At 43.3% G+C, this 123,313-nt stretch overlaps 4 protein-coding genes across 9 annotated transcripts in view; 3 read left to right on the forward strand and 1 right to left on the reverse strand.

The window, feature by feature from the left end:
- The first annotated feature begins 32,561 nt into the window (after positions 1–32,561).
- Positions 32,562–41,023, forward strand: LOC112214585 (purine nucleoside phosphorylase). Its single transcript, XM_024373449.2, has 6 exons — positions 32,562–32,873; positions 33,511–33,680; positions 34,019–34,122; positions 36,075–36,250; positions 38,232–38,422; positions 40,237–41,023. Exons 1-6 carry the CDS (start codon positions 32,851–32,853, stop codon positions 40,452–40,454), a joined length of 882 nt encoding a protein of 293 aa, XP_024229217.1. The 5' UTR covers positions 32,562–32,850; the 3' UTR covers positions 40,455–41,023.
- A 612-nt stretch (positions 41,024–41,635) lies between these two features.
- On the reverse strand, positions 41,636–79,049 carry LOC112214584 (calpain-1 catalytic subunit). Of its 3 annotated transcripts, none has more exons than XM_024373446.2 (22): positions 78,903–79,049; positions 67,462–68,127; positions 66,471–66,540; positions 64,975–65,093; positions 56,562–56,695; positions 56,103–56,271; positions 55,728–55,811; positions 55,416–55,501; positions 53,601–53,675; positions 53,282–53,442; positions 53,026–53,186; positions 51,068–51,079; positions 48,648–48,859; positions 48,491–48,530; positions 48,198–48,263; positions 48,045–48,102; positions 46,500–46,564; positions 46,291–46,359; positions 46,022–46,100; positions 45,683–45,799; positions 43,337–43,395; positions 41,636–42,833 (listed from the first exon to the last, which is right to left on the reverse strand). In XM_024373446.2, exons 2-22 carry the CDS (start codon positions 67,711–67,713, stop codon positions 42,807–42,809), a joined length of 2,115 nt encoding a protein of 704 aa, XP_024229214.1. In that variant the 5' UTR covers positions 67,714–68,127; positions 78,903–79,049; the 3' UTR covers positions 41,636–42,806. The 3 variants fall into 3 exon arrangements, with proteins under 3 accessions (XP_024229214.1, XP_024229215.1, XP_024229216.1); XM_024373447.2 differs by lacking the exon at positions 78,903–79,049 and adding an exon at positions 70,330–70,432; XM_024373448.2 differs by lacking the exon at positions 78,903–79,049 and adding an exon at positions 70,306–70,426.
- A 7,882-nt stretch (positions 79,050–86,931) lies between these two features.
- On the forward strand, positions 86,932–104,969 carry LOC112214586 (splicing factor 3B subunit 2). Of its 3 annotated transcripts, none has more exons than XM_024373450.2 (22): positions 86,932–87,102; positions 88,350–88,396; positions 88,498–88,581; positions 88,835–89,062; positions 89,260–89,322; positions 89,612–89,735; positions 95,346–95,467; positions 95,745–95,853; positions 96,136–96,242; positions 96,527–96,727; positions 96,984–97,100; positions 97,374–97,454; positions 99,277–99,504; positions 100,493–100,642; positions 101,887–101,976; positions 102,169–102,276; positions 102,426–102,533; positions 102,736–102,878; positions 103,075–103,176; positions 103,298–103,397; positions 103,690–103,881; positions 104,444–104,969. In XM_024373450.2, exons 1-22 carry the CDS (start codon positions 86,973–86,975, stop codon positions 104,513–104,515), a joined length of 2,706 nt encoding a protein of 901 aa, XP_024229218.1. In that variant the 5' UTR covers positions 86,932–86,972; the 3' UTR covers positions 104,516–104,969. The 3 variants fall into 3 exon arrangements, with proteins under 3 accessions (XP_024229218.1, XP_024229219.1, XP_024229220.1); XM_024373451.2 differs by having other exon boundaries at positions 88,498–88,557; XM_024373452.2 differs by lacking the exon at positions 86,932–87,102 and adding an exon at positions 87,875–87,983.
- Positions 104,970–111,489: 6,520 nt separating this feature from the next.
- Positions 111,490–123,313, forward strand: part of LOC112255218 (phosphofurin acidic cluster sorting protein 1-like) — a 68,844-nt gene continuing 57,020 nt past the window's right edge. For both annotated transcript variants that reach the window (XM_042298259.1, XM_042298260.1), the window contains exon 1: positions 111,490–111,644. In XM_042298259.1, the coding sequence (XP_042154193.1) occupies positions 111,490–111,644 (155 nt within the window). The remainder of the gene's footprint in view (positions 111,645–123,313) is intronic.

The following is a 123,313-nucleotide window of genomic DNA, read 5'->3' on the forward strand; positions in this document are numbered from 1 at the left end:
GCTGTCTGTCTGATCGTCTGGATGAACTTCATGCTCTCTGACTTGACCTCAGCCTTTGGTTCTTCACATGCAGGGTTCAGCTCAGTGATGGAGTCTGTGTCCATCCCTTCTAACATACTGGTATCACCCGGCTGCTCATTCGCCTTCGCCTGTAGGATGTTGTGATCTCTTTGGCATCCATAGCGATGAGGAAGATATCAACAGATACAAAATATCTGAAAATATTCCTGTCGCCACCTAAGGCACACGAACTGTACTGGAAGTTGCCAATGGTGGCCACCCGGAGAAACTGTACCACATTGCCAATGGTGGCCACCTGGAGAAATCGGAAGAGCTCTGGTATGCACCCCAGGCCCCTCCCAAACCTTGCCCCAGCATTTACCCCAGCATTTGCATTGAAATTGTAATTTCCTATGTTAAAAGAGCCACTTGCCCTCAGTGTCTCCAAATCCTCAGCGATGTCTTGTAGAGATGTCACCACAGAGTTCATCTTCTCCTGGAACTCCTTGATGATGTTCTTGATGGCTAGGCGGTCGGTAGACTGATTGACCATGTTGGTGATGTTGGATACTCCGGCTCTGGCTCCACCAGCGACAGCCACCCCAATACCAACCCCAGTGACGATCAGGGAGGCGCCCAGAGTGAAGGGAGCCAGGATGAGCCCCACTATAGAGGTGATTCCTCCAGCTGCTCCAATAACACCTCCCGTCAGACTGCCTATGGTGGTTCCTTTGTGCATACTCTCCAAGCCGTCTGCCAGAGTTCTCAGCTTGTCCAAGGTGGTCTGGAGTTCCTCCACAGTTCTCACTCTATAGAAAATGAATTTAGACAGATAATTTGATTGAATGAATGAACTTGTGGATGAATGGACTAATTAATGAACAAACAAATTATATGAATTGATCATATGATCTTGTATAATTTGTGAGGAAACTGATAATGAAGGGTTTGGCCGCGATGTCACCAGCTGAAGGCCTAATGGTCGGGTCTTGGTGGAAGATGTCACACATATATATGTATATATATATATATGTGGGTCTCAAAACAGGTTCCTGCCCATAATGACTGGTTGTCACTGGACCTAAAAAGGAAGATTACAAATATAGACAAGCACATATTCACTTTTCACAGTTTTTACATACGTTTTGTGCTCTGAGGTAACATTCTTAAATAAATAATAATATGTTTATAGCAGAATACACACATGAATCCTTGTTTTCAGTCAAGTATTTTGGTACTGGATTATATTTAGTGTCGGCATCATTCCGAGGTCTGAAACGTCTATTCCAGTCAACAGCTAAGCTCCATCGCCATCTAGCGGTCATCAATAGCAAACCTCCACAGTGGTAGACAATGCAGGTTGAATTTAATGTGCGTGCTCAAGTTGATATTATTTGGTTACATTAAAATCAATGATATAAGCAGACCAGACCCAGCTTCTGTTGCATTGGTGTCTATGGGAGATCCACCCCCATTAAGAAGACATGGAACTGACCATTTTTTTCAAAGGTCAACGGCCTGAGTGAACTATCTTCATTTTTCCATCATCTTTGGTTGAAGTGTTTGAAGTCGGCTCTGCGTTCTCAGTTCTAGCAGTAAGGGGACTCAGAGGTTTGCATGAAGAAATCTTCACATGTTTATGTCAGCCTCTAGACCACAGTTTCCCAAACTCGTTCCTGGCCCCCACTTACGCTAGCACTACACAACTGACTCAAATAATCTAAGCATGATGATGAGTTGGTTATTTGAATCCGCTGTGTAGTGCTACGGCAAAAACCCTAGCACTGCAAGGAGCGAGTCTGGGAAACCCTGCTCACCTCTTACCCTACGAGGTCCGGAGCCTGCTGCTATTCTGTTCTACCTGATAATTAATTGCACACACCTGGTGTCCCAGGTCTGAATCAGTCCCTGATTGGAGGGGAACAATGAAAAAAAGCAGTGGGACTGGCTTCGAGGTCCAGAGTGGAATTTGAGGGCTCTAGACATCTAAGGTAAGGTAAGTATTTTTTCCCCTGATGGTTAAGGCTGGCATTGGGAGATAAAAAAAACAGATCCTAGATACATTATGTGCTTAAGGACAGCTACCCAAAGCTGTCAATACTATCTAACATAGTTCATGGAACCCTTGAAGCTAAGGGATCATTTTAAAGGGGTCATGCCTGAAAGTATGTCCCCCCCCCTCCCTCTGTGTGTGGTTGATCCTGTGTATGCCACAACGTAGCTCTATTCTGCACTCCTTAATTGTCAATGAGAGGCAGCATGTCTTTAGAGACTTCTGGAAATAGATCATTTGATTTTCCTTTTCACGAGGCCTGCACATAACCAACCTCAAACTGTGGGTCCAATGAACGTGACCTTCACATCTACACATTGCCGCGTGATTCGTCTCGGACTCAAAGGCCTCATGTGCCCTCTGGCCTAGGAGAATACAGAGCCATTTGGGATGCAGACCTGGTCTACTACACTGTTAGAACCCAAAATAACCCTTTCAGAACACTGTCTTCCAGAGCCAGGTTGCCTGGCAACATCACGAATATTGACGCACGTGCATCACAGGGGAAGAAGGGCCGTGCGTTGTTGTGATTCTGAACTGTCAGATAGCTATCGACAATGACAAGCTGCCAGACGGGGAATCGTAGGCAGCTAGTTTCCACTACTTGTGTCTTGTCCTTGATACCATGTCTTGTTTTGACTTATACCACATCCATAATAATATGGCAAAAATTTGAACTACAACTGTAACAATGTATTCGAGAGACAACAAGTGCTCATTGTGAAAATGTACTTGATTTCAATAAGCATTTGGAGGCTAAATATAGTTTAGATGTTGTCAACAGTCCTATGATTCTAAGCCAACCCGTCTGTTTCGCCCTGATGATGTGCACTCATCTGTTTTGTTGCTAGACAACACACCCGTCTATGGAGAAGGTTCTATATGGAAAAAGGTACTGTGTAGAACCCTTGTACTTGTAGAATAACACTTTTAGACGCCTTTTTTCAGAGTGTAGACCGTATAGTCGTTGTTGACTTTGTGGGACCTGGTCTCCTTGACTTGAGGGGGTAGCTATTCACCAATACAAAAGCTTATATGCATTAGGTACACAGCACTGTTTGTTACAGTAGATTTCACAGAATCCAAAGGGTAGTTGTTATGTAATTATTATATAATTACTGCATAACCATGTTATTTTAAAGTAACAATACCTGGTAAATAGTAGACTTTGCGTGTGCGTTTGTGTGTGTGTGTGTGTGTGTGTGTGTGTGTGTGTGTGTGTGTGTGTGTGTGTGTGTGTGTGTGTGTGTGTGTGTGTGTGTGTGTGTGTGTGTGCCTGTGCATGTTTGTATATGCACATTCAGTGCCTTCTGAAAGTATTCAAACCCCTTGACTTATTCCACATTTTGTTGTGTTACAGCCTGAATTCGGAATTCATTAAATAAATAAAAAATCTCACCCATCTACACACAATACCCCATCATGACAAAGTGAAAACATGTTTTTTTTTAACACCCCTGAGTCAATACATGTTAGAAGTATCTTTGGCAGAGATTACAGCTGTGAGCCTTTCTGGGTAAGTCTCTAAGAGCTTTGCACACCTGGATTGTACAATATTTACACATTATTGATTTTTTAGAAATCTGCCAGTTGGTTGTTGATCATTGCTTAGACAGCCATTTTCAAGTCTTTTCATAGATTTTCAAGCCGTTTCAAGTCAAAGCCACTCAGGAACATTAAATGTTGTCTTGGTAAGCAACTCCATTGCATATTTGGCCTTGTGTTTTAGGTTATTGTCCTGCTGAAAGGTTCATTTGTCCCCCAGTGTCTGTTGGAAAGCAGACTGGATCTGGTTTTCCTCTAGGATTCTGCCTGTGCTTAGCTTAATTCCGTTTCTTTTTATCCTAAAAGAAGTCCTTGCCGATGACAAGCATACCCATAGCATGATGCAGCCACCACCATGGTTGAAAATATGAAAAGTGGTACTCAGTCATGTGTTGTGTTGGATTTGCCGTTTTACTTGTCTTATTCCTTCTTTTCACTCTGTCATTTAGGTTAGTATTGTTCTTTATCCATCCTTAATTTTCTGCTCTCAAGTCATTAAACTTTTTTAAAGTCACCATTGGTCTCTTGGTGAAATCCCTGAGCGGTTTCCTTCCTCTCCGGCAACTGAGTTAGGAAGGACACCTGTGTCTTTGTAGTGCCTGCGTGTATTGATACACCATCCAAAGTGTCACCTGTCCTTGTGGTTGTCTCCACCCCCTCCAGGTGTCGCTTATTATCCCCGGGATATTTATCCCTGTGTTTCTTGTCTCTCTGTTCAAGTTTGTCTTGTTTGCCAAGTCAACCAGCGTTTTTTCCTTGCTCCTATTTTTCCCAGTCTCAGTTTGTTTCTATTCCTCCTGGTTTCGACCCTTGCCTGTCCAGACTCCGAACCCGACTGCCTGTTCTGACTACCAGCCTGCCTATCCGCTTGTACTCTTTTGGACTCTGATCTGGTTTCTGACCCCTGCCTGGCCTGACCTCGAGACTCCCTATCGTCTGGTACTGTTTTGGCTCGGACCTGGTTTATGAACTCTCGCCTGACCCCGACCTGCCTTTGCCTACTCCCTTTGTTACAACAAATATCGGAGCTCTACCATCTGCCTCCTGTGTCTGCATGTAGATCTTTCCTTGTGCCCTTATAGTATGCTGCTTTTTTTTACGAGGTATTGTAAAACCTCCCAGGTCTTTGTGGTTGAATCTGTGTTTGAAAGTCACTGCTCGACTGAGGTACCTTACATATATTTGTATGTGTGGGGTACAGAGATGAGGTAGTCATTCAAAAAAATAATGTTAAACACTATTAATGCACAAAGAGTGAGTCCATTTAACTTATTATGTGACTGACTTGTTGAGTACATTTTTACTCCTGAACTAATTTAGGCTTGCCATAACAAAGGGGTTGAATACTTATTGACTCAAAACATTTCAGCTTTAAATAGTTTATTCATTTGTAAGCAATTTGAAAAATATAATTCAACTTTGACATTATGGGGTTATTTTGTAGGCCAGTGACACAAAATCTCAATAAAATGTTAAATTCAGGCTGTAAAACAAAAAAATGTCAAGGGGTGTGAATACTTTCTGAAGGCACTGTACATACTGTGCTTAGCCTATGTCTGTACAGGCCTGTGTGAGCTCCAGACAGAGCCCAACAGCAGGTCAGTGCCAGATGACTTGCAGAAAGAAAGAACAGGGCACTGTGCTGTTATATAATAGAACAGGGGAATGAGTTGGAGTTTAATAACTGGGCTGGCTGGCAGGCTCACGGAGGGAGAAGGGGTGTCCTCCAGTCATAGTCCAGTAAACACACATGCACGCAAGAACGTGCACACTTGCACACACACACACACACACACACACACACACATGTAACAAAGTAAAACTGTTGATATTGTGAGCGTACCCTTGCTGGTCTGCCAGTACCAGTTGTGTCTCGTTTGAAAGCCAAGAGCTCCAGTTTGAAGGAGCTATAGTTCCGGTCTTTCTTCGTTGTTGGATGCATGTTGTAGCTGGCATAAGTAATTGCTCGCTCTTGGCGATCTTGAACTTGTGCATCTTGAACCAGCTCAGCATCTTGAACCAGCCCCCAGCCCTTCAAGGTTGACACCCGTGTACAGTCGGAATGGGAGCGAGAAGTCTGCTTAGGCCAGGAAAGGGCCACTCAAAAAGGCTCTTCAAACGGTCAAAGGCCTGTTGGCCTGGTGTCCAGGTGACTGGCACTTCCTGTAACAAAGTGTTGAGTGGTGCAGCCACTTTGGAGAAGCCTGGATGAGATGCCGGTAATAACTAGCAAAGCCAAGAAAGGACCGTACTTACTTCACAGTCTGGAGAACTGGCCACTCCCTCGTCAATTTAGCCTTGGATGGATCTGTATCCACCCCCTTCTAGCTGATGACGTGGTCAAGGTATGGAGTTCCAACCCATGATCATGCAACTTCTGGAAAACCTGTTCCAGAAAGGCCAGATGGCCTCCGAAATCCGACGAGTACACAATGATGCCGTTGAGGTAAATCAGCAGGGAATCCCCCAGACACCACTGCATGAGCCTCTGAAGCGTGGTGGGGGCAATGGTCAAACCGAAACCCAGGGACACGGTAAAGGTAGTTTTCTCACGGTCCACTGAGCTTTCTTCAGCCTCGTTAGTGACTCCGCTAGGCGTCTTTGTGAGTGGCCTCGTTCAACTTCCTGTAATCGACTCATTGCTTGGAGGAGAGCCCTCAACTTGGGTTACAAGCTCGGGGACAGGCCCAATACCGCTGTCCACACACACACACACACACACACACACAATCTTCCAGTCATATCCTAGTTCCACAATCCTGTGCACCTGTGAGGAATGGGAGGAGGTAGGTCTGGGATCTCCACCTGAGAACTCACACATCCTTGTCTACATCATACATAAAGTATGGTGACAGGTCTGTAACACTGTAGGATAGCCCCCTGCTATCTCTCTATCTCTCTCTCTCTCTCTCTCTGTCCCCCTCTCTCTGCTTGCTCATTTACTGTATATACACTGTGTACAAAACATTAGTTTATTTTAAAAAAAAATGTATTTCACCTTTATTTAACTAGGCAAGTCAGCTAAGAAGTAATTCTTATTTAAAAGGATGGCCTACCCCTGCCAAACACTAACCCGGACGACGATGGGCCAATTGTGCGCCACCCTATGGGACTCCCAATCACGGCCGGTTGTGATACAGCCTGGAATTGAACCAGGGTCTGCAATGACGCCTCTACCACTGAGATGCAGTGCCTTGGACCGCTGCGCCTCTCAGGAGGTTGCTATTGTTCTTTTCATGACATAGCATTCAGCTTGATTCACCTGGTCAGTCTATGATCCCTTATTGATGTCACCTGTTAAATCCACTCCAATCTGTGTAGATGAGGGGGAGGAGACAGGTTAAAGAAGGATTTTTAAACCTTGAGACAATTGAGACATGGAATGTGTATGTGTGCCATTCAGAGGGTGAATGGGCAAGACAACAGATTTAAGTGCCTTTGAACGTGGTATTGTAGTAGGTGCCAGGCGCAGTGGTTTGTGTCAAGAACTGCAAACGTTTTGTGTGTGTATCAAGAATGGTCCACCACCCAAAGGACTAGTAGCTGGCACAGCCACAAAGTCTGATTTTAAACCTAACCTTAACCACGCTGCTAACCCGAATGCCTAACCCTAACCTTCATTTTTGTTTTCATTAACTCTTACAATATGGCACATTTAGACTTTGCAGCTGGCCTATCTAGCGGAAATCACTCAGTTCTGCCTCAAGGACCAGACTCATCCTAAGAAAGCTCAACCTGCTTAATTAAGAGGCATGAGAAGAAGAAAAATGTATATAACAAATTGAACATCTATTGCAGAATAAATCAATGTTAGAGTTTGCATAGCTTGCCATAAATTAATGTTGCATTTTACTGTATGTGTTGGTTATGTAGGCTTCATTGCTTTCTACTACAGATAATAATATGATTAGGCTATATCTTTACTTTTGTCATTCCACTTAATTTAACTTGATTTTTTTTTTAAATAATAGGACTTGGAAATATGGAAATATAGATTAGCCAAATTGTTTTACCTAAGAATAACCCCAAAATTAAGGACTATTTAACCTACTCTGTCGTTCATGATTTGTTGTCATGGAGGACTGATTGGGCTCATTGCTTCGAGTTGAAACATAAATGCAGCTCTCGGAATGATATACTTTGAGCACTATTGAAAAATTCATTCCATATGCTACATTTGCTATAGGCCTATTGTTTACATTTTGGTTGGTGACACTTTGATATCTAGATAATTTGCAGCTGTTAAGTCTTTCAAACATGCGCAAGTTTGAGCATGTGTCCGTTAGGCCTATAGACATTGTTTTTATTTAAATCAGCACGACTTTGACTGTACAATAAAAGCCCCGCTCGTTGTCTTATTAAATTAAACTCGGGGTGCATTTTTCACAAGCTGTCCACTGGGGCATATTCTGTTGCAAAACGTTTCTTAAACGTAAGCAAGCGGAAAGAAACGGGGAGGGAGATACCTGAATTTGTTTTAAATAGAAACGTTCTGCTCTGTTTGCTTCTGGTTGAACTTGGTTGGAACTGTTTTTTCGTAAGGAATAGACCATTGGTTGCAAAAACAATGATTGATAGGCTTCTAAACCCCTGGGTAGATATTGATTTAATGGTTATGATCAAGCCTGACCTTTGACTTTTCAGCCTCGAAAACGTTCTTATCTTCTCATTTCTCACATCTCTTTCCCTCTGTATGGCTGTCTCATCTTGTTCAGTAGGTCTTCAGGTTACAAAAACCTCTCTCTCTCTCTCCATTAAATTCAATTCAAAGGGCTTTATTGACATGGGAAACATATGTTTACATTGCCTAAGCAAGCGAAAAAGAAAATATACTAAAGTAAAATAAACAATCAGAAGTTACACTGTGAACTCTCTCTCTCTCCCTCTCCTTCTAGAAAGTTCATAATCCTATGTTATGTATTGGTGGTTTGATGCAAGGTTCTGGTCTGTGTGGCATAATAACGGCTTGTCAACGTTCTGTGACTCCATCCCGTTGGATCAGCCAGAGACACACAGGAATGCCTCTGTTCTTATAAAGACCCATCTCACGTCCACGCTATAACTAACACTGTTTAGCCATGGCTATGCAAGGCATGGAAATAATTGTCTACAGCACAGCACATACTTCATATCCAGACAGTGTGTTTTGTGTAACTACTTTTTTATAGGCCTGGCACAGTTTCAAGTTTCAGTTTCAAGTTTTATTAGTCATACGTACAGGATACACGTGGTACTGTATACATCGTCCAATGAAATGCTTACTTGCAGGTTCCTTCTCGACCATGCGAGAAAGATCAAATACTAAAAGATAAGAATACTAACATAATGTAAATGGCTCAGTAGAAATTTTTATTTTTTCAGCATAAGTACAATACAGGAATGCACAATTTAAAGTCCAATATTTAGTGAGAGTCAGCAGCCCACACTATTTATTTGATCCATACCGTACGTAACACGCTATTGTCTCCTAGCAGCTTCCAAACTTTCTCGTCCGAGGCCCAAAAATGTATTAAATCCAATCAGACATGCCCCCAATAATCTTCATCTAAAAGGCCACAGTGACTTTTTTTAATGCAACAAAATACACATCAAAACACACGTGTGCATTTTCATTAGGTGCAATCACTGGGCTCTGTGAAATATTCAGATTTTACTACGTGGCTATGTGTTTTACAACTCAAATATGATCAGGTCCAACAGCAATGTGTGCAATGACTTTTACCTCTAATGTCTTAGTCTCTGTTTTGAAACGTGTCTGTATGTCCTGTCTGTTGTTTTTAAAATGTCTGATGTACATATGTTGTCCTTTAGTATATAATGTGTTACATTTGACATGTTCACCTGCTCCAGGGACTGTCACGACTTCTGCCGAAAGTCAGTTCCTCTCCTTGTTCGGGCGGGGGTTCGGCGGACGACGCCACCCGTCTTCTAGCCATCATCGATCTATTTTTCATGTTCCATTTGTTTTGTCTTGTTTTCACACTCACCTGGTTTCAATTCCCTAATTACATGGTGTATATGTTCCCTCTGTTTCCCCCATGTCCTTGTCGGGAATTGTTTATTATAAGTACTTGTGCTTTATGTGACTGGTGCGTTATGGGTTTTGTGTTTTTTTTATTTTTGTAAGCCGGTAGTTATGTACATTAAACGGCTCCGGCCATTTACCAAGTTCTGCTCTCCTTCGTTTGACTTCCATGCCACCAGCTACGCACCCCTGACAGGGACAGTAGATGTAGATGAACGCATCACTTCTGTGTTGCATGTTTTTGTTGTCCACTGTCCCTGTCCAAATAAACGTAATAAATAAATAAAATGTCTTTGAAGGAGCGAGTCAGGAGGTCACCTTTTATAGCACAGGGAGGTCGGGAGTAGCCTATGACCGTACAGTAGTTGGAATAATAGCATAGATACTCCTTTGCTTTGGACCTAATTTGACCTAATTTTACATACGTCCAGTGATAATGTGCTTATCGTAGTGGTGATCTTGTGTCACATTGAGCCCTTCATATGACTGGTGTTTATGCATGCTCTGAGGATTCCTGTGAAGTTCTACTTTCAATGCTTGATACCTCAACACCCAAGCAAACACCAGGATGGCTTGTCCTCCTGTTTGAAAGTTATGTCGCTAAGTTAAGGCAACACACGTTTGAGACCAATGTCTCTAAGCTAAGCTAAGGTAATTCTGAACATTCTGCTCCACTTTGAGTAGACTGAAATGTCCGGAAGTGGTGGCGGTAACCCTGAAGGACAGGAGAAAGGAGCCCGTAACCCTGGCCTGGTTTGGCTGGCTAAATACCAAACACAACAGCTGTGTCTGAAATGCACCATTTTTACAATATAGTGCACCACGTTTGACAGGCCTCGTAAGACTCTGGTCAAAAGTAGTGCACTAACCTCTCTCGATTGGCTCTCGGCCTCAGCCTTGTCTGAGTCAACATGACCACAGCACAGTACACATTGATGGGCCAGCAGCCCACCCTGTCTGTCCACATCACCGCTGCTGGGCTGACCATCTGTTTCACACATCGACAACACATAAAATGACAAAACACTGACCACCGGTATCTCTGTCTAATCTATGGTCTACCTCTCTCCCTGACACACGTGCCTACATGGATGCTCACAATCCTGTCTTGGAACAAAGGATCTGAATACTTATGTAAATAAAACCATTTTTAAAACCAGTTTTCGCATTTGTCATTATAGGGTATTTATTGTAAATTGATGAGGGGGGGTACAATTTAATCCATTTAAGAATACGGCTGTAACGTAACAAAAAGTGGAAAGAGGGACGGGGTCTGAATTACCTTCCAAATGCAAATGCATCCAGGGGCAAAAACAAACACACCCCAACCTTGACCAATTCCCGGAAGGATGTGTACTGCCACCCTGATAAGAGCCATCTGCATGGGTAGAGATCTGGCTCTGAACAGACAGAACAGATATTGTTACACCAGGTTAGCTACCAGGCCTATCATTTGGGTACTGTGGTAAGATTGAATTAGTACATCTAGTGGAACCATGGTACTTGGGATGTGGCATGTGACTTCATCAGATGATAGACCTGCTTGAAGAAATCTGGTACCATGTGAGATATACTAGTGTGGTGTATGCAGGACTAACACTGTTTCAGACACAGCAGTGTGCACATTATCAGACACAGAAAACATTGTTTTTATATTCACAAGGTGGGCATGCAATCAGGTTACAACCAGCACGTATGGTAAACACCTACTGCAGAAACGTACAGAGACATACAGACAGACAGACAAGCAATCTGACAGACAGATAGACGGAGAGACAGAGAGACAGACACACAGACACACACACTACCACACGCACGCAATGACAGTTGACCTGGGATGACATTGGTCGCTAACCCCGTTAAACTAGATCACCCGTTCATCGTACATTTCCTGTGACAGACAAACAAGCAATTTGACAGACAGACAGACAGTTGACCCGGGATGGCATTGGTCCCCATCATGAAGTGTGTGTCCTCAGCAGGCACATTCCTCCGCTGAATAACAGTATTATGTGGTCTTTAACCCTGTTAGACTACATCCCCCTTTCATAATTCCTGCTGTGTGTGTCTGTCTACTAGTATTTTACCAGGCATTAGGCCTACATCTAAGGATGCACTTTGAGAAGCAAGGTAGGACAAATATTAAGCAAAAAAAACACAATAACACGCATGCTAACTGGATAATATCACATTAATATCATATTATTCACTGGTATCTGTCTCGTCTATGATGATTCACCTCCACCCGCCCATCCCCGCAACACACACACACACAACACCATCATTCCTGTTCCCAAGAACTCTAAGGCTTCATGCCACAATGACTACCGCCCTCTAGTACTCTCATCTGTAATCATGAAGTGCATTGAGAAGCTGGTTATGGCACACATTAACTCCATCATCCCAGACATCCTAGACCAAGACCCACTCCAATTAGCATACCGCCCCAACAGATCCATAGACGACGCAATCTAAATTGCATTCCACACTGCCCTCACCCACCTAGACAAGAGGAACACCTACAGTGCATTCAGAAAGTATTCAGACCCCTTGACTTTTTCAACATTTTGTTACATTACAGCCTTGTTCTAAAATGGATGACATTTTTTATTTCCCGACCTCGTCAATCAACACGCAATACCTCATAATGGCAAAGCAAAAACAGTTGTTTTTTTATGTTTGCAAATGTATAATAAAACAAAAACAGAAATACCTTATTTACTTACGTATTCAGACCCTTTGCTATGAGACTCGAAATTGAGCTCAGGTGCATCCTGTCCACCTGTGGCAAATGCAATTGATTGGACATGATTTGGAAAGGCACACACCTGCCTACATAAGGTCTCACAGTTGACAGTGTATGTCAGCGCAAAAACCAAGTCATACCAAGCCAAAAACCAAGCAATGATGTCGAAGGAATTGTCCATCGAGGCATGGATCTGGGGAATGGTGCAAAAAATGTGTGCAGCATTGAAGGTCCCCCAAGAACACAGTGGCCACCATCATTCTTAAATGGAAGAAATTTGGAACTACCACGATTCTTCCTGGAGCTGGCTGCCCGGCCAAACTGTGCAATCGGGGAAGAAGGGCCTTGATCAAGGAGGTGACCAAGAACCAGATGGTCTCTCTGACAGAGCTCCAGAGTTCCTCTGTGGAGATGGGAGAACCTTCCAGAAGGACAACAATCTCTGCAGCACTACCAATCAGGCCTTTAAGGTGGAGTGGCCAGACAGATGCCACTCCTCAGTAAAAGGAACATGGACTTTGCCAAAAGGCACCTAAAGCATTCTCAGACCATGAGAAAGAAGATTATCTGGTCTGATGAAACCAAGATTGAACACTTTGGCCTGAATGCCAAGCGTCACGTCTGGAGGAAACCTGGCACCATACCTACAGTGAAGCATCAGGCTGTGGGAATGTTTTTCAGCGGCAGGGTCTGGGAGACTAGTCAGGATCGAGGAAAAGATTAACGGAGCAAAGTACACAGAGATCCTTGATGAAAACCTGCTCCAGAGCGCTCTGGACCTCAGACTGGGGCGAAGGTTCACCTTCCAACAGGACAACGACCCTAAGCACACAGCCAAGACAACGCAGGAGTGGCTTCGGGACAAGTCCCTGAATGTCCTTGAGTGGTCCAGCCAGAGCCCGGACTTGAACCCGATCAAACATCTCTGGAGAGACCTGAAAATAGCTGTGCACTGACGTTCCCCATCAAACCTGACAGAGCTTGAGTGGATCTGCAGAGAAGAATGGTAGAAACTCCCCAAATACAGGTGTGCCAAGCTTGTAGCCTCATACCCAAGAAGACTTGAGTCTGTAATCGCTGTCAAAGGTGCTTCAGTAAAGTACTGAGTAAAGGTACTGAATACTTTTGTAAATGTGATATTTCAGTTTTCATTTTTTGTAAATTTGCAAACATTACAAAAAACCTGGTTTTGCTTTGTTATTATGGGGTATTGTGTGTAGATTGATGAGGGGGGGGAAAACAATTACATTAATTTTAGAATAAGCCTGTAACGTAACAAAATGTGGAAAAATTCAAGGGGTCTGAATGCTTTCCGAATGCACTGCATGTGAGAATGCTGTTCATTGACTACAGCTCAGCGTTCAACACCCTTGTCCCCTCTAAGATTGTCACCAAGCTTAGGACCTTGAGACTGAACACTTCTCTCTGCAACTGGATCCTGGACTTCCTGACGGACCGATCCCAGGTGGTGAGGGTAGGCAACATCACCTCCGCCATGCTGACCCTCAACACGTGGGCCCCACAGGGGTGTGTGCTTAGTCCCCTCCTTAACTTCCTGTTCACCCATGACTGCGTAGCCACGCATGACTCCAACACCATCATCAAGTTTGCTGATGACATGATGGTGGTAGGCCTGATCACCAGCAATGATGAGACAGCCTACAGGGAGGAGGTCAGTCACCCGGCAATGTGGGGTTGAAACAACAACCTCTCCCTCAACATCAGTAAGACCAAGGAGATGATTGTGGACTACAGGAAATGGGGGGGGTCGAGCACGCCCCCATCCACATCGACAGGGCTGTAGTGGAGTGGGTCGAGAGCTGCAAGTTCCTCGGTGTCCAAATCACTAAGAATTTAAATGGACCACACACACGCACAGTCGTGAAGAAGAGCCTTTCCCCTTCAGGAGGTTGAAAAGGTTTGGCATGGGCCTCTCAAATCCTCAAAAAGTTCTAGAGCTGTACCATTGAGAGCATGTTGACAGGCTGCACCACTGATTGGTATGGCGATAGCACCGCCCTCAATCACATGGCGCTACAGAGGGTGGTGGGGACAGCCCATTACACCACCGGGGCCGAGCTCCCTGCCATCCAGGACCTCGATATCAGGTGGTGTGAAAGGAAGGCCCGGAAAACCGTTAAAGACTCCAACCACCCAAACCATAGACTGTTCTCTCCGCTTCTGCACGACAAGCAGTACTGATGCGTCAAGTCTGACACCAACAGGCTCCTGAAAGACTGCTAAATAGCTAACTAAATAGCTAACAAAATGGCTACAAGGACTATCTGAGTTGACCTTATTTTTGCACCGTCTCTATGCACACTCACAGTGCCCTACACACCACACACACTGATGATCCAAACACTCACTCCATCACACACACATAATACCCACATACATTCATACTGAATCTACACACACACACCCACTCACATACAAGCTGCTGCTACTCTGTTTATTGTATATCTTGATGCCTAGTCACCTCACCCCTATACATATCTACCTCTATCAATCCAGTATCCCTGCACATAGTAAATATGCTGCTGGAACTGACCCTGTACATAATATCCTTGCTTACTTTATCATGTTCTTCTGATTTTTATATCTTGTGTGTTTTTGCTTTGCCTTGCAATTTTTTGTATTACATTGTTATTGATTGCTGCAAGAAAGGAATGTCACTGTACTTGTGCATTAAATCTTGAAACTTGAAAACACACACAACCGTCGTCAGCCGGGCCGGTTGTTGTCTAAATATTGTGCTGATCTTTTATCTCGTCTGTTGTCTGATGCAACAAGGGAACAGAAGAGGGGCAAGGTGACAGGTGCTTTAGAAGGCTCTAGAACATTTCAATTGATCTTTATCGGGCTGTAAACACTGGCAAACGGGGAAAAGAACAAACAGGTCAGACTGTGATATCACAGCAGGTCAGCTCACTGAGCTCTCTTATTGGTCAAGTGAAAGGCGAGTCCCGTGTAGTTAGAATCTGTCTGTATGTATTTTAGAGCAGGTGACTCTCTTCCTCCCCTCAAAAAAGCAATAACAGATATGGAAAAGCACCCAAACAGATCAGGGTGGGGCGGCAGGGTAGCCTAGTGGTTAGAGCGGTGGACTAGTACCCGGAAGGTTGCAAGTTCAAATCCGCCGAGCTGACAAGGTACAAATCTGTCGTTCTGCCCCTGAACAGGCAGTTAACCCACTGTTCCTAGGCCATTGTTGAAAATAAGAATTTGTTCTTAACTGACTTGCCTAGTTAAATAAAGGTAAAATAAAAGGGTAATCTCTGTCTGAGCAACATAATACAGTACTTCGTGATGGGTGTCAAAGCCAAACAACCTCACAAGGCCAATGTACGTTAGAGCCTCACCACTCTGTTGTGTCGTGGTGTTTACTGTGTTCAAGACTAGTTACTGGAACTAGTCTCGTGACTTCTCCCTGAGATTCTTGGCACTAAGTTTTTAATGCTAAATCATAAAAAAGAGAGACCAAATACATTTTGGGATTATGATCATGTTCTATAATGTCAAAGGCTATTTAGGCCTAGGTAAGCCTTGTTTAATCAATCAATCAATCAAACAAATGTATTTATAGAGCCTTTTTAACATCAGCTGATATCTCAAAGTGCTATACAGAAACCCAACCTAAAACCCCAAACAGCAAGCAATGCAGATGTAGAAGCACGGTGGCTAGGAAAAACTCCCTAGAGATGGCCAGTCCTCCTCCGGCTGTGCCGGGTGGAGATTATAAGAGTCCATTTAGGTCAGATTGGTCTTCAAGATGTTCAAACATTCATACATACCAGCACTGTCAAATAATAATCAGAGTGGTTGTAGAGGGTGCAACAGGTCAGCACCTCAGGATTAAATGTCAGTTGGCTTTTCATAGCCAATCATTCAGAGGTCGAGACAGCAGGTGCGGTAGAGTGAGAGAAAGAGAGAGCAAGTCAAAAACAGCAGGTCCGGGACAAGGTAGCACGTCCAGTGAAACAGTTCAGGGTTCCATAGCCACAGGCAGAACAGTTGAAACGGGGAGCAGCAGCACAACCAGGTGGAATGGGAGCAGCCAGGAGTCATCAGGCCAGGTAGTCCTGAGGCATGATCCTAGGGCTCAGGTCCTCTGGGAGGGGAGGGAGAGAAGGAGAGAGAATTAGAGGGAGCATACTTAAATTCACACAGGACACCAGATAAAACAGGAGAATTATACCAGATATAACAGACTGACCCTAGCCGCCGACACATAGACTATTGCAGCATAGATACTGGAGGCTGAGACAGGGGTGAGTCGGGGGACACTGTGGCCCTGTCCGAAGATACCCATGGACAGGGCCAACCAAGCAGGATATAACCCCACCCACTTTGTCAAAGCACAGCCCCCACACACCACTAGAGGGATATCAACAGACCACCAACTTACTACCCTGAAACAAGGCTGAGTATAGCCCATGAAGATCTCCTCCTCCTCCTCCACGAGCCCGAAGGGGTGCAAAACCAGACAGGAAGAGCATGTCTGTGACTCAACCCACTCAAGTGACGCATATGGAAGAGCACCCGTATGGAAGAGCACCAGTAAGTCAGTGACTAAGCCTCCGTAATAGGGTCAGAGGCAGAGAATCCCAGTGGAGAGAGGGGAGCCGGCCAGGCAGAGACAGCAAGGGCGGTTCGTTGCTGCAGTGCCTTGCCGTTCACCTTCGCACCCCTGGGCCAGACTACACTAAATCATAGGACCTACTGAAGAGATGAGTCTTCAGTAAAGATTTAAAGGTTGAGAGTGAGTCTGCATCTCTCACATGGATAGGCAGACCATTCCATAAGTATGGAGCTCTATAGGAGAAAGCCCTGCCTCCAGCTGTTTGCTTACAAATTCTATTGACAATCAGGAGGCCTGCATCTTGTGACCGTAGCGTATGCGTAGGCATGTACGGCAGGACCAAATAGGAGAGATAGGTAGGAGCAAGCCCATGAAATGATTTGTAGTTTAGCAGTAAAACCTTGTAATCAGCCCGAGCCTTAACAGGAAGCCAGTGTAGAGAAGCTAACATTGCAGTAATGTGATCACATTTTTGGGTTCTAGTCAAGATTCTAGCAGCCATCTTTAGCACTAACTGAATGTTTTTTTAACCTTTATTTAACTAGGCAAATCAGTTAAGAACAAATTCTTATTTACAATGACGGCCTACCAAAAGGCAAAAAGTCTCCTGCGGGGACGGGGTACTGGGATAAAAAATGTAATAAAAATGCCATATAAACAAAACACACATCACAAAAAGAGAGACAACACTACATAAAGAGAGACCTAAGACAACAAAATAGCAAGGCAGCAACACATGACAACACAGCATGGAAGAAACACAACATAACAACAACATGGTAGCAACATGACATAGTAGCAGCGTAAAACATGGTACAAACATGATTGGGCACAGATAACAGCACAAAGGGCAAGAAGGTAGTGTCGTGACATTGTATTAGTTAATGTGACGACTGTTGCTCATCGAATGATTAAAGGTTTCTAATTAAGTGATTAACTGAATCAAGCAATTATTAACTCATTAACCTGGGGCACCATGGGAAAATTAGTTTTATTGAGTTTCTATTTCCCAAATTAACTCAAAGAATATCAGAATATCGATTTTACAACAGCCGCTAATTAATCAGTTACCTCTACAGTCTCGTTCTGAACGACGCATAATCTGGGAATCTGCACGGACCCGGGTCTCACCAATGAGTTCGTACCACACCAATCTTAGTTGAGTATTTATTTACGAGAAAGCTAAAATGATAAAAGATATACATACACAAAAATACATTCTAGGCTATTGATTAGAACTTAGTATAACGGGCCAATACACTATGGCGCGTATGAACCAAAATGGGGATTTAAAAGAGAGAGAAAAAGAGAAAGTACACGAGAGAAATATACATTTGGGTGAATTTGTCAGCTATGCTTATTCTAAACCTAGCCTTGCCCCAAACCGCCGCTCTTATGGGTCAGAATATAATGATGTAATTACGTGGGGAAGGTCTCCGTGGATTCTCCGCGTGGACCGTTCAGGCTGCTCAATGACGCACTTCTCCGGCGCAACTCTTTGGTTGTCCTCACGATGTCAGTGTCCTTTTGGCTTAGGAGTCTGTTCCCTCGCCCTTGCTCTGGAAGGTCTCTTCTGAGGACAGACAGCTCTGTAGCTCAGAGCTCACAGCGTAGGAATGAAACAGTGTAGATACCACGATTCGATGGGGAGTGGAGGCTAGGTATTTCGACTTGAATTCACCCGCTTAGGCACAGCTATTCATCCGTAGCTTGGGTAGAAAGAGATTTCTTTGTCTTCAAACTTGTGTTGCGTTTTTGACTTTTTAGACCTCGGCTGCAGCTTGGGTCACTTAGTCCGATCTGTTAATTATTCAATCACAGGTTTTATACCCTTGGGTCAGAAGTGGGCGTAACCACCTTTAGGGCAATTCTCTGGGCGTACCAAGTTAAAAGGCAAGGTTTAGATTTAACTAAAATCCAATTTTAGACAACTAATCTCACATTTCGTCTTTACCAAAACATTCTGTTTGATTTGGACATTTTCCATACAACGTACAATGTATAAACATCAAACATATACTAAGTAAACTGTTGACGTTACAATGTTTTCGTAATAATGTCATCTATGGCATACATTTTCATATTCCATCTATCGTCGTGACCACCATTGTGGCTGACGGAAACCATTGTTCCAAAGTCCCTTTATTTCATGTTTATTGTTCTGAGACTGGTTCTCCATAGTAACAGGACAAAAGGTATTTGTCTGTGGCCTAAGATTTACCATGGGAGTGAGGGGTCATAAAAAACCCACATCTTCAGACCCCTAGATCTCTCCTCCTTTGTTGGGATTGAGAGATAATCTGTTGTGGTCTCCTGTAACCTGACCTGATCAGGACAGACATGACAGTAGAGACAACAATACATCACGCAAAGCAGACACAACTGTCAGTAAAAGTGTATATGATTGAGTCTTTGAATGAAGAGATTGAGATAAAACTGTCCAGTTTAGTGTTTGTTGCAGCTCGTTCCAGTGTATTTAGTGCTTTATCTGGGTAGCTGGACAGGATGGCATTGCAGTAGTCTAATCTAGAAGTGACAAACGCATGGATTAGCATTTCTGCATCAATTTTAGACAAAAAGGTTCTGATTTGTGAAATGTTTCGAAAATGGAAAAGAATTGTCCTTGAAATATTCTTGATATGTTTGTCAGGGTCCAAAGTAACACCGAGGTCCCTCACAGTTTTATTTGAGACGACTGTACAACCAAGATTAATTGTCAGATCCAACAGCCGATATCTTTGTTTCATGGGACCTAGAACTAGCATCTCTGTTTTGTCGAAGTTTAAAAGTTTTTAAAAATCTGCCATCCACTTCCTTATGTCTGAAACACAGGCTTCCACAGAAGTCAATTTTGGGGCTTCACTATATTTCATCAAAATGTACAGCTGTGTGTTGTCTGCATATCAGTGAAAGTTGACATTGTGTTTCCGAATGACATCACCAAGAGGTAGAATATAGTGAGAATAATAATGGTCCTAAAACGTAACCTTGAGGAATGCCAAAACGTACAATTGATTTGTCAGAGGACAAACAATCCATAGAGAAACTGATATCTTTCCGACAGATAAGATCTAAACCAGGCAAGAACTTGTCCGTGTAGATTTGGGTTTCTAATCTCTCCAAAATAATGTGATGATTGATGGTGTCAAAAGCACTAAGGTCTAGGAGCATGACAGATGCAGAGCCTTGGTCTGACGCCATTAAAAGGTAATTTACCACATTCACAAGTGCAGCCTCCGTGCTATGATGGGCTCTAAAACCTGAAGCATTTAGTATATGAGCAACAGGTATTTTTAAAATGTACGCTGCTCAAAAAAATAAGGGGAACACTAAAATAACACATCCTAGATCTGAATGAATGAAATATTCTTATTAAATACTTTTTTCTTTACATAGTTGAATGTGCTGACAACAAAATCACACAAAAATTATCAATGGAAATCAAATTTATCAACCCATGGAGGTCTGGATTTGGAGTCAAAATTAAAGTGGAAAACCTTAAAACAAGTCAAAATGAGGCTTAGTAGTGTGTGTGGCCTCCACGTGCCTGTATGACCTCCATACAACGCCTGGGCATGCTCCTGATGAGGTGGCGGATGGTCTCCTGAGGGATCTCCTCCCAGACCTGGACTAAAGTCTGTGGTGCCACGTGGCGTTGGTGGATGGAGCGAGACATGATGTCCCAGATGTGCTCAATTGGATTCAGGTCTGGGGAACGGGCGGGCCAGGCCATAGCATCAATGCCTTCCTCTTGCAGGAACTGCTGCCACACTCCAGCCACATGAGGTCTAGCATTGTCTTGCATCAGGAGGAACCCATGGCCAACCGCACCAGCATATGGTCTCACAAGGGGTCTGAGGATCTCATCTCGGTATCTAATGGCAGTCAGGCTACCTCTGGCGAGCACATGGAGGGCTGTGTGGCCCCCCAAAGAAATGCCACCCCACACCATGACTGACCCACCGCCAAACCGGTCATGCTGGAGGATGTTGCAGGCAGCAGAACGTTCTCCACGGCGTCTCCAGACTCTGTCACGTCTGTCACATGTGCTCAGTGTGAACCTGCTTTCATTTGTGAAGAGCACAGGGCGCCAGTGGCGAATTTGCCAATCTTGGTGTTCTCTGGCAAATGCCAAACATCCTGCACGGTGTTGGGCTGTAAGCACAACCCCCACCTGTGGACATCGGGCCCTCATACCATCCTCATGGAGTCTGTTTCTGACCGTTTGAGCAGACACATGCACATTTGTGGCCTGCTGGAGGTCAGTTTGAAGGGCTCTGGCAGTTCTCCTCCTGCTCCTCCTTGCACAAAGGTAACGGTCCTGCTGCTGGGTTGTTGCCCTCCTACGGCCTCCTCCACGTCTCCTGATGTACTGGCCTGTCTTCTCCTCAATTAGGTTGGAAAAAAACAGATGATCGAGCAGCTGTGAGGGCTCTTCAAAATTGCATGGTACTGTCTTTCCAAGCTAGTCGGAAGAATTCCAGTTTGGTGGAGCCACAGTTCCATTCCAATTTTCTGGAAGCTAGCTTCAGGGCTTGGATATTTTCTGTATACCAGGGAGCAAATTTCTTGTGACAAAGGTTTTTCGTTTTAGGGGTGCGACTGCATCTAGGCTATTATGCAAGGTTAAATTTAGATCCTCAGTTAATGACTAACCAATTGTTGTACTCCAACATCCTTGGGTAGGTGGAGGGAGTCTGAAAGGGCATCTCGGAATCTTTGGATTGTCCCGGGAATTTATAGCACAGCTTTTGATGATCCTTGGTTGGTGTCTATGCAGATTATTTGTTGCGATTACAAACGTAACAAGATGGTGGTCCGAGTCTAGGATTATGAGGAAAAACATTTAAATCCACAATATTTTTTCCACACGAGACAAAACTAGATCCAGGGTATGACTGTGGCAATCAGTACAGTATGTCCGGAGACAAAGATCCGGACATCCACGATACATCTTACAACATTTACACACACTTTACATAGATTATTCTATTGTGTTATTGACTGTACTTTCGTTTATCCCATGTGTAACTCTGTGTTGTTTTTCTCGCACTGCTTTGCTTTATCTTGGCCAGGTCGCAGCTGTAAATGAGAACTTGTTCTCATCTGGCCTACCTGGTTAACCTTTCTAGCGCAGGGGTTCCGCTAGCAGAACACCTCGACAACATTCCGCTGAAAGCGTGCAAAATTCAAATTATTTTTTGGAAATATGTAACTTTCACACATTAACAAGTCCAATACAGCAAATGAAAGATAAACATCTTGTTAATCTACCCATAATGTCCGATTTCAAAAATGCTTCACAGCTAAAGCACAACATATGATTATGTTAGATCACCGCCAAGTCGAAAAAACACAGCCATTTTTCCAGCCAAAGATAGGAGTCACAAAAAGCAGAAATATAGATAAAATGAATCACTAACCTTTGATGATCTTCATCAGATGACACTCATAGGACATCATGTTACACAATACATGTATGTTTTGTTCGATAATGTGCATATTTATATCCAAATATCTCAGTTTACATTGGCACCTTACGTGCAGTAATGTTTTGATTCCAAAATATCCGGTGATTTTGCAGAAATACTAATAATAAACATTGATAAAAGATACTAGTGTTATTCACAGAATTAAGGATAGACTTAATGCAACCGCTGTGTCAGATTTTTTTTTTACTTTACGGAAAAAGCATAATCTGAGAACGGCACTCAGAACCCAAAACAGCCAGTGGAATGGCCGCCATTTTGGAATCAATAAAGTTAGAAACAACACCATAAACATTCACTTACCTTTGATGATCTTCATCAGAAGGCACTCCCAGGAATCCCAGTTCGACAATAAATTACTAATATGTTCCATAAAGTTCCATCATTTATGTCCAAATAGCCACTTGTTGTTAGCGTGTTCAGCCCAGTAATCCATCTTCATGAGGTGCGAGCATTTCATCCAGACAAAAACTCGAAAAGTTCCGTTACAGTCCTTTAGAAACATGTCAAACGATGTTTGGAATCAATCGTTAGGATGTTTTTAACATAAAACAATAATAATGTTCCAACCGGAGAATTCCTTTGTCTTCAGAAAGGCACTGGAACGAGAGGTAACTCTGTCAGGAACGCGCGTCATGAGACCGAGGCACTATGCCAGACCACTGACTCAAACAGGTCTCATGAGCCCCTCCTTCATAGTAGAATCCTCATTCAAGTTTCAAAAGACAGTTGACATCTAGTGGAAGCCCTAGGAAGTGCAACCTCATCCATATCTCAATGTGTACTCGGTAGGCCAAGCTTTGAAAAACTACAAACCTCAGATGTCCCACTTCCTGGCTGGATTTTTCTCAGGTTTTCGCCTGCCATATGAGTTCTGTTATACTCAAAGACATCATTCAAACCGTTGTAGAAACTTCAAAGTGTTTTTTATACAATACTAATACTAATAATATGCATATATTAGCATCTGGGACAGAATAGGAGGCAGTTCACTCTGGGCCCGCTATTCATCCAAAAGTGAAAATGCTGCCCCCTATCCCAAAAAGGTGAAATAAAAGGTGAAATAAATCAAATGAATAAATAAAAACATGTTGGATAAAAGTCAATGATAACTCCGAAAGCCTTTTGGAGTGGGTCTGTGGACTTTACCATGTGAATATTAAAGACACCAAAAATGTGAATATTATCTGCCATGATTACTCAGTGAGGAACGCTGTATATGGCCCAGGAGGCCTGTAAACAGTAGCTATAAAAATGATTTAATAGGCTGCATAGATTTAATGACCAGAAGCTCAAAAGACGAAAATCCAGTCAATTTTGGGGGGGAGAAATTTAAATTTGCTGTCGTAAATGTTAGCAGCACCTCCGCCTTTGTGGGATACGTAGGGGATATGGTCACTAGTGTAACCGGGAGGAGAGGCCTCATTTAACACAGTAAATTCATCTGGCTTGAGCCATTTTTCAGTCAGGCCAATCACATCAAGATTATGATCAGTGATTAGTTAATTGACTATGACTGCCTTGGAAGTGAGGGATCTAATATTAAGTAGCCCTATTTTGAGATGTGAGATATCACAATCTCTTTCAATAATGACAGGAATGGAGGAGGTCTTTATTCCAGTGAGATTGCTAAAGCAAACACCACCATGTTTAGTTTTGCTCAACCTAGATTGAGGCACAGACACGGTATCAATGAGGATAGCTGAGCTGACTACACTGACTGTGCTAGTGGCAGACTCTACTGAACTTGTTATCATCCTGCTGCCTGGCCTGCACCCTATCTCATTGTGGATTTAGAGGAGTTAGAGCCCTGTCTATGTTGATAGATAAAATGAGAGCACCCCTCCAGCTAGGATGGAGTCCATCATTCCTCAGCAGGCCAGGCTTGGTCCTGTTTGTTGGTGAGTCCCAGAAAGAGGGACAATTATCTACAAATTCTATCTATTGGGAGGGGCAGAAAACAGTTTTCAACCAGCGATTGAGTTGTGAGACTCTGCTGTAGAGCTCATCGCTTCCCCTAACTGGGAGGGGGCCAGAGACAATTACTTGATGCCGACACATCTTCTAGCTAATTTACACGCTGAAGCTATGTTGCTCTTGGTGACCTCTGACAGTTTCCTTCTAACATCGTTGGTGCCCATGTGGATAACAATATCCCTAAACTTTCCGCACTTGCCAGTTTTAGCCTTAGCCAGCACCATCTTCAGATTAGCCTTTACGTCGGTAGCCCTGCCCCCTGGTAAACTGTGAATGATCGCTGGATGATTCTTTTTAATTCTAATATTGCGGGTAATGGAGTCGCCAATGACTAGGGTTTTCAATTTGTCAGAGCTAATGGTGGGAGGCCTTGGTGGCTCAGACCCCTTAATGGGTGGAGGAGAGACCTGAGAAAGCTTGCCCTCTGACTCCGACTCATTGCTTAATTGGGAGAACCAGTTGAAAGTTTCTGTTCGCTGAATGATCAACACCGGTTGAGCATTCAAACAGCATTTCTTTCCAGAAGCCTTGAGAAAATTGTCCGGTGGCGGGGACTGTGCTGGGGGGATTTATACTACTATCTATACTTACTGGGGGCACAGACGCTGTTTCATCCTTTCCTACTCTTAAATTGCCCTTGCCTAATGATTGCATCTGAAGCTGTGCTTGCAACACGGCTATCCTCACCATACGGCGATAGTTCTCCTGTATATTATGAGTACAGCAACTGCAATTGGGTGGAATAGTGTTAATGTTACTGCTAAGTTCTTTCGGCTGGTGGAGGTCCTGTAGAACCATGTCCAGATAAAGCATCGGGGATGAAAAAGTTGAATAAAAAAAGTCTAGCGAGGATAAAACGAAGGCGTTGGTAAATGTGTTAAAAGTTTTTAAAAAACTAAAAGTTTGGCAGACAGCCAAGTAGCAACAAACAGCACAGCAGCACGGAGGGAAGTCCTTAAATTGAGGGAAGAGCTAGATTGTAGTGGCAGATTGCACACAGAATGTGTTCCTTTGAGTTATTCTCAAGAAGACATCCCACTCTAAATAAAGTGTTCCTTTGGAGAACATAGTTGTTTTGAAGAGAGGCATTCGTTTGAGAGTCTTGGTTGAAGATTTTGTTGGCAACTACAAGTACATGAATAATAATCCAGCTATAATACAACAGTAATAGTTATAATAGTAAGATAGTCCCGACAGATATAGCAGCTCTGCTTCTAGCTCCTAAGCAACTTTTTGCGTGTTATTTCTTACATTATTAGCCCAGAATTTTTGTTGGTGTTTTTACATATAGCCGGAAATAACTTTTGGATATCAGAGCAGCATTACGACCAGGAATACGACTTCCAGAATTGGATCCTTTGTTTGTACCCCCAAAAGCAATTTATCTTATTCCAGAGGCTGCTCCAAAACACCGCTGGCGGAGAAGAGTTATTCAGAGTGGACTTCTAGTCCGACTCAGGAGCCGTGCACACCGTATATTACTCACTAATGTTCAGTCTCTGGATAACAATGTAGATGATCTCCTTCCAGAGAAACATCAGAGATTGTAACATACTCTGTTTCACGTAAACATGGCTCTCTGGGGATATACTGTCCCCGTCCATACAGCCAGCTGGGTTCTCAGTACATCGCGCAGACAGGAATAAAGAACTCTCCGGGAAGAAGAAAGGCGGGGGTGTATGTTTCATGATTAACTACTCATGGTGTGATTGTGATAACATACAGAAACTCAAGTACTTTTGTTCACCCAATCTATAATGCCTCACAATCAAATGCCGACCGCATTAACTCCCAAGAGAATTCTCTTTGGTCATAGTCACACGATGTCCCTCAAAGAACAACAATGGACTTTATGCATACTGGAAACCACATATCCTAGACCGCATTTATTGTAGCTGGGATTTTACCAAAGCAAATTTGAGGAAAATGCTTCCGAAGTTCTACCAACACATTGACTGTAGTACTCGCGCTGAAAAAACATTTGATCAAGTGCTGCTCAACTTTTTGAAATACCCACAAGGCCCTCCCCCACCCTTCCTTTGACAAATCTGATCACGACTCCATTTTGCTCCTCCCTTCCTATAGGCAGAAACTCAAACAGGAAGTATCCTTGCTAAGGTCTATTCAATGCTGGTCTGACCAATCGGAATCCATGCTTCAAGATTATTTTGATCACGCAGACTGGGATATGTTCTGGGTAGCCTCTGAGAATAACATTGACGAATACACGGATACATTGACTGAGTTCATCAGGAAGTATATAGCAGATGTTGTACCCATTGTGACTATTAAAATCTACCCAAACCAGATACCGTGGATAGATGGCAGCATTTGCGCAAAACTGAAAGCACAAACCACCTTATTTAACCATGGCAAGGTGACTAGGAATTCAGCCAAATACAAACAGTGTAGTTATTCCCCCCGTAAGGCAGTCAATCAGGCAAAATGCCAGTACAGAGACAAAGTGGAGTCACAATTCAACGGCTCAGACATGAGACGTATGTGGCACGGCCTAGAGACAATCACGGACTACAAAGGGAAAACTAGCCATGTCTCGGACACCAACGTCTTGCTCTCAGACGAATTAAACACCTTCTTCGCCCCCGACTCGCTACCAAGGACTGTGGGCTCTCCTTCTCCGTGGCCGATGTGAGTAAGACATTTGAGCGTGTTAACACTCGCAAGGGGGGCATCCCTAGCCGCATCCTCAGAGCATGCGCAGGCCAGCTGGCTGGAGTGTTTACGGACATATTCAATCTCTCCCTATCCCAGTCTGCTGTCCCCACTTGCTTCAAGATGTCCACCAATGTTCCTGTATCCAAGAAAGCAAAGGTAACTGAACTAAATAACTATCGCCACATAGCACTCACTTCTGTCATCCTGAAGTGCTTTGAGAGGCTAAAAAAGGATCATATCCCTTCTACATTACCTGACATCCTAGACCCACTTCAATTTGCTTACCGCCCCAATAGATCGACAGATGATGCCATCGCCATCACACTGCCGTATCCCATTTGGACAAGAGGAATACCTATGTAAGAATGCTGTTCATTGACTATTGCTCAGCATTCAACACCATAGTACCCTCAAAGCGCATCATTAAGCTTGGGGCCCTAGGTCTGAACCCTGCCCTGTGCAACTGGGTCCTGGACTTCCTGACGCACTGCCCCCAGGGTGGTGAAGGTAGGAAACACCACTTAGTTGATCCTCAACACAGGGGACCTGGGAGAGTGGTGCCAGGAAAATAACCTCTCACTCAACGTCAACAAAACAAAGAAGCTGATCGTGGACTTCAGGAAACAGTAGAGGGAGCACGCCCCTATCTACATTGACGCAACAGCGCCTCTTCAACCTAAGGAGGCTGAAGAAATGTGGCTTGCCCCTAAAACCCTCAAACTTTTACAGCTGCATAGTTAAGAGCATCCTGTCGGGCTGTATCCCCGCCTTGTACGGCAACTGCCCAACGCATCACCGGGGGCAAACTACCTGCCCTCCAGGACACCTAAAGCACCCGATGTCACAGAAAGGCCAAAAAGACCATTAAGGACATCAACCACATGAAGCCAGTGCACCAAAGCTGGGACAGAGAGACTGAAAAACAGCTTCTGTCTCAAGGCCATCAGACTGTTAAATAGCCATCACTAGCTGGCTTCCACCCTGTTACACAGCCCTGCATCTTAGAGGCTTCTGCCCTATATACATAGACTTGGAATCACTGGACACTTTAATAATGGAACACTGGTCACTTTAATAATGTTGAAAACCTCTTATGGCTGGGAGGCAGTATTGAGTAGCTTGGATGAATAAGGTGCCCAATGTAAACGGCCTGCTCCTCAGTCTCAGTTGCTAATATATGCATATTATTATTAGTATTGGATAGAAAACACTCTGAAGTTTCTAAAACGGTTTGAATGATGTCTGTGAGTATAACAGAACTCATATGGCAGGCAAAAACCTGGGGAGAAATTGAACAGGAAGTAAGACATCTGAGGCTGGTGTGTACTCAACACACTTGCCATTGAAATCCCCTTGAGATATTACTGATGTCAACCGTCTATAGAACTTTTAATGAGGCTTCTACTGTGTTGTGGGACTGAATGACAGCAGAACGAATCAGGTGTCTGGCAGTCAGACATTTTCTGGTCATGCGCATTGCACATGATAGCGACCTGCGTTCCATTGCTCTTGAAGACACTAAGGAATACTCCGGTTGGAACTTTATTGAAGATGAATGTTAAAAACATCCTAATGATTGATTCTGTACTTAGTTTGAAATGTTTCTTCGACCTGTAATATAACTTTTTAAAGTTTTTGTCCGACGTAACACTGACCAGAACGAGCGTTTGGATATGTATACCAAACGCGCTAACAAAAGTAGCTAATTGGACATAAATAACGGACATTATCGAACAAATCAAGCATTTATTGTGGACCTGGGATTCCTAGGAGTGCATTCTGATGAAGATCATCAAAGGTAAGGGAATATTTAGCATGTAATTTATGATATATTCTGACTACAACATGGCGGCTATTTTGACTTGATTGTTCTGAGTGCCTTCTCAGATTATTGCATGGTTTGCTTTTTCCGTAAAGTTTTTTAAAAATCTGACACAGCGGTTGTATTAAGGACAGGAATATCTATAATTCCATGTGTATAACTTGTATTATCATCTACATTTATGATGAGTATTTCTGTTGAATCGAAGTGGCTATGAAAAATCACTGGATGTTTTTGGAACTAGTGAATGTAATGCGCCAATGTAAACTCAGATTTTTTTTTATTGAAATATGAACTTTATCAAACAAAACATACGTGTATTGTGTAACATGAAGTCCTATGAGTGTCATCTGATGAAGATCATCAAAGGTTAGTGATTCATTTTATCTCTATTTGTGCTTTTTGTGACTCCTCTCTTTGGCTGGGAAAATGGCTGTGTTTTTCTGTGGGTTGGTGGTGACCTAACAATCGTTTGTGGTGCTTTCGCCGTAAATTCTATTTAAAATCGGACACTGTGGTGGGATTAAAAACAAGAATACCTTTAAAACGGTAAAAGATACCTGTATGTTTGAGTAATGTTAATTATGAGATTTCTGTTGTTTTGAATTTGGCGCCCTGCACTTTCACTGGCTGTTGTCATATCATCCCGTTAACTGGATTGCAGCCCAAAGAGGTTTAAATCATGTTTACATACTGCTTTACTCATCTCATATGTATATAATGTATTCTATTCTACTGTATTTTAGTCAATGCCACTCTGACATTGCTCAATCTAATATTTATATATTTCTTAATTCCATTCTTTTACTTTTAGACCTAGTAGACCATTGTCATCTTTCATGTTGACTATAGTAGAGCCAGGAACATGTAACAGTGTGTCATAAGTAAATTTTAAAAAGTATTCAGACCTCTACACTTTTGTCCCCCTACACCAAACGCGTTCAACGACATGCAGGTTAAAATAACAAAACAAACTCTGAACCAATGACACTAATTTGGGGACAGGTCGAAAAGCATTAAACATGTGTGTCAATTTAGCTAGTTAGCTTGCACTTGCTCGCTAATTTGTCCTGGGATATAAACATTGAGTTGTTAATTTATTTTAATCCACATAAAATGGCCAACCGAATCGTTTTTAGTCATCTCTCCTCCTTCCAGGCTTTTTCATCTTTGAACTTATATGGTGATTGGCATCTAAACTTTCATAGTATTACCACGATTACCGGCAAAACAGTTCGTCTTTCAATCACCCACGTGGTTATAACCAATGAGGAGATGGCACATGGGTACCTGCTTCTATAAACCAATGAAGAGATGGGAGAGGCAGGACTTTCAGCGCGATCTGCGTCAGAAATAGAAAGGAGTTCTATTTTAGCCCTTGGCATCGCAGATGCTCGTTGGCGCGCGCCAGTCTGGGTGCAATAATTGAATAACATGGATTTCTAAATGTATTTTGCGACGCTCGCGCACGCGACGTGTCTGGTCTGGTCAGCATGTTACTCCCATTCTTCTCTGCAGATCCTCTCAAGCTCCGTTAGGTTGGATGGGAGCGTCGTTGAACAGCTATTTTCAGGTCTCTCCAGAGATGTTTAAATCGGGTTCAAGTCCGAGCTCTGGCTGGACCACTCAAGGACATTCAGAGACTTGTCCTGAAGCCACTCCTGCGTTGTCTTCGTTGTGTGCTTAGGGTCGTGGTCCTGTTGGAAGGTGAATCGTCGCCCCAGTCTGAGGTCCTGAATGCTCTGGAGCAGGTTTTCATCAAGGATCTCTCAACATCTGCACAGCATGATGCTGCCACCGCCATGCTTCACCATAGTGATGGTGCCAGGTTTCCTCCAGACGTGACGCTTGGCATTCAAGAGATCAATCTTGGTTTCATCAGACCAGAGAATCTTGTTTCTCATGGTCTGAGAATCTTTAGGTGCCTTTTGGTAAACTCCAAGCGGGCTGTCATGTGCCTTTTACTGAGGAGTGGCTTCTGGTCACTCTACCATAAAGGCCTGATTGGTGGAGTGCTGCAGAGATTGTTGTCCTTCTGGCAGGTTCTCCCATCTCCACAGAGGAACTCTAGAGCTCTGTCAGAGTGACCATCGGGTTCTAGGTCACCTCCCTAACCAAGACCCTTCTCCCCCGATTGCTCAGTGTGGCCAGTCGAACAGCTCTAGGAACCGTCTTGGTAGTTCCAAACTTCTTCCATTTAAAGATGGAGGCCACTGTGTTCTTGGGGACCTTCAATGCTGCAGAAATGTTTTGGTACCCTTCCCCAGATCTGTGCCTCGATACAATCCTGTCTCCGAGCTCTACAAACATTTCCTTCGACCTCATGGCTTGGTTTTTGTTCTGACATGCACTGTCGACTGTGTGACCTTATATAGACAGGTGTGTACCTTTCCAATTCATATCAAATCAAATTAATTGAACACAGGTGGACTCCAATCAAGTAGTAGAAACGTCTCAAGGATGACCAATGGAAACAAGATGCATCTGAGCTCAATTTCGAGTCTCATAGCAGAGTCTGACTACTTATGTAAATAAGGTATTTCTGTTTTTTATTTGTAAACATGTGCAAATATTTCTAAAAACCTGTTTTCGCTTTGTCATTATGTGTAGACTCCTGAGGATTGCTGAGCATTTTTAAGAATGTAATCCATTTTAGAATAACAAAACGTAGAGGCACTATTTTATTTCTTAACCATTATTTACCTATGCCAGTCAGGTAAGAACAAATTCTCATTAACAATGACAGCCAACCAGGGAACAGTGGGTTAACTGCCTTGGCGTATCTTTACTTTGTCAGCTCAGGGGTTCTATCCAGCAATCTTTCAAGGTTACTGGCCCAACGCTCTAACTACTAAGCTGTCAAGTGTCAAATAGCTATGTTTATTGCCCTACACAAAAAATGGAGGAAAGAGGGATGTGGTGTCCATCACACATGGACCATTTCACTCGTTTTAGAGCTTCGTTCTTATATTTGGAAGAACTGGTAGATCCAAAGATTTAAAAAATATTGAGCAACTTTTCTCTGTCTTTGCTAATTTCTGCCAAAGATCAGGTTGCAACATTTTTACATGGGTTTTGCGCGCGCTTCCATGTGTTTTCTTTGTCGGTGCCTATTACCCAAATAAGGCAATAATCATGTGTGGGTTGTGATGAGAGAAGTATATCGAGTCACGCGTGATATTCAAAACAAAAGCATAATTCATGTCCGGGCTGTTGAGTCACTTCCTTATGTGAATCCCCATCATCATATTATATCTTGTCGATACATAAAATGCTGAAAAATAAGCCAGATACGTTTTTTAAAAAACTTTCGCTTTTTCAAGTGATCAACAGCAGATGGTTCGTATGAAATAAGTGTGGTACAATCAGTAGCCTAGGCCCTAGGCTACACCCCATTGTTGATAAATATTTATTTGAAGCTTCTGATGTGCTGACCATTCTGAAGAGGCGTCTCGGGATTTGCCCTAGAATAAACTCAAACTGATGTACCACATATTTCCACCAGTCACAGTGCATTATTTCTGTCCAAAATTGCGCAGTTTAAAGGAGGTGTGCTGTGCAGACCAATCCAAACCTCGGGATCTATTTGCGTCACTCAGGGGGAGGGATAACAGAGAGGGGCTCGGTCTATAACTACACCGCTGACTAAACACTGATCAGCGAATCGAGCGCCAAAGCATTTTAACAGTTAACTGAAAGGCTACTAAACAGCTCAACGGTTTTCAACTGATGATTTTGACCGTTTAAATGATATAACATTATTATAAATAGGCCTATCACTTTAATGTATTTATTTTAATTTGACATTTGTAAGGCTTTTTTTTCCGCTTGACGTTTTGCCGCCAGACAAGTCTATCTGCTGCAGTTGCATTAAAGCCAATTGATAAATCGCTGCTTTTGAGAGGATTCAAGAGACATTACATTACTTTATCATGTTTCCAGACTCAAGCACCGGGTGAGTAGCATAGACTATTAGCTACATTTCATTAATTCCTTTCGTGTTCTGGACGCGCTTCTCACATTGTTATGCGGGCAAGTGCGTAGCCTAATAGGCAATTGCATCATTATATCATTGTATTTACTAACAGTACTCATCCGCAACTTGTATTCAATGTGGTGCTACTGTAGGTCTACCACACATGGTCAACTGTGCAAGTGGAGGATATAGTTGTGTGTGTGTGTGTGTGTAATTTTAGATGAAACACCAGAAATGGATTTGTGTGGATCGGACGAGTCACATGCGATTGGGGCAGCAGAAAGAATTTGATATTTTCATTGAGATTAAATGATAGTTGAAATCATGTTATCGAATATGAAAAAAATATCCTCCTGTGTTTGTGTCCTTGGGAGATTCGACACTATGGAGCCTCACACTCATTAACACACAGACTTAGATTATTGCTCAGAAAACATGTTTAATAAGGACACACACACACACTTCAACTTCCCATAGACACTCTGAAACACCCCGTGGCACATCAGCTATGTGTCGTGATCGCACTGACCACGACATCCATTTGTTTTTATTATAAAGTATTACTATAAGTAAATTATATTCTAACGTCTATCTCTCTTATTTCTGTGAGTTTCAGGTACAGCTTCGAGGACTGCAAGGCCACAGCAGACTGGCTGTTGGCCCAGACCTCCGTTCGCCCCGTGGTTGGCATCGTGTGTGGTTCAGGAATGGGAGGACTGGCTGACATGCTGAAAGACCAAGTGGCATTCAACTACAAGGACATCCCCAACTTCCCCCAGAGCACAGGCATGTAGTAGTAGTGTATATCTGTCTACTTGTTTTCTTATTTGGTGAATCTGCATTGCAGATGTATAGGGCAAGGTATATGGGGTCTACGTTGGCCATGTTACCTAACCAGGAAGAATTCTGGGCTCAGATTATAGCCTATGAAAAACAGCTGCACTCTTAGGAAAAAAGGGGTTCCAAAAGAGTTATTTGGCTGTCCCCATAGGAGAACCCTTTTTGATTCCAAAAGGGTTCTCCATAGAAATCACCTTTTTCTTCTAAGTGTGGTTCTATAAGATGTTTTCTGATTGGTTGCTGTGCGTCGTCAGTGCATTCTAATTGGTTGTTGCATGTTACAGTGCATGGCCATGCTGGACGCTTGGTGTTTGGGACACTGAAGGGAAGGCCATGCGTGTGCATGCAGGGACGCTTCCACCTGTACGAGGGATACGCCATCCAGAAGGTATGTCTGTCTACCAACATACCATGTAGAAACTGTAGGATTCAGACATATGGTGTTCTTCTGCATTACTTTAAATGATAGGTAGAGAAGATGGATTCATTATTATGCCTTTCTTGACAACAAGATGAGTCAGTCAAATACACAGGTAAAATATACCATACAGAGAAGTAAAGAGAATAAAAACACATAGTATTAAATCAACTAGCCCAGGTATTCCCAAAGTGGGGTATGCGCAATGCTGTCGGGGGTACATCAAATATATATATATATATTAATTTTTTCCCCCACATTTTTAAACAGTACATTTATATTTTCCAACGGGGCTATACATTTGGGTGATTTTTTAAATTTATTCTTCCCTGCCCTGTGTAGCCTCATTTCACTGCCCAAAATAAAATTAAACCATCTAGTGTTCAGCGAAATAACAACACAATAGTCAAATACAGGTATCCTAGTCAAATAATTAACATCCAATCACGTTACTCTCTCACGGGAAACCTTCACTCTTGCGCAGACATTTAGAAACGAAACATAACATCGTAGAATAATAGTGAAGACATCAAAACTATGAAATAACACATATGGAATCATGTAGTAACCAAACAAAGTGTTAAACAAATCCATATGTGTTATATTTGAGATTCTTCATAGTAGCCACCCTTTGCCTTGATGACAGCTTTGCACACTCTTGGCCTTCTGTCAATCAGCTTCATGAGGTAGTCACCTGGAATGCATTTCAATTAAGAGGTGTGCCTTGTTAATTAAACGTACATTTGTGGAATTTCTTTATCTTATTGCGTTTGAGCCAATCAGTTGTGTTGTGACAAAGTAGGGGTGGTATATAGAAGATGGCCCTAATTGGTAAAAGACCAAGTCCATTTTATGGCAAGAACAGCTCAAATGAACAAAGAGAAATGACAGTCCATCATTACTTTAAGACATGAAGGTCAGTCAATGCGGGAAATTTCAAGAACTCTGAAAGTTTCTTCAAGTGCAATCGTAAAAACCATCAAGCGCTGTGATGAAACTGGCTCTCATGAGGAGTGCCACAGGAAAGGAAGACCCAGAGTTACCTCTGCTGCAGAAAGTGCATTAGAGTTACCAGCCTCAGAAATTGCAGCCCAAATAAATGCTTCAGAGTTCAAGTAACAGACACATCTCAACATCAACTGTTCGGAGGAGACTGCGTGAATCAGGCCTTCATGGTCGAATTAGTACAAAGAAACCACGGACACCAATAAGAAGTAGAGACTTGCTTGGGCCAAGAAACACAAGCAATGGACATTAGACCAGTGGAAATCTGTCCTTTGTGAGACGCACAGTAGGTGAACAGATTATCTCCGCATGCGTAGTTCCCACCGTGAAGCATGGAGAAGGAGATGTGATGGTGTGGGGATGCTTTGCTGGTGACACTGTCAGTGGTAAAAAATAAAAAATGAATTCAAGGGACACTTAACCAGCAATGCTACAACAGCATTCTGCAGTGATACGCCATCCCATCTGGTATGTGCTTAGTGGGACTATCATTAGTTTTTCAACAGGACAATCACACAACACATCTCCAGAATGTGTAAGGGCTATTTGACCAAGAAGGAGAGTGATGGAGTGCTGCATCAGATGACCTGGCCTCCACAATCACCCGACCTCAACCCAATTGAGATGATTTGGGATGAGTTGTGCCGCAGAAAAAGCATCCAACAAGTGAAGAAAACGCATCCAACAAGTGCTCAGCATATGTGGGAACTCCTTCAAGACTGTTGGAAAAGCATTCCAGGTGAAGCTAGTTGAGAGAGGTGTGTTGAGTGTGCAAGGGTGGCTACTTTGAAGAATCTAAAATATATTTTGATTTGTTTCACACTTTTATTTGGTTACTACATGATTCCAAATAATGAAAAACCCTTGAATGAGTAGGTGTGTCCAAACTTTTGACTGGGAATGTATGCGTGTTCCAGATCACCCTGCCTATGCGTATCTTCAGCTTGCTGGGTGTAGAGACGGTCATGCTGACCAACGCTGCTGGCGGTCTCAACCAGGACTTCAAAGTGGGAGACATCATGATCATGAAAGACCACATCAACATGCCCGGCTTTGCTGGCAGCAACCCACTTGCTGGAGCAAACGACGACAGGTAGGCTTGGCAAGTGTGTGTGTGTGTGCGTGTGCATGACAGAGAGAAGAATTTTGTTTAACTTCTTTACGCTCACAATAGTTATGTGTAGGGATACACTGATATGACATTTTTGGCCGATACTGAGATCCAATATTTTCCTTGCCAAAAACCCTGATACCGATATTTAATACTTTAGTGGCCTTTTAAGCATTCTAGTACAGTTAAATAGTTGAAACACACACACACACTAACCAAAAGGTTATTTTTTTGGCATTCACGTATGTCCCCATTACCAGTAAAACATAATCAAAACCTATTTCTTTCACTTACTTGCTGTGCTGTTTCGTTGTTAGTTTGTTCTGTCGTTTCATTCTCAACCAGGATTTCATTGTACATGTCAAGCAGTGAAGTTTCAGCTCAGTCTGTCCGTCTGTGGCCTCTGTTCCTCGGTGGACACTGTCACTGTGTCCGTTTCCATCTTGTCCAGCCGTGTATGTAACATTTCACGTAAACCCCGTTCCTTGTCTGCGTCGAAGTAGCGGTACTTGTACCTAGCATCGAGCATGGTGGCGACACAGTGAAGAGTCTCAGAGAGAATAACACCTAATCGCTTGTTCACAGCCTCAAGTTTGCATCCCACGGTCTGTCTGCAGTTTTGTGGAGCAGGAGTTTCAATGCCATGACATCACGTCTGCTGCAGACGCAGTTGATGAGCTTATTTCTCCAGTCAGTTGTTCGAATGGAGCTAGGAGTGTTCATGATTCCAAGTTTCAAACATGTTCTCAAATGCCATTGAAATGACAACAGAGGTAGAGAACCAGGACATTCTTGAGAATGCAATACGGCTTTGCTCAGTACGAAATCCTCATTGACCCACTGTGCTGTCAGACTCAGCATGCTCATGGGGCTGACCTCGCTCGTCCAAATGTGGGTAGTGAAGCTAATAAGAGTGACTCTCATGGAGGTGAGTTTCAACAATACTGTGTAACTCCGGTAGGGCAACATCTGAAAAATAGTGGCTACTTGGTAGTGTGTACCGGGGCTCGAGGTGCTTAACCAGCCGGGGAAAGCCAACATCACCCACGACAGAGAACGGTTGACTGTCAAGGGCAATGAATTCCATTATCTTGGCATTAATGGATTTCGCCTTTGAGTTGTCTCGCTGAAATGTTCTTGCTCTTTCAAATGACTGCTCGACTTCAACTTGTTTAGTTGTTGGAAGTGAGCACTTTTGTTTTTATTCAGCTTTTTTTTCCTAAGTAGTCGCTGAACGTCTGGGGGGTGATGCACTTTCAAATGAGTAATTAGGTTTGTGGTATTGAAAGATTTCACTTTCTCTCCTCCTCGGGAAATAACAGCAGCACAAACGTTGCAGATGGCCTTTTTGTTATCTTCCTTCGAAACACCAAAATAGATCCACACGGCAGACATTGTGGGCTCGGTTAGGAACGCCGTGTTGCACGTGTAGCGCTGTATTTTTCGTGGCGTCATTACGTCATCTACCTACGTTGTATAGGTATGCACGTCATCTACCTGCGTTGTATAGGTATGCACGTCATCTACCTGCGTTGTATAGGTATGCACGTCATCTACCTGCGTTGTATAGGTATGCACGTCATCTACCTGCGTTGTATAGGTATGCACGTCATCTACCTGCGTTGTATAGGTATGCACGTCATCTACCTGCGTTGTATAGGTATGCACGTCATCTACCTGCGTTGTATAGGTATGCACGTCATCTACCTGCGTTGTATAGGTATGCACGTCATCTACCTGCGTTGTATAGGTATGCACGTCATCTACCTGCGTTGTATAGGTATGCACGTCAGCTTTGACATCGGTTTTGCACATCGGCGTTAAACTAGATTTTCCAATGTTGGCATTTTTAGCTAATATCGGCCCATTCCCATATGCTTACCTATTTATCGTGCATCTCTAGTTTTGTGGCATTGAGGTGTAACCATCTCTCCCTTCCTCCCTCCCTCTCTCACTTTCCTAGGTTCGGTGTGCGGTTCCCCTGTATGTCTGACGCGTACAACAGAGAGCTGCAGCAGCTGGCTGTGGATGTGGGACAGGAACTAGGCTACGGTGACTTCCTGCGCGAGGGCGTATACTGCGTCCTGGGCGGGCCCTCATTCGAGACCATCGCGGAGTGTCGCATGCTGCACAAACTGGGAGCTGACGCTGTCGGTAAGTCTCATCTCCACCGTGCCTTCCCCTAGTCTTAATCACAAGATCGTCACAATGCTCCGTTCATTGCATTTGACATATTGAACTCAATCTTCCCTTATATTGAGGAAACATAACTGACGCGGTTATCAAACGTACAGTGCCTTGCGAAAGTATTCGGCCCCCTTGAACTTTGCGACCTTTTGCCACATTTCAGGCTTCAAACATAAAGATATAAAACTGTACTTTTTTGTGAAGAATCAACAAGTGGGACACAATCATGAAGTGGAACGACATTTATTGGATATTTCAAATTTTTTTAACAAATCAAAAACTGAAAAATTGGGCGTGCAAAATTATTCAGCCCCTTTACTTTCAGTGCAGCAAACTCTCTCCAGAAGTTCAGTGAGGATCTCTGAATGATCCAATGTTGACCTAAATGACTAATGATGATAAATACAATCCACCTGTGTGTAATCAAGTCTCCGTATAAATGCACCTGCACTATGATAGTCTCAGAGGTCCGTTAAAAGCGCAGAGAGCATCATGAAGAACAAGGAACACACCAGGCAGGTCCGAGATACTGTTGTGAAGAAGTTTAAAGCCAGATTTGGTTACAAAAAGATTTCCCAAGCTTTAAACATCCCAAGGAGCACTGTGCAAGCGATAATATTGAAATGGAAGGAGTATTAGACCACTGCAAATCTACCAAGCCCTGGCTGTCCCTCTAAACTTTCAGCTCATACAAGGAGAAGACTGATCAGAGATGCAGCCAAGAGGCCCATGATCACTCTGGATGAACTGCAGAGATCTACAGCTGAGGTGGGAGACTCTGTCCATAGGACAACAATCAGTCGTATATTGCACAAATCTGGCCTTTATGGAAGAGTGGCAAGAAGAAAGCCATTTCTTAAAGATATCCATAAAAGTGTTGTTTAAAGTTTGCCACAAGCCACCTGGGAGACACACCAAATATGTGGAAGAAGGTGCTCTGGTCAGATGAAACCAAAATTGAACTTTTTGGCAACAATGCAAAACGTTATGTTTGGTGTAAAAGCAACACAGCTCATCACCTGAACACACCATCCCCACTGTCAAACATGGTGGTGGCAGCATCATGGTTTGGGCCTGCTTTTCTTCAGCAGGGACGGGGAAGATGGTTAAAATTGATGGGAAGATGGATGGAGCCAAATACAGGACCATTCTGGAAGAAAACCTGATGGAGTCTGCAAAAGACCTGAGACTGGGACGGAGATTTGTCTTCCAACAAGACAATGATCCAAAACATAAAGCAAAATCTACAATGGAATGGTTCAAAAATAAACATATCCAGGTGTTAGAATGGCCAAGTCAAAGTCCAGACCTGAATCCAATCGAGAATCTGTGGAAAGAACTGAAAACTGCTGTTCACAAATGCTCTCCATCCAACCTCACTGAGCTCGAGCTGTTTTGCAAGGAGGAATGGGAAAATATTTCAGTCTCTCGATGTGCAAAACTGATAGAGACATACCCCAAGCGACATACAGCTGTAATCGCAGCAAAAGGTGGCGCTACAAAATATTAACTTAAGGGGGCTGAATAATTTTGCACGCCCAATTTTTCAGTTTTTGATTTGTTAAAAAAGTTTGAAATATCCAATAAATGTCGTTCCACTTCATGATTGTGTCCCACTTGTTGCTGATTCTTCACAAAAAAATACAGTTTTATATCTTTATGTTTGAAGCCTGAAATGTGGCAAAAGGTCGCAAAGTTCAAGGGGCCGAATACTTTCGCAAGGCACTGTATTTTCCCTATGTCTGTACTGCTCTAACGTTCTTTCTCTCCCTCTCTCTCAGGCATGAGCACGGCTCACGAGGTGATCGCGGCACGTCACTGCGGCATGCGTGTGTTCGCCCTATCCCTGATAACCAACAGGGCTGTGATGGACTACGACAGTGAGGAGAAGGCCAACCATGAGGAAGTCCTTGAGACAGGCCAGCACCGCGCCATCCAGCTGGAGAAACTGATCTCTACCATGGTCACCCGCATGGAATACAACAACACCAACGCCTAAATGAACGAATGGAGCCAACCACCAAACTCATCGAAATAGAATTCCTACAATGGGAATCCCATTTAAGACAATGGGTGGACTGGCGGCCATTTTGAGTGTACCAATGAAGTGTACGTGAAATTGCCTTGGTCTGAGGTGCAAAACCCATTCTAGGAATTCAATTTCTATGGTAAAACTGGCTCTGGATCAGTAGAAACCGACCGCCTGGAAGTTATGAAACCCAATGACCTGCTTTTGACACAAGATTGCCTGCTCTTAGAGCTGTGTGGAACAGTCACTTACTGGCTGACCTCTCACGCTCACAGTCCCTCTTTTTAAAACATTCTTCCCATTTTCAAGACGATGGTGTACATTCCTGTCATGCGCGACTCTACAGGCTGTCTCAAAAATGTTTATTGTTATTATTATTGTCTATTATAAGTTGATAATGTTAAGTTACTATTGAGCTGCATGTGTAAATGTCTTGATTTAACTTAACAATGAGAAAGCTATGGATCTGCTGTACATGTATTTTAACGTATGTATCCTGTCTAATGTACATTAGTTGTTGACATAAAGTGTTATTTTTGCTCTTGTTCTTTTTTTAATATGAATGTGCTTACTAAAGTTTATATTTATTCATGTGATCAAGTTGATTGGAGGATTTATTGGGTAATGATACCGAAGATGGTCTATTATAGTGACAAGATAGTCAAATGACCGCTCTAACAACGGAAATAAATGTTCTCAAAGATGGAAGGCAGACGGGAGGAGGTGAGATCAGGTGGGACCATTCTAGCCAATGAGAGGGCATATACGCATGTGAACAACAGTAGTTTTTCTCAAAGTGGCCTGAATGCCATCACTTACATCAGTACATTTGTAACAGCTGAAACATGAAACTTCTATTCGATCAAATACGCTTAATGTAAATCGACACACTCTCATAGACCTCCCCACTTGGGTCTATTTATCACACAGACAAATTGTGGGCGGAGTAAATCCTCTCGCTTCGCCTTTTTCCCCCTCTAATACTCACTTGTGTGAATTATAAACTCAGAAAAGTTTGAGGAAGAAACTTGGGAGTATTCTTCGTGGGTTTATACATTTACAATGGGACACATTCCATGAGTCTGATATTGATTTTTGGAAGAGATGTTAGCTTTGCTCAAAACCCAAATTATGACATATCCACATGAATATAATTGTGTTCCGGAAAAGTTTATTGAAGTTTTGTATAGATAGAAATGGAAAAGGTACATAATTCCATAATAAGAGCGAGCATAACACAATTCCAGAGTGCGCACTGTAAACAACAGTCATGATTGCATAATGCATATAAGACATTTTATTATCAACCTACACAGAAAAATGGCAACTATAGAATTGAATGTCATGGCAATAAGAGTGTCATACTGTTTCTGGTTCCCTCAGTCTATTTGTCAAAATGTCTCCAACTGTACTTTACCCTCCTCCATCCATGAATACATCTGACATTACATGCGATCGGGTTGATGCCTGCTATTCCAATCAAAAATCAGTCATCGCTTATAACCTACATCACAAATACTAAAATACAAATAGCCACTGGGCACACACTGGTTGAATCAATGTTGTTCCCATGTTATTTCAATGAAATGACGTTGAATAGACGTTGACTTGACGTCTGTGCCCAGTGGGTAGTTTCATGTTCCCCTTGGAACACTAAACTTTTTTTTTTTTAATAAAAAGCTGGGATATCCTTGAAGTGTCTTTGGCATCCATTAAAAATGAGGATATCAAGTTTTGAGTATGCGGCATTACAAGGATATTGTGGGGGTTTTCCCACTGAAAAGTACTGACATACACGACTTCTAAAACAAATTGTCATGCCGGTGATTCAATCCTCTAAGGATGATGAAGTACTTCCAAATTACAATAGCTCTTTGCCTTCTTTCTCAGCAGAGAAAATCCTTTTGACCCAAACTCCATGCCAACACCCCCATTGCCTATTCCTGAAACACAGGTCACAAAATGGCTTCCAAAAGGAACGTTAAAAATATGACAAGGCAAATTGTGAAAATTGGCACAAGATGTAAAACAAAAACTTTAGGAAGTTTCCTTCCTATCCAATAGGAGGCAGTATCAAAATTCCCTGCCGTCTTCCTCTATGTTGTGGCGCCATGTGAGTAGAGTTGTCTCCCTCTGTTTCTAAGGTAACAGGCAATGTTTTGGCACATGATCCCCATATTAAATGTTGTAAACATTACTCAAGTTTTTAAAAATGTTTCTATCCATGGATCCCTGCAATGCAGAGAGGAAGAGCCAGAGAAAGGCACTTCTGAAATTACATTAGTGTAGTCTGGTGCAATAACATCAGTGAGTCCATCATCTTTAGGCAAACATGGTCAGGGTGATCCACTGTAGACAGAGAGGAGGGGGAGAGGTAGAGAGAGAGTACAGAGGAGAGGGAGAGAGCACATAGTCACTTTAATAACTCTACCTACATGTACATATTACCTCAACTAACCGGTGCCCCTGCACATTGACTCTGTACCGGTACCCTCCTGTATATAGTCTCGCTGTTGTTATTTTACTGCTGCTCTTTAATTACTTGTTACTTTTATTTCTAATCTGTTTTTTTTTTTAAACTGCATTGTTGGTTAGGGGCACATAAGTAAGCATTTCACTGTAAGGTCTACACCTGTTGTATTCGGCGCATGTGACTAATAACATTTGATATGATTTGATTTGACTTTTACGTCATCAGAACTTTGCTCATTATGAATAGTGACATAAGAATCACATAACAAGGAACCCCTTTCAACTGTGTAGGCTAGCTATGACTGAGACAACACTCTTATACTCCGATCAACTAAACAACAACAAAAACGTAACAGAGAGATAGAAATTTGAGATCAGACCTGGAAGAAGTTGAGTTCTATGACTCCATCAGAATCTGCGTCCATCGTCTTGAAGGTTTCTGTAGGTACAGTAGTGTTACGAAAGTCAGTTAAAAATGTAAAGCACCCATACGAATATGACATTCACTATTCTGAACATTTGGATCAAGATCATACATCATTGGCCAATCTGAAACATCAGTGTAAAATATACCTTATACAGGACATCGTATGGATGATGAATATCATCTATCTATAAGTTGACTCGGTGAGTTTAGTTTATAAGGAAGTGCATTGGAGATGTACCCACTGTGACTATTAAAACCTACCCTAACCAGAAACCATGGATGGATGGCGGCATTTGCGCAAAACTGAAAGCGCGAACCAACGTATTTAACCATGGAGGTCTGGGAATATGGACGAATATAAACATTGAAATTTTTCCCTCCGTAAAGCAATCAAACAAGTGAAATGCCGGTACAGGGACAAAGTAGTGTCGCAATTCAACGGCTCAGACACAAGACGTAGTCTCACGGACTACAAAAAGAAAACCAGCCTCGTCATGGACACTGACGTCACGCTTCCACACAAACTAAACACCTTCTTTGCCCGCTTTGAGGATAATACAGTGCCACCGTCGTGGCCCGCTAACAAGGACTGCACCCCCCCCCCTTCTCCGTGGCCGACATGAGTAAAACATTTAAACGTGTTAATCCTCGCAAGGCTACTGGCCCAGACGGCATCCCTAGCCGCGTCCTCAGAGCATGCTCAGACCAGCTGGCTGGTGTATTTACGGACATATTCAATCGCTCCCTATCCCAGTCTGCTGTCCCCACATGCTTCAAGATGCCCACCATTGTTCCTGTACCCAAGAAGGGTACAGGAAGAAGTAAATGACTAGTAGCACCCCGTAGCACTCACTTCTGTCATCATGAAGTGCTTTGAGAGACTGGTCAAGAATAATATCACCTCCACCATACCGGCCACCCTAGACTCACTTCAGTTTGCATACTGCCCTAATAGGTCCACAGACGATGAAATCGCCATCACACTGCACACTGCCATATCCCATCTGGAGAAGAGGATTACCTATGTAAGAATGCTGTTCATTGACTACAGCTCACCATTCAACATCCTAGTACCCTCCAAGCTCATCATCAAGCTGGAGACCCTGGGTCTCAACTCCGCCCTGCGCAATTGGGTCCTGGACTTTCTGACGGGCTGCTCCCAGGTCGTGAAGGTAGGAAACAACATCTCTACTTCATTGACCCTCAACACTGGGGCCCCACCAGAGTGGGTGCTCAGCCCCCTCTTATACTCCATGTTCACCCACGACTGCGTGGCTGACCATGCACGCCTCTAACTCAATCATCAAGTTTGCAGATGATACAACAGTAGTGGGCTTTATTACCAACAACGATGAGACAGGAAGGAGGTGTGGGCACTCGGAATGTGGTGTCAGGAAAACAACCTCTCACTCAATGTCTACAAAACAAAGGAGATGATCGTGGACTTCAGGAAACAGCAGAGGGAGCACCCCCCTATCCACATCGAAGGGACAGCAGTGGAGAAGGTGGAAAGTTTTAAGTTCCTCAGCATACAAATCACAGACAAACTGAAATGGTCCACCCACACAGATAGTGTGGTGAACCTCAGGAGGCTAAATAAATTTGGCTTGGCACACAAAACCATGACAAACTTTTACAGATGCATAATCGAGTGCATCCTGTCGGGCTGTATCACAGCCTAGGGTGGTGTGGTCTGCACAACGCATCTCCGGGGGCAAACTACCTGCCCTCCATGACACCTACAGCACCCGATGTCACAGGAAGGACAAAAAGATCATCAAGGACAACAACCACCTGAGCCACTACCTGTTCACCCCGCTATCATCCAGAAGGCGAGGTCAGTACAGGTGCATCAAAGCTGGGACCGAGTGACTGAAAAACAGCTTCTATCTCAAGGCCATCAGACTGCTAAACAGCCATCACTATCACTGGCCACTTTAATAAATGGATCACGAGTCACTTTAAACAATGCCACTTTAAATAATGCTACTTTAATAATGTTTACATATCTTACATTACTCATATCATATGTATATGCTGTATTTTATACCATCTATTGCACCTTGCCTATGCCGCTCGGCCATCACTCATCCATATATTTATATGGAAATATTCTCATTCACCCCTTTAGATTTGTGTGTAGTAGGTCGTTTTTGGGGAATTGTTAGATTACTTGTTAGATATTATGGCATTGCACTGTCACAACTAGAAGCACAAGCATTTCGCTACACTCGCATTAAACATCTGATAGCCATGTGTATGTGACCAATAAAATGTGATTTGATTTGACTGTACTCACTGAACATGGTCTCCAGCCTAACCAGGCAGGTAACAAAGTTGTCAAAGTCAACTGTCAGGTCGGCCTCAGTGTAGCGCAGAATGATCAGCTGGAACAGGTGGTTCTTCAGCTTGAAGCCTGATGACACAGACAGAAAATTGACAAAGGCAGGAACCATTTAAAATGGGTTTAAACCCACCAGATATGCTTTCATAGGGAACAATGGGTGAAACGTATGCAATTCTATTTTCAGTTATTGTCGGTTCGCCATGTGTCCGTACTGTGGCTAAATAAAAGTAGTGATGATGCACTACAGAAGAAAAAAAATAGATTGAGGTTGAAGGGAAAGAGCTACTGGACCTGCTGCCTCCAGAGCCATCCTCATCTCATAGGAACTCATGGTGCCTGACTTGTCCAGGTCAAACTGACGGAATACAGTCTGGTGGAGGGTTGGAGAGAGAGAGAGAGAGATAGAGAGAGAGGCAAAGGCAGAGAGGGACAGAGATTGAGAGAGAAACGAGGGCAAATGCTCTACGGAGACTGGACAAGGAACTAATGACGAGAGCGAAGGCTCAGTTCAAGCGAATGAAGCAAGTGAATAGGAGAACAGGATTTTCAGCTCGGCTCACCAGGTATCGTTTAATCTTCTCCCACAGCACGTGGAACTCTGCCAGTCCCAGTTTACCACTACCATCAGTCTGAAGGACACGGTCAAGGAACCCTGTTTATACAGACAGTCACAGAGAGAGACCAGACAGAGAGACCAGACAGATGCCGAAAGACCAGACAGATGGGACTAGTACTGTATAAAGAATTGATTGAAGTACACCAAGGATACGTCCATCAGATTGATCATAGTGCGACAAGCTTCCGGTCCAAATCCATCTGTCTTCAGATCTTTGTCTGTATGTGTGTGTGTGAGACAGAGAGACAGAGAAAAAGAGATTTATAAGCATCTGTATCCAAATCTGCCTGGAAGGACCGACAGTGTGGGTCTCCGTTCGAAGGATTGTGAAAGATCTCGAGTAGGCTCACATAAACAGAGATACAGTGCATTCGGAACGTATTCAGACGTTTCTATAAATGATTTGCAAATGTTTTTTTTTTTTAAATACCTTGCCTAAAAAAATACCTTCCCTAGTTAAATAAAGGTTCAATAAAAAACTTAAGTATTCAGACCTTTTGCTATTAGACTCTAAATTGAGCTCAGGCGCATCCTGTTTCCATTGATCATCCTTGAGATGTTTCTACAACTTGATTGTTGTCCACCTGTGGTAAATGAAATTGGTTGGACATTATTTGTAAAGGCACACACCTGTCTATATAAGGTCCCACAGTTGACAGTGCATGTCAGAGCAAAAACCAAGCCATGAGGTCAAAGGAATTGTCCATAGAGCTCCGAGACAGGATTGTGTCAAGGCACGGATCTGTAGAAGAGTACCAAAAAAGGTGTGCAGCATTGACGGTCCCCAAGAACACAGTGGCCTCCATCATTCTTAAATGGAAGAAGTTTGGAACCACCAAGACTTTTCCTAGAGCTGGCTGCCCGGCCAAACTGAGCAAACGGGGAAGAAGGACCTTGGTCAGGGAGGTGACCAAGAACCAAATGGTCACTCTGACAGAGCTCCAGAGTGCCTCTGTGGTGATGGGAGAACCTTGCAGGACAACCATCTCTTCAGCACTCCACCAATCAGGCCTTTATGGTAGAGTGTCCAGGCAGAAGCCACTCCTCAGTAAAAGGCACATGACAGCCCGCTTGGAGTTTACCAAAAGGCACCTAAATACTCTCAGAACACGAGAAGCACGATTCTCTGGTCTGATGAAACCAAGATTGAACTCTTTGGCATGAATGCCAAGCATCACGTCTAGAGGAAATCTGGCACCATTCCTACGGTGAAGCATGGTGGTGGTAACATGTTGTGGGGATGTTTTTCAGTGACAGGGACTGGGAGACTAGTCAGGATGGAGGGAAAGATGGACAGAGCAAAGTACAGAGAGATCGTTAATGAAAAGCTGCTCCAGAGCGCTGAGGACCTTAGACTGGAGCGAAGGTTCACCTTCCAACAGGACAACAACTCTAAGCACACAGCCAAGACAACGCAGGAGTGGCTTCAGGACAAGTCTCTGAATGTCTGTAAATGTGATTTTTCCGATTTCTTTTATTTATAATAAAAGTGCAAAAAAAAGAAGAAAAAAACTGTTTTTGCTTTGTCATTATGGGGTATTTTGTGTAGATTTGTGAGGAAAAAAACAACAATTTAATTAATTTTAGAGTAAGGTTGTAACGTAACAAAATGTGGAAAGAGTCAAGAGGTCTGAATACTTTCCGAATGCGCTGTATAAAGCACAATACTATGTTCTAATTCTATTCCTAGGCACTCACGCTTGCTGATGATCCTGTTGAGTATGGTCTGCAGCTCTGTGGCACTGATCTCCATGTCCTGTAGACACAGAAACAGAGCATGAGGAAATACTACAGTTCCCATCAGCCCAATCGCCCTGCTGTCCCCTCACTTCCCCTCCCGAGTCTCCTCACCTCCCCAGCCAGCTGTCTGAACAGACTCTTGAAGCCAGCGTCAATCTGGCTCTCGTCCAGCTGAGACTGAAACAGAGATACAGAGGAACGTCAACTCTTCTTTCTTGTTGGTAGTACTGGTGTTGGCATGTTACAGTATGGGCTTGTTAATCAAACAGGATTCTCCATGGTCTGCATCTGAAATGGAACCCTATTCCCCACACAGTGCACTACTTTTGACCAGAGCCCTAGTCAAACGTAACACACTATATAGGGAACAGGGTGCCATTTCAGCCCTTGTCTCTTCCCCTCACCTCTGCAGGAAGTTCAGCTGTGACGTCATCATCCAGCTCTCTAACACAGACAGAAAAGAACACTATTATCAATGTCCTTACATTAAATTAATTGCCTTTCTATCGTCCATAATCTCCTCATATGTCCTGTTCACCACTCTGTTTCCATATTACTCACTCTGAGTTAGCTGGTTTCTCAGAGAAAACCCTGAGGACAAAGTCTCCCTCCTTCTGGGGTTCGAAGGTGGAAGGGACGATGATGTACTCCCCGGCGGGCAGCTGGAAGCGAGAGCTCACCTCTCTCAGGTTGATGAAGAGCTCAGAGCGGGCGCTGGAACCGTGCGTCAGGAAGAAATCTCTCTTCAGGTGGATGCCTGATCTACCCACGTACTGAGAGGACAGGGAGAGCAGGGGGAAAATGAACTCACTAACCCCTGACCTCTAACCTCTAACCCCTGATCTGCCCACATACTAAGGACAGAGGGCAGGGGAAAGCAGTATGAGTGAGTTAGTTAAACTAGGTGAACCTAACCCATGTACTGATAGGATGGCGAGAAGGGAAAGCTCTGTGTGTGAATTTGTTTAATGACCTCTAACCCTTGACCTCTAACCCCTGTCCCGCCCGCATACTGAGAGGACAGAGAGAAACGGAAAGCACCCCTGACCTCTAATCCCTGACTTTATGTCTATGCTACCATAGAAATGAGGAGAATGCTACCATGCATCGCCATATGAGACAATTGGCTGTGAGCCTAAGCACAAGCTACATTGACCTTTGAGACATGCAGGTCAATATAGGCCTTTTGGCTACATTCCACTTCAGCTATGACACACTGTCCAACAGGTTCTTAATGCACTGTCCAACAGGTTTTTAAAGCACTGTCCAACAGGTTCTTAATGCACTGTCCAACAGGTTTGTAATGCACTGTCCAACAGGTTCTTAATGCACTGTCCAACAGATTTTTAATGCACTGTCCAACAGGTTCTTAATGCACTGTCCAACAGGTTTTTAATGCACTGTCCAACAGGTTTTTAATGCACTGTCCAACAGGTTTTTAATGCACGGTCCAACAGGTTTTTAATGCACTGTCCAACAGGTTCTTAATGCACTATCCAACAGGTTTTTAATGCACTGTCCAACAGGTTTTTAATGCACTGTCCAACAGGTTTTTAATGCACTGTCCAACAGGTTTTTAATGCACTGTCCAACAGGTTTTTAATGCACTGTCCAACAGGTTTTTAATGCACTGTCCAACGGGTTCTTAATGCACTGTCCAACAGGTTCTTAATGCACTATCCAACAGGTTTTTAATGCACTGTCCAATAGGTTCTTAATGCACTATCCAACAGGTTCTTAATGCACTGTCCAACAGGTTCTCAATGCACTGTCCAACAGGTTCTTAATGCACTGTCCAACAGGTTCTTAAAACCTCTTTTTCACATCCGGATGAAAACCGTGCCCAAAGTAAACTGCCTGCTACTCAGGCCCAGAAGCTAGGATATGCATATTATTAGTAGATAGAAAACACTCTGAAGTTTCTAAAACGGTTTGAATAATGTCTATGAGTATAACAGAACTGATTTGGCAGGCGAAACCCTGAGCACAATCCAAAAATGTTGAGCTCAATGTGTTTTCCCATTAGTTTTCTATGGTAATCCCTTTTTAATAGAAATATGCTTGCAGTTCCTATGGCTTCCACTAGATGTCAACAGTCTTTAGAAATTGGTTAATGTTTTTCCTTTGAGAAATGAAGAAGTATTCCTTTCCTTTCCATGTGTCACACAAAGGGAGTCAAGTCTTTTGGAGTGTGCAACCTGGAACGCGCTTCACTTTGTTTTTGTCTGGTATTGAACACTGTTTATCGCATCTTAAATTTTTTAGATTATTTACATTTTAACATACATAAGTGTGGTTTAGGAACAATGTTTGAAATGTTTGGACCAAGTTTAGAGATAACTTATTAGATACTTTGTAGTCATGTTGGGCGAGTTGGAACTGGTGTATTTCTGAATCAAACGCGCCAAATAAATGGACATTTTGGGGATATAAAGAAGGAATTTATCGAACAAAAGGAACATTTGTGATATTTCTGGGACATTTTGGAGTGCCAACAGAAGATGATCTTCAAAGGTAAGGCATGAATTATATCGTTATTTCTGACTTTTGTGTCGCACCTGGCTGGTTTCAATATGATTTGTATGTGTTTGTATGCGGGGTGCTGTCCTCAGATAATCGCATGGTTTGCTTTCGCGGTAAAGCCTTTTAAAAAATCTGACATGGCGGCTGGATTAACAACAAGTTAAGCTTTATTTTGATGTATTACACATGTATGTTTTGTGAATTTTTATTATGAGTATTTCTGTTGAATTTGGCGAGCTGCAATTTCACTGGATGTTGTCAAATCAATCCCGTTACCGGGATTCGAGCGGGAATGGGGGCGAAGGGATCCCTAAGAGGTTTTAATGCACTCTCCAACAGATTTTTTATGCACTAAATATCTCTCAAATACAGTTATGCTGTCCAACAAGTGTTTCAATTATTACACAGTTACATCACAACCCAATGTAAAATAATACTGGCCAGCATAAAATACATACCTCATTAGGAACCTGTAGAAAGACACAGAAAGACCAGAGTTAGATAGAAACATACAGTCAATCCTACTGCTTTGCAAAATATGGAAAAAGAAGAAAACGTCTCTTGCCTCTGTTGGGGTCAAATTGGGGTGAAAGAGATAAGAGACTAGTCAGACATACCACTATAAATCAACTTGGGGAGTGGACATTTACTGCTGAGCCTTTAGATAACACTGAAACAATGTTTGTATAGCTGTGGATGCATGGGCTTGGTCTCATGAGTAGAAGGTAATGACTAAGGTAGTTCCATCACAGGGGTTTGACTACAAGCACGATAAAAGCATGATAAAAGCAACTTGGACTTTTCCTATTTTGCAGAACTCAGGAGAGACATCAGTTGTATGTGTGATGTTTGATCTTCTGTCTACAGCTGTATTTAGATTTTTTTTTTTTTTTAATTGTGCACATTTTGAGTGTTCCTTATTTGTTAAGTAAAAAACGGAGCACAGAAAAACGGAGCCAACATTTGGCGAGCTTGCCAGGAGGGAGTGAGTGCAACGCCACTGCACGGAACCTGAACCACCTTCTCTGATCACCAAATTGTAAGGTAAGCAGACACCTGTTATATCGAAGTCCGTAATTTAAAAGAAGTGGGTGTTCAGTGTTTCGCTGGTATGTAAAAGTGCCGCCTCCCTCTTGTAATTATAAAAACAAAGGAACCTAAAAATGTGCCTGTATAAGTCAATGAATGTGTGGTAATTGTTGTATGTCAATGTGTGTTATATGTTATATGTATTAAGAACATTAGCTCGCCTTCTTGGGGGTGCTGGGGTAACTTCCGGAAGGGTACTCAAAAGTAGTTAGGGAGCAGAAGTTGTATCTAGCGTGAAAGTTCTGAAACGGGCGATAACCTATGGGGCACCTGGAAGATAGAAATAAACTGTTGTCTGTCCTTATGTGTTTGTTTGGTGTGAGTGAAATGTGCAGTGGGTGGGGAGATGAACGAATCGAGAATTGGTTATTTGGTCTGAGGACTGAGAGCTGTTATAAGTGGATTTTTGATAAAGAGGAGGATGAGGAACAGCATGTAGATAAAGGCATGACATTGGATTTTTGGAAGTGAGGACGACAGGAAGGAGTTCTGTCATTGTATAAGAAAAGGAGGGTATGATAAAGATAATACCTATAGGACGTATATTACCCTACACCCTGAGGAACTAGTAATACCCTCAACATATCTTGTATTAGTCGAAATACAACCTATAATTACTTGTAGAAAGATAGTTAAGGAGCCTTTTAAGTGGAATTGACATTTTGTTTTATGGGCATATGAGAAGACAGTGGAGGAAATAGAGTTCACTCTGATACAACACCCACTGACATTATTGCAAGTTAGATAATAGGTAGGAAAGGCTAGCATAGGGCACCTACACCATTATCATTACACGGCTGACTGTCAAATAAAACCAAGCTGACGCTCACCGTGTCTGCAAAGGCCTGTATAGGGTTTTTTATTAGGTAATGGCCCAATGGTGGAATAAAACGTTAGGAGTAGGACAGAAGTTATTTGAATAAAAGGTTGAACATATTTGTTAGTGACACTTTCCTACCATAGGATAGTATAGGAAATGTACAACCCTTAGTATACATGTAAAATTATTACAAGGAAGTTGAGTTCTGTAGAGATTTCCATAGAAAATGACTTTGTGACGCTATCCTCAGGGGACACTGGTGAATAATATATTACTGTTACTCTACACCCTTAAGATATAATATTAGGAATTGAAGTCGAGCATGCAGTTGTCTATGTGAGGCCCGTATGTGAAAGATATTTGATTTTATTAGAACCATTTACTATAGCCTGGAGTAAGTGAGAGTAGAATTAGGATTTCAGTATCACCCACTGTTGTTTAACACACACTGAAAGGAGATAGAGAAGAATTGATCTAGGCATATTCATACATATTACACCTCAACACCTCGTAAATGGCAAATCCGATGGTCTCCATGTCCTTGCCCTCCTTGCGTTTCTTTCTCCGGTCCTTCTGCATCAGCGCCACCAGGAAGCTGCAATCTGATTGGCCGGCTGTGTCGGGGTGCTGCAAATCGATCTTGAATTGTGGGTTGATCCAGAATGTGGCTAAGTATTGTGTGGGGGGGATGGGGGGGAAGTTATCAGAAGACATTTTCTAATCAACTGTGTACCACTTCTTTATATCCTCCCTCCCTCCTCACCAGGGAAGTTCCTGCAGCCCCCGGCCGTGCTGCCCCTCCTCCACTCCCCCTGGTAGACGGCTGAGCTCCACTTCTTCTGCTGGTTGGCCTCCAGGGCGTCTGCTGTGAGGTTACAGATCTCCAGACGCGTAAACTCACGCAGGAAGTCGCTGAATGACATCCTGAGAGGAGGGATTTAGAGAGCGAGAGGTGCAAGGCAGTGGAGGGGGAAGGGGAGAGGAAGGGACCGTCTGTCGTGTATATGACGCAACAACTCACACATTCTCTCAAGTATCGTACCCAGAGGCCATCAGACTTGGTGACACAAATACACACTCACCAGAACTCTCCGTCCTCACTGCGGTTCTGGAGTCGCCCTCTGACTGACCGGTCCACGCTCTCCCACTCTCTGGAGCTAAAATATTCGCAAATGAAAATACATTACCGACTGTATTCCATATCAAAAGGGATAGAAAACCACTCCCACTAGTTACACAGTATGATATGTAATATGACACCTGCAGTATAAAACCATTCTCACTAGTTACACAGTATGATACGTAATATGACACCTGCAGTATAAAACCACTCTCACTAGTTACACAGTATGATATGTAATATGACACCTGCAGTATAAAACCACTCTCACTAGTTACACAGTATGATATGTAATATGACACCTGCAGTATAAAACCACTCTCACTAGTTACACAGTATGATACATAATATGACACCTGCAGTATAAAACCATTCTCACTAGTTACACAGTATGATATGTAATATGACACCTGCAGTATAAAACCACTCTCACTAGTTACACAGTATGATATGTAATATGACACCTGCAGTATAAAACCACTCTCACTAGTTACACAGTCTGATACGTAATATGACACCTGCAGTATAAAACCACTCTCACTAGTTACACAGTATGATATGTAATATGACACCTGCAGTATAAAACCATTCTCACTAGTTACACAGTCTGATACGTAATATGACACCTGCAGTATAAAACCATTCTCACTAGTTACACAGTATGATATGTAATATGACACCTGCAGTATAAAACCATTCTCACTAGTTACACAGTATGATATGTAATATGACACCTGCAGTATAAAACCATTCTCACTAGTTACACAGTCTGATACGTAATATGACACCTGCAGTATAAAACCATTCTCACTAGTTACACAGTCTGATACGTAATATGACACCTGCAGTATAAAACCATTCTCACTAGTTACACAGTCTGATACGTAATATGACACCTGCAGTATAAAACCATTCTCACTAGTTACACAGTATGATATGTAATATGACACCTGCAGTATAAAACCACTCTCACTAGTTACACAGTATGATATGTAATATGACACCTGCAGTATAAAACCATTGCATTCTCACTAGTTACACAGTATGATATGTAATATGACACCTGCAGTATAAAACCATTCTCACTAGTTACACAGTCTGATACGTAATATGACACCTGCAGTATAAAACCATTCTCACTAGTTACACAGTCTGATACGTAATATGACACCTGCAGTATAAAACCATCACTAGACAGTATGATATGTAATATGACACCTGCAGTATAAAACCATCACTAGTTACACAGTCTGATACGTAATATGACACCTGCAGTATAAAACCACTCTCACTAGTTACACAGTCTGATACGTAATATGACACCTGCAGTATAAAACCACTCTCACTAGTTACACAGTCTGATACGTAATATGACACCTGCAGTATAAAACCACTCTCACTAGTTACACAGTATGATACATAATATGACACCTGCAGTATAAAACCATTCTCACTAGTTACACAGTATGATATGTAATATGACACCTGCAGTATAAAACCACTCTCACTAGTTACACAGTATGATATGTAATATGACACCTGCAGTATAAAACCACTCTCACTAGTTACACAGTATGATACATAATATGACACCTGCAGTATAAAACCATTCTCACTAGTTACACAGTATGATATGTAATATGACACCTTCAGTATAAAACCACTCTCACTACTTACACAGTATGATACATAATATGACACCTGCAGTATAAAACCACTCTCACTAGTTATATGATAGGCAACATGAGAGGTGTATAGCAGTGTTTCCTTCTCTTACTTGTCACTCCAGGCACCAGTCCACTCTATCTCTCCCCAGGGGTTGCGGATGCGGACCAGTTTGGTCATATTCCCCCTGTACACCACCTGATGGAGAGGGATACTGCATTACACAGATGTATCGTAGCTGGGAAAATGGCCACCCTTCTCTCAATTCAAATGTGGTTGATGTACAGGTAAAGGTAGAGACGTTTTGTATTCGTTTTAATGCTGTCTTTTGTGTCTGTCTGTTCCCGGAACTCCACTAACACATGATGCAATTGGGGGAATTGACCCCTGAGTGCCACTCGAACCAGAGCAGTCATTGGCTCACCTCGTCGACCCCGGTCACTGAGTAGGCGTGACCTTTCACCAGCTTCTTAAAGGTCACAGCCTCCATGTCCTGACTACCGGTGATCTGGGGACAGAAGACAGAGTCCGAGTAAGCGTTTCACTGTGCTGTTTACACCTGCTGTATCCTGGTGCACGTGACATCCGTTGACTTGATTTGATTTGAGAGGATAAACACACAGGGACTTATGACACACTGTTACATGTTCCAGTCAGGGACATGATATGACAAAGTCTGTGAAAATGATGACGTCATGCGAAACATCCTGGTTCTTAGCACCGCGTTAAGCTGATTAAAATAGGCAGTGTTTTCTATGACATAATCGAAGAAATGAACGTAACAAATCTGAGTACTGACGTCTATGGAGCAGCCCAGCAGCGATCCTCTCTCCACGGCCCGGCTGATGATGCTGTAGAGGTCAGAGGGCGCTTTCCTCAGCTCATACATCTCCGTTACCCCTCCTGTGAAGTCCTCAAAACCCTCTGACGTGCTGCCTCCCGACAGGGCCTCGTAACAGCCATGCAGCCTGCAACGAGGGTGGACAATTCTGTATCACAAGACTATTTAAAAACAGACATTTCTGTACAATATACACACACAGGACGTATGCATATAGACATATCAGTTTACATAATTTGTATTTACATTTTGGTCATTTAGCAGACGCTCTTATTCAGAGCGACTTACACATATCATAACCCATAAGAACATACATGTATACAGAGTGAAATAAATGCAAAGCCCATGTATACAATCCTTCTAACCACCCTCTTCTCTCCTTTTTCTAAACTCCTCCCATCCCTCATCCCTCCTTACTTGGCGTAGGCTTTCTCCAGCAGGGCGCTCCAGAATTCTCCTCCCTCGGCAGAGTGGACAAAGAGTAGCTTCCCATCCTTCACCGGCAGCCTGTCATCGATCACCACCTCCACCCACTCCCCATACTGCCAGAACTACAAAACACAGACAGTAGGGAGACTATCAGAACTACAAGACGCAGACAGTTGAACTACAAAACAGACAGTAGACCTACAACACACAGACAGTAGAAATACAACACACACATTAGGGAGACTACCAGAACTACAACACACAGACAGTAGTACTACAAAACAGACAGTAGAACTACAACACACAGACAGTAGAAATACAATACACAGATAGTAGGGAGCTCAATATCACTACCTTTACCCACTCTCCAACCTGCCACTGCAATCTGAATAGGGATAGGATGAAGTGAGATGCAGCTAAGCACTGATTTAAGGTCAGTTTTACACGTAGTGTATTAGTAATGTATTCGTTCTTGGTGCTTGTGCAAAGTAGCACAAGCACCAAGAACGAATACATTTAACATTGAAGACAAGCTCTGATTTCCCCTCTAGTGGTGAGGGTGAGCTGATCGCAGAACTGTGCCCAGGGGGTAACTTCTAACCAGAGCGGAGCTTTTAGTCACTTACACCCAATGACCACCAGGTGGCAGAAGTGGCATTAGAACAATATCATCATCGGGCTCAACAGGGAAGAGGGAGGAACTAAGACCGAGGTAACAACCACAGGAATTTATGGCAAGATCTTGAGCAATCACGCTATCTTCCTTCCAATACACATGGGTTCCATGTAGCCTGTCTACACCACTGTGATGTTAGTATGCTTTTAGAGGGAGAAATACAGGCTGTCCAATAATGTATGTACCATTCTCCTCAGCTGCACGTAGCTAACTGATGCAGACCTACGGCAAGGCAATATAGCTCCACCACCACAAAATCACATCAGGGACACCAGAACATTATATAGAGTTTGAGGTATGTGACTCTGGGATACATGAATGTAACAATACTGAAGTGTCAAAACCAGCAGTGACAATGACACCTAATTAGATTCAAACTGTTTTGACTCGTGACTTCCAAATAGTGGCAGGGGGAGGGGATGTAGAGCATAGAGCCACAGCTGAGCTGTTATTGTGTGTGTGTGTGTGTGTGGGTTGGTGGTGGTGGTGGTGGGGGGTGTGATAGAGACAGGGAGAGATAAATGGTTAATTTTGCATGCTCTGCAGGGCTAAAGTGACTGCTGGGACTGTACGGTCGACTGCAGAACAGGATCACATGATCGGCTGGGTTGACACAGAAGTATTACAACACCCCCTACGCCCACCAACACACACAGAGGGGGAACCAAACCATGAGCCACTGTTTACCCTGTTAGCCTTTATGGGGCAAATCCTAACTTCCACGTTAAGTAGAAAAGTGAACATTTGATGTAGGTGGAAGTTAGTATTCAACCCTATCAAAACTATCTCTTACAGTATCTATTTAGCAGAGTAGAGGTCTGTTCCATATAAATACCAATCAATTTGGGAACTGAATTGCATACTAGTTCAACGGACAGGAGAATTGAACTAAAATTGACCCCAACGCTATCACAACGATATCTGATGTAAACACACCAGTGCTGGCTACAAGGAAAGTAAACCAAATATCCACATCTGCGTAGCAAGCTTGAGGGAGTGTTGTTTGTCCTAGAGCCGCAGCACTTCAACTGTGCAGTTCCTTTCACCTTCTGATAATAATATCTTATCAGCAACCTAGAGATTTTCAAATTGAAAATTACAGGCATACTGTAATCTGTTTTACAATACAGGATTTGTTGAGTCTCACAGCTCATCTCTGCGCCTAGCTAAGCACATACCGCATTCCCAGAATCTGCAGCACAGCTCCCCCTTTGTCTGGCTAAACCAATTAGAACATCCAATTACATTTGGGAGGATGAGTCACCCAGGCGTACGAGATCTGGCACAGGATCAGGAGATCTCAACAAAACACTATTATTGGGTTTAGACGGTGTGTGTGTGTTTCTTAGTATCTTTGTGGGGACCAGAAGTCCTCACAAGGATAGTGGAACCGGGAAAAATCTGAAAAATCTGGACATTTTGCCGGGTCCCCACAGGGAAAAAGGCTATTTTAGGCTAAGGGGTTAGGTTTACGTTTAAGGTTACAATCAGGGTTAGGGTTAGAATTAACAATAGGGGTTAGGTTTAGGAGGTGGTTTAGGGTGGTTAGGGTTAAGGTTAGGTTAAGGGAAAACAGGATTTTGAATGGGAATACATGTTTCGGTCCCCACAGGGATAGTAAAACAAAGTGTGTGTGTGTGTAGAGGGAGATCTCAACAGAACAATGTATTACTGGGATTAAACCTTCAACTGTTAACTAACACACAGGCCACACAATGGAGAAAGGGATATATGGTGAATTAGATCACATGCACATAGAGTTGAAGCCGGAAGTTTACATACACCTTAGCCAAATACATTTAAACTCAGTTTTTCACAATTCCTGACATTTAATCCTAATAAAAATTCCCTGTCTTAGGTCAGTTAGGATCACCACTATATTTTAAGAATGTGAAATGTCAGAAAAATAGTAGAGAGAATGATTTATTTCAGCTTTTATTTCTTTCATCACATTCCCAGTGGGTCAGAAGTTTACATGCACTCAATTAGTATTTGGTAGCATTGCCTTTAAATTGTTTAACTTGGGTCAAACATTTCAGGTAGCCTTCCACAAGCTTCCCACAATAAGTTGGGTGAATTTTAGTCCATTCCTCCTGACAGAGCTGGTGTAACTGAGTCAGGTGCCGTCCCTAGGAGGGGTGCTTCACTTGAGTGGGTTGAGTCACTGATGTGATCTTCCTGTCTGGGTTGGCGCCCCCCCTTGGGTTGTGCCGTGGCGGATATCTTTGTGGGCTATACTCTGTATTGTCTCAGGATGGGAGTTGGTGGTTGAAGTTATCCCTCTAGTGGTGTGGAGGCTGTGCTTTGGCAAAGTGGGTGGGGTTATATCCTTCCTGTTTGGCCCTGGGTATCATCGGATGGAGCCACAGGGTCTCCTGACCCCTCCTGTCTCAGCCTCCAGTATTTATGCTGCAGTAGTTAATGTGTCAGGGGGCTAGGGTCAGTCTGTTATATATGGAGCACTTCTCCTGTCTTATCCGGTGTCCTGTGTGAATTTAAGTATGCTCTCTCTAATTCTTTCTTTCTCTCTCTCAGAGGACCTGAGCCCTAGGACCATGCCTCAGGACTACCTGGCATGACTCCTTGCTGTCCCCAGTCCACCTGGCCGTGCTGCTGCTCCAGTTTCAACTGTTCTGCCTGAGGCTATGGAATCCTGACCTGTTCACCGGACGTGCTACCTGTCCCAGACCTATTATTTGACCATGCTAGTCATTTATGAACATTTGAACATCTTGGCCATGTTCTGTTATAATCTCCACCCGGCACAGCCAGAAGAGGACTGGCCACCCCCCACAGCCTGGTCGCTCTCTAGGTTTCTTCCTAGGTTTTGGCCTTTCTAGGGAGTTTTTCCTAGCCAACGTGCTTCAACACCTGCATTGCTTGCTGTTTGGGGTTTTAGGCTGGGTTTCTGTACAGCACTCTGAGATATCAGCTGATGTACGAAGGGCTATATAAATAAATTTGATTTGAGGTTTGTAGGCCTCCTTGCGCACACACGCTTTTTCAGTTCTGTAATTTTCTATAGGATTAAAGTCAAGGCTATGTGATGGCTACTCCAATACCTTGACTTTGTTGTCCTTAAGCCATTTTGCCACAACTTTGGAAGTATGCTTGTGGTCATTGTCCATTTGGAAGACCCATTTGCAACAAAGATTTAACTTCCTGCCTGATGTCTTGAGATGTTGCTTCAATATATCCACATAATTTTCCATCTTCATGATGCCAACATAATGCTGCCACCCCCGTGCTTCACGGTTGGGATGGTGTTCTTCAGCTTGCAAGCCTCCCCCTTTCTCCTCCAAACATAACAATGGTCATTATGGCCAAACAGTTCTATTTTTGGTTCATCAGACCAGAGGACATTTCTCCAAAAAGTAAGATCTTTGTCCCCATGTGCAGTTGCAAACCATAGTCTGGCTTTTTTTATGGCGGTTTTGGAGCAGTGGCTTCTTCCTTGCTGAGCGGCCTTTCAGGTTATGTCGATATAGGACTCCTTTTACTGTGGATATAGATACTTTTGTACCTGTTTCCTCCAGCATCTTTACAAAGTCCTTTGCTGTTGTTCTGGGATTGATTTGCACTTTTCACACCAAAGTATGTTCTTCTCTAGGAGACAGAACGCGTCTCCTTCCCTTGCGGTATGACAGCTGCGTGGTCCTATGGTGTTTATACTTGCATACAATTGTTTGTACAGATGAACGTGGTAACTTCAGGAGTTTGGAAATTTCTCCCAAGGATGAACCAGACTTGTGGAGGTCTACAATTTTTTGGGCTGATTTTCCCATGATGTCAAGCAAAGAGGCACTGAGTTTGAAGGTAGGCCTTAAAATACATTAACAGGTGCCTCCAATTGACTCAAATTATGTAAATTAGCCTATCAGAAGCTTCTAAAGCCACGACATAATTCTCTGGAATTTTCCAAGCTGTTTAAAGGCACACTCAACTTAGTGTAAACTTCTGACCCACTGGAATTGTGATACAGTCAATTATAAGTGAAATAATCTGTCTGTACACAATTGTTGGAAAAATGACTTGTGTCATGCACAAAGTAGATGTCCTAACCGACTTGCCAAAACTGTAGTTTGTTCACAAGAAATTTGTGGAGTGGATGAAAAACGAGTTTTAATGACTCCAACCTGAGTGTATGTAAACTTCCAACTTCAACTGTATTTAAGGCATGAATGAGTTTATATGCCAGTAGGTTCATAGACACATAGCTATGTTTTTTCCTCTCATGCCAGCAAGGAAACTGTTTAGGACATAAATAAGTAGGCTATGACTGTGGAAATAAATGTGACAATGAAAACATGTTGCAATATTTCTGCAATCAGTCAATCATCTTTTTAAATAGGGGTTTCTTATTGTCACTTCCTTTTGGCAGAGGACTGGGGGTGTAAATTCCAGTTAGTGTGTTAGTAGTGTTACTTCTGTGTGGTATGCAAATGTATGTCACGACTTCCGCCGAAGTCGGTCCCTCTCGGCGTTCGGAGGTCGACGTCACCGGCCTTCTAGCCACCGCCGATCCACTTTTCATTTTCCATTTGTTTTGTCTTAGTCTTACACACCTGGTTTCACTCACCCAATTACCTGTTTATTATTTAACCTCCTGTTCCCCATGTTTGTTTGTGAGTGATTGTTCTTTGTAAATCGGTCCATTACTGTGAGCTTGTAATATTTGCCTTGTATTTTTGTATTTTGAGTAAAGTACGTGAACGACTGTTCCACCTAAGGCAGGGATGAGGAGCGAGCAGGATTTTGCTTTGGACTTCCGGACCCTGGCCGCCAGTGCGGGATGGGACAACAGGGCCCTGATCGATCACTACCAGTGCAGACTGCGCGAGGACATCCGTCGGGTGTTGGCCTGCCGAGACACCACCCTCACATTGGACCAGCTGGTGTACCTTATTGATTCTCCTGCGTTTCCTGTGGTGCTGGGCCTACCCTGGTTGGCCTGTCATAAACCCACTATTTCATGGCAACAGAGGGCTCTCAAGGGGTGGTCAGAAGAGTGGTCAGGGAGGTGTGTGGGGGTTTCCATCGTTGCGACTACGGTGGAAAGTCCAGACCAGGTCTCCACCGTGCGCATCCCCTCAGAATATGCCGATTTGGCTCTTCTGTAAGAAGAGGGCGACAAAATTACCACCCCATCGACGGGGGGATTGTGCGATAAATCTCCTGGTAGACGCAGCACTTCCCAGGAGTCACGTGTATCCCCTGTCACAGGAGGAGACGGCGGCTATGGAAACATATGTCTTCGAATCCCTGGGGCAGGGATACATTCGGCCCTCCACCTAACCTGCCTTTTTTGTGAAGAAGAAGGATGTGGGTCTGCGCCCGTGTATTGACTATCGAGGGATAATCAGATCACAGTGAGGTACAGCTACCCGCTGCCTCTCATCGCCAGTGCGATTGAGTCAATGCACGGGGAGCACTTCTTCACAAAATTGGATCTCAGGAACGCTTACAACCTGGTGCGTATCCGGGAGGGGGACGAGTGGAAGACAGCATTTAGTACCAACTCAGGGCACTATGAGTACCTCGTCATGCCGTACGGGTTGATGAATGCTCCATCAGTCTTCCAGGCCTTTGTTGACGAGATTTTCCGGGACCTGCACGGGCAGGGTGTAGTGGTGTATATCGACGACATTCTGATATACTCCGCTACACGCGGAGTATATCGGGGTCCCCAGTTCACGTCCAGGGTCTGGAGAGCGTTCATGGAATGTCTGGGGGTCTCGGTCAGTAACCGGCAGGTGGAGAGTAAACCAGGATGTGGGTAGGTTTCTGCGGTCATATTGCCAGGACTGGCCAGGGGAGTGGGCGGCGTTCATGCCCTGGGCAGAGATGGCCCAAAACTCACTCCGCCACTCCTACACTAACCTCTCTCCTTTCCAGGGCATACTGGGGTATCAGCTGGTTCTGGCACCGTGGCATCAGAGCCAGATCGAAGCTCCTACGGTGGACGAATGGATTAAGCACTCGGAGGAAACCTGAGACGCCGCCCATGTGCATCTACAACGGGCCGTGAGGTGGCAAAAGGCGAGCGCCGACCGCCACCGCAGCGAGGCCCCGGTGTTCGCACCGGGGGACCAGGTCTGGCTGTCGACCCGAAACCTGCCCCTCCGCCTGCCCTGCCGGAAGCTGGGTCTGCGGTTTGTGGGGCCATTTAAAGTCCTGAGGAGACTGAACGAGGTATGTTACAGGTTACAGCTTCCCCCAGATTACCATATTAACCCCTTGTTCCATGTGTCTCTCCTCAGGCCGGTGGTGGCTGGTCCACTCCAGGAGTCTGAGGTGCGGGAGGTTCCTCCGCCCCCTCTGGGGCCCCGGCGTATGCTGTTCGAGCCATCCTTGACTCGAGGCGTAGGGCGCGGGGCCTTCAGTACCTCGTGGAGTGGGAGGGGTACGGTCCGGAGGAAAGATGCTGGGTGCCGGTGGAGGACGTCTTGGGCACTTCGTTGCTGCGGGAGTTCCGCCGTCTCCATCTGGATCGCCCTGCGCCTCGTCCTCCGGGTCGTCCCCGAGGTCAGTGTCGGCGGGGGGGGGGTACTGTCACAAGGTCCCTCTCCTTGTTCGGGCAGCGTTCGGTGGTTGACGTCACCGGCCTTCCACCGCCGATCCCCTTTTCATTTTCCATTTGTTTTGTATTAGTCTTACACACCTGGTTTCACTCCCCCAATTACCTGTTTATTATTTAACCCCCTGTTCCCCATGTTTGTTTGTGAGTGGTTGTTCATTTTAAATCGGTCAGTTTTTGTGGGCTTGTAATATTTGCCTTGTATTTTTGTATTTTGATTCATGTACTCGTTGATTACTCATCTCTGCTGTCCTGCGCCTGACTCTCTACACCAGCTACACACAGGACGCTATTACAATGTAATAGTACTGTGTTTGCATTAATGGCTGCCCGCCCCTTGGCTGCCTGCTGCTCAGTCTAGCAGCAGTAATGGTTACTCTGAATGACTGGACAGTGGTCAGCACTAGGCTAGCAGGCTCCGTATTGGCTCCTGTCTCTGTGTGTGTGTCTCTCCGTCTCTGTCCTGGAACCCTGGCCCCCAACTGAGTCGGACTCTATTAATGTGGGCAGCTGGCTGCCATCAAAGGGTTCGGTGAGAGGAAAGCTGAGTGAAAGTGAGGGCCGCTACAGTGGGCACTGGACACGGACACGCAAGCACCACCTGGTCGCCCATGCATGGAGACGTCCATTTAGAGGGCAACTGTGGTGTCGCTTTAAGGTTCTATACAGAGAATGATAGGTGTGTCTGTGTGTCAGAGGACTGGTTTTGTGTACAAAGCAAAGGTCATCGTGATAAGGCCTGGCAAGAAGCAGGAAGCGTGCCTTGGAGTGAATTAAGGTACATTTCTTGTTTTTATTAGCCCACATGAGATGGAAATTTGTCTTCTGCTTTTATCCACCCACCCCTCCCTCCTACCCCTCCCTCCCGATATACATACATACGAACACATATTAGGTTAGAGATGCTGGAGCAGAGGGCAGCCGCATGCTGCATCCAATGAGCAGTTTAGTGGGTGAAGTTCCTTGCTCGAGGGAACATAGGCGGTAGCTGGCACCTGAGATTGCCTCCGGTTGCCAGCTCACTCCCCGCCACAACTTCGAGTTCACTTCAAGAGTAGCTAAATATCTGTATTACTGTATATTAGTATATATTATCGTATAGATGTATATACAGTCAAATCAGAAAGAGGAAGTGAGTGTGTGGTGACCTGGAAGTGGAAGATGCCAGCGTACTGGCCTCCGAAGTCCTGTCCATGAGGCACCACTCTGTGGAGGAGGTTGTCGTTCAGAGTCAACGAGGCTATGGCTGCCAGCAACCAGCAGTCACCTAAAACACACACACACACACACACACGTACACACACACACACACACACACGTACACACACACACACACAGGAACACACACAACATAATACATCAGTCATAGGTAGACTATGCTAATGATAGCAATGCATTGTATCAGTCCCTTAAAAAAAAGTCACCAAACATTCATCAGTCGGTAGTGTTTGTTTTGACCACCTGGAAATACTCTGGCCGTTAGTCATAGCATACAAGTAACGGCCAGAGATTTTCTGATCTCGTAGCACGGTAAGACAAAACTCCTGGCCCTGTTCATCATTCACCTCTTTAAAAGTTCCCAACTGTTCTTCCTTTGAATAATTCCGAGCCTCAAGGCTAGGTGAAGCTAACTGACTAAACTCTCCGCTCTGGTTAGACTTTTTAATTACAGACAGATACTGCTGTCTGTTTCTCACTGCTGTGGGAACGGAGCACTTCAGGCTTAAGTGGTGAAAACCTTGTAATACTGGAATGCACCTTATAAGGAAAGCGTAACGAGAGAGAGGTCCGAGAATCTGTTCACACACACTTCAACCTGACCCTATGTAACATCCAAGGAGTGTGTTCGAATTTGAACTGTCTGGACCTACAGTATGCTGATTAAATAGCTCGATCTACTGTAACTCTAACAGAAGAGGTCATACAATACAATGCCCATGCAGGGTAGAGGCATAGGCTGAAAAGCCCACAGAAGACGCCACGGTTGGGCTTGGCGTGCTGAAAAAAAGATAGTAGTACCGCTTCCTTCTAATGTGACATGATCTATAAATAGGGGTGAACGCCTATTGTTATCCAAACGCAGACGAAGGCTGTATGCTACTGCTAAAAATACATTCAAACTTAAAGACTACTCCAGCGAGGGCAGGTTTTATGTATGCCTTTTAAACCCCGGCACCCAAATACTCTTTGCTACAACACACTTTAGAGTTGAGCACACCACTTCTTCTTTCTGGGCTCGGCATGCCGCATATTTAAGAGAGGGGTAGGCAGCCAGCTCTCTCCCAGCATTTGATTCAGTACCAAGAGATGAGAAGACTTTCAAATCAACCATTGGGCTCAGAGTTAGTATGCGATACAGTACCAGGCAACGTGTATACCTGCCCTATGTTTACTGTAGTGGCGGTATAGTACCAGTGCATCTCAGCCAGAGGGAGGTTGTTACTTTGTTTATAGATGTGAGATAGCAGAGCAGAGTGTAAATTATGCATCGCACACAGTGTTTGTAGAGGAATACACAAGAGTACCAAGATTGCAATCAAATCAAATCTCTGCACGCGCGCTCTCTCTCGCTCTCCTGACTAAGTGGTTGTTCCATCGGGCTCTCAGGCTCTCCACCAACCCTCCTTCTGAGACCTGGACTCACCTAAAGCTCCCTGGCAGATATCCGTGCGAGTGGCTCCATCCACTATGAACTGGGGACGGGTACAGATCTCCTGTAGACAGAAAGAGAGAGGGGGAGAAAGAAAGAAAAAGAGAGATAGCGAGAGAAAGGGGGAGAGAGGAAGAAAGAGAGAGGTAAGATATGCCAGATTGGTGTTGTTGTTGCTCACAAACATGCACACACACACACACACACACACACACACACACACACACACACACACACACACACACACACACACACACACACACACACACACACACACACACACACACACACACACACACACACACACACACAGGTAGGCTGACATTTCTCTTTTCCTATCACCACAGTGTTGACACTGCACTGCAGCACTGGTAAAGCCTGTCGTCCTTGTTGTCATGGCGAAAGGCGTCCCCGTCAGTCACACAAGTGCCTCATAGAATACATTAAAAACTGGCTGAGACATTCCTGCTAAACTACCGAGTACTGCATCTCCTCTCTCTGCCTCCCAACCGCCCCTCATCCACAGATAACTCAAGACACGAGCAGCGTGAGAGCTAGCTAGCTAAGCTATAAAAAGCTCTTCCCGCATTTTGAGCTGAGGAGCGAAGCAGCATGGTGTGTGTTCTCTCCGGGGATGTCGATATTGCAGTTCTGAGGGGCGAGGTGCTGGAGGAGATGCATTATGAAAGGGAATGAGGAGAGACGGAGTGTGAAGAGCATTAGGATAGACATGCACGCCAGCTAGGACACACACACACACGGGATAAGACACACACACACAAACTATTGCCAAAGACAATATATAATTATATAGTACTTATAGGGGGCCTTTAAGGATCGGGTCTAAGAATCATCTCAGTAAGGCTCAGATACGGTCTAGGTTCAGTAGGTGAGTTTTTCCTGGTCAGGTAATATGGTCGGGAAAAACTACAAGAGGCTCAGTAAGTATAAGGAACAGGCAGTCCCAGCCGCAGTATCATCTCACCGTAGGTCTCATCCAGCGTACTCCTTGGGTCTTGGAGGAGCGTGGTCCCAACTCATTGAACCCCAGAGAAGAGGAGGCGCATGGGAACAGGCTGTCCTCAAACAGGCTGCGGCTCTGGAGGCACCGGGCCCTCAGCGACTCAAAGTCCTGGCCCTGGAACTTGACTGCGTTGTGGTTCTGGCCCAGACCCTCGTCCCGGTCCCACTGGCTGCGCAACTTGGCGGCCATCCCCGAAGCATACACCTGCTCCATTCTCACCTGGCCGTAGTCGTATTTGGCTGTGGCCGAGGTCAAAGGTCAAAGCTAATCCAGGGAGCCAGTCAGGGAGGAGGTTAAAGGCTGACGTTCAATTAGGAATCAGACATAGAACAGCAACAGCCAAATATGAGGCTAGAATTGTAGATGAGGTGGTGATAATAGGCTGTGACAGGCAGATGGCTTAATGGAGAGCAGTGACAGTCCTAGTCATGTAAAAAGTGGTAGAGTGGGGACTGGAGGATGGGCTCAGAAGGAAAACATCTTCTTCACAGCACCAGGCAGATCTCAGAGTCACGGCAACAATTCACTGATTGGCTGGCTGTAACTTTAGCAGACAGGGCTTAGAAGCCAATAGAATGAGGTGAGACTCAGCGAGTTGGCTGTACCTTGTTGTCCCACCAAAAGCCCCTGGAGAAGGAAGCGAGAGAGAGAAGGAAATTAGTGAAATTCAAAACACATAAATATCTGTTTAACTCATGTAAGAATGTATACTTCATTCAAATACAGCCTGTACAGCTCTGTGCAGCACAGACAAAAGAAAAAAGATACAGATAGCATGAGAGAGTTAGCAAATAGCACTTTGACCCCCTCCCCCCGACTCCTATAAATTGTCAACCCGCCGTGCACGCTAGCTAGCAGAGGATTGCACTGGGATTACTCACAATAATAGTCAAACTGACTTCAGTTCAGTTCTCAGGTGAATAACATAGTTACTCATTGTGAACAAAGTTGAGTCATAAGTGCTTGACTTGGGGAGTCCCAGCTAGCATATAACATTCTGAGAACCATAGGTTTCTTAGGTGGGAATTACAGTACTTCAACATAACGTTTCCTACAGGTTTCCTTAAGGTTCTATTTCAAGTAATGTTCTCAAATTGTTCAGAAACTGTTTAGAAACAACGTTCTTCTGTGGGAATTTCAATACTTTGTTATAACACTTTCACAGGTTTCCTCATGGTTCTATTTAAAGTCATGTTCTCAGAACGTTCAGAGAACGTTAAGAAACAACGCTCTTCAGTGTGAATTTTAGTACTCCAGCATAACGTTCCCTACAGGTTTCCTCATGGTTCTATCTAAAGTCATGTTCTCCAATTGTTCAGAGAACATTAAAAAAACAACGTTTTTCTGTACGAATTTCACTACTTCATGATAACGTTTTGTACTTGTTTCCTCGTGGTTCTATTCAAGTCATGTTCTCAGAATGTTCAAAAACAATGTTCTTCTGTGAGAATTTCAGTACTTCAGCATCATTTCTTCCCTGCAGGTTTCATCGTGGTTCTATTTAAAGTCATGTTCTCAAAACATTCAGAGAATGCTCAGAAACAATGTTCTTCTCGATCCTGTTAAGTGTGTTCAGGTGTGTCGTCTGCGCCCACTAACTAGCCACACCTGATCTTAATGAGTGCTTGTTTACATTGAAATGGGGTTTGAATTGACTAATTAAATAGCTTTGTGCTAGTAAAAAAAACAACATGCCATGCTAGTTCCATCCTGGTGGCACAGTGGACTAATTCCATGGATAGAGAACATTACAGGTTTGAATCTCTGGCAGAATAAAAACATTTTTGTGTCTTTGTATAATTCATGCCTAAGCAAATTCATTTCTTTGTGCCCTTATCTGTGCTTGGAGTTCAAAACAGTTAACCCAAACTAAGCTACCAGTGTTATTACAAGTCTTATTAAAACATTCTCAGAACGGTATTTAATTACCTTCAAATAACCTATCATTTCTGTTTTCAGAACGTTTATAAAACCTCCCACGGAAAAACTTCAAGGAACCATAGTAAAATGTTCTCATAACCTCCCTGCAACCTAAAAATGAACGTTCCCAGAAAGGCAAACATTTCACTTCTGTTCTAAAATTAAAAAATATATATATGGCTTCATTCCCAGAACCAAATGTTTCAAGAAACTAAATGTGCTATCTGAGTTCTATTCTGCAAATGTAAAACTCTCTGAATGTTTTGCATGGACTTTGTACCACAGAAGGTTGGTGGCACCTTAATTGGGGAGAACGGGCTCGTGGTAATGACTGGAGCGGAATGGTATCAAATACATCAAACAAGGCCATTCCATATAATCCGTTCCAGCCATTATTATGAGCTGTCCGCCCCACAGCAGCCTCCACTGATTTGTACTGAAGAGAGAGCTAATAATCATGAGCAGAGACTAAGGTAAAGTTGTAGCTGGTATGTGTGTGTGTGTGTGTGTGTGTGTGTGTGTGTGTGTGTGTGTGTGTGTGTGTGTGTGTGTGTGTGTGTGTGTGTGACACAGTGTAGACAGCACATAATGGGAGGGAACACAGCCAAGAACATGTAAAAGACTCTCAGGCTCTCTGTTTGACTCTTCTTTCATAGTTCCACAGCCTCTCTATCTTTCCCATTTCCTCACATCGCAATCACTCTATTTTTTTCTCTGTCCCGCTTTCCCACTCATGCTCTCCCACAACAAACAAAACAATGAGAGAGAGAGAGAGAGAGAGAGAGAGAGAGAGACAGAGAGAGACAGAGAGAGACAGAGAGAGAGAGAGAGAGAGAAAGTCTGAGGCATATAATTGCTTCTAATCTATTTCAAACCTTTACTCACATTCTGTAGTTAAGTTTGCCTCACCTCTTTCTCACTCTTTTTCAGCCTGTCACTTTCACGCACTCACACAGGCAGAGGCTTATTCACACTGAGCTCTCTTCTTGTTCTACCCCTCAACTGTCAGTAAAAACAAAACCTAAGCCTTGTCTGTTTCTCATTGGTGCAGAAAGAGAGCCCGGTCAGGCACAGCTGCCACCCACTACCCTGCCACACCCATCGCTATTGCCTGTTGTTCCCTGACTCAAAGATTTTTCCCACTGGTCAGAGTTGACTTTCTAACTGACTCTCACCACTCCTTTAGAGTCTCGAGGGTAATACTATGGGGAAAGATAATGGAATGAAGTTCGACCATCTTAGACGGAAGAGAATCAAGTGGAAATTGAACACATCTCTTTTAGTAGAAAAAGACCATATTTTGGGACAGTTTCAGCACGTACCGAATACCTACTCAACCCCTATACATGCATGTCAGTTACCTACACATCGTCTGGGTAGAAACGTTCACATTTCTGTGACTGTGGTGGGTCGACAGACAGCGGAGTGTGGGTGTAGTCAGGAGTCTTCTCACCAAGTAGGGTTTTCAACTCAAATTAACATTTGATGTTCCTCACGTGGAATATTTCTCTGTTTTGCGCCTCACTGCAAATAGTTTCACTGACGTGAAATGACAGATTAGTAGTCCAGACACATCATGATCAGCCCCACTGGTGTGCCCAATTCAAGACATATTGTTTCTTACTGATCTGTAGCCTATCACTATTGTATTATTACTGCTAATCAAATAGCCTAAAACTTAAAACAATTAAGCAATGAAGTGACAATTTGTCACTATTGACATCTGTATCACATGGGAGATAGCCTTATCCCCAGGCTAACTGCTACCGCATATAGAGAGCAATAGTAATGGCCTCTTTTTGTAGACACTAATTTAGGCCAACTCTGACATGACTCAATGACCAAAGTCTATGGGGGAAATGAATGGTGGTTTTGGATAAACCCAGAGAATAAGGTCTGTGGTAAACACGGGATTATGAGATTTTATCCATTTTATTCTATCAGATCATCTTCATCATCTAACGGCACTTTTTGTGAATTTTGAAGCGTTAATGTTATCAAAATAAGCACATAAAGCATGTAAAAGGCTTCATTATTCATAAAGGTCATGTCAACTGACTGATGTTATCTCACAGAACAGAACATATCACATCTCCCAAACCTGCGTTAACCTCAGACCTTATTTTCAGCTTTTACCCCAAAGCCCCATTAAATCTCCCCCATAAGGAATGGCTGAACGAACCAGAGGTTTAATTGACGTTTTTGAAGACTACAACTGGTGAGCTCTATATAGGCAGAGAGAGAAGACTGGTTGAGATAATAGATAACCCCCTCTGGAGCCTACCTGTGCTGGAAACAGCCTACCACTCACACATGGACGTCGAGTACAGTTAGACAGTGTAATACTGTATCAATTTTTGCCTGCGGTAATTAAATCTTTACTAAAAGTGTAGTGTAGCCTACCTATTGTTTCATACAAAGAAAGGCTTGACCACAAACAGGCAGTTAGACCAGACCTGAAAGCACTACTATACTATATAGGCCACACACACACACAGAGAGACAGTTTACTCTATTACAGTAACATTAGTCTGTTATAATAACTCCCATTATTCGTGCTAAAGCATTGGAACCTGCGCAAGTGTAATTGTGCATGTCCTCCAAATAGCAGGGAGCTCACATTTCAACCACCCTCTGGTTGTCCGAACACCCATACTAGCGTACTACATACTTAAACGGCATACTATGTACTCATCGTCTCATCCTTTTTAGTATGTACTGTTTAAGAAAAAAAGTATGCAGTATGCCACCGCCGCAACGCAGTAGCAACTCCTGACTGGCTGAGTAGGTGGGGCGGGGTCGACTGCGGTGGTCGACTACCAAATTCAACAACAGACATGTATCGCATTAACCGGCCTGATAATAGCTCATTTCCAATTCGATTACTTTCTCTAAATATAAATTAATAGAATAGGAATGGAGTTACATGCCTACTCAGGCTGGTTATAGGCAGACAATCCCATTCAACATATACCGTAGGCCATATAGCCCATCTATCCTACTTAAACAGGACTGAAGACATGGACAGTGGGGTACATCGCAAATTCAGAACCGCTGTTGGGTACAAATTCAGAAATTCAGGACAGCAACATAATAAACTAAAGCACGGATCATTGGGAACAAGATCGGAGTGACTGCTAAGGCTTGATCCATAAATGAAATAAGGAAATAGGTAGCCTAGCCTACAAAACTAAAACTATTCATGTTCAAATCAAAAGGCCTGATTAACATGATATAAATAACGCAGCCACATCCGGAGACCCCGGTGCAGACACATTCAGTAATCAAAAGATGGTTTAAGTATTTCGTTTTAAAGCTCTGACGAAGGCCAAGCGAACAAGAAACACTTTTCAGAATCATTCAAAATACTTCACCAGAGAGCATGACTTAGCCACAGATGATCATGTGATTCTTGTATCTGTGGATTGTTTGAAATCACAAGCGTGGAGGCTAATATGCCAAGCTGGGAAGCCCGCAATTTGGTCTGAGCACGTGGCAATAGGCCTAGCTTATTATTGAGATGCGGCAGGCAGTGAAAAGCAATGCATCTAAAAATATGTGCGAAGATAAAATGTCTAATCACACTCAAGACACATTGAGACGAGAAGAAGGGGAGGGGTGTGTGGCGAAGATGTTGGCACTTCTCTCTACCGAATGTGCTCAGCTCTCCAGAATGCAACCAATTCTTGCGCATTCGTTGCTTTATTGTGTTAATAGTTTGCCCTGTTTATATATAGTACCTGTCAAAAATTTGGACACACCTACTCATTCAAGGGTTTTTCTTTATTTTGACTATTTTCTACATTGTAGAATAATAGTGAAGACATCAAAACTATGAAATAAATAACATTGAATTGTTGTAACCAAAAAAGTGTTAAACATATCAAAATATATTTGAGATTCTTCAAAGTAGCCACCCTTTGCCTTGATGACAGCTTTGCACACTCTTGGCATTCTCTCAACCAGCTTCATGGGGTAGTCACCTGGAATGCATTTCAATTAACAGGTGTGCCTTCTTAAAAGTTAATTTGTGGAATTTCTTTTCTTCTTAATGCATTTGAGCCAATCAGTTGTGTTGTGACTAGGTAGGGGTGGTATACAGAAGATATCCCTATTTGGTAAAAGACCAATTTCATACTGTGGCAAGAACAGCTCAAATAAGCAAAGATAAATGACAGTCCATCATTACTTTAAGACATGAAGGTCAGTCAATGCGGAAAACTTTGAAAGTTTCTTCAAGTGCAGTCGCAAAAACCATCAAGCGCTAAGATGAAACTGGCTCTCATGAGGACCGCCACAGGAATGGAAGACCCAGAGTTACCTCTAAGGCAAAGGATAAGTTCATTAGAGTTGGGTGGTCTCCCGAGTGGCGCAGTGGCCTAAGGCACCAGGTTCTGTCACACCGGCTGCGACCGGGAGACCCATGAGGTGGCACACAATTGACCCAGCATTGTCTGGGTTAGGGGACATTGGTGCGGCTTGCTCCGGGTTAAGTGGGCATTGTGTCAAGAAGCTGTGCGGCTTAGTTGGGTCGACCTTCGTCTCTCCCGAGTCCGTACGGGAGTTGCAGCGATGAGACAAGACTGTAACTACTAGAGGTCGACCGATTATGATTTTTCAATGCCGATACCGATTATTAGAGGACCAAAAAAGCCGATGCCGATTTTTTATTTTTATTTGTAATAATGACAATTACAGCAATGCTGAATGAACACTTATTTTAACTTAATATAATACATAAATAAAATCAATTTATCCTCAAATAAATAATGAAACATGTTCAATTTGGTTTAAATAATGCAAAAACAAAGTGTTGGAGAAGAAAGTAAAAGTGCAATATGTGCCATGTAAGAAAGCTAAAGTTTAAGTTCCTTGCTCAGAACATGAGAACATATGAAAGCTGGTGGTTCCTTTTAACATGAGTCTTCAATATTCCCAGGTAAGAAGTTTTAGGTTGTAGTTATTATAGGAATTATAGGACTATTCCTCTCTATACCATTTGTATTTCATATACCTTTGACTATTGGATGCTCTTATAGGTACTTTAGTATTGCCAGTGTAACAGTATAGCTTCCGTCCCTCTCCTCACTCCTACCTGGGCTCGAACCAGGAACACATCGACAACAGCCACCCTCGAAGCAGCGTTACCCATGCAGAGCAAGGGGAACAACTACTCCAAGTCTCAGAGCGAGTGACGTTTGAAACGCTATTAGCGCGCAGCCCGCTAACTAGCTAGCGATTTCACATCGGTTACACCAGCCTAATCTTGGGAGTTGATAGGCTTGAAGTAATAAACAACGCAATGCTTGAAGCATTGCGAAGAGCTGCTGGCAAAACGCACTAAAGTGCTGTTTGAATGAATGCTTACGAGCCTGCTGCTGCCTACCATCGCTCAGTCAGACTGCTCTACCAAATCATAGACTTAATTATAACATAATAACACACAGAAATACGAGCCTTAGGCCATTAATATGGTCGAATCCGGAAACGATCATCTCGAAAACAAAACATTTATTCTTTCAGTGAAATACAGAACGGTTCCATATATTATCTAACGGGTGGACTCCATAAGTCTAAATATTCCTGTTACATTGCACAACCTTCAATGTTATGTCATAATTACGTAAAATTCTGGCAAATTAGTTTGCAACGAGCCAGGCGGCCCAAACTGTTGGATATACCCTGACTCTGAGCGCAATGAACTGAAGAGAAGTGACACAATTTCACCTGGTTAATATTGCCTGCTAACCTGGATTGCTTTTAGCTAAATATGCAGGTTTAAAAATATATACTTCTGTGTATTGAATTTAAGAAAGGCATTGATGTTTATGGTTAGGTACAGTCGTGCAAAGATTGTGCTTTTTTCGCAAATGCGCTTTTGTTAAATCATCCCCCGTTTGGCGAAGTTGACTGTCTTTGTTAGGAAGAAATAGTCTTCACACAGTTCGCAACGAGCCAGGCGGCCCAAACTGCTGCATATACCCTGACTGAGAAGTGACACAATTTCCCTAGTTAAAATAACTTAATGTTAGCAGGTTTAAAAATAAATACTTGTGTATTGATTTTAAGAAAGGCAATGATGTTTATGGTTAGGTACACTTTAGAGCAACGACAGTCCTTTTTCGCAAATGCACACCGCATCGATTATATGCAACGCAGGACACGCTAGATAAACTAGTAATATCATCAACCATGTGTAGTTAACTAGTGATTATGATTGATTGATTGATTGATTGTTTTTTATAAGATAAGTTTAATGCTAGCTAGCAACTTACCTTGGCTTCTTACTGCATTCGCGCAACAGGCAGGCTCCTCGTGGAGGGCAATGTAAGGCAGGTGGTTAGAGCGTTGGACTAGTTAACCGTAAGGTTGCAAGATTGAATCCCCGAGTTGACAAGGTAAAAATCTGTCGTTCTGCCCCTGAACAAGGCAGTTAACCCACCGTTCCTCGGCCATCATTGAAAATAAGAATGTGTTCTTAACTGACTTGCCTAGTTAAATAAAGGTGTAAAAAAGTAAATCGGTGTCCAAAAAGAAAGATTTCCGATTGTTATGAAAACGTGAAATCGGCCCTAATTAATCGGCCATTCCGATTAATCGGTCAACCTCTGGTAACTACCAATTGGATACCATGAAATTGGGGAGAAAAAGTGGTAAAACAAAAAAAAGTTCATTAGAGTTAACAGCCTCAGAAATTGAAGCCCAAATAAATGCTTCATGGAGTTCAAATAACAGACACATCTCAACATCAACTGTTCAGAGGAGACTGTGTGAATCTGGCCTTCATGGTCAAATTGCTGCAAAGAAACCACCACTAAAGACACTAATAATAAGAAGAGACTTGCTTGGGCCAAGAAACACGAGCAATGAACATTAGACCGGTGGAAATTTATCCTTTGGTCTGATGAGTCCACATTTGAGATTTTTGGTTCCAACCACTGTCTTTGTGAGATGCGGTGCGGGTGAACGGATGAACTCTGCATGTATATTTCCCACCGTAAAGAATGGAGGAGGAGGTGTTACGGCGTGGGGGTGCTTAGATTGTGACACTGTCTGTGATTAATTTAGAATTCAAGGCACACTTAACCAGCATGACTACCACAGCATTCTGCAGCGATACGCCATCCCATCTGGTTTGGGCTTAGTGAGAATATAATTTGTTTTTCAACAGGACAATGACCCAACAAACCTCCAGGCTTTGTAAGGGCCATTTTACCAAGAAGTAGAGTGCTGCGTCAGATGACCTGGCCTCCACAATCCCCCGACCTAAACCAAATTGAGATGTTTGGGATGATTCACGGCAGAGTGAAGGAAAAGCAGCCAACAAGTGCTTAGCATATGTGGGAACTCCTTCAAGACTGTTGGATAAGCATTCCAGATGAAGCTGGTTGAGAGAATGTGAAGAGTGTGCAAAGATGCCGTCAAGGAAAAGGGTAGCTACTTTGAAGAATCTCTTTGAATACTTAGAAGAATGACGGAGGCCACTGTGATCTTCGAGACCTTCAATGCTGCAGAATTGTTTTGGTACCCTTCCCCAGATCTGTGCCTCGACACAATCCTGTCTCGGAGCTCTACGGACAATTCCATCGACCTCATGCCTTGGTTTTGTCTCTGACATGCACTGTCAACTTATGGGCTATTGTGTTTAGATGGATTAAATAAATAAAAAACAAATCAATTTTTAGATCCAAGGCTGTTATGTAACAAAATGATGAAAAAGTCAAGGGTTCTGAATACTTTCCGAATGCACTGTACTACCATATACCTACTCTAGGTTTTCTTAACTCAGCTACTAGGAAGCTAACTACGTGAATAGTGAAGACATCAAAACTATGAAATAACACATATGGAATCATGTAGTAACCAAAAGTGATAAACAAATCAAAATATAATTGATATTTTAGATTCTTCAACGTAGCCACCCTTTGCTTTGACGACAGCTTTGCACATTCTTGGTATTCTCTGAACTAGCATCATGAGGAATGCTTTTCCAACATTCTTGAGTTCCCACATATGCTGAGCCCTTGTTGGTTGCTTTTCCTTCACTCTGCTGTCCAACTCATCCCAAATCATCTCAATTGGGTTGAGGTCGGTTGATTGTGGAGGCCAGGTCATCTGATGCAGCAAAATTAACTTTTAACAAGGCACACCTGTTAATTGAAATGCATTCCAGGTGACTACCTCATGAAGCTGGTTGAGAGAATGTCAAGAGTGTGCAAAGCTGTCATCAAGGCAAAGGGTGGCTTCTTTGAAGAATCCAAAATATCAAATATATTTTGATTTGTTAAACACTTTTTTGGTTAATACATGATTCCATGTGTGTTATTTCATAGTTTTGATGTCTTCACTATTATTCTACAATGTAGAAAATAGTAAAAAATTAAGAAAAACCTTGGAATGAGTAGGTGTGTCCAAACTTTTGACTGGTACTGTATAAATATTTCTAAACATATTGTTTTTCTTATAATATTACATTTCAGGGAGCTGTCTTCTAAATACAACCTACAATGCTGCTTAGTGCTGTAAAATAATTGTATTTTACTGTAGTTTTTTTCCCTGTAAATGTACAGTATTATACTGGCACCACAGTCACCAGCTTAATACTGTAATTTTGCTTTACAGCAGAGATGCTGTAATATAGTTTACAGTACTATTTTCCTCACTGTAAATCATATTACAGCATCATTGGTGTTGTGCCAGTATAAGGCTGTAAATGTACAGGGAAAGGTTTTACAGTGTAAGCTATAAACAGACATAAACAGGAAAAACTACATTCTGAAGGTCAGGAAAGTTTCCCCCAAAAAACAACTGATGGGCTGGCCAGCTGTCAAAGGCATGCTCTCATCGAGGTGACACAGTGAACAGCTGGACAAGCAGAGTCCTCTCATCTCGCCGCACATGTCTTTCACACAATTGACAGTTACCACATTTGGATTTAGTTGTGGCTTTTGAATAAACAAGCGACAAGTTCGACCATAGTAGTCTTTTTTGTTGAGTATCTGAGAGGACAGAGAGGCTACTAGACGCTAAGCTATTTAGTAAATTAATTCGAAATGTGCTTAACACCCGCTTACCTTCAGAAGAAACGGAAGAATTGGTCGGTCTAAAACAAATATAAAAGTAGCCTAACACACATTAAATCCTCACGGGAACAGGAAGATGTCAAAACACTGTTACAACACTGCTTGCTACAGCCATACAACTACTACATGATGTTACATGGTTTCAAAACCAGATCAGAGCCAGATCCAGAACATTTAATTACAGTATTAAGCTGGTGACTGTGGTGCCAGTATAATGCTGTACATTTACAGGAAAATACAATTATTTTACAGTACTAAGCAGCATTGTAGGTTGTCTTTAGAAGACAGCTCCGATGTAATGACGTCGCCCTTCTTAATAGTAAACTAGTAATTGCCCTAATGAGTAAAAAGAAGTTACACGTGTGACTTATTTTAAGAAAAGTTAAAGAAATATCCTACCTTTTGGTGGTTGTTTTGCGGTTCAATATGTTGTTTTGTTTTCTCTGTTCTCTAGTCCGTTATGTCAAGCCCGGTTCCATCCACAGCCCAGCGTGAAGCGCATGGGTATAACCAGTGGGTGGATTCGATTATGCTTAGCCGCTGGTCACCGGGAAAAGACCCGTCACGTCATCGGAAGAAAGCGGGGAGGGAGGAGCGCAATTCTGAAATCTGTGGCGCTCGGCCATTTTGTCAACAAGGTAGCATGGTGCAGTCCAGAAATATCAATTTTCCATTAAATAAATGTTTGAATTTTCTAACTAGTTTTCATTCATCACATTTTTATTGTGATTATACACTAATGGTTCTTCTGTTATTTTAATGTAATAGGATGTATCATGGGATGACACAGAGACCTCCCAGGAGATGTCATCTAGCCCCTCCCAACTGCATCAAACAGCAGATATGCTGTTCCAAAAGGACCCAAATGTAGGCCAGGCCTATACTTTAAACTACACATTTTAGTCAGCAGCTGTTAGTATCTAATCTTGTGGATCCCTGAATTATACCTTTCATATTAACTGCCACTCAAAATAATGCGTAGAGAGGTCATCGAGAGTCTGATGACTCTCACAACAAGGGTAATCACAACCAGGGTAAGAAGAAATAGCTAATCATGACCCTCTCAAAGAGAAAAGGATGAATGCATGTGGCAACGCTAAGTACACAAGCCACTAGAACAACGTTTTTGAGGGCTTTAGCTGAGATGGTGCAACGTGAAATAATAAGAGAAGTAAAAGAAATGGACGTTTTTAGTGTAATTGCAGATGAAACCAAAGATTTAAAGAAAAAATAACACGTCTTTAGTTGTGAGGTACTATTACAACAAGGGCCATCCATGAAAGATTTTTACACTTTCAGTCAGCTGAAAGCTTAGATGCAGCAGGTCTCACAAAAATGATAATTGATTGCCTTGAAAAACATGGTCTGGGTTACAAATAATATTGTGGGGCAAGTCTATGACGGTGCATCCGTCATGAGTGGAAAGCATTCTGGTGTGTCTCCAAGGATTAAAAACAGTGCAAGATTAGCATTTTATTGCAGATCACTGCAAAATAAGTGTACAAACAGCGTGTAAAAGACAGCCTAAAACAAGCTTAAGATTTCACAACTCATTGATGATGAGCACTGTAGGACAGAAAAATAGTGACCAAAGTGATGTTGAGAGCTTCCAAAGAGCTATCTTTTATCAGGTGCTCGACAGTCTCACAGCTGAGCTGCAATGGCGTTTTTCAAAGAAGAATTGCGAGATAATGCAAGGGTCTTTCAACCGAAAGAGGACCACATTCTTGAATTAGGAGCCTTTGCTCAGACCTTTTAGTAGGATTTAGAGGACCTCAAACATGAGGTTCATCATACCAAGCGGCTTCTTGATAGGAGAGAGAAAAGTGGAAGGGACAGACCGTCTACTCTCCTTGACTTTGTTGTGTATCTAGAACCTTATAAAGAGGTCTTCCATGACCTATTTCGACTTTGTAAGATTTCTGTTGTTACACCAGTCAGCAGTGCTTCTTGCGGGAGAAGCTTATTAGATTTAAAACTGATTAAAACCGACCTTAGGACAACAATGGTTGATGACAGGTTAAGTCACCTCGGAATTCTCAGTGTTGAGTCTAGGAGGGCACGCTCCCTCAACATGGATGAGTTTGTGAAACATTTTGTCAGTTCTCACCAGAACCGCAGAATTATGCTGTTTTAAATCTACAGAGGTTAATTTGGCACTTAGGCGGTCCCTCTGGTCATGATTAAAACCTGCACTGTGTACTAGCTAGTACACTGACATTCTAAAATGATATCATGTATCATGTCACACATCTTTAATTTGGTCTTGATTGGGCCAATTCCAAAACTTTTCTTTGCTATTAGTTAACATAATATATATGAGCATAAATATGATACTGTAAATTTGTAATATTGACAGGCACCAAAATTATTTTTATTTTTCAAGTCCATTTCTGCTTGATACCCGGTATGTCAAATTGCAGTGTTTTTTTGTAAATGTACTATTTTGTAAATAAACTATGCAAATGCTATCTTATGTCCTTAGTGCTTGAGCTTTATTTTCTGAAAACATTTAGGATGTTCCACACTTACAGACCCAGATTATATATTCATGAAAACAGAGTGACCTAAGTCTCTCCAGTATGTGAGTACAGTTTGTGTGTGTGTGTGTGTGTGTGTGTGTGTGTGTGTGTGTGTGTGTGTGTGTGTGTGTGTGTGTGTGTGTGTATGTGTGTGTGTGTGTGTGTGTGTGTGAAAGGTATTGAGCTGCAGTTCTGAGGTAGAGACACTGACTATTCATAGTATGTTAAATAATTCTAATGAGGTAACTCTTTTGGACCACACCATCTGCCACATTGAAGAACTCCGGGTTAAGTGAATTGTCACTTCTACCTCTAATCAGCAATCATAGGATTCATTCATGCTCATTAGATGCCAGGTTAGGGTTACACACACATTTTCTGTCATGGTCAATGGACCACTGAAGTAGCCTTGGCCACCCCATGTATAAAACTCTAGTTCCGCCACTGCACTTGGGTACACTGCAGCATCCACCGAGAGGATCTTGCTGCCAAGGGAATGCCTGACAGCTTGAAAGACGTTTTGGACACTACAGTGAAAATGGTTAACTTTGTTAAAGCAAGGCCCCTGAACTACCATATATTTTCTGCACTATTCAATGATATGGGCAGCGACCATGTAACGCTTTTACAACATACAGAAGTGCGCTGGTGATCAAGGAGCAAAGTATTGACACGTTTTTGTGAATTAAGAGACGAGTTTAAAGTTTTCTTTACTGACCACAATTTTCATTTTTCTGACCGCTTGCATGATGATGAGTTTCTCACACGACTGGCCTATCTGGGTGATGTTTTTTCTCGCCTGAATGATCTGAATCTAGGATTACAGGGACTCTCCGCAACTCTCCGCAAAATGTGCGGGACAAAATTGAAAAGCTCTTCTCTATCTGCATTAACAAGGACAACACACGGGTCTTTCCATCATTGTATGATTTTTTGCGTGCAAATGAACTCAAGCTTACGGACTCAAGCTTATGTCAAATGTGATATAGCGAAGCACCTGAGTGAGTTGGGTGCACAATTACGCAGGTACTTTCCCAAAACGGATGAGACAAACTGGATTCGTTATCCCTTTCATGCCCTGACTCCAGTCCACTTACCGATATCTGAACAAGAGAGCCTCATCGAAATTGCAACAAGTGGTTCTGTGAAAATGGAATTTAACCAGAATCCACTGCCAGATTTCTGGATTATCCTGCCTTGGCAAATTGCGCTGTTAAGACATGATGCCCTTTGCAACCACTACCTATGTGAGAGTGGATTCTCGGCCCTCAGTAGCATGAAAACTAAATACAGCATGAGGTTGTAAATAACAAGAACATTTCCCAGGACATAGACATATCTGATATTGGCAGAAAGCTTAAATTCTTGTTAATCTAACTGCACTTTTCAATTTACAGTAGCAATTACAGTTAAAGAATATCATACAATTGTTTGAGGAGAGTGCACAATTTTGAACATGAAAAGTTATTAATAAACAAATTAGGCACATTTGGGCAGTCTTGATACAACATTTTTAACAGAAATGCACTGGTTCATTGGATCAGTCTAAAACTTTGCACGTACACTGCTGCCATCTATTGGCCAAAAACTAAATTTCACCTGTGATGGACTAATACATTGTGGCCTTTCTCTTGCATTTCAAAGATGAGGGTACCAAAAAAATACAAAAGAACAGTTGGTTTTTCTGTGTAATATCTTTTACCAGATCTAATGTGTTATATTCTCCTACATTAATTTCACATTTCCACAAAATTCAAAGTGTTTCCTTTCAAATTGTATCAATAATATGCATATCCTTGCTTCAGGTCCTGAGCTACAGGCAGTTAGATTTGGGTATGCCATTTTAGGTGAAAATTGGGGGAAAAAAGGGGCGGATCCTTGAGAGGCACTGGGTAAAATGTGGAAGACACATTTCGGTTGAATGCATTCTGTTGTACTACTAGCCTAAACTTAAATGATGACAAAAAAGCTCATTTTTGTTTTCATGAATCATTACGATATAGCCAATTGTGACTTTGTGGCTGTGGTAACTAGTGACAATCCATTTTCTTCAGCGAAACTGGAGATTAGTCTGAAAGTCTTGAAGCCCATGACGAGATGGGCTTCAAGACCATCCTGCCGCTGTTCATCCACTCAGCATCATCTTTCATGAGCAAGAAGCCCCCACCAAAAGCTGTTTTAAGAGCGTAATGGTGCTGTTCCTCTCTCTCAGTGGCTTTGGACTCACACATGTTTTGTTTGCTTGGGCCCAAAACACACCAGGGACAGCATCCAGGAACCCTGCAGTGTGTCAGCTGCGCCCGGCTGTTCTCCAAGGGGACGCTTGCGGGAACGTGTGCCGTTTTTCGGGTGTGGAGGTCCCCCTCGAAATCGTTATCTCCACAATCTCAGGTTCTGGGGGTTCTTCCAGAGATGATGACATTGAAGGGGACGACAATGGGGATATGGAGGACTCTCTTTTCGAAAAGCCAACTTCACTGACACAAAAATTCAGGGCCCCCCTTACCTCAGGGTGAGTGTGGCGGTGACAACAAGGAAAGGGAAGAGTATTTCGACCTCTCCTTGGGACAATCATCCACTCTGCCAGCTTCCCTATGCTCTGACTTCCCGGGGCATATTGAGGGAGCTGCCAGATGCCTCGGCACCCCCCTTCTCTCCTTCTCTCCTGAACCCCGGCCAGAGGTCATGACATGAGGTGAGTGGCATGATGGTGGGTGGGCCTTGGGCTCAACAACGGTAAGTGGCGGAACCTATGGCTCCCGCCATACCTCGCTGGACAAGTATGCAAGGGTTATGGGTGTTTTCTGTTCAGAGAATGTGTTTCTTGTTAAAAACCTGAATAGCACTAAGTAAGCAAAGGCACTATGTGTAATCCTGGGATTGTAGTCCTTATAATTGCCTGTAGTGATCTACTTATTATTTTGGGGAAATAATGTATAGGCGCACCACCAATATAATTGAATCAAGGAATTAGGGGGGGGGGGGACCTCGCCTGGAGGAAGGAACTTAGATTTTGAAACAATGAAACAATGGTGGAGTAAGGCCAAGGGGATATGGTTATTAGCATAAAGTGGGGGGACTATGAAACTTGTATAAGCATGAAACTGTATAAAAGGAGTGGGCTGAGAATGAGTCCGGCAGTTGCTCCATGGATCAACTCGGCTTGTTACTTTGTAATAAAGTCTATTTGAATTCCCAGGCTCCGGTATCTGAGAGATATTATTGAACCAATATTTCCACAACAGGTGCTCATGGGACGAAGGGCAAGGGCACCGGCAAAATCATATTTGTCCTTTACCACAGTGCATGGATGGCAAGAACCCACCACTAGTGGTATCCCTCGGCTGGGGAAGACGCTGGCTGCCCACTTCGTTCCAGGTTGCAGCCAATGGAATGCAAAGATGCCTTCTCTGCTCCCCTTCAAAGACCGCTTCACTGCACAACTGGCAGACACGAGCTATACCCTCGGCTGGCAAGCTGTGGCAGCGGCTAACAATGTCACTTTGCTTACTGCGGCCTTGTCCCGAATGTCAACCTGTCAAACATCCTTCTCCGAGGCCGAAGTCAAGGAGGTGTCACATCTGTCTGGCGACGTGCTCCACCTTTACCAGGCATTGGCTGTGTGCTCGGTACGAGTTATGGCAATCTCTGTAGTTACACAGAGGCACCTTAGGCTTTCTTTGACAGCCATCAAAGAAGCTGACATAACGCTCCTACTGAATGCTCCCATCTCTGATGACAGCGTTTTGGGAGTCACCGTCGTGGAGGCTACGGAGAGCTTTTAGAAGATGGAGGAAGATATGTGACAGCTGTCTAAGCACCTTCCTCTAGCCAGAGCTGTAGCTGCCCACCGAGACTCGGCTCCCAACGCCTCCACCTCATTGCGGGCCCAACCTGGAGCGGTGGCACGTCGTCGTCCTACCTGTGAAAACCTCTACTCTTACTCCGGCGCCACCAGCCGCCTCTACGGCCAAGCCCACAGTCAACTCATAGCTGGTTGCGGTCCCTACATGGCAGAATGCGCCTCAAAGTTCCTACAACAGGAGACGCCGAGACGTGGGAGTGTGTGTCAAGGACTCAGTGACCAACTGTTCTGTCATTATGCCTACTCTCTGCACGCTCCCCCCCTCTGTTGAAGGGAGGAGAGACTTGTTTGTTTGTTGGTTGTCAAATAAAGATTTTCTAATTCTTCCTCAAGGGCACGTCGGCAGGGTTTTCATCTAGTCGGCTCGGGGATTTGAACCAGTGATCTGTCTGTTACTGGCACAACGCTCTTAACCAGTATGCTACCTGCCAATACCACATACGTATAATGCTCTCGTGTCATATGCTCTACGGCCCCTGCACTACAGGTTTCAACCATGCAAAGTAAGGGCATGGGGCCTACACACAGGCTCAAACGCTGGGGTTACAAATGTAACCATCGCGGCGATGCCTCCGGTTCACACAGAGTGTAACACACTTTGCTCTCCCTTTCAAGAGGGGCCCCCTTGGGCGAACAGGGCCATAGAGGACTAAAGACGTTTTGGACGGAATGCTCCTCGACTTTGCACTCAGAGCATTATTGGGGATGGCATCGAAGCTGTTCTCTGCCCACCGGGTTAGACTGGAAGCTGAGGCGGGGTGGAAGTTGAGAACTCCTGCTCTTCTCTCGTTGACGGCACGCCACATTCCAGGCCACCTCAATGTGGGGGCAGACCTCATATCCCGTTGAGGCCCTCTAGATGACGAGTGGCGCCTACACCCTGGATGCGTTTGCTCACCACTCATGACGAAGGGTTCTCCTGTATGCTTTCCCCCAATAATGGGGGGGCCTTGCAGTCGGAGGCCGAGCAGTTGCCATACCAGACATTGATGCAACCCATCAGGATGCTCTCGATGGTGCAGCTGTAAAACCTTTTGAGGATCTGAGGACACAAATACCTGTGATTGCAAGGTTTTATTGTAGAACAGTTGCAGGGGGTGTTGAGTGGTGGTGTTATGTCTTCTCAGACCGTTGGTCTGCAGTAGGATTAGATAGGGTAAATAGTGGAATGGAGTGATGTTGTTTTTGATTATATATATTTTTTTAGAGAGGACTAATAGTTGGCAGGGTAATATACCCCAATTTAATAGTACCGTATCACAAATCATTTAATGTATGTAGGTAGGCTGTGAATGGCCTCACACTCCAGTAGAGTAGGTGGTGGTGTATGCACCTTAAGATTGGATGCGATCCGTCAACAATCCCAAAGAAGCCAAATTGAGCTTAGTACCGCATCGCCTTGCGCCTCTCAAATTTTGTAAAAATGCGGAGGGCTCCATATAGCTCCGCATTGACATGATTGGTTGACGGTAGGTGAGGGCGGGAGGTCCTGTATAAACACAAACTGACTTCTTTAGCAACTTGCTTCACAACAGCTCTGCGCTGCTCAGCGAAGCACAAGAAGTAGGAATGCCTTGACATCTGCAGAGGCAGTATCACCATAACACTTACAAAAAAAGATTGCTGTTTTGAAACTGGTATTTTGGACGCAGTAATTGCAGTTATACTGCAGTTATACTCCACTGACTGAAATCTTTTTTCGTAAGGGAAATGCTGCAAGGCCCATGCAGGTGACAGATTAACCATACAGCGCCCTGTATGGAGCTCAATTTGGCCTCTGGAGGCTCCACAATTGTGTCACACCATCCAAACAGCGCCTCTGACCACATTTCTTGGATCAAGCATACATTGCCTCTTACTTCACATTGGCATGTCATTTTGGCAATGAATCAGGATCGTGTTTTTCTTAATTAAATACTGCGACCTAGTGGTTGTAATTTGGAAACCAATGAATAATATTATTCCTCCTACCACAAACTACATTACCCAGAAATCTCCAACTGCTTTTTCCGGTTTGCAAGATTTGTCAGGTTTTCGTGTCTGTTGTTTCTGTAGAGTCCCATTGCTCTGTTGAATTTCAACATGGCTTCCGACGGACCGCCGGGGACTGAACCCATGCCTTCTGACTTGGGGAGCTCTGTAGCGGCCCTGAATACATGGAGCAATCCGGAGCTTCAAGCCAAGCTAGGCGAGCTAGGCGCACCTAACATGGGTATGATTAGAAGCAAGCTTTGAATTGAATGAATTGTGTGTAGCAGTAGCTAGCCGCTAACATGCTATCCATACATATGTACTTCCGCGGCAAAGTTAGCTAGCAGGCCCTCATGAAAGTAATGGAGAGTGCAAACTAACGGTATCATTACTCGCTCGCTATCTACACAAACAATACATATTAGCTACAAGTTCATGTTCAACACCTCTACGCATAGTATTTTGCTTAACGTTAGTGAGTCATCATGGTTGATAGCTAACAGCTAATCTTAACCTGCTGTTTTGGTTGGGTGTTTGATTGATAAAAGGCACATTTAAAGCCAATTTATGCTTGATTCGAAAATATGTTCGGAGGCGCCGTAAGGATAATGTGACGCAATAGCGATGCCCCAGAGGCATGCAGAGCCCAAAAATGAGCTCAGTATTTATTGCATTGCCATGCCCCTCAAAATTTGTAACAATGTGGAGGGCTCAATATAGGTCCGGCATTGACATGATTGGTTGAGGGTAGGTGGGGGCGGGAGGTCCTGTATAAATACAAACTCACTTCCTTGACAACTTTCTTCACACTAGCTTTGCGCCGCTCAGCGAAGTGCAAGAAGTATGAATTCCCTGACTTCTGCAGAGGCTGTATCACTGTAAATGCTGCACGGCCAATGCAAATATCGGATTGACCATGCAGCAGAGCTGTTGTGAAGGAAGTTGTCAAAGTTTGTGTTTATACAAAACCTACGGTCAATGCAGAGCTATATTGAGCCCGCTGCATTTGTACAAAATTTGAGGCAAACAGTGACGCGGTACCAAGCTCAAGTTGGCCTCCTGAGGATCCGCATCATCAATTCGGCACCTCCGACCACAGCCGCGGGAAGTAGGGCTGATGAGGTACAGCAGCCCCTGAAAAAAAAAGAATAAAAAAAAATATCAAACGGGTAGAAATATATTCTTATTGCACTGGGCCTTTTAATAGTCCTGTATTATAGGACCTATATAGCCATCTGCAGCACGGGAGAAAACGTCCCCCCTCCAAGAAAACAAATTGCTGCACCCCCAAACCTTCAGACCACATTTTCAGATCAAGGATAAATGATCTATTAGAAAGTCACGCATGCGCAGATGCTTTCCTCGAAGTGGCTGATTTAACTACACAGCAATATAAATGAACCTTTCATTTCATCCATTTGTAATGAAATCATTGTTGTCCCAGCTGTATTGTTCATTGTTGGTTTACAGTTGTCTTTTCCTCCTTAGGCCCCAGAGAGGAGATGCTGGACAGGCTCAAGGGATACATGATGCAGGTCAGTGTGTGCTAGTGAGGAGGAGAGTGAAAGAGTGTATTGCATCTTATGCGTTTATCTGATCCATTTATCTTTGTGTGCGTCTGTGTTTTTCCACTCAGACTGGAATGATGCTCAGCAAGCCCAACCAAGGGGGTGATGACAAACCTATGACCACGCAGGTCAGCACCAACCGACCCTATAAGGTTATTAGACAGTCCAATCTAATTCCTCTCATTCTTACGTTTACTGTGATTGTTTAGCCATACACTCTGCAGCATGTGATCAATCTGTCATGAACAGGACCAGGAGTTTTACCTTTACCATGTGATCTGACCAGTAAAAACTAAGGGGAGTTTTCCTGGTTAGGTCACATGGTGCTGGAATAACTACTTACCCAAATCAAAAACAACCTTACCAACAATCACCCTTCCCTCCTCCTCTATCTTTGTCCCCCAGATGCCAGGCATCCCCCCCATGCCCCCAATGCCCATGCCGCCCATGCCACCTGGTATGGGTATGCTCCAGGCGATGAGCATGATGGCGGGTGGACCCCCTCCACCAGGGATGCATATGGGCATGGAGCCTCCAGGTATGCCCCCTGGCCTCTCCCAGGAGGACCAGCTGAAGATGGTGCAGCAGAGGGCTGCCATGATGATGCAGCATGAGGAGAGGGCCAAGCAGCAGGTAAGACCAAACCACCGGAGAGGGTTTTTATCTAGGCCCCTGAGTTTTACCTGACTAGGACATACTCTAGGCCCTAGTTGTAAGGTAGTCTGTCTTCTCTTGCATGGGATGGAAGCAGTGGCTGTAGAGGGGTTCTGGTATTGATCAGTTGGTGATGAATAGTTTCAAAAGTTTACCTTTTGTGTGTGTGTGTTCAGGGGGATTCCCGTGCTATGGAAGAGCACATGAAGGAGCAGGAGCTTCTGGAGCAGCAGAAGAGGGTGAGGGCTGGAGGCTGTTCATGTCTTTCTCCCATCTAAATTATTTTGTTGTTATTGATCAGTAGTTTTGTGTCACAACCAATCACATTGTAGTGGTACCGTCCCTTGCTTGAAATATATCAATCTTCTAATTCTCGCTCTTCCCTACCTCTCTTCCCTTCATCCATCTCTCCCCTCCCTTCTCTCTCTTCCTTCCCTGCTCTCTTCCTTCCCTGCACTCTTCCTTCCCTACTCTCTTCCTTCCCTGCTCTCTTCCTTCCCTCCTCCTCATCTCTCCTCCCTCTGTCAGGCGGCAGTGATGATGGAGCATGAGAGGCAGCAAGAGCTCGCTAAGATGCAACATGGAGGACCAGGGCCCAGGATGTCTGACCCGGGGCCACGACCCCCTGGCATGATGCCCCCCATGATGAGAGGTCAGTAGTGCACACCGCTAGAGAACGACTCGTAATTGGTCGGGCCGATATTAACCCTTAGTTACCGGCAATCGGCCCTTGAGTATCGGCTAAGCCGATATTCCCCTTTATATCATGTTAACACACTTGCCTCTCGTGTGAAACTCCTGTAATCCGGCGCCACTGCTAACTAGTTAGCCTGTCCTCGAGGAACCTCTGGGCTGCTTGCTAACTACCCACTCTAGACCTTTCATGCTGCATATACATTTTGCACACTTTAATAATGCCACACAGAATGTAGACATTTCTAAGGTGATAATTGATTAACTGTTAGGCAAGACAATGTCCATACAGGCTGCAGCCCTTACAAAGCAACCAGGGGTTTCCGGTATAATATTTTTGGGGGATTGCGATATAATGCTTTTTATTCATTGATGGTGTGCTCCAACTTCAAAGTCAAATATACTTTAGGTTAATAAATCCTCAAGCTGCTTGGAAATGAAGTGTTTCTATTTTTACTCGCGCAAAAGACGCAAGGTCCTTCAGATAAGTGTACCCCCGACTGGGCAAAATTGGCGACGGTTGTGTTGATTATCTCTGTGTTCAGTGTGCCCACCGAGGGGATTCTTTCTCCAAAACAGTAAAGAATGCCTCAAGATTTCACTTTTTTCGGAGAGAAAGTAACAAGGCTGATGCACATCGCACGCTGCTCCAAGGAGTTGTAACAGTTTTGACTTCCCAACAGCAGCCGCTCACTTTGAGCAGGTCAAGGTCCACCGCAAATGCAAATAAATTAGAGGCAAATTGCGTTCGTCAGGCCCAGTCCTAACAGTTCTGCTGCCGCCCTAGGCAAGATCAACATATCCCGCCCTTGTGTCATGTATAGGATACAGATTTGGAATGGATTGAGAGAGGAGAGTAATTATGTGTAGGCTTATCATATGAAATTGGTGCATTTCATTTGAGCTTATTCAGTAGCTCTTGGAAACGATACATCATTGCCAACTATTCACATCGGAGAGTTGCAATCATTAGTCAGCCGACGGCATATTATAGTTGTTAATCAATGAGCCACGTATATCACACATGACGATCACGACCCCCACGATAGTTCAAATTATAACATAACATTTATTAACATCCAGTAGAAGTGTAAAAGTAGATCATTTTGGTTATGGTAACCAGTGCTTTCATAAATGCATGGCGTGGGACTTGTTTTACAGGACCATTGTAAAATAAGCTTTCTCTCCATGCGCCAGCCTTACCGAATGTTGTTTATTTACATATATCGAATTTGATTGTCCAATATCAGGTTGTTAATTTCTTAATTTCATGGCCTCCTAGAGTGGCGTCTTTAGCATCGGGAGTGGGGCGGGCTAGCCCTGGTGTTCATAAACTGCCATGTTGTGTTATTTATTAGGCCTAATTCAAATGTTCAGGCCTAGATTGTATTTTAAAACAGCTGTGTTTTGTTATTTATTAATAAAAAATATTCATACAAATAGTCTATAGGACAGGTCGTTCGCAAGTTATATTATACACATTATATTTTGAAGTTTTATTGCTGTGTAGGCGGCTTGTTCTTCTAGGCGTAATGTTTTTTAATATATATATATATATTCATTTATGATTTATAGCAGGGAGGAAGACGCAAGGGCAATGTTTTGCTTTTCAATTAAACCTGTCATGTTGTTATAAGAACATCGTTCTACTTTGTTTTACTACCTTTACAGGCACATTTCTATTATTACAATCCTCTAAATGTGATTTTGTTCACCGTGGGTGGACACCATAATGCGTTAGTGTTCAGGTCAATTGCAATCTTTCCGGTCACACTGTCCGGCGGAAAATATTGACGAAACCCCTGAAAGCAACATACCAGTAGCTAGCTAGGTAAACAACATTCAGCATAGAGATCACTTTTGCTAGCTAATCAAATCAAATTTTATTAGTCACGTGCCGAATACAACAACCTTAGTGAAATGCTTACTTACAAGCCCCTAACCAACAGTGCAGTTTCAACCAAAAAATATGGCTAAGAGATAAAAGTAACAAGTAATTAAAGAGCAGCATTGAAAAATAACAATATATACAGCAGTTGCCATACCAGGCAGTGATGCAACCAGTCAGGATGCTCCCCTCGATGGTGCAGCTGTAGAACCCTCTGAGGATCTGAGGACCCATGCCAAATCTTTTCAGTCTCCTGAGGGGGAATAGGTTTTGTCGTGCCCGCTTCACGACTGTCATGGTGTGCTTGGACCATGTTAGTTTGATGGTGATGTGGACACCAAGGAACTTGAAGCTCTTAACCTGCTCCACTGCAGCCCGTCGATGAGAATGGGATGCTAGGTAACGTCAATTCACTACACTAACTTTATTTGTGATTGCTAATATGCAAACCCTAACGCAAGGTATGCTAACTTTAAAGCTGTGTTTGTGCTGAGCGATTAACCAAAATGTAAGTTATTTCAGTTTTAAAAAACGAAGTGCGTCGTCGGTTCAATTATTTGAATTCCATTTAGTTTTTTTTCTTTTCTTCTGTGAGCTCAATGCGCGCATTGCACAGTTTCTCTAGAGATGAATCACATCCAGCCTGAACTGTGTGATGTAGTTGAGAGTTGTAGTTTCCAATAGGCCAATATTCTACATAGTCTAGTGCATAAAACGTGGTAATTAACTACAATGATCATAATCCATTGCACATCTCTACTGAACAAAAATATAAATGCATCATTCAACAATTTCAGTGAATTTACAGTTACAGTTCATATGAGGAAATCAGTCAATTGAAATAAATAAATCAGGCCCTATTCTATGGATTTCACCTGACTGGGAATACAGATATGCATCACAGTGGGCCTCGGGATCTCGTCGCGATATTTTTGTGCATTCATATTGCCATCAATAAAATGCAATTGTGTTCCTTGTCCATAGCTTATGCCTGCCCATACCATAACCCCACCACCACCATAGGGCACTCTGTTTACAACATTCACATCAGAAGACCGCTGGCCCACATGATGCCATACAAGTGGTCTGCGGTTGTGAGGCCAGTTGCACATATTGCGGAATTCTCTAAAACAACGTTGGTGGCGGCATATGGTAGAGAAATTAACATTCAATTCTCTGGCAACAGCTCTGGTGGACATTCCTGCAGTCAGCATGCCAATTGTACTCTCCCTCAACTTGCGACATCTGTGGCATTGTGTTTGTGTAACAAAACTGCACATTTTAGAGTGGCATTTAATGTCCCCAACACAAGGTTATCATGCTGTTTAGTCATCTTCTTGATATACCACACCTGTCAGGTGGATGAATTATCTTGCCAAAGAAGAAATGCTCACTAACAGGGATGTCAAATTTCTGTTAACTTTTATGTCAGCTCATGAAACATGGGACCAACACATTAAATATTGTTTATATTTTTGTTCAGTGTACTTGACCGGTCTGTTTATTTTTCACGCCTGCTACAGAAGAGACAAGAATGCATGCTCGTGAAGGGATATAGAGAGCAGCTGTTGCTTTGCGAGGTATCTCTAACTGAAAATACAAAGTTATTGATAGTTGGTATTCAGCAGTCATAAAAGTGTGCCTTATTTACTTTGAAGAACTACAAAATATTAATTTTGTCAGACCGCATAGGCAACAGCTGATGATGACTTGGAATGAAATAATATTAATCAATAAAACAAATGTAATATACACAACTGAAATATTTGATTAAAGTATATTTAATAAATGATTCAGTGGTGTTACCGCATTCAACCCGAATAATCTAATCCAAGATTAGATTTTTTTAGTAATTCAACCGAAACTGAACCGACCTCAAAAGGCACTAATTGTTCTGCACTACCAAAAATGTTGTTAATTCACTGAGTTAGCTAAATGACTTGTCTTTCTCTTGCTGAGCCGACCTGAACTGCCGACCTTGCCGCTCCAGTGCTCCACATCCTTACGCGTTCAGCATTTAAACATTTAATTGTATTAAATCACCATAGTCTATAAATTACGCATGTAGGCCGTGACTTAAAACTAAATAAAAATGAAATGAAAAATGCCTTTAGGCTCCTCATCTTAGTAATTAACCTTGATTTTGCACCTGTGTGCTTTTTCAGTTTATTTATGAAAAAAATGCAGTGAACTCCATGACAGCGCCTTTTGAATTCACTTTTAGAAACACAAGTTTGGCCAGAGTCTGTGGCTTCAGGCTCATGTGACGGTGCCTGGAGAGTAGGCCAGTTGCGGAGAATACCCTCTCTGCGGTTGCAGAGCCATGGGATGCTGAACACCCTTCGGCCAACTCTTGCCAGGCTGGGCGGGGAGGAGGAGTTTTTCTTTATGTAGGCGTAAGGGTTATTTAAAAAAAATAAAAACTTATCAAAACAGAAAGCCTCTTGAATGAGGTAATATGTCAGGCTTATTGAGCCAAAATCAAGGATAGCCTATTGTATAGATAATAGAATGAACCTGAAGGAAACTTTTAAGAGATCAGATTTTTTGTTTATGAATACTTGAATACAATGGCACACTTAGCTAGCTACCCATATCGTTCCTTTCTGTTAGCATGTGCATGTAATACATCATCATGCTTTCGGGGTACGTGTCTTTTCAGATTCCACAGTGATTCTTTAGTGGACACTACATCACCACACTCCTGCTCTTGGTCCTCATCTTTGTGAGTCACCTTGATTTTGCGCCTGTGTTTTTTTTTTCTCGGTTTCTTTATAAAAATATTTAGCAAACTCCATGACCGTAGCTAAAGCAAGGGGCTATAGCAGCACACAAGTAGACTACAAATGCATGTCCTGATCTAGTAAAATAAGTGGAACTGGGGGCGAAATTGGAGCGGCCGAGACAGCCGCTGCTCGATCCTTTGGGAAACTGGCTCTGCGCTTCAGTCAAATTCGGCAAGCTCCTCTCTAGGTTCTGCTCACATACTTTGGTTACACGACACAGGAGTGGTGTCATGTCTCTTAAAGAGACAACACATATTTTTTTAAATATATTTTTTTAAAGACAAAGGGCTACTTCTATAAAAAAAAATGTGTCGATCAGTAGGCCTAACGTGGTCTCAAAGGGCAACAGATTGTCTTCTGTTGCCCCATAGACTAGTGAAAAAGGCCCAAAAGAGTCAAGAAATCAATCCATGAAGACAGTCCTCTTAAATATGAATTCACCTGTATTGTGACTAGGCCTATGCAATCTTGCTTCACCCAGTTTATCAAGAAATGTACCATTATGTTAAGTAGTTAGTGTTTAAAAACAAAGTCAAATTGATTGTATGGTTGTATAAACGATTTGTTGAAGCCGTATATGGCTTTCTATGGGAATATTTATTCAAATGCTAATTAAATTATTGAAATGTTCAAATTATTAAAATGTTCACATTTTCAAGGTATTATCGCCATAAAATATTGGCCATTTTTCAAATTTTCTCCATATCGGCCCTTCAAAACCCATATCGGTCGTTCTCTACAGAAAATGATAACAACAAGCGTTTCTTATTGGACATTTCCAGATAATCCCTCCCTGTTTCTGTCCATTTTCGTCTGTTTCGTGCTTACATAACACGACGGCAGGTACATCGACATGGTTGGTGTAAATCAAAATGTGGGTCTTGTTGTGTTGTAGGTATGAACCCACCCCCTCCTGGTATAAATACTGGTGGAATGAACCCACCCCCTCCTGGTATGTCCATGATGCATACCCAGAGACAGAGAGTTCCCCCACCGCCAGGAGAGGACGCCAGAGAGGTACGACCCAACGTCAAGCTAATAGACATTGTCCTTGTAAATATGGTTTGTCGTGGTCTACTTTGTGCTCTTAAACATAAGGGACAAATACTTAACACCCATGTAAATTGAACTGGATGCTTGCGACTTAAGTTTTCATTTAGTGAGTTATCTCAGGTAAGAATTCAGCTGCTATAGAAGTCTGCTCGGTGTAAGATTTAGAAGAAATGTATATGCGATATGTTTAGTATCAGGAGACACCTGACCTAAGAAAATCTAGTGTGTGTGTGTTTAACAGGTGTGGCAGGGAGAGGAGGTGGGCATTGGCCCTAAGATCCCTCAGGCCCTGGAGAAGATTCTCCAACTAAAGGAGATCAGACAGGAGCAGCTAAGCACCGCTCCCACAGGTCAGAACAGGGAACTACACACTGGAGTGGTATTATGCATAAATCCTTAACAAATGACAAAATCATGACTTAAGCAAATACAGTAAGCTAACTCTATTTATAACATATATTTATTGAATGTTTCTTCATATCTTTCAGTAAGTTAACATCAACCAAACCTCTAGCCCTGATGGTATCTTTCTATTCTAAGTACTGCGGTCCTAGTTCTTGTTATCTGGGTTCAGAGCCTTGTAGGAGCTTGAACTGGTCAGTGAATGTTCTGTGTTTTCTATCCTTTTCCAGATGAAGAAGAAGAGGAGGAGGAGAGCCAGGAGATGGAGATGAACAACTCCTCCGCCCCCGTCTTGTCTGAGACGGAAGAGGATGACAGTTCTCTCTCCAAGAAAGATGTGAGTATTGTTCTCATTCACAATTTCTCTCCTGCTGTTTGTGGGTGAATCTCAATTGTATTTTCTTGATTCCTCCCGTCCTCTCCTTGCCTCCTTTTCAAAAGGCAACAGAGGGGAAGAACCTTGGCGCTTCACCAATGCGAATTCAGAATGATGCGACTCAGCAGGGAATTTAACTCACAACCTTAGAATTTTACGGCGGACACTAACCACAAGGCCACTGAGTTGGTGTGCGGATTAAGAAATGGTGCTATTTCCTGACATTTTCTCTCTTCCCTTCTCAGAAAAACCGCAAGCGCAGGAACCGCAAGAAGAAGAACAAGAAAAGGCGTGTGCAGGAGAAGAGGGAGCAGGCGGTGGAGAAGAAGGAGGAGGATGGAGGGAAGGAGAAAGAGCATGAGGTGGAGATCGAGTACGTCACTGAGGAACCGGAGATCTACGATCCTAACTTCATCTTCTTCAAGAGGATCTTTGAGGCCTTCAAGGTGAGAGCCTGCTCCGTTTTGATCATTTGTTTATTCATAACGAATTAACAAATGATCAGTCAAAACATCCTACACATTTGTCCGCAATCTTCTTGACCTTATTATTTACCATTTTGATGACCACTTATGAAATAAAATATACTGTTGTTCAATTTGGATATTGGTTTTCTGTTTGCGTGTTCAGTAAATTGCTTCACTTAACCGGCTTTGTCTCCGTCCCTCTCACTGTTTTTTTTTTTTTTTTTTCATCCCTCAGCTGACTGACGATGTGAAGAAAGAGAAAGAGAAGGAGCCAGAGAAAAAGGAGGCTCCTACCATGTTGAAGAAGAAGGGGTTCGAGGAGGAGACAAAAGACAGCGATGACAGTGATGACGTTAGTATTCATCTATCCTATGGTTTCTTCATTCCTTGGCTTGGATGAAGAAGACAAAATCTCAAGCAGGACTGTTCAGTGTCTCAATTATCTAGCCTACTGCCCTAAGTAGTGCACTTTCAGGGAGAAAGTTAGAGGATTGGGACATGGGGGATAGTGTCTTCCTGTTCATGTTGTCAATTACTCCTTCTTTGGAACTGTTGACCATGGAAGTCCTCCTTGCTCCTCTTTCTCCATCTATTGATCTCTCTCCATCTCTCTCTGTGTCTACAGGAGATCAGAACAGATGTTCCCAAGCTGTCTAAGAAGAAGCTGAGAAGGATGAACAGACTGACTGTGGCTGAACTCAAACAAGTAAACCACTTTCTTATAACATAGTGGTTATAAGATCTAGCTGGTGTCATTAATGCTGTGTTTCATGAATGTTATAAGTGCTGACTATATATACACACACACAGTACCAGTCCAAAGTTTGGACACACCTACTCATTCAAGGGTTTTTCTTTATTTGTAGTTTTCTAAATTGTAGAATAATAGTGAAGATATCAAAAACTATGAAATAACACATGGAATCATGTAGTAACAAAAAAAGTGTTAAACTAATCAAAATATATTTTATATTTGAGATTCTTCAAAGTAGCCACCCTTTGCCTTGATGACAGCTTTGCACATTCTTGGCATTCTCTCAACCAGCTTCATGAGGTAGTCACCTGGAATGCATTTTAATTCGCAGGTGTGCCTTGTTAAAAGTTAATTTGTGGATTTTCTTTCCTTCCTTCTTAGTGCATTTGTGCCAATCAGTTGTGTTGTGACAAGGTAGGGTGGGTATACAGAAGATAGCCCTATTTGGTAAAATACCAAGTCCATATTATGGCAAGAACAGTTCAAATAAGCAAAGAGAAATGACAGTCCATCATTACATTACTCTAATGTACCTGTCCTGACAGGTGTGGCATATCAAGAAGCTGATTAAAACAGCATGATCATTACAAAGATGCACCTTGTGCTGGGACAATAACAGCACTCTGAAATGTGCCGTTTTGTCACACAACACAATGCCACAGATATTACAAGATTCGAGGGAGCATGCAATTGGTATGCTGACTGCAGGAATGTCCTCCAAAGGCCGCCTCCAACATCGTTTTAGATAATTCGACAGTATGTCCAACCGGCCTCACAACCGCAGACCATGCGTAACCACGCCAGCCCAGGACCTCCACATCCGGCTTCTTCACCTGCGGGATTATCTAACATGCTGACCACACCAATTTTCTTTTACACATACATGTTATTCATTAATTTCAACCAAACCACTCGCGGGATCGTCTGACATGCTGACCACACCAACAAAAAAAATGACACATACATGTTATTCATTCATTTCAACCAAACTGCTCGCACACGTCAACGAGAATCTGCGTAGCCAGGCGCTAAAATAGTCCCACCTCTCCCATCTTGTTATTGGTTTTTAGAAGCATATACCCACGTGGGTGATTGAAAGCTGAAATGAGGTCCACACTCAAGTCAGGGGTTGTAATGCACCTTAAAGTTGGGGTGGCAGGTAGCCTAGTGGTTAGAGCGTTGGACTAGTAACCGAAAGGATGCAAGATCGAATCCTCGAGCTGACAAGGTAAAAATCTGTCTTTCTGCTCCTGAACAAGTCAGTTAACCCACTGTTCCTAGCCGTCATTGAAAATAAGAATTTGTTCTTAACTGACTTGCCTAGTTAAATAAAGGTAAAATTCAAAAATTCAAATAAAAGTTGGTTGCCAACTGCCATATAAAGTCAGAAGAAGACTGAAGGATGAGAGATTACTAGAATCTTACTAGGTTTACCCTTTTCTCTGTGGATTGTTGGAGTAGAGGACCTTGTGTAAAATAACAACCCAATGTTTATATCCCCGGACAAATTAGCTACAACTGCAAGCTAGCTAAATGGCCATGAATGTTTAATGCGTTTCGATCTGTCCCCAAACTTATATAGTTGGTTCAGAGTTAGTTTTGATATTTCCACCTGCGTGTCCTGATCGTGTCTGGTGTGGATGGACAAAATTAACATGCGAGCGATGGAGCATGCGAGTCCCAAGTCTAGTCAGCATGTGACCTCCCAACTTTATTACCTCTCTTTTCGCTCACATCTCTCCTGTCATCCCCCTCCCTCTCTCCTCCTCTCCAGTTGGTGGCGCGTCCTGACGTGGTGGAGATGCACGACGTGACGGCCCAGGAGCCCAAGCTGCTGGTACACCTGAAGGCAACCAGGAACACGGTCCCCGTCCCCCGACACTGGTGCTTCAAGAGGAAGTACCTCCAGGGCAAGAGGGGTATAGAGAAGCCCCCGTTTGAGCTGCCAGAGTTCATCAAGAGGACGGGCATCCAGGAGATGAGAGAGGCTCTGCAGGAGAAGGTGGGTGACTGGTTGGGGTTGAGTGGGTACAGGGGGCCACAAGCTGGTGGCAAGTGGGTCCATTTTGGGATGTACTCATGTTTGAATGCTTTCCTCTTTGAGGTTAATAAGGATCCATCATGACTAGAGAGGTGTAAGAATGTGGTTGGGGCATTGCTTTTATCTGTGATTACTTAGTACGGAAGGACCATGTATTTCGGGGATCATCAACTAGATTTTTCTTGAGCGGATGGTCAGGGGGCCAGAACATAATTACAAATTTGTTGACTGCAAGAAGCACAGATATAAAATTTGACTAAAACATAGTAATTTCAAACCTTGCTTGTGTTTGTATATGATCACGTAAAAAAAAAAAAGTATATTTTTCTGCACATCTAGGCATACCTCTTGAGCTGTCTGTATCCTCCTGATTGGTGGTTATTTTAATCTCTGCTAAAATCGGGGTAAAAGATTGAAAGGAATGCGAGTCTTATTCAGTACATTTAGTAATTAGTTGCTTTTCTAAAGTCTACCAACCTTGCCAGCAGGCATGCCAGCTAAGATAATTAGACAAGCTAGCTACTTTAACTTGATTGATAGCCTGAAATTGGCTTCTTGGTAGCTAATTGAGTTTGGGAGATTGGGAACCTGTCTGAAACCAACTTTATAAAATTGCTAGGTGGCTAGTAGTATTACAGAAAAACAACAACAAGACAAATCTGATGGGGCATGTGCCGCTTTTGATCACATACACTATATCTCTCTATTATACTTTGGAACAGATTTCCAAAATGAAAATCAATTGGAGCTGATTTGCTAGTGTTTTTATAGTCCCCCCAAAAAGTAAAATAAACTCGAGGGGCCAAATAAGATCACCTGCGTGCCAAATTCGGCCCGCGGGCCTCCAGTTGGGGAACCCTAATGTAATTTCTATTGTAGTAGGACACAATCTAATATGCATCTGTTTTATCCTGTGTAAACTCTTCAACACTATGTTCCCTGTTCACAGGAGGATGCCAAGACCATGAAGACCAAGATGAGGGAGAAGGTTCGTCCCAAGATGGGCAAGATCGATATTGACTACCAGAAGCTCCACGACGCCTTCTTCAAGTGGCAGATGAAGCCTAAACTCTCCATCCATGGAGACCTATACTACGAGGTAGATATACTACACCAAAAGTATGTGGGCACCTGCTTGTCGAACAACTCATTCCAAAATCATGGGCATTAATATGGAGTTGGTCCCTCCTTTGCTGCTATAACAGCCTCCACTCTTTTGGGGTGGCTTTCTACTAGATGTTGGAACATTGCTGCGGGGACTTGCTTCCATTCGGCCACGGGCATTAGTGAGGTCGGGCACTGATGTTGGGCGATTAGGCCTGGCTCGCAGTCTGCGTACCAATTCATCCCAAAGGTGTTTGTCTAGAATGTCATTCTATGCTGTCACGTTAAGATTTCGCTTCACTTGAACTAGGGGTCTAGCTCAAACCATGAGAACAACCCCAGATCATTATTCCTCCTCCACCAAACTTTACAGTTGGCACTATGCATTGGGGCAGGTAGCATTCCCAAGTTTAAACAAATTTGATTAGTTTTACATGTATAGACAGGTTGGTTGTTGAGCAACAAATCCGATGTGTGCGCAACTATGGGGAAAAACACACAGCGTTGGCTTAGATTGTTGACAACATGTAAACTATATTCTATGTTTATTGAAAACATAAATACATTTGCACAAAGAGCACTTCTTGTCTCAAATACATCATTACAGTTGTTGGTTAGCTAGCTAGCACATTTTTTCCATATTAACATTGACTTGAAATCAGTCAAAACACCTCAAAACAAGACATGGTATCAAGAACAAGATGAAATGAGCTTTTATTTATTTATTTAACCTTTATTTTACTAGTTAAGTCAGTTACGAACAAATTCTTATTTACAATGACGGCCTAGCTGAAACGAGTCACTTACGATTCCCCAGCATGGCAGTTTCTTATCATTGTTGGTAGCCATCTGGCCATCCAGAATCATAACAACGCACGGACTTCTGCACCATTGAAGCATGCGCATCGTTTTTTGTGTGTGACATTGTCAGCTAACCCATCTCTTTCGACTATCCGGATATCCCCCCAAAATATCATGATATTATTTGAATAGTGAATTATTTCAAATTCACTTCCCTAGCACATGAATGTTATAAACTTACCATTCTATTTACCAATATCACATACATTTAGGGAATTTATCGCGATATGGATTTTTTGTCCATATGGCCCCAGCTCTCCTATGTGGTTGATTTTGGGTTTCCTTCAATAGTTCCTTGTTCTTGAATGAAATCCTAGTTGTCAGTGGACTGCTCTGGTAGGTTTCTGTTTCTCACACTGACCTCTCTCTCTCTTTCAGGGTAAAGAGTTTGAGACGAGGCTGAAGGAGAAGAAACCAGGCGATCTGTCAGATGAACTGCGTATCGCTCTGGGCATGCCGGTTGGACCGGTGAGTTAATCTTCATCCTCATCACCACCACCGCTACTTCATGTTATTGTTATCTCGCCACTAACTTTATTGTTGCTGGGCAGCAATTTGACGAAAATAATTGTGTTGATGATCGTCTTTTTGAGAGCAGAATGACACTGATACACAATGGTCTTGTCACTAAAATTGCTTCACCATCCCCTCTCTGTGCAGAACTCCCACAAGGTGCCCCCTCCCTGGCTGATTGCCATGCAGAGATACGGCCCCCCTCCCTCCTATCCCAACCTCAAGATCCCTGGACTCAACTCACCCATCCCAGAGGTAAGCCCGACTTTAACAGACACACTCTTTAACAATTTACCGACTTGTTACAAAAGTATTAACACTGTATTGAAATGTTGCAGTATCGTGAAGCTCATTACAGACGATTAACTCTCCCTCTTCCGCTCTCGCTCTCTCCCTCCTCTCAGAGCTGTTCGTTTGGTTACCACGCTGGTGGTTGGGGGAAGCCTCCTGTAGATGAGACAGGCAAGCCTCTGTACGGTGATGTGTTCGGGACTAACGCAGGAGACTTCCAGGTTAGATCCTCCTCATACACTGATGGATACCCTACAATCGTGCCTCATACCCCTAATATTTACCATACACCAAACTTCCCAACACTCACTACCACATATGCCTATGTCGTACAACCAGTCTGCTTTTAATCTATTGGTGTATTGACTGGTGCCTTAATGTGTGTGTGTGTGTGTGTGTGTGTGTCTCTCTCTCTCTGTGTAGGCGAAGGCTGAGGAGGAGGAGGTAGATCGTACGCCGTGGGGAGAGCTGGAGCCTTCAGATGAGGAGTCTTCAGAGGAAGAGGAGGAAGATGAGAGCGACGAGGAGAAACCAGACGAAACCGGCTTCTTCACACCGGCAGACAGGTAGACATTCACATGTTGTTTACTGGACGTTTGAAACACAAGTTGACATGGACTTGAAATGAACCAGTCTCTTTATACTGTTGGATCAAATGGCCTTTGATCGCACGGAATGACATTTGCATTTGGTTGACTTGAGTACCTTGATCAGTGTTCCAACTCCAGCCCTGTGTGTGTTTTGTATATGCCTCTCCCCCAGTGGTCTGATCACCCCAGGAGGCTTCTCGTCAGTGCCTGCTGGTATGGAGACTCCAGAGCTCATCGAGCTGAGGAAGAAGAAGATTGAGGAGGCCATGGACGGGTGAGTGTGTGGCCATACTTAAGCTGTGTGTGTATTCTCTATTGTGTGTGTTGTGCTACCAAGGCTGTGAGTGTGTGGGTTTGTATCTTCTGGTGATTTATTTCTGCGGCATTATGTGTAGGAATGAGACTCCTCAGCTGTTCACGGTGCTCCCAGAGAGGAGAACGGGCTCTGGAGGGGCAGCCATGATGGCATCCACACACATCTACGACGTATCGGGGGTAAGAACCACGTCTGCTTTCATGCCAGTTTTGATACATACTGTACACTAATGCATTGCGTAGTCAACACATCTACATCCATCCTCAGGATCATACGCACACACACACACACACACACTACGACTGCGCCCGAATCAGCACCCGATCTATAGTGAACTACTTTTGGCCAGGTCTTCAAACCATTTGGACGCAGTTGTACCACACACACACACTAGGGAATTAGGGTGCCACTGCCATTTCAGATTGTCTTTTGTTTGAACCCACTTCTCGCTCTCTCTTTATCCCTCTCCAGGCGATGGCTGGTCGTAAGGCGGGTGGAGGCCAGGAGTCCCAGGGGGTGGAGGTAGCCCTGGCCCCAGAAGAGTTGGAGCTGGACCCAATGGCCATGACCCAGAAGTACGAAGAGCATGTCAGGAACCAGGAGGCCCAGGTGGAGAAGGAGGACTTCAGCGACATGGTGGCCGAGCACGCCGCCAAACAGAAGGTGAGAGGTGGGAGCGACTGCAGGCTAGCGTACTGGAAATCTTATTCTGGGTTTTCTAAATGTATTAGACCACTAGAGCCTTGCTGAGGTTAAGAGTGTTTTGTATTACCAGTTTTCAGTTCAAAAGGAAGCAAAAACAAACACTAGATGGGAAGACTAGAGGGCCATTTTTATTATCTCTACTGGTATGAGTGATTTCAACACCTAAATCCCTATTACAACTTTAGCTCCAGGAATCCAATGTTTTTAAAAATGTACTTTCATAATAACTAATATTGCAAGGCCTTGCTTTAAAAAAATGTTATCTCTATGCTTGTGAATATGGCCATCCTCCTGTAATATCAGTATTTGAAAGAGCTGTGCATGTGCACAGCTATCTCCCTCCTTCCTCTCTCCCTCTTATCAGCCCTGTAGAGATAATGAGAGAGAGACCTATGTCAACATGTTGTGCCGGGATAGGGGGTTAGTAGAAGGGGGGGAAAGTAGTGTTTTCACTGTTGTATGACGATATTGACAACTTATTTTTTTCTCGCACTCATTTCTCTTTCTCTCTCTCCCACAGCAAAAGAAGAGGAAGGCCCAGCCCCAAGACACACGAAGTGGTGCCAAGAAATACAAAGAGTTCAAGTTTTAGACCAACAAAATCACACAGAGAGGAAATGGTAAGGGAAGAGGACAGGCAGAATGAGACTAACAGGGCTCAGATTTTAAACCATGAGGAACCACTCTTTCACGGCCACAAAACCATCAATTATCACGGTTGTTTTCTTTTCCTTTAAATGATGATGTAAATAAGTGTCTGGCAGGTTTGGGGTCATTTCCATTTCAATTCCAGTCAATTCATAACGTAAACCAAAATTCCATTTCCCAATGTTCCTTATTGAGCGTTGAAGATAATTGGAATTAGATGTTCAGTGTAATTCCTGAATTGAAATTAAATTGACCCCAAGACTGGTGTCCGGTAGAACCACTGCCAGGTCTCCTCCTCCATATGCAGCATTTGTATGACCCATCAATTCTATCCTGTGTGACTGTTATTTGTTCATGTAACTGCTTTTCTGTTTTTGTAAATAAACGACTCAAATCCATTCCATGGATTCATATGGTTAATATTTTCAGGGTTTATTGTTTTTTTCCTGGCCATGTGACCTGTCACCTGACCAGGAAAACTCCTGTCCCTAGTTAGTGATCGCCAATAACAAGTCGAGACACGGTGCGGAAAAACTGGGCCCTACATTGCTATAGTCCTTACTTTAGTGATCTACACCTTTAACATTCTGTCAACATGCCTATGGCTCTATGAAGTCAAACCTAGCATGAAAAACCATGAGCTGGCCTCATGCCTTGCCGATATACCCCCTGACCAAGTCCTAAGGCTTTCTAGAGCCATAGAGCTGACTGATGTACTAACACGGTGTAGTTCTAAACTCGTCCACCAGGGGCTGACAGAGGACCCAGTGTGACACACCTGACGTCCGGGGAAACTTACCCTCATACGAACCATCCTGATCTCGCGAGCTTACATTCTGTTTCGCCTAACAGAATGTAAGCTCACGAGATCAGGACGATGCTAGGAAACACTCACTGTGACCTAAATAACTGCAGTAGCCGCATGCTGACTCGATCACTAGTACACACACACATATATATATACACACACACACAGTAACACAATGCCTGTGAGGCCCCCTCTGCACCACACTGTCTGGCAGGCTCTCTCCAATACCATTCCAGGATTTGTCAGCCAAGCGTATAGTAGCCTACTACAACCTCTCAGCCACATGCTAGAATAACTATTCCATGTATTTTCCTCAGCCTGCTTAACAAAGAGGTGACTGCTACATAACCATATGATATACACAATCTCTCAAATATGGTTAAAGATATTGTGTCAAACCCAGATGAGAAAGACCAAATAAGTATTTTCCTGTGTGTGACGCGTCTTAACGTCTTCATGAAAGGTCAAGTGGACTCGAGACATTGCCTATTGCTGTGGAGATGGCGTGACATCATTTTAACAGCGTATGAATGATTTCCCACACCACACTGGAGAAACCCTGGCATGAATCCTCCGGTCGAAGACACCGCGTAGATGGGATCACACACACCGTGAGAGATTCAGAAACCGGTAAAGACACTCGCATTAATGAATGAATGTCATTCTAACTGCAAGTACTAGGCTTGGCCATTTATACCGTCATCAGCGATTCGCAATGGCCCCTTCAATAGACATGTCCTTGTCTTCCATACTCAGTTCTCGTTGATAAGATATATTCAAGACACTGTTTCTTTACCACTAATTGGCAGTCAAGACAAAAGTTGCATCGTCACTGATAAGGTCATAAATGACATTGGATTTATTTATTTTTACCATAGCTGGTCTGAATAAGGTATCTTCTCCCCTTGACGTCTTGGGTTCAGGGTTGACGTCTTGGAACGCAATGAGATGTGGCAGATCCAGAGCACTGTTTAGAACCCCTGGGTCCATCCATGGCCATCATTTAATCTGTGTCATCCTAATCTCTTTCTGGATGTCATCACAAGCAGCAGTGGCGGGAAGAAGGAAGCAAGCAACACCTTATGTGACTTGAGACAAATATAAATGGCCTGCCTGCACGCATATTATTCACGGGTGCAGGCATAGCAATGGGAAGTAGGGGTGCTGCAGCACCCCCTTGAAAAATCTGAATTAAGAAATATATGTTTTGAACAAATATATTTTTTTCCCACAAAAGTAGTGCACTGGGCCTTTACTTGTATTAGCGGACCGATATCGACTTCTGCAGTTCGGGCCAAAGAAAATGTTCAGCATCTCTCCGCTTTGGCAAAAAAAAGAAGGTAGTTGTATAATTAAGAACAGTGTCTAGCAGGATTCAATGGTTGGAATTGCATGTTGTTGCCCTGTCCCTTTCTCTGAGATTCATTGTAATGGAATCCAAAAGAACAAAACCCTGTCCTCAAACATTTTCATCAAAGGGTGCCAAGTTATGGGCAAAAACACAAAACATCCACATCAAATGTAACATTTTTCTTGATCAAATAACATGGAAAACAACTTTTTTTTGTGCAGTGTTAATTTACCATCCTTACAAACCACTTAATGTAAATGTGCGTTACTGTATATAGGCTGGTCATCTAGGTTTGTACCTGTAGACTTTCCATCACCGCGAAGAAAAACAATGCACAATACAGTATTTGTGTACATTGAGACATCAAGTGGTATGTGATGATGTGGCTCATCTGGTGAAACATGGTGCTTGCAATGCTAGGGGGTTTGATTCCCACGGGGGACAAGTATAAAAATGTATGCACTCACTACTGTAAGTTGTTCTGGATAAGAGTGTTTACTAAAATGGAAAATGAATTAATAGGCCATTTCAGCTTCCACATAGAAATAGATTGCATTTGCAATTTATTTCCGCCAGTCAGCAATAATAATAATAATCGCAGCACTCCCAAACTATTTTCCAGCAGCTATGGGCGCAGGGTGTTTGTTTCAATAAACCGTTGCCTCCAGGAAGATGAAACATGCTATGTGAATACCGGTTATGACTAATTCATGACAAGTATGCATAGATTATCACTAGCCAGGTAACTAAACTCCTCCACGGAATTGAGTGGAGACAAGTTTTTTTTTAATGAACCTCTGACTCCTTCGAGTCGTTATGCGTCGATAGGCCTACTTCAAACATGTACATTCTTAAACCGTATCATGTGTACCTATGTTTGTCATCTGTTGTTTCATGCCTTTCTTTGTTTGCTTAAATCCATACTTTTTAATACAGTTTTAAGAAAATACAACCACTGAATGTTTACACATTGCTGTTGCTCTAAAATGGCAACAAAGCACGAACGCGTAGGCTATGTGCCAATTTAATCTCAACAAGGAAACAGTCGGTGGTTGTGTTTTATTCAGGCCATGTGACGTGTGTGTGATTATCAAATGACAACATCTAAGTGATTCATAGTCTAGCCAGACGGTAGCCAGACTATAAAATGCGCACCACTTCTCCTTTTGGCATTGGGCCTACAGCTAACCGCAGTAGCCTATTCACGTGCCCGTATCACATTGAAACCGGCCACGATAAGCCTAATTATTACTATCACCATGAAGAATCAGTTACTCGGTTATAGGCTGTGACTACCGAAAGTAGTAGAACCAATTGTAAATGAAAGGGAAAGCAACCCGTAGTCAACATGTGCACAGTCAAACATTTCCCCAAGGTCGTGTGACGCAACGAAGGTGAGCTCATATGCTAAATCAAACGTCTGACTGTAACCAGCTCTGCACCCTAATAAGCTATCTTTACTCATGAGCTAGATGAAACGGCTGACTGTAACCAGCCCTGCATCCTAATAAGCTATCTTTACTCATGAGCTAAATCAAACGTCTGGCTGTAACCAGCCCTGCATCCTAATAAGCTATCTTTACTCATGAGCTAAATCAAACGTCTGACTGTAACCAGCTCTGCACCCTAATAAGCTATCTTTACTCATGAGCTAGATGAAACGGCTGACTGTAACCAGCTCTGCACCCTAATAAGCTATCTTTACTCATGAGCTAGATGAAACGGCTGACTGTAACCAGCCCTGCATCCTAATAAGCTATCTTTACTCATGAGCTAAATCAAACGTCTGACTGTAACCAGCTCTGCACCCTAATAAGCTATCTTTACTCATGAGCTAGATGAAACGGCTGACTGTAACCAGCTCTGCACCCTAATAAGCTATCTTTACTCATGAGCTAAATCAAACGTCTGGCTGTAACCAGCTCTGCACCCTAATAAGCTATCTTTACTCATGAGCTAAATCAAACGTCTGGCTGTAACCAGCTCTGCATCCTAATAAGCTATCTTTACTCATGAGCTAAATCAAACGTCTGGCTGTAACCAGCTCTGCATCCTAATAAGCTATCTTTACTCATGAGCTAAATCAAACGTCTGGCTGTAACCAGCTCTGCATCCTAATAAGCTATCTTTACTCATGAGCTAAATCAAACGTCTGGCTGTAACCAGCTCTGCACCCTAATAAGCTATCTTTACTCATGAGCTAAATCAAACGTCTGACTGTAACCAGCTCTGCATCCTAATAAGCTATCTTTACTCATGAGCTAAATCAAACGTCTGGCTGTAACCAGCTCTGCACCCTAATAAGCTATCTTTACTCATGAGCTAGATGAAACGGCTGACTAACCAGCCCTGCATCCTAATAAGCTATCTTTACTCATGAGCTAAATCAAACGTCTGGCTGTAACCAGCTCTGCATCCTAATAAGCTATCTTTACTCATGAGCTAAATCAAACGTCTGGCTGTAACCAGCTCTGCACCCTAATAAGCTATCTTTACTCATGAGCTAGATGAAACGGCTGACTAACCAGCCCTGCATCCTAATAAGCTATCTTTACTCATGAGCTAAATCAAACGTCTGGCTGTAACCAGCTCTGCATCCTAATAAGCTATCTTTACTCATGAGCTAAATCAAACGGCTGGCTGTAACCAGCTCTGCATCCTAATAAGCTATCTTTACTCATGAGCTAAATCAAACGGCTGACTGTAACCAGCTCTGCATCCTAATAAGCTATCTTTACTCATGAGCTAAATCAAACGGCTGACTGTAACCAGCTCTGCATCCTAATAAGCTATCTTTACTCAGGGTGAGAGATAAATGGTGGAAGACGGTGAGTCATACCGAACACAGACCGCATACTGTCAGAGTCAGGTAGGCTAGTAACCGGACCTGGGCCGATTAATGCCCTGTAGGGTTACAGCAACAATAACATGGCTGGAATTCCAAAACACCTGAGCCCCCATGTCCTGACTGATGGATTTAAAAATCTCAAAATTAAATAATCACCTCTAATCATGTCACTTTGGGGGAATTCCTGGAATTCATCATCAGTCACACCAAATGACTTTTCGAAGCATGAGCTCGGAATGAGGTGCATTATGAGTACAAATCCATACACATTGATTGTCTCATTGATTAATCAATTCGTTTGTTTAACTCTAACAGCATAGCCTAGCATTTATTTATATAGCTTTACCTGAAGTAGTTTCTTCATTAACCAACTTTTAACCTTTAAAAAACAGAACGTTAAGGGGGCACATGTTGTCACACTGTTTTTATGATTTTCCCATCTCTCACTCTCTCTCCCTCTCATGTAAAATAATTAAAGAATAAAATAAGCATACATCTTCTTTAACCCTTCAACCACATTCTCAACAGGCTTTTAGACAATGGATTTAGAAGTGAATAGGAAATAGGAAAAAAAATATTCACTTGAACTTGATTGGTCAACTAATACAAATAATGCCTATAATAGTAATAAAGAACGTCACTTTGTCATATATTTTCAAAATGGGAATATTTTTTGAGGGACTGCACTATACCTCTACCTGAAAACACATTCATTTCAATGTAACTGAATATTCATGTTTGGACATACAAAATTACCTTTATAGGTTAACATGTAACAGTCTTCACCAATACTTACCTACCAATAAAGGCAATTGAAGCAGACTTAAAGTATATATTTTTTAAATATTGAAATGAGTCAAAATGCTATGCAAATTGCCATTCTAATATGGCATTGCTGGTATGAGCTTATTTTAATATCTCAACTACCTGGTAGAGCTCTGTTATTTCCAAATAAACAAGTTGAAAATAAACTATTGTAAGTTCTTATTTTAGTTGTTAGTAATAGGAATGTATGGTGCAAACATGTTTTCATATTTTTTTAGAAACAGTTAAAGGGTTAACAAGAGAAGAGGCACGTTGATCATGCATTGTGACCAAGATTTTCATTATATTGACAAGATAGTTGAGTGACTGCTGTTACAATGAAAATACATGTCCTCAAGGATGGAAGACAGGCGCCAGGAGGCGAGATCAGGTGTGACCATTTTAGCCAATGAGAGGGCAGATACGCGTGTGACCACAGGGCACAACTCCGATTTTATTTTTTATTTATTTTTATTTCACCTTTATTTAACCTGGTAGGCTAGTTGAGAACAAATTCTCATTTGCAACTGCGACCTGGCCAAGATAAAAAGTCGTATTTTTTCAAAGTGGCCGAAATGCCACGTGGTCCACTTATATCAGAGCATTTGTAACAACCCAACCAATACAAACAATATATTCGGTCAAAGAAGCCTCACGTATAACATTTGCAATTGTTTTTGTTGTTGGCCAAATTCGAGACTCATTCATACAAAAATTCCTCACTTCGTGGTCTTGTTTTCGTGGGCAGACTTTGGGGGGGAGTAGAACCTCTCGCTTTGCCTCTTCTTTGATTGTGCGATTTGCCTTGGTGGAGAAATGTTCTGTTTCCTGCACCAGGCTAGAGACAAGTTGAGAGCGAGAAAGAGGGTTTGCTCGTTGTGCTCTCTGAAAGAAAGGAAATTCACGGTAAAGTTACAATTTAGTACGACCAAAATAATAGTTATTCAATTGTATAGAAGATACGGATTCACTTTTAATTGCACAGACGAACATTTTAACGTGTAGCCTAGACAGGCACACCGAGGTTTTTGCAACGAAGAGGCAGAAGGGAAAGAAAGGCTATTATACCCCTTCGTTTGAAACCTTTTAAGCTAACCTACCTCCAGGATGTCGGAGCGAGGAGGGCTCCCGCGGACTGGAGGTGCCCCCTCCCCGCACTTGCAACCCTCCAAACCGGTCACGATCACCTCGAATCGCCCTGTCCACATGAACCTATACGCCACCTGGGAAGTGGACCGCTCTTCACCAAGCTGTGTGCCGAGGTAAGAGCCTTCGAGTAAGGGAAGTAACGTTAGTTCTATCCGTTGGTTCTTCTTGCCTGTTTTTTTTTGTTCGTTTAAGACAAATAAGTACTTGTTTGCAGACCATTTAAAGACGTCCAGTATGGGTTATAGGGGTCATACTATGGGTTTACTACCAAAACGATCTTAAATTCTCTAACATAACTGTGGCAGACATAAAAGGCAGTGTTTTCATTGTTTTTAGGTGGCTGGGTAAATATCATAAGACATTCTCAACTTGCAATAACCTTTTATTGTTGTCTATCTGGTCAACCCAGACACGTAGCCTATAGGCTAGTCTACCACAATCTAATACAGAATCAACTTCTGTATCGTTCTTGTACACGTACCCCTCACGATAGTATCCTGTGCCTATGTTTCCGATAGAGCATTTTATCTCTCGGTCGGTCGCGGTATTTTGGGGGAGATCCATCATATCAAATGCAACCGCTGGCCATTCAGATGGTGGCATACAGAAACCAGTTGTTCGTTCCACGACAGAACAGACTGTCTTGGTGTATTTCCCCATAGCTCAAGGCTCCACCGTTAGATTTGGATTCCAATGCTGCCAGGGGTTTTCGCAACGTTCTACGATCATTCGTATATCAATTGATAGGTTAGATTTGCTGTAATATGAAGTTATATTTTTTTTTGGGGGGGTGTTAACTGGAAGGGAGTGTATTAATCCAATGTAATGGAGCAGTAGGAAGAGTAGCCAGGAAATCTCACACACCTGACATCCATCCATGATCATTCTGAACAAAGGCTCTCAAGATCCCTCGTGTGTGTGTGTGTGTGTGTGTGTGTGTGTGCCAGTTTTTCTATTTTTCTATTCCACTTTTCCCCTTTCTCTGTTATATTATAATATACTGTATGCTCATATGCTATATGATACTGTATGTGTTTATGCTAAGTTTATTTCCGATGCATTCGGAAAGTATTCAGACTCCTTGACTTTTTCCACATTTTGCGTTAGGTTACAGCCTTATTCTAAAATTGATTACATTTTTCCTCATCAATCTACACACAATACCCTATAATGACAGAGAAAACAGGCTTTTAGAAATTTTTGCAAATGCATTAAATATAAAAAACAGATGCCTTATTTACATAAGTATTCAGACCCTTTGCTATGAGACTTGAAATTGAGCTCAGGTGCATCCTTTTTCCATTGATCATCCTTGAGAGGTTTCTACAACTTGATTGGAGTCCACCGGTGGTAAATTCAATTGATTGGACATGATTTGGAAAGGCACACACCTGTCTATATAAGGCCCCATAGTTGACAGCGCATGTCAGAGCAAAAACCAAGCCATGAGATCAAAGGAATTGCCTGTAGATCTCCGAGACAGGATTGTGTCGATGCACAGATCTGGTAAGGGTACCAAAACATTTCTGCAGCATTGAAGTTCCCCAGGAACACAGTGGCAACCATCATTATTAAATGGAAGAAGTTTGGAACCACCAATACTCTTCCTAGAGCTGGCCGCCCGGCCAAACTGAGCAATCGGAGGAGAGGGGCCTTTGTCAGGGAGGTGACCAAGAACCCGATGGTCACTCTGACAGAGCTCCAGAGTTCCTCTGTGGAGATGGGAGAACCTTCCAGAAGCACAACGGTCTCTGCAGCACTCTGGCAAATCATGCTTTTATGATAGATTGGCCAGACTGAAGCCACTTCTCAGTAAAAGGAACATGACAGCCTGCTTGGAGTTTGCCAAAAGGCACCTAAAGGACTCAGATCACGAGAACTCTTTGGCCTGAATGCCAAGTGTCAGGTCTGGAGGAAACCTGGCACCATCCCTACGGGGACGCATGGTGGTGGCAGCATCATGCTGTGGGGATGTTTTTCAGGGACTGGGAGACTAGTCAGGATCGAGGCAAAGATGAACAGAGCAAAGTACAGAGAGCTCCTTGATGAAAACCTGCTCCAGAGTGCTCAGGACCTCAGACTGGGGTGACGGTTCACCTTCCAACAGCACAATGACCCTAAGCACACAGCCAAGTCAATGCGAAGGAGTTGCTTCGGAACAAATCTCAATGTCCTTGAGTGGCCCAGCCAGAGCCCGGACTTGAACCCGATCGAACATCTCTGGAGAGACCTGGAAATAGCTTTTCAGCAATGCTCCCCATCCAACCTGACAGAGCTTGAGAGGATATGCAGAGAAGAATGGGAGAAACTCCCCAAATACAGGTGTGCCAAGCTTGTAGCGTCATACCCAAGAAGACTCAAGGCTGTAATCGCTGCCCAAGGTGCTTCAACAAAGTACTGAGTAGAGGGTCTAAGTACTTATGTAACTGTGATATTTCCAGATTCTTTTTGCCACTTTCTCCCCAATTTCATGGTATCCAATTGTCTCATCGCTGCAACTCCCGTACAGACTCGAGAGGCAAAGGTCGAACGGCGTGCATCCTCCGAAATGCAACCCAACCAAGCCGCACTGCTTCTTGACACAATGCCCACTTAACCCATGAAACCATCTGCGCCAATGTGTCAGAGGAAACAAAGTACACCAGGCCACTGTGTCAGCGTGCACTGCGCCCGGCCGGTCACAGGAGTCGCAATTGGACAAGGACATCTCTGCCGGTCAAACCTCCCCCGAACCCGGACGACGCTGGGCCAATTGTGCGCCGCCCCATGGGTCTCCCGGTCACAGCCGGCTGCGACAGAGCCTGGACTCGAACCCAGAATCTCTAGTAAGCACAGCCTTAGACCACTGTGCCACTCGGGAGGCCATTTTCAAAAATATATGTTGTGTGTAGATTTGTAGGGGGAAAAAATATTGAATAGATTTTTTAATAAGGCTGTAACGTAACAAAATGTGGAAAAAGTCGAGGCGTCAGAATACTTTCCAAATGCACTGTATACCCCCCTCCAAATGGCGATAGTACTGAAAATACTGCTGAGGTATCTATGTTAATGCAACATTCACCTGTAGAAGTATCGTAGTAAATGGGTGTAGTGAAGCCGGAGGAGCGGTGCTCCCTCACATTTCTTCCAATTTGACTTGAGAATACACTGAGCTGTGATACTATTTCTGTCAAATGGCTTCTGATAAATTATATTTAATTACAGCAATAATTCAATGACAAACCAAATATTTATAGCAACCTAGAGGTAAATGGTGGTTTCTTCTCTCTGGCGGTGGCAAGAACGATGAGAACTATTAGGCTACCCGTGTGCACTGCGGAGGCCTGTCCGAGTTCTGATTGGCCAAAGTGGTCAGGACGTTTGAATTAGTCCTTGAGGATGTTCACGAAACTCCACGGAGCCCTCGTACACTGTGGAACCCAGAACGATATGTGACCACTTGGTTACGGCGACACCGTTTTGCCCAGGACACCTAAACCATAGTGGCCACCGTGATGGTTTTGTTCACTGCTATTGATTTGATAACATTTTTTCATCTATGCACATCAATTCTATGTTTTGTTTTATTCTGTAATGGGGTATATCGTCACCGTGTGTTCAAGCTAATCACAAACAGTTCAATGATATTAAAGCTATATGCATGTGCATTCGGCTGTAGCCTAAAAACTGCTATACCACGTAGTCGTAGGCCTATTAGGTTAGTCCTACTGCAAATTATTCTTGTTTGTTCCTGAATTGGCCGAATGGCAGAGCTATCCTTCAACTGTTCTTTATCACCACAAGTTGGGTCAACTTCTTCAACCTCTCTAGGGTACGTGGGACGGTAGCGTCCCACCTGTCAACAGCCAGTGAAACTGCAGGGCGCCAAATTCAAAACAACAGAAATCCCATAATAACAATTCCTCAAACGTACATGTATTTTAAACCATTTCAGCGATACACTTGTTGTAAATCCAGCCACAGTGTCTGATTTTAAAAAGGCTTTACGACGAAAGCAAACCAAAAAGATTAGGTTAGGTCAGAGCCAAGTCACAGAAAAACACAGCCATTTTTCCAGCCAAAGAGAGGAGTCACAAAAAGCAGAAATATAGATCAAATTAATCACTAACCTTTGATGATCTTCATCAGATGACACTCATAGGACTTCATGTTACACAAGACATGTATGTTTTGTTCGGTATTTATATTTAAAAATTTATTTATTTATTTTTATATTCATATCCAAAAATCTGAGTTTACATTGGCGCGTTATGTTCAGTAGTTCCAAAACATCCGGTGATTTTGCAGAGAGCCACATCAATTTACAGAAATACTCATAATAAACATTGCTAAAAGATACAACTATTATACATGGAATTTTAGATCCACTTCTCCTTAATGCAACTGCTGTGTCAGATTTAAAAAAAACTTTACGTAAAAAGCACACCATGCAATAATCTGAGTACGGACAACAAAATCAAGCCATACAGATATCCGCCATGTTGGAGTCAACAGAAGTCAGAAATGGCATTATAAATATTCACTTACTTTTGATGATCTTTATCAGAATGCACTCCCAGGAATCACAGTTCCACAATAAATGTTTGTTTTGTTCGGTAATGTCCATCATTTATGTCCAAATTCCTCCTTGTTGTTAGCGCGTTCAGCCCAGTAATCCAACTTCATGACGCACGAGCAGACAAAGTACAAAATTTCCGTTACAGTCCGTAGAAACATGTCAAACGATGTATAGAATCACTTTAGGTTGTTTTTAACATAAATCTTCAATAATGTTCCAACCGGAGAATTCCTTTGTCTTCAGAAATGCAATGGAACGCAGGTCGCTCTCACGTGAACGTGCGAGACTGAGCTCGTGGCTGCTGGCACACCTCTGACTCATTCCCCTCTCATTCGGCCCCACTTCACAGTAGAAGCATCTAACAACGTTCTAAAGACTGTTGACATCTAGTGGAAGCCCTAGGAAGTGCAACATGACACCATAGACACTTTTCAATGGGCCAAGCGTTGAAAAACTACAGACCTCAGATTTCCCACTTCCTGGTTGTATTTTTTCTCCGGTTTTTGCCTACCAAATGAGTTCTGTTATACTCACAGACATCATTCAAACAGTTTTCGAAACTTCAGTGTTTTCTATCCACATCTACTAATTATATGCATATTCTAGCTTTTATGGCTGAGTAGCAAGCAGTTTAATTTGGGCACGCTTTTCATCCAAAATTCCCAACGCTGCCCCCTACCCTAGAGAAGTTAACCTCTCTAGGGTAGCGGGCAGCATTCTGAATTTTGGATGAAAAGTGTGCCCAAATTAAACAGCCTGCTACTCGGGCCCAGAAGATGGTGCTTGTTTAGAAAAAGTTATCAATGTCTTGCCAGATCATATAATGAATAATTTGCATGTTACATAACAGAACCAAAATATAATAGCATAGTAGGGCTGTAATGATACTGCTACACCAAAAACACCTAATTTCTAATGAGATTTTAGGATGGTTAGCTGAAGCTGAATTTTCAAAGATCGGAGCTTTGATTGAAACACAACACAAAAAGGGCTAATTGTTTAACCCGGTCTTCTCTAAATACGCTCACGGAACAGTCATTCAAGAAGACCTCTAAACGCATATTCCCGCGAAACTGACTGATCAATCAAATGGTCGGCGTGGACATGCAGCTTGGACTTTTCACCGGGTAAAACATGACGAACTCACGATTTGACGGTGGCGATGGCCCACTTTTTAAAAAATGAGGTAGCCTATCCCTAACTTGGAGTTTTGAGGGTGTTAAAAATAGGCTCATGTCAAATAGGAAAATGGCTGCGTGAGCACAGGCGGATGTTACATTTTGGAGGATCCGTTTTCTTTTGCATCTGTTGGCACACACTTTGAGGAAAAGTTGACGTCATTTACATTTCTTTGTGCTCCCTCACCTAAATAAATAGAGCTACTAGCACCCGTAGTAAATTAATGACATTATTAAAATAATAACCATACTATAGAATCAATGAATAAAGATACCACTGTATGAGACAAGGTGGGTAAAAGCATCATAATGGGCTTTAGTACTGTATGTCTTCTCCTGTTCAAAAAGCTTTAGAGCTTGGCTGGTTTAGTACTAAAGCCTTTGAGTGTGTTTTGACACGTGCTTTTTAGTATTTTTGTCAAGTGCTTTGTTTGGGGTAAGTAAGTAGATGAGAGATTTTTAGAGCACAACTCGTCTGTGTCCTGGACTCAGATCTCCGTTAGTTTGACGTCCTGTCTCTGATTACTTAGAATCTTTTTTTGGGGTGGTGGGGGTGGGGGGGTGCATAGTGATGTCACCTTGCTGGATCTGCACAGTTTCAGGGCTTTAGCAGAAGCCACGGTCCATCACCCCTTCTTCCATTTCACTGCAGAGAAACCGAGAACCAACCAGAACGCTGAGAAATACAGCCTTCCTTCCTGGAGACAATCACTGATCTGACACCATGTAGATTGTTAGACTGTGTTATAGAACCCAGAGTTTCGCCTGTCCAGTCGTGTCGGATGTGATCATTTCAAGGAAGGAAGTGGAGGAGGTGAGGAGGGATTTATTTTAGAAGCATCGTACCCAGCCCTCACCTGTGTCTCAAGACATTGTGATGGCTGGGTATGATTCGAACAGGCCCAGGGTGTCTTATTATTGTTGTTGTTGCAGGAAGCTGACACGTGAACACCCTCCCTGTAGAGGTTTAGCTGTAACCTCTTCTACTTCCCGTCTACCCACAATGCTGTTGGTGTGTTTACATAGAGTGAGAGTGCCTCTGTAAGGTCAGTTCTTATGGACACTTTACCTTCATTAACTATTCTGTGGGCGGGAAACTGTCAGTATGCAGTAACCTACTTCCTCCAATTTACCATGTTTCTGCAGCATTGTCACCAACCGTCTCTTTCTCACAGCTTTTTAAAAATGTATCCCAAGCTAAATAATCCCAGTGACACCAGCACCAACTACCTGTCTTTGTGAAGACACTTTTTAAGAGACCCAATCTCTATTAAAGTGCATTCGGGAATCTATTCAAACCCCTTGACTTTTTTCTACATTTTATGTTACAGCCTTATTCTAAAATGTATTAAATCAATTTTTCCCTCATCAATCTACACATACCTCATAATGACAAAGCAAAAACGTTTTTTTTTTCCTACATTTTTGAAAACGTGTATATATATATATAAACCCGCCCGGAAAATATCACATAAGTATTCAGACCCTTTACTAAGTACTTTGTTGAAGCACCTTTCGCAGCGATTACAGCCTTGAGTCTTCTTGGGTATGACGCTACAAAGCTTGACACACCTTTATTTGGGGAGTTTCTCCCATTCTTCTCTGCAGATCCTCTCAAGCACTGTCAGGCTGGATGGGGAGCGTCGCTGAACAACAATTTCCAGGTCTCTCCAGAAATGTTTAACAGGGTTCTCGTCCAGCCTCTAGCTGGGCCACACGAGGACGTTCAAATCAAATTTTATTTGTCACATGCGCTGAATGCACAGGTGTAGACCTTAAAGTGAAGTGCTTACTTACAAGCCCTTAACCAACAATGCAGTTTTAAGAAAATCCCTAAAAAGTAAGAGAGAAGAATAACAGATAATTAAAGAGCAGCAGTAAATAACAATAGCGGGTCTATATACAGAGGGTACCGGTACAGAGTCAATGTGTCAATGTGCGCGGGGCATTGGTTTCGAGGTAATTATGTACATGTAGGTAGAGTTATTAAAGTGGCTATGCATAGATAATAAGAGTAGGAGCAGCAGGGGGGGGGCAATGCAAATAGTCTGGGTAGCCATTTGATTATGGGGCGGCAGGGTAGCCTAGTTAGAGCGTTGGACTAGTAACCGGAAGGTTGCAAGTTCAAATCCCCGAGCTGACAAGGTACAAATCTGTCGTTCTGCCCCTGAACAGGCAGTTAACCCACTGTTCCTAGGCCGTCATTGAAAATAAGAATTTGTTCTTAACTGACTTGCCTAGTAAAATAAAATAAATTAAAAAATTAAAAAAATTTGCTGTTCAGGAGTCTTATGGCTTGGGGGTCGAAGCTGTTTAGAAGCCTCATGGACCTAGACTTGGTGCTCCGGTACTGCTTGCTGTGCGGTAGCAGAGAGAACAGTCTATGACTAGGGTGTCTGGAGTCTTTGACAATTTTTAGGGCCTTCCTCTGACACCGCCGGTATAGAGGTCCTGGATAGCAGGAAGCTTTGCCCCAGTGCTGTACTGGGCCGTACACACTACCCTCTGTAGTGCCTTGCGGTCGGAGGCCGAGCAGTTGCCATACCAGGCAGTGATGCAACCCGTCAGGATACTCTCGATGGTGCAGCTGTAGAACCTTTTGAGGATCTGAGGACCCATGCCAAATCTTTTCAGTCTCCTGAGGTGGAATAGGTTTTGTCGTGCCCTCTTCACGATTGTCTTGGTGTGCTTAGGCCATGTTAGTTTGTTGATGTGGACACCAAGGAACTTGAAGCTCTCAACCTGCTCCACTACATCCCCGTCGATGAGAATGGGGGCGTGCTCTGTCCTCCTTTTCCTATAGTCCACAATCATCTCCTTTGTCTTGATCACGTTGGGGAAGAGGTTGTTGTCCTTGCACCACACGGTCAGGTCTCTGACCTACTTGCTATAGGCTGTCTCCTCGTTGTTCGGTGATCAGGCCTACCACTGTTGTGTTTTCAGCAAACTTAATGATGGTGCTGGAGTCATGTCTGGCCGTGCAGTCGTGTGAACAGGGAGTATAGGAGAGGACTGAGCACGCACCCCTGAGGGGCCCCCGTGTTGAGGATCAACGTGTCGGATGTGTTGTTACCTACCCTTACCACCTGGGGGTGGCCCGTCAGGAAGTCCAGGATCCAGTTGCAGAGGGAGGTGTTTAGTCCCAGGGTCCTTAGCTAAGTGATGAGCTTTGAGGGCACTAGGGTGTTGAACGACGAGCTGTTGTCAGTGAATGACATTCTCACATAGGTGTTCCTTTTGTCCAGGTGGGAAAGGGAAGTCTGGAGCTGTTGGTGCGGTATGCAAATTGGAGTGGGTCTAGGGTTTCTGTGATAATGGTTTTGTGAGCCATGACCAGCCTTTCAAAGCACTTCATGGTTACAGACGTGAGTTCTATGGGTCGGTAGTCATTTAGGCAGGTTACCTTAGTGTTCTTGGGCACAGGGACTATGGTGGTCAGTTTTGAAACATGTTGGTATTACAGACTCCGACAGGGAGAGGTTGAAAATGTCAGTGAAGACATTTGCCAGTTGGTCAGCCCATGCTCGGAGTACTGAGAGACCTTTCGGTGGCTTTTGCAAAATTCAAGTGGGCTGTGGTGCCTTTTTACTGAGGAGTGGCTTCATTCTGGCCATTCTACCATAAAGGCCTGATTGATGGAGTGCTGCAGAGATAGCTGTCCTTCTGGAAGGTTCTCCCATATCCACAGAGGAACTCTGGAGCTCTTTCAGAGTGACCATCGGGTTCTTGGTCACCTCCCTGACCAAGGCTCTTCTCCCCCTATTTCTCATTTTGGCCAGGCGGCCAGCTCTAGGAGGAGTCTTGGTAGGGTCATACTACTTCCATTTTTTTAATGATGGAGGCCATTGTGTTCTTGGGGACCTTTTTTTTGGTACCATTACCCAGGTCTGTGCCTCAACACAATAGTGTCTTGGAGCTCGACAGCCATTTGCTTCGACCTCACGGCTTGGGTTTTGCTCTGACATGCACTGTCAACTGAGGGACCTTTATATAGACAGGTTTGTGCCTTTCCAAATCATGTCCAATCAATTGAATTTACCACGGGTGGACTGATCCATGGAAACAGGATGCTCTTGAGCTCAATTTCAAGTCTCTTAGCAATGGGTCTGAATACTTATGTAAATAAGGTGTTTCTGTTTTTGTTAGATTTAATATTTCTAAACTGTTTTCACTTCGTAATTTATGGGTTATTGTGTGTAGATTGAAGATTATATATAAAAAATAAAATAAAAATTGTAGAATAAAGGAAGGGTCCTGAATACTTTCTGAATGCGCTGTGTAAGACTCATTATCATTATTATTATTTTCAATCTGCGATGCATATCATCTGATCACTACCTCCCATTAAATATAGCTGCTAATATAATTCTGCTGTATGTGGCATTTCAATAATCAAACATGCCCGTTACGAAGCTTTTTAGTCAGTTGGAGTCAGTCTCGGGAGTAATGTGGAACGTTGGCGTGTTAAATGGTTGACAGTATGGGCCCTGGACTAAAAGTAGTGCACTATATAGGTCATAGAGGTCCATTTGGGAAACACCCTGAGAGTTGACAGAAGGGGACGGTTGGGATTCCTCCTCCTTCTGACTGTTGTTGGAGCTTGAGGCCCGGGCAGGAACCAAACTCAAGTCCTGTGACTCTCTAGCCTAGAGGAATGGAATGGAACGTACGGTTGAATAAGTTCTAATGCTGAGCAATACTGAACTCTTTCCCTGGTTGTGGCTTCGGCCTTGGCCGAGGCTCGGGCCTTGAGTGGGTCTGGGTTGTCACTGTGTATGACGAGTGATGCAGTACCCTTGTCCGAGCCAGAATGGCCCATGGGGCTGGAGCCTGAGGCAGCTTGATGTACACGTACTCCCACTGGACAGGACGTTAGTCTATCGCAGTGATATGCACCTCCTTAATGCCCACACCTGAGCTGTCAATGAGAAACACTAGCTATGAACGAAGGAAGGAAGCCCACAGATTGTAGGCTGTGTGCTGCTCTCTTGTGCTTTTAATCAATCCGTACCACAATAGGGTGTCACACTGCTACGCTATACCACATAGTCAGTGCTTGCCTAACCTGCCCTCTCCACACACGCACACGCACACACAATCTCACGCTCATACTCGCCTGATTTAAGAAAGACTGGCACATGGATCGGGCCACTGCTCACTCTTCCGCTCAGTTGAATGGCTGAGAGGTCTGAAGCTTCCCTTCGCGCTCCGCTGCCAGGAGAAGTGATGGCAGACAGAGTGAGGTAGAGCAGGACGGAGGGATGAAGGGACCCCATTCTCCACCCTTCTCGCGTGCCCACACTCTCTACGCTTCTTCTCAACGTGTGCACTCGTTCACTCCCCCCCCATGGATGTAAAATGAATGGACTCCCTAGTCCTGGCTGACACCAATTCAATGCGTTTCAGTACATCTGTGGGGCGTAGTGAACAAGTGTACACGCCTAGGATAGAGAATAGGACCGTATCTCTGCTCTCTGTCGTCTGCCTCTAGAGAACAGTAGTATTGTGATGGGAGACTGTCTGGGTGACTTTGTTGAATGTGGATCGTAATGCTGCTGAATCCTGAGATGTTGGGTTGTCAATATAGGGTGTTTTGTGGTGGATCACTTCTGTTCTTGTCCTCACCAGAGTCTTTTGTGTGTGTGTGTGTGTGTGTGTGTGTGTGTGTTCACACAGTTAATTGGCCCTGACATCAATCTCATAGCTGTGGAATCCTATCCTCGCATCTGGCAGAGGACCAACACCAGGATGTGTGTATTACAGTGTGTATGTGGAAAGAGGGTAGACATCCTGTTATGGCCACGGATGCTGTGAAACATTAGGAGCCATCCGCTCACCCGGACAACGCTGGGCCAATTGTGTGCCTCCTCACGGGGCTCCCGGGTCGGCTGCGACACGGCCTGGGATCGAACACGGATCTGCGGTGACGCCTCTAGCGCTGCGACACAGTGCCTTAGACCGCTGCGCCGCTCGGGAGGCCCCTCCATTTGTATTATTTTTGTTATGTTATGATGCTGATAGGGGTTGACCTCGACACAGTGGGATA

This window comes from Oncorhynchus tshawytscha, linkage group LG15 (assembly GCF_018296145.1).
Source record: "Oncorhynchus tshawytscha isolate Ot180627B linkage group LG15, Otsh_v2.0, whole genome shotgun sequence".
Taxonomy (NCBI): Eukaryota; Metazoa; Chordata; class Actinopteri; order Salmoniformes; family Salmonidae; genus Oncorhynchus; species Oncorhynchus tshawytscha.

What these genes read in the sequence shown, in the direction of transcription:
- LOC112214585 (XM_024373449.2), top strand. Translation starts at nt 32,851, where the DNA reads ATGTTTCCAGACTCAAGCACCGG. An exon ending in TTTCCAGACTCAAGCACCGG is followed by an intron (nt 32,874 to 33,510) that starts GTGAGTAGCATA and finishes TGTGAGTTTCAG; the next exon opens with GTACAGCTTCGAGGACTGCA. An exon ending in AGGGATACGCCATCCAGAAG is followed by an intron (nt 34,123 to 36,074) that starts GTATGTCTGTCT and finishes TGCGTGTTCCAG; the next exon opens with ATCACCCTGCCTATGCGTAT.
- LOC112214584 (XM_024373446.2), bottom strand. Translation starts at nt 67,713, where the DNA reads ATGGAGCAGGTGTATGCTTCGGGGATGGCCGCCAAGTTGCGCAGCCAG. An exon ending in TCAGACAGCTGGCTGGGGAG is followed by an intron (nt 48,103 to 48,197) that starts GTGAGGAGACTC and finishes CTGTGTCTACAG; the next exon opens with GACATGGAGATCAGTGCCAC. An exon ending in GATGGCTCTGGAGGCAGCAG is followed by an intron (nt 45,800 to 46,021) that starts GTCCAGTAGCTC and finishes CTGTGTCATCAG; the next exon opens with GCTTCAAGCTGAAGAACCAC.
- LOC112214586 (XM_024373450.2), top strand. Translation starts at nt 86,973, where the DNA reads ATGGCTTCCGACGGACCGCCGGGGACTGAACCCATGCCTTCTGACTTG. An exon ending in CAGGAGAGGACGCCAGAGAG is followed by an intron (nt 95,468 to 95,744) that starts GTACGACCCAAC and finishes TGTGTTTAACAG; the next exon opens with GTGTGGCAGGGAGAGGAGGT. An exon ending in CTAACGCAGGAGACTTCCAG is followed by an intron (nt 102,534 to 102,735) that starts GTTAGATCCTCC and finishes CTCTCTGTGTAG; the next exon opens with GCGAAGGCTGAGGAGGAGGA.